This window comes from Dendrobates tinctorius, unplaced genomic scaffold (assembly GCF_039654945.1).
Source record: "Dendrobates tinctorius isolate UK_male_01 unplaced genomic scaffold, ASM3965494v1 ptg000160l, whole genome shotgun sequence".
Lineage (NCBI taxonomy): Eukaryota > Metazoa > Chordata > Amphibia > Anura > Dendrobatidae > Dendrobates > Dendrobates tinctorius.
Window position 1 is genome coordinate 15247135 of NW_027361827.1, and position 134003 is coordinate 15381137.

At 44.4% G+C, this 134003-nt stretch overlaps 2 protein-coding genes across 2 annotated transcripts; one reads left to right on the forward strand and one right to left on the reverse strand.

The window, feature by feature from the left end:
* Window positions 1-6409: 6409 nt before the first annotated feature.
* ZBTB5 (zinc finger and BTB domain containing 5) lies at window positions 6410-33199 on the reverse strand. Its single transcript, XM_073549666.1, has 2 exons — window positions 32781-33199; window positions 6410-8854 (listed from the first exon to the last, which is right to left on the reverse strand). The coding sequence occupies exon 2, from the start codon at window positions 8848-8850 to the stop codon at window positions 6832-6834; it is 2019 nt and encodes a 672-aa protein (XP_073405767.1). The 5' UTR covers window positions 8851-8854; window positions 32781-33199; the 3' UTR covers window positions 6410-6831.
* A 16598-nt stretch (window positions 33200-49797) lies between these two features.
* On the forward strand, window positions 49798-110219 carry POLR1E (RNA polymerase I subunit E). The gene is made up of 12 exons (XM_073549667.1): window positions 49798-49962; window positions 51398-51495; window positions 54951-55027; window positions 74851-74948; window positions 76609-76670; window positions 84177-84318; window positions 85093-85203; window positions 91846-91942; window positions 95468-95598; window positions 103424-103505; window positions 107559-107690; window positions 108742-110219. Exons 1-12 carry the CDS (start codon window positions 49905-49907, stop codon window positions 108893-108895), a joined length of 1242 nt encoding a protein of 413 aa, XP_073405768.1. The 5' UTR covers window positions 49798-49904; the 3' UTR covers window positions 108896-110219.
* Window positions 110220-134003: the final 23784 nt, after the last annotated feature.

The window sequence follows — 134003 nt, forward strand, 5'->3', positions numbered from 1 at the left end:
GTGGGCTCACAATTGGTAAGTTTTTTGCATCAAACGCAGAAACACAACATCACACTACACACAACACATAGAAAACAATGTTCTGCAGACCACACACAGCAAACAAATGCCTACATCCAAAGACATAACATTTTTTGTTTTCTTCTCTAGTCTTCCCAATCTGGTGCTCGGTCAAGAGGTCCTCGCAGTGCCTCCCAGGGTCGTCGGCGACAGCAACGCGGCGGTCACCAGCGTGTAAGTATAAATATTTTTGCTTTGTTTTTTTGCACTTTTTATTTCATTTCTTTTGTGGAGGCTAATTATGTTATTTTTGTCTTTTTCTTTAACAGCCTTCACAGCGTGCTCCCGACTCTGACGGTGAGGATGGAGGACTCGATGTGGACCACCTCATCGATCTCGTCAGAGAAAGGGAGCCGCTCTGGAATATGGCTGACCGCCGCCATGCTGACCTTATCGTTACCCGACGACTCTGGGAGGAAATCTGTTCGCTCCTTGTGGGCCGCTGGGAGGACCTCGATGTTCGGGCCCAGATTAAAGAGCGTAAGTATATACAGTACCGGTTGCTTGATGTAAACCAGTGTTTCCCGAACTCCAGTCCTCGTGGTCCCCACGGATCATGTGTTCAGGATTTCTATTTACTATGGAAATCCTGAAAACATGACCCCTGGGGACCATGAGGACTGGAGTTTGTGAAACACTGATGTTGTATACTAACCACTCCTTTCTCGTTTCAGGGAACAGAATTGTGAATCGGTGGCGGTCTGTGAGGGATCGTTTCAAGAAGGAGTTCAATAAAGAGATGCGGGCCCCGAGTGGATCTGGAGGACGCAGGAGCAAGTACAAGTACGCACAAGCCCTGTCGTTCCTCCGGGAAACAATGGTCACTAGAAGGTAAATATTACACACCACATGTGAAAAAAATGTAACTTTTTTTTTTCAGCCAGGGCCATACCATGTCAGTATTTTAATTGTTTTTTTTTCTCTTTATTCCACAGCACGGTGAGCAGCACTCAGGAGCCTGCACGATTGGACCCTTCTGAGGCGATCCCTGAGGAGACCGGCACCGAGGGACACTTCGACCGCCCCGGTACATCTGCACCTTCCCAGCCTTCCCACACATTCGACCCATCTGTCCCATCCACCAGCACAGGAGCATCGTGGCCGCCTACATTACATGAAGCTGCTGGTGAGGAGATCGCTTTCCCTTTACCCCACCCTTCTGCCCCTGCCACCTCTAGTACACCTGCGGGTACTGGGCGGCAGCGGCAGAGGGGTCAGGAAAAGAGTTATGCGCCAGAGTTCTTGCATCTGAATGCATCTTTCCAGAACTGTCTAAAAGTCTTGTTAGAGCAAATCTCCGTAGGCTTTCAGCAGATCAACTCCAGCATTCTGGAGGTGAAGACACTTCTGCAAACCATGCATTCAGAAGATCTTCGCCAAACCACACCTTTTTCAGGTCTGTTGTGGAGCGCATGGCAACACTATCTCCTACCCAGCAGATGCATGTAATGCATTCGTGCCACGGTGCTCTACAGCAGGTTACCTCCCAACCTCCACCTCCCACCACTGTAGTTCCTCCACCTGCACCCCCTCCAGCCACTTTCCATCCTCCCCCTCCTATTACATCTGCACCCCCTCCAGCCACTTTCCATCCTCCCCCTCCTATTACATCTGCACCCCCTCCAGCCACTTTCCATCCTCCCCCTCCTATTACATACCAGCAACCTCACCAGTACCAGCAACCTTCCCAGTACCAGCAACCTCCCCAGTACCAGACATCTCCCCACTTCCAGCAACCTGCCCCGTACCAAACTCCTTCCCCGTACCAAACTCCTTCCCCATACAACTTTCCATCAACATCATCTGCTCCTACAGTCCCTGCCCAACCCTCCACTCCACCGCCCACCACCTCTTCTGCCTCCCACATGTCCACCCATTCTGTAGCTTTTTCCACACCATCACATCTAACTGTTCCTTCCCCACCACGATCCCAGTCCTCTCTCCACACTCCCATTGTCGAAGTGTCCCGCAGCCCCTCCAGCAGTATTTCCACCCCACACTACACAGATTTATGATGTGTTTTGTAATAAAAATGCCCTGTTGGTTTCAAACCTTTATTAAAAAAGTTTTTTTAACTTTAAAAACAGTTTACAAAAAAAAAATATTTTAAATAAAAGTTAAATTGTTTAAACTGGTTGTCTGTCATTTCTTTCTGCGGCGAAATATGTTTAAAAAAAAGGTTAAATACAGGGTATTTAAAAGGTAAAAAGGTATTCAAAACCAGGTATATAACTGTGGGTAAATTTTAGCTTTTTGCCACCGTTGTGTTCCTGGTTGTGTTTGAAGCAAAGTATTTCACCTAAAAAGTTGTGTTTATTGTTGGTGATTTCCTAACAATGTACACAACTTTTGTTAAAAGGTGAAATACTTTGCATAAAACACAACCAGGTACACACCTGTGGCCTAATGCTAAAAATAGTAAGACCATGACAAGATAGCCAACTTTGGTTGGCAAAGGTATATACTGTTGGTCCAGAAGGTACACAAGTTTGGTTAGGGCACAAATCTTTCACACTCTGTCATCCTGCCAGTGTACTCTGCCTTGAGGTGACAAAGTATAGTGCAAAATTGTCCCTCATTACTGAAACCGTCACAGAACTTCTAGTGGTAATATTTCCAATGACAACATCCATCTTCGCCAGTAACTTGCTCTTCTCTCCAACCTGCACTTTCTCCTCTACAACCTGTCAAAGAAGGGCTGTAGGAACATGCTATATATAGTTTTCCAGTAGCCAATCCCGTTCGGAAGGCCACAAGGGTCAATTTTAAAAACCAGATCCGGCGTAATCCGTCGAAAAACGGATAGAAAAACGGATGAGACGGATCCGGTTTTGTCTGTCAAGAACAAGACGGATCCGGCAGAAAACCGGATCCGGCACATCAGGTTTTACTAAACATTTGCCGGATCCGGCATTCCGGCACAACGCCGGATCGCGCCTGACGACGAAAACCTGATGTGTGAAAGTAGCCTTAGCAGTACTCTACATCCACATGTGGGATATTTCTACTTTCAGCAGAAATTGTAGGACAAATTTTGGTGCCATTTTTACACATTTCCTAGTGTAAAAATGTAAAATCTGAGGCCGAAACAAAATTTGTGTGCTAAAAATGTAATAATTTTCTTCTTCACAGTCCAATGGTATAAAATTCTGTGACCAATCTATGGTGTCAATATGATCATTGCACCGCTAGATAAATTGATTGAGGGGTGTAGTTTGTAAAATGGGGTGTTCTACTGTTCTGGCACCTTAGGGGCTCTGCCAATGTGACATGGAACCCTCAAACCAGTCATAGAATCATAGAATTGTAGAGTTGGAAGGGACCTCCTGGGCCATCTGGTCCAACCCCCTGCTCAAAGCAGGATTCGCTAAATCATCCCAGTCAGATGTCTGTCCAGCCTCAAGTTGGCTTTGACAAAGACCGTCTGGTCGAAACGCGTAGCCTGTCATCTCCGTTGTGGTGTGGTTACATGGAGAGTCTTCACCATTGTATCTTTTAATGGTTTTTCATTAAAGAAGATTTTAATAGCAGCTGGAGCAGAACTTTCCTTCTATGCTCTCCAAACCTTACATGACACCAGCAGACCATGCAAAGTTAGCATTTTAAAACGTCACTTATTTTCTGAGTCCGGCCGTGCGCCCAAACAGTTTTTCACATGTGGGGTATCTACATACTCAGGAGAAATTACACAACACATTTTGTAGTTGATTTTCTCCCGTTACCTTGTGAAAATAAAACGTTTGGGACTGAAGAACATTTTTGTGTGAAACTTTTTTTTTTTAAATTTTCACAGCTCAACGTTATAAACTTGAAGCACTTGGGAGTTCAACGAGCTCACCACACATCTAGATTAGTTCCCCGAGGGGTCTAGTTTACAAAATAGCGTCACTTTTGGGGAATTTCTACATTATAGACTCTCCAAACGCGACATGGCATCCGCTAAATATTCCAGCAAATTTTGCAGTCAAAAAGTCAAATGGTGCTCCGCCCCGTTATGCACACAGACAGTAGTTTTCCCCCCACATATGGGGTATCTGTATACTCAAGAGACAATGCACATCAAATTTTGGGGTCCATTTATTTCTGTTAACCCTGGGAAAAATAAAATTTTATATTTTCCTTCCACATACCAAAAATTCGTATGAAGCACCTGAAGGGTTAATAAACGTCTGGGTATCTTCTATCATATAGCCCCTCAAAGTGACTTCAAATGTGATGTGGTCCCTAAAAAAAAAAAAAAAAAAAAAAAAGAAAGATAAAAAAAGGTTTTGTACAAAAAGAAAGGGCTGGTTAACTTATTAAAAAAATAGGTTTCAAAAATTGTGCTGATGTAAAGTTGGCATGTGGTAAATGTTATTTATAAACCATATTGTGAGAGTACAGTCATGGCCAAAAGTTTTAGAGAATGACACAAATATTAATTTTTACAAAGTCTACTGCTTCATTTTTTCTAATGGCAATTTGCATATACTCCAGAATGTTATAAAGAGTGATCAGTTTAACAGCAATTACTTGCAAAGTCAATATTTGCCTAGAAAATTAACTTTATCCCCCAAAACACATTTCGACATCATTGCAGCCCTGCCTTAAAAGGACCAGCTAACATCGTTTCAGTGATTGCTCCATTAACACAGGTGTGGGTGTTGATGAGGACAGGGCTGGAGATCAATCTGTCATGATTAAGTAAGAATGACACCACTGGACACTTTAAAAGGAGGCTGGTGGCTTGGCATCATTGTTTCTCTTCTGTTAACCATGGTTATCTCTAAAGAAACACGTGCAGTCATCATTACACTGCACAAAAATGGCCTAACAGGGAAGAGTATCGCAGCTAGAAAGATTGCACCTCAGTCAACAATCTATCGCATCATCAAGAACTTCAAGGAGAGAGGGTCCCTTGTTGCCAAAAAGGCTCCAGGGCGCCCAAGAAAGACCAGCAAGCGCCAGGACCGTCTCTTAAAAGTGTTTCAGCTGCGGGATCGGGCTACCAGCAGTGCAGAGCTTGCTCAGGAATGGCAGCAGGCAGGTGTGAGTGCATCTGCACGCACTGTGAGGCGGAGACTCTTGGAGCAAGGCCTGGTCTCAAGGAGGGCAGCAAAGAAGCCACTTCTCTCCAGAAAAAACATCATGGACAGACTGATATTCTGCAAGAGGTACAGGGAGTGGACTGCTGAGGACTGGGGTAAAGTCATTTTCTCTGATGAATCCCCTTTTCGATTGTTTGGGACATCTGGAAAATGGTTTATTCGGAGAAGACCAGGTGAGCACTACCACCAGTCTTGTCTCATGCCAACTGTCAAGCATCCTGAAACCATTCATGTGTGGGGTGGCTTCTCAGCCAAGGGAATGGGCTCTCTCTCTCAGTCTTGCCTAAAAACACAGCCATGAATAAAGAATGGTACCAGAATGTCCTCCAAGAGCAACTTCTCCCAACCGTCCAAGAGCAGTTTGGCGATCAACAATGCCTTTTTCAACATGATGGAGCACCTTGCCATAAAGCAAAGGTGATAACTAAATGGCTCAGGGAACAAAACATAGAGATTTTGGGACCATGGCCTGGAAACTCCCCAGATCTTAATCCCATTGAGAACTTGTGGTCAATCATCAAGAGACGGGTGGACAAACAAAAACCTTCAAATTCAGACAAAATAAAAGCATTGATTTTGCAAGAATGGACTGCTATCAGTCAGGATTTGATCCAGAAGTTGATTGAGAGCATGCCAGGGAGAATTGCGGAGGTCCTGAAGAAGAAGGGTCAACACTGCAAATATTGACTTGCTGCATTAACTCATTCTAACTGTCAATATAACCTTTTGTTACTCATAATATGATTGCAATTATATTTCTGTATGTGATAAAAACATCTGACACACATAAAAACCAGAGGGCAGCAGATCATGTGAAAATATAATATTTGTGTCATTCTCTAAACTTTTGGCCATGACTGTAGGTTATCACGTGACCACAAGTATCCAATCAAGTGTTGATTAGATGAGCTCGGTCTTACTCAATTCAGGTGAACAGGCCAAGCATGTCTACTTGGAATATAGCCAGTATTATGTAAAATCGCATACGTGATTACATGCTCTCACCAGCAACACTGGAGAATCCGGACAGCATGCGGTGTGTGCGCTGTAAGGATTTAGAGTTACCGTCTGCAGACTTTCATCAGGAGACTGGACAGTCCATTTACAGATGCAAAGCTGATTGCTTTAAGTCCCCATTGTCACTAATTTATTCTAAACAGTGATTGGTATCAAGTCAGTAGATGAAAAAAACAAAAATGTTAGGGAAGTCTAACTAGAAGAATACACAGAAGCCACATAGGCACAACAGTATACAACAAGACTGGCGATGGAGATCCTTTATTGGCAAGATTTAACTATTGTTTTCCATTGAAAAACTTTTCTTTTCAATAATTTAATTGAAGGTAGGAAACAATACTTACCAAATAGGAATAAAAATGCAAGTTACTGCATTGTGTTTACACAGTTGTACAGAAACGCCTGGTAAAACAGTATGTTAGTATTCAGTTATCATTGGACATAAAACATACATAAACAAATGAAGTACTTGTACCTCAGAACATTGAGGTTAAATATCTATCTGAAAGCATTTCCCCCTTCCAAGACCATATACTTCATCCAAAAGTCATTAGCTTGTTCATTCACAACACACGCTGAGTCTTTCTACTTAAGTACAAGGAAATGCTGCTACATTACAACATGATATTGATTGGTCTTGGAAATTTTTGGAGAAGTAGTGCTAAAGTTAAAGCAACGTCGTGTTTTGCCATCTTAGGCAAGTAGTTTTGGAATGCTTATATAAATGGCTGGATTGACTAAAGCGTTTCCCACATTTCAGGCAGGCATACGGTTTCTCGCCAGTATGTACACGGATGTGCTTTTTACAGTCTGTTAAAGTCAGGAAGGTTTTACAACATATTTTACAGGCATATTTGCGAGCACCCTCTACCACCAGCACATTATGCTCAGAGAGCGCTTTCTTGCACTTGGAGAGAACATCGGCAGAAGCCCGTGTCAACTGTGGTGGACCCTGTTGAGAAGTGTTCCCATTTTCATAAGACGAATTTGACCCATTCAACATAAGTTGCGAATTGGAAGGATTATCCTGTAGTTGAGTGCTCCGAACTGATGTAACAATAGGCATTTTGGGGGCAATTCGCCGATAATTTGGAAAGTTAAAAGCGCGGCCCCTAACATTTCCCATTATAGACCTTGACATAGAGTGAAGTCCTAATCCAGATCTTGGGAATTCCATTCCAAATGGATCATTTCCACGGTAGTTAGAGGACTGAACACATGGCATAGTCATGACATCCTGCATAGGGCGAGCAAAATGAGAATCTGGGCCATCACCAAAAGGATTATCCATGTGAGACATAACGTTAGAAGAATGACCACTGGGTCCAGACTCGGGGCTGACAAGGTAGGACACCTCTCCATCCATTCGACAATCACTGGTTGTATTGGGAATGTTATCATCGCTGTTCTGACTTAAGCTGAGGTTTCCGTTTCTGTTCTTGTTCAGAAAATTTGAAATACTAAAAGAGGATTTGTGCTCCAAGGTGGCAGTGACATCTAAAATATGGATATCTCCCACCCTATCGGTACTAGACTGAGGGTCAGAGAAACTACGATCACTGCTTTCTGGGCTAAGTTCAATCTTTTCACCACTTGCAACACCCTCTACTTCAACAGGTTCGCTTCCTTCTGCTTGGGATGTGACATCACTGACCTCATCTTGAGGTTCTGGGGAGCTCAAAGGCTCAGATTTGACAATAACTCTCATGTGGTCTTTTTCATCTATTGTGATGTCATGAGTCTCAGAAGTATATATCGTTTTTTCACAAGACGACTCCTGCCCATAGCCGGTTTCTATTGACGTTGACTGGGATGCCATTGAAATAATATTTTCCCCACCATTGTCAGACTGACTGGGCACTTGTGTGTCTTCTTGGTTACTGTATGACTGATCAAATATGATAGCGCCATCCTGGTTGTCAGCTGTGGAATCAGATTTCATGTGGTCTGTCATTTTCATTGAATCAGGAGAAAAGTATTCTTCACGAGAATTAACCATCGATTGTATACCTTCATTGGTAACATCTGTTATGAGGCATTCTTCAATGGAGGTCCTCATGCGCTGCCGAGCCCTCTCTTCAGAGGTCTGCTTTCTTTTATGAAGCCTTCTGATTGGAAACGTAGCCCTCTGCTCAACCATACCGTTTCTCCCTGATGAACTTGCTGAACTCTGTTGCTGCTGTGACTGATCTTCATTACCTTGACTGGAATTTAAGGCAGAGCTAACAATGCTCAAGCCCAGTTGCTGAAGCATGAAAGACCTCTGCATCCTTGCACTTTGCTCCTGAGATCTCTCATTGGGAGAAGATATAGGCAGTGTCCTTGTAGTCAGATAGTGCTTGCATGCTTTCACTACGGAATTCAGGTGGAGGTGAGATGCTGCCAGAAGGATATCCATCACGTTACTCTCTCCAAGCATAAGAGTGGATGTATACATCATATCAATCAGGGCAGCAAAGGCTTCAGATGTCACCACCTCGCTGTCCAGCTGGATCATGTTCATACTCTGGTCACCCTCTGCCACAGTAAACAGAGCGCGGAAATGAGTACTGCAGGCAGCCAGCACCGATCGATGAGCTTTAAAGTGTCTTGTGCCCACTACTATCACACAGTCACAGAGCTGACCCTGGAGACGCTGGAAATTGAGCTGCTGAAATGTCTGTTCAAAGTGTCCAGGAAAATCCATGGCGCTAAAAGAAAGAAATACAAAGTCAGTACATGACTGTATTCCATGTGCATGCATCATGTAAGCATTCATCCAGAGAGAGCACACAAGACACAATTACAATCACCACCACTATTCTTATTAGCTCTCCGGTTAGGCGATCAAACGTCTCATTTGTTCATAAGCTAATGGCTGATCAGCGCGTTTAATATCCCGACGATGATACTGTATAGTGACAACATATCATATTGCGCAGTACAAACAATTAAATCACTCAACGTAGTCCTAATCAATACTGGGGCTCATGAATCCATTTTCCTTTGGCACACACACATTAAACATGGACATCTTCTGACTACATTTTCCATCTTACCCTACAATATTTGCTTTATAGTAAGATTATTATTTCAAATAGAACTGTAATATATTCATGTAGCCATCAAATGCATACACTGAATAGTTCATATCCTGTGCCCTAATTTTATTACAGGGTTATCAAAGATTTTTTTTTCCAGTCCTATGATACTGATCGTTGGGTTCCGACATTCACCCAGATGTTAATAGTGTGTGTTAATAGTGTACAAACCAGCTCCATCATCATGTACTGCAGATCTTCTCCTCTTCTCCTAAAAGAGAGGATCCTCCGATCCGGCAGTGGACAACGAACAGTGTGGTGGTGTTCCACTACATACACTCTTTACATCGGCCCGAGCTGGAAGCAGCCAATTGTGGGACTTCTGGACCACCATCGATCAGATATTGAGGACCTACCATAGTGCTGGAAAGCCTATAATTTAGAGCAACAGTTGTGTTGGTCACCACTTCCTGGGAAGTAGACGGTGGCTTTCTTACTTCCTGTTGTGTAGAACAAGCAGTTTGCACAATGCAGAACCCAAATAATGGCACCATCACACATAAAAAAGGAGAAAAAAGTGTATGGATGCATTTTCACATGTATAACTCCAACCAAAGCGCTGTCCCTTTTTATGACCTTCTGACTTATGTGATAAGTTTTCCGTTATCACAAAATAACGGTACCATGCCCTACCGAGTCCGGGAACAAGGCAATATATTGATTATACTAGATTGGCTTGTAGACTTGTGACTTAGTAAGTCTATCAGCCCAAATAATTAAACCGCAGACATATGGGGATCACCTTGCTTCTCAATACTGTATCAAAGCCAAAGCGATCAAACAAAAATAAAACTGGCTCATTTAGCACAGTTGACAGTTGGTCTGCACCTCGGGTCATCCTTCCATCAAAGGACAGCTTTTAGACAGATACGCATCAAAGCCTTTTCAGCACAATCCAGCAGACCATACGAGATGGATGCGGCAGACAGCTTCCTCTACGACTCCCCCATACATGAATGCTCGACTTGGTCAATCGTTCATGAGTTTTCACCATGGAGGGAAAGGAGAACTTGGCAGGTTCAACCCACTTTCATCTAATGTGTATAGGAGCCTTTAGTCTAATAACTATATAATTAGAAAAACCACCTAGTTAAAAGGGGTTGTCTAGGATTAAATTAAAAAAGGGGGTCACAGGAAAAACGACAAAGGAAATTAGAAAGAAGCACCACTTGCTCCAGTTTACGAGTATGAGCATGTTAAAAAAGACCACATCATGGAACAGTGGCTGCAGAGCCGAAATATTTTCTTTTTCCATCTCTCTGCAGTCAGAATGGTAGGAGGAATATAGCAGAGCTGATTATAATTACAAATACTTTCAGCTTTTATACCATAGTAGTCAGTGTGGAGGGGGGGCGGGGTAGAACTGAGCTATGCCATTACAAACATCTCTAACAGACTCAGCTCCCCTCTCACAGTAATGTCAGTCCTGCTGTAATCCCCCTCCCCCAGACAGTGTGACAGGAGGTGAAAGTGTTGTACTCACATTACCCTTTGCTGTCCTCTATATAGATCAAAGCTGTCTATCATTAAAGGGCTAACACAAAACACACCCCAAGAAAATCTTAGAGCATTGTTTCTCTTTTTTTCCCCCTGTATTTTGCTACCGGCTTATGATTGGTCAATGTCATGCAGAGGAAGAAGTTTAGCAAATCTCCAGTACAGCCCCCTTGCCTAATCTAATCATAAATTATAACCTAAACTTTACTAGCTAATAGCTTAAAAAATAAACCCCCTATTTTTTTTTTTTACTCAGCTCTGCAGCAATTGTCCAAGATGTGGCCAGTTGCTAAAACTGGTGAAAGATCCTCATTGAGAAAACAATAGCTCTGTGCAATTTATGCAAAACGCACTTTTTACTGATGGCTTCAGTTTGTCTACTGTCTCATTTCCATCTAATAGAATCCCAAGTAAAGGATTGAAGATCATAGTCCTATTGATCAGCTTATCCAGCCCAAATATAACCATTAAGAAAAAGAGAGCATTTGTTCAAGCCCATAGAAATTATATGTAAACTTAAGAATTCGCCATTTTGGAAATTTCCAGGCACCGCAATGACAAAAGGGAAGAATTGACAGCTGTCATTACCTAAGAAACCAAGCGTACATCATGTATTTGACAAATGCACGCAATAACAAAGATTCACATAGCAGGAATCCATCAGCTATACTGTAAGAATTACGAGGATTGCACCCCATTTTGCTTGACGAAGCTAATGTTATCAAAATTTAAAGATCTGCTTCACAGCAGTGATATGTGCCACTCGCAGCAATAGTCCGACTTCTAGAGGAGAGTTTTCTAGGCATGCTCTATGACCTGTGCAGAGGTCATTGTGCAGGGGAAGGATGTGAGCGGTGAGATCACCCATTGTGAACAGCGATATCCTGTCTGATCTATATATAGAGGATACACTTCATCGCAATCCTGCCTGCTAGGATAAGGAGTTGGCAACTGAAAGGTGATCTTTACAGAATAGGAAGGGTCAGCTAAATATAAAGACATGAATGAAAATTACTAGATTTCTGGATTAGTTTTTTTATTTAGATCTAGCTATATCGATTGGGTTAAAATCTATCATCAAAAATTCTTAAATATAAGTTTAACATAAAAACCAGAGTTATAGGACATTTCTGGTGACTATGTGTCACTGCGATATCCCATCGCCTTATGACCAATGTAAATGACAGAGGTGCGGTGACCTCAGGAGTTTTGGTATATACACTTGCATATTCCATGGTGGTGCAGGCCAGGCGAAGCTTTTTCCGTTAACACTGATGACCTGGCTCCAGTATCTGTCCCAGAGACCTGACCTCCACTGGTCATAAGGCAATGAGATTATCGCAGTGACACAGTCACCAGAAAGTGTCCTATAACTCTGGTTTTTATGTTAAACTTATTTTTACTAATTTTTGATGATAAATTTTAACCTAATTGATATATATATAAAGCTCAAAGTGTGTATGTATGTATGTATGTATGTGTGTGTGTGTATGTCTGGGATAGGCATCCGCACCGTCGCAGCTACAGCCACAAAATTTGGCACAGTCACAGGTCTGGACCCCGAGAGCGTCCTAAGCTATGTTGTGAGGCGAAATTTTAACCCTGCGCGTTCCAATTCACCAAACAATTTTGCCCCTATCTACATACTGGGGAAAAAGTGTGTGCTCGCCAAGCCCCGCCCCTCATTATGATGTCATAATGCCCCTATCTACATAATGGGGAAACAGTGTGTGCGTATCAAGCCCCGCCCCTCATTATGATGTCACAATGGTTGCCATGGCGACGCTGATGTCATCATAGGTTGCAAGCCCCGCCGCTCATTATGATGTCATAATGGTTGACTATGGGATGGAGGATGTGTGATGGGTGTATGGGCACTGGACTATGGGATGGAGGATATGTATGATGGGTATATGGGCACGGGACTATGGGATAGAGGATATGTATGATGGTTTATGGGCACGGGATTATGGGATGGAGGATATCTATGATGGGTATATGGGCATTGGACTATGAGATGAAGGATGTGTGATGGGTATATGGGCACTCGACTATGGGATGGAGAAAATGTATGATGGGTATATGGGCACGGGACTATGGGATGGAGGATGTATGATGGGTATATGGGCATGGGACTATGAGATGGAGGATATGTATGATGGTTTATGGGCACGGGATTATGGGATGGAGGATATGTATGATGGGTATATGGGCATGGGACTATGAGATGAAGGATGTGTGATGGGTATATGGGCACTCGACTATGGGATGGAGGATATGTATGATGGGTATATGGGCATGGGACTATGAGATGAAGGATGTGTGATGGGTATATGGGCATGGACTATGGGATGGAGGATATGTATGATGGGTATATGGGCATGGGACTATGAGATGAAGGATGTGTGATGGGTATATGGGCACTCGACTATGGGATGGAGGATATATATGATGGGTATATGGGCACGGGACTATGAGATGAAGGATGTGTGATGGGTATATGGGCATGGACTATGGGATGGAGGATATGTATGATGGGTATATGGGCACTCGACTATGGGATGGCGAAAATGTATGATGGGTATATGGGCATGGGACTATGGGATGGAGAATATGTATGATGGGTATATGGGCACGGGACTATGGGATGGAGGATGTGTAATGGGTATATGGGCACTGGACTATGGGATGGAGGATGTGTGATGGGTATATGGGCATGGGACTATGGGATGGAGGATATGTATGATGGGTATATGGGCACTGGACTATGGGATGGAGGATATGTATGATGGGTATATGGGCATGGGACTATGGGATGGAGAATATGTATGATGGGTATATGGGCACGGGCCTATGGGATCGTGGATATGTATGATGGGTATATGGGCACGGGACTATGGGATGGAGGATAATTATAATTTGTTATAACTAACCACAGTTAGTTACTATGCCCAGGCTCTTCAGCTAGTATATATATATTACATCACGTCAAACTACTTTTTTTTGTTCAAAATGATTTGTGCTTAAAGGGGGTTTCCACCTTTAGTAGAATTAAGCTCAGACACACCATTAATACATTTCGCATAGCTTTGCTAAACTGGCCGCACTGAAACTGCTCTGATAATAAAAGGTTACGGTGGCCATGGGCAGGATTGTATCTGCAGCAATAGCTGACACCTGCACTACATGCAAGGGACGCACACTTCATATCGCTAATGTAGAAACTTAAGGATAAAAGCATTAGACCGTTTTTTTTCTAGAAATGTATAACTGGGTTCTTCAGCCTCTGTGTATCACAGTACATAGCCAACTGAGTTATCTGAGAATCAGTCCGTGATGTCTGGAAATCCTATGCTATGTTACCATGTAGCATCTCCACTGTGAACCTCCATCATCAGAGGAGATAAGACAGCGATATGTACAACAGGATTTACGACAACGGATATCATTGCAAAAGAGCTAGAGAAGCGCACGTCACCACCCTCTGTGTTGCAAAGGGTCAAATTCACACTGGCATCCACAGCATAAACTGACATGCCGTGGATCTCAAAGCTGCAGCTTGTCAGTTTAGGCTGTGAACATTTTTTTGCATCGTGTGCATGAGAATTCTAAAAATCATGTACTATGTCCTATCCGCTACCTTTTCTGCTAAGTGGGAACATAATCTTTTCTTATTTTCTTCTGAACTCTTAACTTGATTTATAACCAAATCACAGTTCATTTTTAATTTGGTCCTAAATCATCCAAAAAGATGGTTCAGTACAGCTAAGTACTATGATTCACACAGGCTGTAGAAAACAAACCGATTAACATATTAAATTAAACCTCTTAAGCCTCATTCACACTTCAGTCTTTTGACATCAGTAGAAATCTGCCATTTTTAGACAAAAACGGATCCTGCGGTTTCTTTTGCGGAATCCATTTTTTTTCTCATAGCGTTTCATTAGCGACAGATTGTGACGGATGGCCGTCCGTTTCATCCGTCATTTGATGGATCCGTCGGAATTTTAGTGTCAGTCGTCTTGAGAAGACGGACTTTGCAACGTTTTTTGTCCGTGTCGAAAAGACAGACGGCGACGGATCCTGCGCCGTCCGTCGTTGGCTAGAATGGAAGCCTATGGGCGCAGGATCCGTCACTGTCCGTCAAAAGACGGAATTCGTCACTGGATTCCATTTTTTCAAACTGTGCATGCCCGGAACAAATTCTTTTCATTTTACTTAACCCCCACAGCCATTCTGGCACATAAAAAAAATTCTCTCTCTCTCTTGAATTCTGTTCCTTTAAAATTCCTACAACTCCTGCTTCGACGGATCCGTCAAAAAAACGGATCCGGTGCATCAGTTTTTAACAATCTGCACAAGTTCCGTTTTTTTTCAACACTTTGACGGATTGTGACTGAAACAAAAAGACAGAAGTGTGAAAGAGGCCGAATTACAAAAAAACATTTTTAGCTTAAATTAAAAAAATACGGTACATGCATCTCCCTTAGGCTACAACAATATTAGTGTTTGATTTACACAGATCATTTACAATGATCCTGACTACATCTACATAACTTGTATGTTCTTGTGGGGTGCAGAGAATAGTGCGGGAAATGAAGAGGGAACCATCCTAAGGTGTAAACAAATCATACAGGAGTACAAGGTTGGGACGGCTGGATTGACACTCAAATAAATATATATATCTATAATATAACGGGCTAAGCGTCACTCTGTCTGAAGCCTCTATAGACTGCGCAAGCGCGACACGCCTGCGCAGTCTTGCTCCACACAGAGTGACGCATCCCCCCCAAAAGATCGTGGTATGCGTAAGCACTGTACGCATACCGCGATCTCTGCAACACCTTACCGAGCCAGTGTTGCTGTTGCCACGGGGGTCTTGCGCCATGTGACGTCAGGAGAGGGCGGGTTGTGGCTGGACTGTGCGCCTACGCAGTCCGAGCTTACCGCCGCCATTTCCTTGAAGACACACTGCAGTGTGTCTTCAAGAACATGGCGGCAGAAAGCGAAGACTGCGTAGGCGCACAGTCCAGCACCACAACACGCCCAGAACAGGACAGCGCTGGACACAGGGAAGAAAGGTTAGTATAAATGTTTGTTTTTTTTAATGTGTGCAGTTTAATAGGGGTGAAGGGGACCATTCATATCAGGATTGGGTGGTGAGGGGACCATGCATACCAGGATAGGGGGGCGAGGGGACCATGCATTCCAGGATAGGGGGGTGAGGGGACCATGAATACCAGGATAGGGGGGTGAGGGGACCATGCATACCAGGATAGGGGGGTGAGGGGACCATGAATACCAGGATAGGGGGGTGAGAGGACCATGCATACCAGGATAGGGGGGCGAGGGGACCATGAATACCAGGATAGGGTGGTGAGGGGACCATGCATACCAGGATAGGGGGGCGAGGGGACCATGCATTCCAGGATAGGGGGGTGAGGGGACCATGAATACCAGGATAGGGGGGCGAGGGGACCATGCATTCCAGGATAGGGGGGTGAGGGGACCATGAATACCAGGATAGGGGGGTGAGAGGACCATGCATACCAGGATAGGGGGGGTGAGAGGACCATGCATACCAGGATTGGGGGGGTGAGAGGACCATGCATACCAGGATAGGGGGGCGAGGGGACCATGCATTCCAGGATAGGGGGGTGAGGGGACCATGAATACCAGGATAGGGGGGTGAGAGGACCATGCATACCAGGATAGGGGGGTGAGAGGACCATGCATACCAGGATTGGGGGGGCGAGAGGACCATGCATTCCAGGATAGGGGGGTGAGGGGACCATGAATACCAGGATAGGGGGGTGAGAGGACCATGCATACCAGGATAGGGGGGTGAGAGGACCATGCATACCAGGATTGGGGGGGTGAGAGGACCATGCATACCAGGATTGGGGGGGTGAGAGGACCATGCATACCAGGATTGGGGGGGTGAGAGGACCATGCATACCAGGATTGGGGGGGGGGGGTGAGAGGACCATGCATACCAGGATTGGGGGGGGGGGTGAGAGGACCATGCATACCAGGATTGGGGGGTGAGAGGACCATGCATACCAGGATTGGGGGGGGGGGGGTGAGAGGACCATGCATACCAGGATTGGGGGGGGGGGGGGTGAGAGGACCATGCATACCAGGATTGGGGGGGGGGAGGTGAGAGGACCATGCATACCAGGATTGGGGGGGGGGAGGTGAGAGGACCATGCACACCAGGATAGGGGGAGTGAGGGGACCATGCATACCAGGATAGGGGGGGGGGGGACCATGCATACCAGGATAGGGGGGGGGGGGGAGGGGACCATGCATACCAGGATTGGGGGGTGAGGGGACCATGCATATTAGGATAGGGGGGTGAGGGGACCATGCATACCAGGATTGGGGGGGGGGGGGTGAGGGGACCATGCATACCAGGATTGGGTGGTGAGGGGACCATGCATACCAAGATAGGGGGGTGAGAGGACCATGCATACCAGGATAGGGGGGCAATGCATACCAGGATAGGGGGATGAAGGGTACTATATATACCAGGATTGGGGATGAGGGGACCATGCATACCAGGATTGGCGAGTGAGGGAGTACCATACATCCTACAATAGGGATGAGGGGGGACCTTGCATACCAGGATTGGGGGGTGAGGGGACCATGCATACCAGGATAGGGGGGTGAGGGGACCATGCATACCAGGATAGGTGGGTGAGGGGACCATGCATGCCACGATAGGGATGAGGGGGGTGCCATGTATACCACGATAGGGATGAGGGGGGTGCCATGTATACCACGATAGGGATAAGGGGGGTGCCATGCATACCAAGATTGGGGGGTGAGGGTACCATACATACCAGGATAGGGATTAGGGGTGCAGCACATAGCAGGATGGGAGACCATATACCAATAAAAATATATTTTAGCTGAAGAGCCCGGCATTGCCCGGGAATAGTAACTAACTGTGGTTAGTTATAACAAATTATGATTATCCTCCATCCCATAGTCCAGCGCCCATATACCCAACATACATATCCTCCATCCCATTGTCACGTGGACCCATCCTGTGTGACGCGACCAGCAGGCCGGTAACTAAATCAACAGGACGCGGCACGCGATACTGTCCTGTGCGATACGGCTCGCGGGCCGGTAACTAAAGCAACAAGACAAGGGGTAGGGAAACAGTTACAACGGTGGGCCCTGCGATAGGGACAGGGGTCGTGGAGACCTCCTGCACTCCCCTGAGTCAGTGTCCCTAACGCTCCTAGCGTTCCCTATGCCGGTTCCGCACCGGGCGCCGATCACAAACCTGTCGCCCTAGCACACCCTACACCTATCCCTTGCTAGGTAGCTGGGTGGCGCAGGCACTGGCCCCACCGCTGCACTAATACACAATAAGGAATAACACAAACAGGGAAACACCACTTAGCTTTACTCCTGACAACAGAGTCCACCACAAGCATGCAGCTCTCCTCCAGAATCGCTGCCACCAAGCTCTGTCAGAGCTAAGGAAATCCCCTAAGACTCATTTCACACCAGGCTCTGTCAGAGCTGCTCTCCAGCTCCTTCCTCCACCAAGGATGGTTGAAATGAACACTATCACCAACACTGATTGCAACACCTGTGACTCTTTTACAGCAGAGCCAGAGCAATCACAACTGCATTATAATCATGTGCACTTAACTAAGAAACCAGAGTGCAATGACGCTCACCACCACCGGGGAGAAACTTAGAACAGACGACACCACAGTGCAATAATCCTAATGACCACCGGGGGCAAAAATCCACCTAAGCACAGCTTGGGAAAAAAAAAAGGTTACCTGTGCTTTATATCTGTCATGATCCCGCATGGATCATGACACCCATAGTCCCATGCCCATATTCCTATCATACTTATCCTCCATCCCACATTCCAGTGCCCCTATATCCATCATAAATCCTCTTTCGCATAGTCCAGTGCCTATATGCCCATCATACAATAATGTATGTAAAGCGCTGTGGAATTAAGCCTGATGCATATAAGCCCCAAAGGGCCTCCATCCCATAGTCCCATGCCCATATACCCAACATACATATCCTCCATCCCATAGTCCAGTGCCCGCATACCCATCACACATCCTCCATCCCATAGTTACATGCCCATATACCCATCACACATCCTCCATCCCATAGTTCCATGCCCATATACCCATCACACATCCTCCATCCCATAGTTCCGTGGCCATATACCCATCATACATATCCTCCACCCCACATTCCAGTGCCCATATACCCATCATAAATCCTCTATCGCATAGTCCAGTGCCCATATGCCCATCATACAATAATGAAGCGCTGTGGAATTAAGCCCGAAGCATGTAAGCCCCAAAGGGCAGGGTCCTCCCTCCCCTCTATATCAGTCTGTGATTGTTAGTTTTTTTTACTGTAAGTGATATCTGTATTCGTATGTAACCCCTTCTTATGTACAGCACCATGGAATCAATGGTGCTATATAAATTAATAATAATAATAATAATAATAATAATGAATAGCGCTATACAAGTAAAATACATATCCTCCATCCCATAGTACCATATACCCACACATCCTTGCTCCCATAGTCCAGTGCCCATATACCCATCATACATATCCTCCATCCAATAGGCCCATATACCCATCACACATCCTCTATCCCATAGTCCAGTGCCCATATACCGATCACACATTTTCTGTCCCATAGTCCAGTGCCAATATACCCATCATACAAATCCTCCATCCCATAGTCCAGTGCCAATATACCTATTATACAAATCCTCCATCCCATTGTCCTGTGCCCATATAACCATGACACATCCTCCATCCCATAGTCCAGTGCCCATATCACCCCATAGTCCAGTGCCCATATACCCATCATACGTCCTCTATCCCATAGTCCAGTGCCCATATACCCATCATACATCCTCCATCGTATAGTCCCATGCCCATCATACATCCTCTATCCCATAGTCTAGTGCCCATATACCCATCATACATCCTCTATCCCATAGTCTAGTGCCAATATACCCATCATACAAATCCTCCATCCCATAGTCCAGTGCCAATATACCTATTATACAAATCCTCCATCCCATTGTCCCGTGCCCATATAACCATGACACATCCTCCATCCCATAGTCCAGTGCCCATATCACCCCATAGTCCAGTGCCCATATACCCATCATACGTCCTCTATCCCATAGTCCAGTGCCCATATACCCATCATACATCCTCCATCGTATAGTCCCATGCCCATCATACATCCTCTATCCCATAGTCTAGTGCCCATATACCCATCATACATCCTCAATCCCATAGTCCAGTGCCCATATACCCATGATACATCCTCCATCGTATAGTCCCATGCCCATCATACATCCTCTATCCCATAGTCTAGTGCCCATATACCCATCATACATATTATAATAATACATTTGATTTCTATAGCGCCGACATATTCCGCAGCACTTTACATTTCAAAGGGGATTTGTACAGACAATAGACATTACAGCATAACAATAATCACATAGATTATAACAAATACCAAGAGGAATGAGGGCCCTGCTCGCAAGCTTACAGTCTATGAGGAAAGAGGTAGACACGAAAGGTGGGTGGTAACAATTGCCCAATATTTTCCATCGTATAGTCCCATGCCCATATACCAATCACACATCCTCCATCCCATAGTCCTGTGCCCATATACCAATCACACATCCTCCATCCCATAGTCCCGTGCCCATATACCAATCACACATCCTCCATCCCATAGTCCCAAGCCACTGAGCAGGAAGTCCCTGGAGATGTGCTGTTATATAACCTGGCAGTGTGGCTCTGTGTGCGGCCGCTGATGGTGCGATTTTCTACGCCAGTAACAATAGAGCCTGGCAGTAATAGAGGAGATGATTCATTTCTGTCATGAGCGCTCTGCTCCTTTCTGGGGGAGCAGAGAATGGCTGGGAGCCTATGTTCCTGGGAATGCTAGATTTCTCCCACCCAGTCAGTGTCTGCTGAGGTGTTGTGGAGTGGGAAAACTATTGCTCATAGCAACCAATCACAGCTCAGCTTCTTTTCAATAGATCTGGTGAAATGAAAGATGCTTAGTGATTGGTTGATATGGGCAACACAGGCAGTGTAACCTGTTGTGGTCAAGAAAATGTGCCTATGAAAAATATTGTATATAGATATATTAAACACACATATACAGCTCTGGCAAAAATTAAGAGACCACCACATCAAATCCCTGTCATGGGCAGCTCATTCTCCAGACCTGAACCCCACTGAAAACCTCTGGAATGTAATAAAGAGGATGATGGATAGTCACAAGCCAACAAACAAAGAACTGCTTACATTTTTGTGCCAGGAGCAGTGTGAGAGACTGGTGGAAAGCATGCCAGGACACATGAAAGCTGTTTTTATAAATCATGGATATTTCACAAAATATTGATTTCTGAACTCTTCCTGAGTTAAACCATTAGTATTGATGTTTCTAAATGATTATGAACTTGTTTTCTTTGAATTATTGGAGGTTGGAAAGCACTGGGTTTTTTTTTTATTATTATTTTGACCATTTTTCTTTGTCAGAAAAAAATAGAAAATTGCTTGGAAATTCGGAGACATGTCAGAAGTTTATAGACTAGAAGAGCAATTTACATTTTACTCAAAAATATAGCTATAAAGAGAAAAATCAGACAAACTGAACATTTGAAAGTGGTCTTTTGCCAGAGCTGTGTGTGTATGTATGTATGTATGTATATATATATATATATATATATATATATATATATATATACACACACACACAGTTGTGGCCAAAAGTATTGACACCCCTGCAATTCTGTCAGATAATACTCAGTTTCTTCCTGAAAATGATTGCAAACACAAATTCTTTGGTATTATTATCTTCATTTAATTTGTCTTAAATGAATAAAACACAAAAGAGAATGAAGCAAAAAGCAAAACATTGATCATTTCACACAAAACTCCAAAAATGGGCCAGACAAAAGTATTGGCACCCTCAGCCTAATACTTGGTTGCACAACCTTTAGCCAAAATAACTGCGACCAACCGCTTCCGGTAACCATCAATGAGTTTCTTACAATGCTCTGCTGGAATTTTAGACCATTCTTCTTTGGCAAACTGCTCCAGGTCCCTGATATTTGAAGGGTGCCTTCTCCAAGCTTCCATTTTTAGATCTCTCCACAGGTGTTCTATGGGATTCAGGTCTGGACTCATTGCTGGCCACCTTAGAAGTCTCCAGTGCTTTCTCTCAAACCATTTACTAGTGCTTTTTGAAGTGTGTTTTGGGTCATTGTCCTGCTGGAAGACCCATGACCTCTGAGGGAGACCCAGCTTTCTCACACTGGGCCCTACATTATGCTGCAAAATTTGTTGGTAGTCTTCAGACTTCATAATGCCATGCACACGGTCAAGCAGTCCAGTGCCAGAGGCAGCAAAGCAACCCCAAAATATCAGGGAACCTCCGCCATGTTTGACTGTAGGGACCGTGTTCTTTTCTTTGACTGCCTCTTTTTTTCTCCTGTAAACTCTATGTTGATGCCTTTGCCCAAAAAGCTCTACTTTTGTCTCATCTGACCAGAGAACATTCTTCCAAAACGTTTTAGGCTTTTTCAGGTAAGTTTTGGCAAACTCCAGCCTGGCTTTTTTATGTCTCGGGGTAAGAAGTGGGGTCTTCCTGGGTCTCCTACCATACAGTCCCTTTTCATTCAGACGCCGACGGATAGTACGGGTTGACACTGTTGTACCCTCGGACTGCAGGGCAGCTTGAACTTGTTTGGATGCTTTGGAAGTGGAGGTTCTTTATCCAACATCCGCACAATCTTGCGTTGAAATCTCTTGTCAATTTTTCTTTTCCGTCCACATCTAGGGAGGTTAGCCACAGTGCCATGGGCTTTAAACTTCTTGATGACACTGCGCACGGCAGACACAGGAACATTCAGGTCTTTGGAGATGGACTTGTAACCTTGAGATTGCTCATGCTTCCTCACAATTTGGTTTCTCAAGTCCTCAGACAGTTCTTTGGTCTTCTTTCTTTTCTCCATGCTCAATGTGGTACACACAAGGACACAGGACAGGGGTTGAGTCAACTTTAATCCATATCAACTGGCTGCAAGTGTGATTTAGTCATTACCAACACCTGTTAGGTGCCACAGGTAAGTTACAGGTGCTGTTAATTACACAAATTAGAGAAGCATCACATGATTTTTCGAACAGTGCCAATACTTTTGTCCACCCTCTTTTTTATGTTTGGTGTGGAATTAAATCCAATTTGGCTTTAGGACAATTCTTTTTGTGTTTTTTCATTTAAGACAAATTAAATGAAGATAATAATACCAAATAATTTGTGTTTGCAATCATTTTCAGGAAGAAACTGAGTATTATCTGACAAAATTGCAGGGGTGGCAATACTTTTGGCCACAACTGTGTGTGTATATATATATATATATATATATATATATATATATAATGTTTATTATACGGGGCTTTGCGTGTGGAGTGGGCATGGCTATGCGGAGTGGGCGTGGCTTTATACACTCCTTTTTATATATACAGATTTTGTTTTCTGATGTTATCAGATGTTATCTGCATGCCGTCCGTACTTAACTATTTAATTAGAAACTAAGAATTGTTTTCACAATCAGACCAGCACACTGAAAAACAAAACGACAAAAACCACCTGATCTCAGCACCACGCACACATTATATACAGCACACCCGATCTCACACACACACACACACACACACACATTATACACAGCACACCCGATCTCACACACACACACACACATTATACACGGCACACCCGATCTCACACACACACACACATTATACACGGCACACCCGATCTCACACACACACACATTATACACGGCACACCCGATCTCACACACACACACATTATACACAGCACACCCGATCTCACACACTATACCCAAGCACACCCGATCTCACACACACACTATACCCAGCACACCCGATCTCACACACACACACTATACACAGCACACCCGATCTCACACACACACACTATACACAGCACACCCGATCTCACACACACACACTATACACAGCACACCCGATCTCACACACACATACTATACACAGCACACCCGATCTCACACACACATATTATACACAGCACACCCGATCTCACACACACACATATTATACACAGCACACCTGATCTCACACACACACATATTATACACAGCACACCTGATCTCACACACACATACTATACACAGCACACCCGATCTCACACACACATATTATACACAGCACACCCGATCTCACACACACACACTATACACAGCACACCCGATCTCACACACACATACTATACACAGCACACCCGATCTCACACACACATATTATACACAGCACACCCGATCTCACACACACACATATTATACACAGCACACCTGATCTCACACACACATTATACACAGCACACCCGATTTCACACACACACACACACACTATACACAGCACACCTGATCTCACACACACATATTATACACAGCACACCCGATCTCACACACACATATTATACACAGCACACCCGATCTCACACACACACATTATACACAGCACAGCCGCTCTCAGCACCACACACATTATACACAGCACACCCGCATTATACACAGCACACCCGATCTCACACACACATTATACACAGCACACCCGATCTCATACACACACACAAACTATACACAGCACACCCGATCTCATACAAACACAAACACACACTATACACAGCACACCCGATCTCATACACACACACACATTATACACAGCACACCCGCTCTCATACACACACACACACATTATACACAGCACACCCGCTCTCATACACACACATTATACACAGCACACCCGATCTCTCACACACACACACACACATTATACACAGCACACCCGATCTCATACACACACAAACTATACACAGGACACCCGATCTCATACACACACAAACACACACTATACACAACACACCCGATCTCATACACACACATTATACACAGCACACCCGATCTCATACACACACATTATACACAGCAAACCCAATCTCATACACACACTATACACAGCACACCCGCTCTCAGCACCACACACATTATACACAGCACACCCGCTCTCAGCACCACACACATTATACACAGCACACCCGATCTCATACACACACATTATACACAACACAGCTGATCTCACACACTATACACACATTATACACAGCACACCCGATCTCATACACACACACACACATTATACACAGCACACCCGATCTCATACACACACTATACACAGCACACCCGATCTCATACACACACATTATACACAGCAAACCCGATCTCATACACACACCCGATCTCATACACACAAACACTATACACAGCACACCCGATCTCATACACACACACACATTATACACAGCACACCCGATCTCCGCACCACACACAATATACACAGCACACCCGATCTCATACACACACATTATACAAAGCACACCCGATCTCATACACACATTATACACAGCACACCCGATCTCATACACACATTATACACAGCACACCCGATCTCATACACACATTATACACAACACAGCTGATCTCACACACACACATTACACACAGCACACCCGATCTCACACACACACACTATACACAGCACACCCGATCTCTCACACACACTATACACAGCACACCCGATCTCCGCACCACACACAGCAGAACCGATCTCACACACACACACACATTATACAAAACACACTCGATCTCAGCACCACACTATACACAGAACACCCGATCTCATACACACATTATACACATCACATCCGATCTCATACACACACACACATTATACACAGCACACCCGATCTCATACACACAGCACACCCGATCTCATACTCACACACATTATACGCAGCACACCCGATCTCATACTCACACACATTATACGTAGCACACCCGATCTCACACACACACACATTATACACAGCACCCTCGATCTCAGCACCACACACACTATACACAGCACACCCGATCTCACGCACACACTATACACAGCACACCCGATCTCCGCACCACACACATACACAGCAGACCCGATCTTACACACATTATACAAAACACACTCGATCTCAGCACCACACTATACACAGCACACCCGATCTCATACACATTATACACAGCACACCCGATCTCATACACACATTATACACATCACACCCGATCTCATACACACACACATTATACACAGCACACCCAATCTCACACACACATTATACACAGCTGATATCATACACACACACAGCACACCCGATCTCATACTCACACACATTATACACAGCACACCCGATCTCATACTCACACATTATACACAGCACACCCGATCTCATACTCACACACATTATACACAGCACACCCGATCTCATACACACACATTATACACAGCACACCCAATCTCATACACACACACACACATTATACGCAGCACACCCGATCTCATACACACACATTATACGCAGCACACCCGATCTCATACACACACATTATACGCAGCACACCCGATCTCATACACACACACACTATACGCAGCACACCCGATCTCATACACACACACACTTTATACGCAGCACACCCGATCTCATACACACACACATTATACACAGCACACCCGATCTCATACACACATATTATACACAGCACACCCAATCTCATACACACACACACATTATACGCAGCACACCCGATCTCATACACACACACACACACACATTATACACAGCACACCCGATCTCATACACACACATTATACACAGCACACCCGATCTCATACACACACACACACATTATACACAGCACACCCGATCTCATACACACACACATTATACACAGCACACCCGATCTCATACACACACATTATACACAGCACACCCGATCTCATATACACACACACACATTATACACAGCACACCCAATCTCACACACACATTATACACAGCTGATATCATACACACACAGCACACCCGATCTCATACACACACATTATACACAGCACACCCAATCTCACACACACACATTATACACAGCTGATATCATACACACACAGCACACCCGATCTCATACTCACACATTATACACAGCACACCCGATCTCATACACACACACATTATACACAGCACACCCAATCTCACACACACATTATACACAGCTGATATCATACACACACAGCACACCCGATCTCATACACACATTATACACAGCACACCCAATCTCACACACACACATTATACACAGCTGATATCATACACACACAGCACACCCGATCTCATACTCACACATTATACACAGCACACCCGATCTCATACACACACACATTATACACAGCACACCCAATCTCACACACACATTATACACAGCTGATATCATACACACACACACACAGCACACCCGATCTCATACTCACACATTATACACAGCACACCCGATCTCATACACACACATTATACACAGCACACCCGATCTCATACACAACACAGCTGATCTCATACACACACACATATACGCAGCACACCCGATCTCATACACACACATTATACACAGCACACCCGATCTCATACACACACACACTATACACAGCACACCCGATCTCATACACACACACACACTATACACAGCACACCCGATCTCATACACACATTATACACAACACAGCTGATCTCATACACACACACTATACACAGCACACCCGATCTCATACACACACACATATTATACACAGCACACCCAATCTCATACACACATTATACGCAGCACACCCAATCTCATACAAAAAATTATACGCAGCACACCCGATCTCATACACACACACACATTATACGCAGCACACCAGATCTCATACACACACATTATACACAGCACACCCGATCTCATACACACACAGCACACCCGATCTCATACACACACATTAAACACAGCACACCCGATTTCATACACACATTATACAAAGCACACCCGATCTCACACACACATTATACACAGCGCACCCGATCTCACACACACATTATACACAGCGCACCCGATCTCACACACACATTATACACAGCGCACCCGATCTCACACACACATTATACACAGCGCACCCGATCTCACACACACATTATACACAGCGCACCCGATCTCACACACACATTATACACAGCGCACCCGATCTCATACACACACACACACATTATACGCAGCACACCCGATCTCATACACACACACATTATACGCAGCACACCCGATCTCACACACACACTATATGCAGCACACCCGATCTCATACACACACACACTATACGCAGCACACCCGATCTCACACACACACACATTATACGCAGCACACCCGATCTCACACACACACACATTATACGCAGCACACCCGATCTCACACACACATTATACGCAGCACACCCGATCTCACACACACACACACTATACACAGCACACCCGATCTCACACACACATTATACACAGCACACCCGATCTCACACACACACACACTATACACAGCACACCCGATCTCACACACACACATTATACACAGCACACCCGATCTCACACACACACACACTATACACAGCCCACCCGATCTCATACACACACATTATACGCAGCACACCCGATCTCACACACACATTATACACAGCACACCCGATCTCATACACACACACTATACACAGCACACCCGATCTCATACACACACACTATACACAGCACACCCGATCTCATACACACACATTATACACAGCACACCCGATCTCATACACACACATTATACACAGCACACCCGATCTCATACACACACACTATACACAGCACACCCGATCTCATACACACACACTATACACAGCACACCCGATCTCATACACACACACACACTATACACAGCACACCCGATCTCACACACACACTATACACAGCACACCCGATCTCACACACACACACACTATACACAGCACACCCGATCTCATACACACACACTATACACAGCACACCCGATCTCATACACACACACTATACACAGCACACCCGATCTCATACACACACATTATACACAGCACACCCGATCTCACACACACATTATACGCAGCACACCCGATCTCACACACTCATTATACGCAGCGCACCCGATCTCACACACACATTATACGCAGCGCACCCGATCTCACACACATATTATACTCAGCGCACCCGATCTCACACACACATTATACACAGCGCACCCGATCTCACACACACATTATACACAGCGCACCCGATCTCACACACACATTATACACAGCGCACCCGATCTCACACACACATTATACACAGCGCACCCGATCTCACACACACACACACATTATACGCAGCACACCCGATCTCATACACACACACACATTATACGCAGCACACCCGATCTCATACACACACTATACGCAGCACACCCGATCTCATACACACACACACTATACGCAGCACACCCGATCTCACACACACACACATTATACGCAGCACACCCGATCTCACACACACATTATACGCAGCACACCCGATCTCACACACACACACTATACGCAGCACACCCGATCTCACACACACATTATACACAGCACACCCGATCTCTCACACACACACTATACACAGCACACCCGATCTCACACACACACATTATACACAGCACACCCGATCTCACACACACACATTATACGCAGCACACCCGATCTCACACACACATTATACGCAGCACACCCGATCTCACACACACATTATACGCAGCACACCCGATCTCATACACACACACTATACGCAGCACACCCGATCTCATACACACACTATACACAGCACACCCGATCTCATACACACACTATACACAGCACACCCGATCTCATACACACACACTATACACAGCACACCCGATCTCATACACACACACTATACACAGCACACCCGATCTCATACACACACACTATACACAGCACACCCGATCTCATACACACACACTATACACAGCACACCCGATCTCATACACACACACTATACACAGCACACCCGATCTCATACACACACACACACTATACACAGCACACCCGATCTCACACACACACACTATACGCAGCACACCCGATCTCATACACACACATTATACGCAGCACACCCGATCTCATACACACACATTATACGCAGCACACCCGATCTCACACACACATTATACACAGCACACCCGATCTCATACACACACACTATACACAGCACACCCGATCTCATACACACACATTATACACAGCACACCCGATCTCATACACACACACACACACACACTATACACAGCACACCCGATCTCATACACACACATTATACGCAGCACACCCGATCTCATACACACACATTATACGCAGCACACCCGATCTCACACACACATTATACACAGCACACCCGATCTCATACACACACATTATACACAGCACACCCGATCTCACACACACATTATACGCAGCACACCCGATCTCACACACACATTATACGCAGCACACCCGATCTCATACACACACACTATACGCAGCACACCCGATCTCATACACACACACTATACACAGCACACCCGATCTCATACACACACTATACACAGCACACCCGATCTCATACACACACACTATACACAGCACACCCGATCTCATACACACACACTATACACAGCACACCCGATCTCATACACACACACTATACACAGCACACCCGATCTCATACACACACACTATACACAGCACACCCGATCTCATACACACACACTATACACAGCACACCCGATCTCATACACACACACACACTATACACAGCACACCCGATCTCACACACACACACTATACGCAGCACACCCGATCTCATACACACACATTATACGCAGCACACCCGATCTCATACACACACATTATACGCAGCACACCCGATCTCACACACACATTATACACAGCACACCCGATCTCATACACACACACTATACACAGCACACCCGATCTCATACACACACATTATACACAGCACACCCGATCTCATACACACACACACACACACACACTATACACAGCACACCCGATCTCATACACACACATTATACGCAGCACACCCGATCTCATACACACACATTATACGCAGCACACCCGATCTCACACACACATTATACGCAGCACACCCGATCTCATACACACACATTATACACAGCACACCCGATCTCATACACACACATTATACACAGCACACCCGATCTCATACACACACATTATACGCAGCACACCCGATCTCATACACACACATTATACGCAGCACACCCGATCTCATACACACACATTATACGCAGCACACCCGATCTCATACACACACATTATACGCAGCACACCCGATCTCATACACACACATTATACGCAGCACACCCGATCTCATACACACACATTATACGCAGCACACCCGATCTCATACACACACATTATACGCAGCACACCTGATCTCATACACACATTATACACAACACAGCTGATCTCATACACACACACTATACACAGCACACCCGATCTCATACACACACACTATACACAGCACACCCGATCTCATACACACACACACTATACACAGCACACCCGATCTCATACACACACACACTATACACAGCACACCCGATCTCATACACACACACACTATACACAGCACACCCGATCTCATACACACACACACTATACACAGCACACCCGATCTCATACACACACACACACTATACACAGCACACCCGATCTCATACACACACACACTATACACAGCACACCCGATCTCATAAACACATATTATACACAGCACACCCGATCTCACACACACTATACACAGCGCACCCGATCTCATACACACACATTATACACAGCACACCCGATCTCATACACACACACTATACACAGCACACCCGATCTCATAAACACATATTATACACAGCACACCCGATCTCACACACACACTATACACAGCGCACCCGATCTCATACACACACACTATACGCAGCACACCCGATCTCATACACACACACTATACGCAGCACACCCGATCTCATACACACACACTATACACAGCACACCCGATCTCATAAACACATTTTATACACAGCACACCCGATCTCACACACACTATACACAGCGCACCCGATCTCATACACACACATTATACACAGCACACCCGATCTCACACACACATTATACACAGCACACCCGATCTCATACACACACACTATACACAGCACACCCGATCTCATAAACACATATTATACACAGCACACCCGATCTCACACACACTATACACAGCACACCCGATCTCATACACACACACTATACGCAGCACACCCGATCTCATACACACACACTATACACAGCACACCCGATCTCATACACACACATTATACACAGCACACCCGATCTCATACACACACACTATACACAGCACACCCGATCTCATACACACACACTATACACAGCACACCCGATCTCATACACACACACTATACACAGCACACCCGATCTCATACACTATACACAGCACACCCGATCTCATACACACACACACTATACACAGCACACCCGATCTCATACACACACACTATACACAGCACACCCGATCTCATACACACACACTATACACAGCACACCCGATCTCATAAACACATATTATACACAGCACACCCGATCTCACACACACATTATACACAGCACACCCGATCTCACACACACATTATACACAGCACACCCGATCTCACACACACATTATACACAGCACACCCGATCTCACACACACATTATACACAGCACACCCGATCTCACACACACATTATACACAGCACACCCGATCTCAGCATCACTCGCTCCCATACACACAATGTACACACAGGAAGGATGTAAACACACAGGAGGAGGGGCAAAGTTCGGCTGAGGACCAATACGAGCTGTCACCTGGGTCACGTCTCACCTGTGTCTCAGGCCCGAGGCCTCGGTCACACAGCGGCTTCTTTGTGTCTCTCGGCTCCCCGGTGCCCCGATTTTGGCCGCGGCCTCCTCCACAACCTCCAGCTACCGGACGTGACGAGCGCCCCGGGGCGGGAGGGAGACAGAGCGCAGCAGACAGGGGGGCGGAGAGCGGCGGGGGGCGGGAAGATAACACAGACACAGGCGCTCCAGACAGCAATGACAAGCGCCGGGCACAACGCCGCGCTGACACCTGATTGGCCTCGTCCTTGCGGAGCTATCGCGAGATTTGTGTTGTTTTCTGCTCGGTGCTTGAGCGCTTATACAGTACGCGGTACAGGCGCCGGCACCGAACGCGTCTAGTGATAAACCAATACCGACTCGGCAATGTTTACTGCACAGCCGTCTGGTACGGCGGCCACATCCTACCACGCGTGCGCGCTCCTTCTAATCAATGGGCTCATTGTCACAGGCCACGCCTACTCACTATTAACCACGCCCCTTCTGTAACCGGCGCTGAGCGCTCATTCTTTATTCTGCAGAGCAGGTGGGTGCGGAGTGTCCGGGGATTACTGCTGGGGTATTGATCCTCACTGCAGACACCACACAGTATCCTGCAGGCGAGGAGTGTAACATGGCTGCTCTCTTCCAGCACTGCTCCTCTGGGTGTGTGTGATATAGGCTATGTGCCCACGTAAGCGTTTTATAACTGACAGAAAACCGCGCGTTTTTGATGCGTTTTTTTCCGCACGTCTGCTAGAAACGCAGACTGAAGCGGAAAATAATGAGCATGCTGCGTTTTTAGCCGCTAAGCGTTTCCTATGCGGAAAAAACGCATCAATTGGCACAAAAAGGCCAAAATGCATCAAAATTAATGGGAAGCTTATTTTAAGCGTTTCTGAAGCGTCTGATCCAGCACAAACGTTTCAAAAACGCTTAAAAAAACGCAATGTGGGCACATAGCCATAAGCCCCATTCACTTCCACAGAGCTGAGCTGCAATGCCAGACACAACCTGCGGTGTAAGGGGGCGCTGATTTTGTCAGTTCTAATTCGACCCTAAGTAAAGATGTAGTTAGCGAGTCTAGCACTGCGGCCCATTCACTGTGATGCGGCAGTGACCAGGCCTGCCACTAGGAATTTCAGGGCCCCATACTGTTAAAATTTTCGAGGCCCCCTTGAGATTCCGCCCAGGCTCCACCCCAGCGTCTCCACCCCTCAAACTGTCCACAGTTCCACCGCTCTCTCTTGGAAAAACTCCACTTCTCATCTATCACACATTAACAGTTCCCATCACAAGATCACACATATAGCCGGCAGCTTTTGTTTTGGCCAAAAGATTTTTTTAAGCCGCCACCATAACACGGTAGACTCTTTTGGCCGTGCCCTAATCTTCTGTAACCTGTTAAATATTTGTTAAAATATGTGATACAATTTAGGTATATTTTTAGATTTTCAATTTTTAAAATGACAAATATCACATACAAGGGACAAATACCGCTACACCATGTCCAGACCACATATCATCACATACTGACCTATAATACCACATACAAGGAACAAATACTTCCACACCATGACCGGACTCCATATTACCACCACATAGTGACCGAATAATATCACATACAAGGGACACGTGCCACCGCACCATGACCAGACCACATATTACCACCACATAGTGACCAAATAATATCACATACAAGGAACAAATACCACCGCACCATGACCAGACCACATATTACCACCACAAAGTGACCAAATAATATCACATACAAGGGACAAATACCACCGCACCATGCCCAGTCCACATATTACCAGCACATGGTGACTGAATACTACAATACTGATCAGTAATAAAAAAAAAACACGATACTATCACCATAAGTGTTAGGGCTGGCGGAACGCACCAAATTATAAAATAACAGTAGATGCGTTCGCAGCCCGGGGTCCACTGTGCAGAGGTGGTATACTGCTGCTAAGTAATGGCGGAAGAATTAAGAGGTGTGAAACCAGTCACACGTGGGTTGCGTCACCCAATGTGAACAGGGCGAACTCTGTTACTGCACAGAGCCGCACCACCGCTGAAAGTACCGTAGATGCCGGAGCTTGTTAACTCACAGAGCTCGGCCAAAAAAGCGCACAGTGTACGGCCACAGTACTCTACCCCAAGGACACGGGGTTAGAGTCCTTCTAGGCCCACTGAATGCGCGGCGTCGCTGCCGCGAGCGCCGCTATAGACGCTGGCTATGGAGCACGTGCACTGAGGCGTGCCGAGTCCCTGGTGAGGCCAGATGCCTGACTCAACCTCAGACCTACCTACGCCTAAGCCTGGGCACTAGCAGGCTAGGCTGCGCAACACATGCGTACCAAGGGTAGGGGTTTCTTAATGAGTCATTCACCAGATACATTCATAGGTGCATACATCACTCACTCCACATAGTCTGTAAATACAGTCTATACTAGCGCATGGGCGAGGGGCCATGCAAACCTTTTATAGCTACGGGCGTCCGGGACCTTCCTGGCTTCTCGGATGGGCCAATCCAAACACGAGCAGGACCTGAGCAAGTGACCCTCGATCTCCAGTTTTTGATCACTCCATGGGCATGCTCAGTGGCCCGACATGAGGACTTAGTTCCTGGAGAATCTCGCTGCTGAGCAGCATGCATTGTCATAGCTGTGCCAGAGGTGGCAGCAGCAAGCAAACCCATGGAGTTGGCCTGGGCAGAGCGCCGGGACCGACAAATCTGCTGAGCAGGCTCCACTGCGGCCGAAGAAGAATGGGAGACCGCTGGGTGCAAGGCTCTGGATTCCTGCTGTGCATTGGCAGGAACCCGACGCCTAACATTACCCCCCCCCCTCTGAGCCTCGGTACGCTGAAACGCCGCAATGAGGAGCGGAGCGTGGATGTTCTCCACTGGCTCCCAGGTCCGAGCCTCTGGACCATGACCCTTCCAATCCACCAAATAAAACTTTTTGCCCCGCATCACCTTGCATCCCACGATGGCATTGACCTCAAACTCGTCCGAAGACAAGTCTGATGTCCCGGCAGATGATTCAGAGAACTGGGACAAGTGAACAGGCTTAAGGACGGACACGTGGAATGTATCAGAGATAGCCAAGTGTGGTGGAAGGGCCAGACGGTAGACCACAGCGCTGATCTGCTCGAGGACCTTGAAGGGGCCAATGTAGCGCGGTGCGAACTTAGCGGACTCTACCCGGGCGGAGAGCCACACCAAGTCGCCAGGGGCAAAAGTCGGAGCAGGGCGCCGGTGTGCATCAGCGGAGGTCCTCATTCTCTCCTTGGAAGCCCAGATAGCATCCTGGGTGCGATCCCAAATGTCCACCGCCCAGTCTGCCACCCTGGAGTCGGTGGATGACACGGGCATGGGCACAGGGACGCGCGGATGCTGGCCATAATTTAGGAGGAATGGGGTCTGACCGGTGGAGACGGCCACAGCATTGTTCAAAGCAAACTCTGCCCACGGCAGCAAGGATGCCCAGTCGTCCTGCCTGGCCGAGACAAAATGTCGAAGGTATGTGATCAGGGTCTGGTTGGCTCTTTCTACCAACCCGTGCGTCTCGGGATGATAGGCCGAGGAGAGATTCAGCTCAATGCTGAGCAGGGAACAAAGCTCTCTCCAAAATCGGGATGCAAACTAAGGACCCCGGTCACTGCCAATCTTGTCCGGCATGCCATGCAGGCGAAAACGTGCTTAATGAACAACACTGCCAGGCCCCGCGCAGAAGGTAACCGGGAGAGAGGTACCAAGTGCACCATCTTAGAGAAATGGTCTGTGACAACCCAAATGACCGTGCTGCCACTGGACTTGGGTAGCCCCACCACAAAATCCATACCGACCATCTCCCAGGGCCTGTCCACTACTGGCAGGGGAAAAAGAAGCCCAGCGGGCCGTTGCCGAAAGGACCTATTCTGGGCGCAAGAGACGCATGCCTGAATATAGTCCGTGATGTCTCGGGCCATATGCGGCCACCAGTACGTCCTCGCCAGAAGCTCAGAGGTCCGTTTTATCCCGAAATGTCCACCCACCCTGGACGAATGAGCCCAAGAGAGGACCTCCGGTCGCAGATGGGCAGGGACAAATGTCTTCCCCGGAGGTACTGACTCAAGGGCAACTGGAGCCACAGTCCTCAGGCTCTCGGATGGGACGATTAGCCGAGACTCCTCCTCCTCTTCCTCCGATGACACCACGGAGCGGGAGAGAGCATCGGCCCGGACGTTCTCCCCGGAGAGAAAATGGAGGGTGAAGTGGAACCGGGAAAAGATCAAAGACCATCTGGCCTGGCGAGAATTTAGCCGCTGGGCTGTTTGTAAATACACCAAGTTTTTGTGGTCGGTGAACACCTGGAAAGGATGGCGAGCCCCCTCCAGGAGGTGTCTCCACTCCGAGAAGGCCAACTTCATCGCTAGCAACTCCTTGTCCCCGATGGCATAATTCCTCTCCGCCGGTGTGAAGGTCTTGGAGAAAAAGAAGCATGGGTGCTTCCGACCTTGCGTGTCCTTCTGAAACAGGACCGCTCCAGCACCGACGGAAGAGGCATCCACTTCCAGAATGAAGGGCTTATCTACATCGGGGCGATGTAGAATGGGAGCGCTAGCGAAATGGGGCTTAATGGAGGAGAAGAACTTGGAGACCGGTTCCGACCACAACTTGGGGTTTGCACCCTTCTTGGTGAGGGCTACCAAGGGTGCTACCAAAGTCGAGAAGTGGGGGATGAATTGGCGATAGTAATTTATGAACCCCATAAAGCGCTGCACCGCTTTGAGAGAATGAGGTTCCTGCCAATCCATCACCGCCTGTAGCTTGGCAGGATCCATGGCCAACCCCCAGGCGGAGATGATATAGCCCAGGAAAGGCAAGGACTCCTGCTCAAACACACACTTCTCCAACTTGGCATAGAGGGAGTTTGCCCACAGGCGATCGAAAACTTTGCAAACATCTCTCCGGTGGGAGTCAATATCTGGTGAGTAGATGAGAATATCATCCAGATAGACTACAACCGAGTTGTTAAGCATATCCCGGAAGATATCGCTCTCAAAGTCTTGGAAGACGGCCGGGGCATTACAGAGGCCGAAGGGCATCACCAGTTATTCATAGTGCCCATCCCTGGTGTTAAATGCTGTCTTCCATTTGTCCCCATTACGGATGCGAATCAGGTTGTAAGCCCCCCGCAGATCAAGTTTGGTAAACACTCTCGCTCCCCGTAGCCTATCAAACAGCTCTGATATCAGGGGCAGAGGATACTTATTCTTAACGGTGATGGCGTTAAGACCCCTGTAATCAATGCAAGGACGTAGTTCCCCACTCTTCTTCTGGATGAAGAAGAATCCCGCCCCCGCTGGTGACACTGACTTCCTAATGAATCCTCTTGCCAGATTCTCCCTGATGTATTGTGACATGGCCTCTGTCTCCGGGAGAGATAGGGGATAGACTCGACCCCGGGGAGGCTCAGCACGAGGCAAAAGGTCAATAGGACAGTCATAGGGGCGATGCGGTGGAAGAGTCTCCGCCGCCTTTTTGGAGAACACGTCCGCATACTGTCGATAGTGTTTGGGGAGCGAGGAGAGATCTGCGGGAACCTCGGTGGAGGCAACCTGAACGCACTCCCTCAGACATCTACCCTCACATGATTTACTCCACCCAATAATCCTCCCTGAGGACCACTCTATATGGGGGGAGTGGTACCGCAACCAGGGGACCCCTAGAAGTACCTGGTCAATACCCTCGGGCATGACGAGGAGGGATATCGTCTCCTGATAAGATGGAGCCACTGAGAGTAACAAGGGGGCGGTCTGGTGGGTTATCTGTGAGGGTAGAGTGGCGCCGTTCACCACTCTGACGTCACCAGCATTCTGCCCCATCGTCACCAGCATTCTGCCCCCATCGTGTCCAGCATTCTGACCCATCATGTCCAGCATTCTGCCCCATCGTGTCCAGCATTCTGCCCCATCGTGTCCAGTATTCTGCCCCATCGTCAGCAGCATTCTGCTCCATCGTCACCAGCATTCTGCCCCATCTTCACCAGCATTCTGCCCCCATCGTGTCCAGCATTCTGCTCCATCGTCACCAGCATTCTGCCCCCCATCTGTTATGAATGGGTCACCGAGGAGAAAAAAGCAAAGCAAGCTAAGTCACAGAAAACCAGAGAGGTTGGTAACTATGCAGATTGCAGATCCCTGATCCTACCACACAACTAGCAGCAGCCGTGGAGCGTACCTACGATGTTCCTAGACGCTTCGTCACAGCCAGAGGACTAAATAAGCCTGAAGCATGAAAAGGGGAAAACTAACTGCCCCAGAGCAGACCCCAAAGGAATAGATAGCCCCCACACATGTATTGACGGTGAAACAAGATGAAGGCACAAACACAGTCAGGAAAATAGGCTGAGCAAACGATGGGGCCCAAACTAACTAGAAAGGAAAGGAAAGACACTGTCTGCAACCTGCAAAAAACCCTACAAAATAATGTCCAACACTTCTGATAGCAAAATTAACCCTGAAGTCAATAGACTTCTCCCACTATATCAGCACTCTGAAATATTCTGAGACAGAGTAAAAAGAGACCAAACTAGTAAGGGACAAAAAGCAAATTGGCAAGATACTGATAAATAAGAGTGGAAATTCAGCACAGCCCCCAGCCGGGGCTGGCTGACCACACAAAAAACTGAATAGACCAACAAAATCAAGTGTGAACATTAGCAGAAAAACTTAGCTTTAGATGACTAGAACAGAGCTGAAAACCAAGAGCTGACAAGCCAGAAGGAATCACCAGCAACTGAATAGGGTGTCGGCTGTCTTAAATCCAATCTGAGACTCCTGAGGTCCAATCATCATCCTCATTCTCAGGTGGCAGATCTCCACCGATCAAATCAGCCTCACTATCTCCTGTTACCACCAGAGGGAGTCTGGAAGAAGAATTGGTGAACCAGAGAATGAACTCACAACAGTATCCCCCCTTGAGGAGGGGTCACCGAACCCTCATCCACGCCACCAGGCCGATCAGGATGGGCCCGGTGAAAAGCACGAACCAATCTATTGGCATGAATATTGGAGGCAGAGACCCAAGAATTATCCTCCTGACCATAACCCTTCCATTTGACCAAATACTGGAGTCTCCGTCTAACCAAACGAGAATCCAGTATTTTCTCTACCTCATATCCACATTGCCATCAACCAACACAGGGTCAGGAGGTGCTGCCATAGGAACCTCTGGCTCAACAAACCTCTTCAACAGTGATTTGTGAAATACGTTATGGATCTTGAACGTAACTGGAAGAGCCAATCGAAACGAAACAGGATTAAGAATTTCCAAAATCTTATAAGGACCAATAAATCTTGGCTTAAATTTAGGAGATGCAACCTTCATAGGAATATTCTTAGACGACAACCAAACCATATCACCCACTTTAAACCGGGGACCAATGGTCCTATGCCGGTTGGAAAATCGCTGGGCCTTTTCCTGAGAGAGTGACAACTTATCCACCACTTGGTCCTATATCTGCTGCATTCTCTTAACCACAGTGTCCACACCTGGGCAGGACGAAGATTCCACTTGCCCTGAAGAGAATCGAGGATGAAACCCAAAATTACAGAAAAAGGGTGACATCAAAGTGGCAGAACTAGCTCTATTGTTCAGTGCGAATTCGGCCAAGGGCAAAAATGAGACCCAATCATCCAGATCAGCAGATATAAAACATCTCAAATAAGACTCCAAGGTCTGGTTTGTTCTCTCAGTCTGTCCATTAGTCTGGGGATGAAACGCAGAGGAGAAGGATAACTGAATTCCCAGATTGGAACAAAAAGTTTTCCAGAATCTGGAAACAAACTGGACTCCTCTGTCGGACACAATGTTCTCAGGAATCCCATGTAACCGAACCACCTGTTGTAAAAACAAGGGCACCAACTCAGCGGAAGCTGGCAACTTTGGGAGTGGTACAAGATGGACCATCTTCGAAAATCTATCACAAATCACCCAGATAACAGTCATTCTCTGAGAGACAGGAAGATCAGAAATAAAATCCATTGAGATAAGGGTCGATGGCCTCTTGGGCACCGGCCTGGGCATCAGCAACCCACTAGAACGAGAACAGGGTTTAGACCGAGAACAAGTCCCACTGTTAATTTCTATGGATTTTGCCACACTAGGGTGGGCCCGTCTTAATTGTCTGTGGCCGAATTGGATCTCTGGCAGAGATTATACGTGCACGGAGAAAAGAATACACAAGACAAGGTGTATCATGTCAATATGATTCTTCTCTATCTTTAATCCAAGGTATACCGTTTTTATAACAGAAATCGCGCTGTCTCATTGTGTTACATCATGGGTGCATTTCCAAATTACTGTTTACCCCAAATAGCAAATTAGTATTGATCTCGTGGGATCTCATATGTTCCCATATCGCTACATAATCATTATGTACATCATTATCGTCTTCTAGCCCGATCCACCCTAGTCCACCCAGTCCACCCAGTATTGCATGAAGCCTAGGTGGGTTATACAATACAGAAACAAATCTCAGAAAATCAGAAGTATCTTAAAGTTACATGATCCCAATATTCAGCAAAGCGTCTATATAGTGGTACAGTTTTGATTCTTGTATATATTCATATGCCATATATTTTTCCCTTAACAGTCCCTCCTTTGGAAATATGCAAAATCAAAATCCTAATCTCGTCAAACCTATCGATCTGTCCTCCCGGCCTACCTATCTCAACAATGCTGGAACCTAACTAATCTTCACCGTATATACGAGACGACCCATCTCTAGTAGATGGACCCCCTCCTAATGGACTTTGCACAGGAGGAAGTCAGATCCTGGACTTTCCCTCGTTGGTTTGCTTCAGGCAGGCATATTCCGGAGGTGATGCTTGCAAGGCTTCATTGGGATATCTTTCATACAGGGGATCTTCAAAATCGGCATGCATGGTCATCACTGTGGTTTCCATAGTTTTCATCATCGTTTTCTTAAGGCATGGAGCTATGCAGCATAGAATTAAGGAAAATATGATCAAAGGACATAAAATAACTTTTGTAAACTTAATGGGTCAATAATTGCCTTTATGGCATCCCCAGTGTATTTTATAAACCGTTGTTGATTAGTGTATAAATAGTTTATCCACTTTGCATTCTTATTTACGGGGATGGTGGGTTTAAACACAACTATTGTCTCGCTCTCGACTTTGAATTTGTCAAGTGCTCCCTGTGTGCCCCCATTGGTATCTATGCTTCTTAGCCAAAATTTACCTTTTGTGTCACCATTTTCCCTCCCAAGTTTAGTACTTGAGACTAGTACATATAACCCTTGCTCATTCTCTGAAGGGTTGTCAATAGTAAGGTACAGAACTATGCATCCCTCCTTGGGGCAGTGATCGGCAGTGACGGGGAGTATTGAATCTGGAAGGCCACTCTGACCCTTAAAATGGGCTTTGGACAGGGTCATGCGACTTAATAGGCTTATTCCCCATTTGTCCCTTCGCTGTAGGGCCTGGGCTGGTTGATGTCTCAAGTCACTTTCACCAGTGTGCCACCCAACAAGTGACCAGTCCTCACAGTTTGAACCTTCCTGTTTCAGCAGTAGTGACACAGATGAATTGTGTACTTAACCAGATGTCAAGCTGTACCATGGGGCCTGGATATTCTTATTGTGAGACAGTAGTCAAATTGATATGTTACTCTTGGGGTGGAGACATTATACCAGAAAGTCAGTATGCCCTTCTCATGAGTGACTACCCCTTGGTGACTGACTACCCCTTGAGCTAGGAAAAAGATAAGTGCAGACGGATGAAGAGTGGCAGCTGCCACTGGACTCTGGATCCAGCATCTCCTTGCAGTGAGAAGCATGGACCCATGGACTGCTGCGATAGTTGACAGGACTTGGAACAGGCTGTCATCTCTAGGTTCAAGGGTATGTCTTTTGAACCTCTTGGTGATGAGGACTCAGTCACCGGGCAGGATCTGGTGGGCTCCTATGTCCTCAGGATCTGGGATGGATGAAAAGACTCGAAAATGCATTTTAGTCACATGTTTTTAAACTTAGTCTACCTATAGGCAATTATAAAGAACAAAATATAATCCTTAACTGTGAATATTTCCAAGTAGGATCTTATAGGGCTGAGTTTTGTTGGACCTGCTATTATGTGCGTGTATTTGTGCGTGTGTGTGACCCAAGGGAAAGACTAAACTCTTATGCTATGACTCCCCTGTTTCCTGTATAGCATCAAGTATGTAGAGTTTTGTTTGAGGCCTTAAATTTTCCTTGTTCATCCTTAGGCGTATTTCATCCTGTATAACTTCATCTTAGGTCCATTTCTTCTTTTCTTCCTTGGATACTTGTTTCTGGAGTGTCAGAACATCTTTTTCCAGGGTTATCCCTTTTCCTCTGTTTCCGTGTCAACCGGTATTACTGCTGCTTCTTTTGCTGTTACTTCAACTAGTCTGTTGCCCACTGCTTCCCTTGAAGTGTCTCCAGTGTGTGTGCTTTTACTTTTACCACCGCAACTCTTCCTGGCATCAACAAGGACTCCATTAATTCTTGTATGGCTTTGTGGTGTCTGACTGGCCTTCCGTTAGCCGTGATGAAGTCTTTTTCCCTCCAGATTGATCTTGATAGCTTCATGTTGAGTGGACGTCTCGTATGCTTCTGTCAAGGCCCGCAGTCCTGCCTTTTGGATATAGGCAGTGGTTTTGCTGGCAGCATGTATCTTCTGTAGCTACTGCTATACCAGTGTGCAAACTGCCTTCTTGGTCTGCATACCTTGGTCTATCCAGAAAGAGCCACAGGTCAGGATCTTCCAGGTGTTCTCTTGCCTCATGACAGCAAGACAATCACGTTCAGCCATTTCAGAGTCGACTACCTCTTCCACTAATGTGTCAGAGATGTGGTTTTCATCCTCCATCTTCCTCCCCCCTTTGGCAGAGGTAGAAGAGTAGCTGGATTATGGACAGCACATCTGGAGATGGTGACGTTGTCCGGGAGCAGAGTAGGGCATTGCAGACAGGTGCTTTGGGCCAGGATCTTCAACTGGTGACCCATAAAAATATCAGAAGCTTTGTTCAGCACAGGTGGGTTGCAAACACGGTTCTCATGCAGGTTTGGACTTCACAAGCCACTTGGTCAAGTCTTGGAGAGGAGAAGCCAGGAGGGCATTGTCTTCCTCCGTGAAGCTGTGTTAGGACTCCATTTACATGGTCAGGCTTCTTCATGACATACAGACAAAATAGTTCAGTATAGCCTGGCAGTCCTAGAGCTGTGAAAATGTGATTGCAATTTAGCATATAAAACCTATTGATGCCTTCTTTGGTTAACCTTAAAATAGTTATAAAAAGGTTGCATGTGTAGAAGAGCAGTATTGTCTTGGCTGTCTTCAGTCAGGGGAAGAGGTCATCCAAATATATATATATATTGTAAAAAATAACAATGGAATGTGTCTTCTTCCTGGGCTCCAGGACCATGGTCATGGCTCAGGTGAACATAGAGAGGCTATACTGTGCCCCTTGAGGCATCATATGTAAAAACAAACAGGTACTGGCTTGCAGCATGTAGAAATAAACTGAAGAAAGCATTGGCCAGGTCAATCACCATAAACCATAGAAAAATAAATAGAATTGATAAAAAAAAAGCATAGTGTGTGAGTTTGGCACCATAGATGTGTTCAGTACTATAACTTCATTGACAGCACACAAATCATGTATCATCCATAACTTGATAAAAAATAATTACAAATTATGAAATGGAGGGTGAATATTGCAATTTCCTTGGCAGCAAAGCTACTGGCTTTGGCCCCACCTTTACAAACTGGATTTTCAGCCTGCCAATATTGAGTCTGGGATCAGTGCCATTAGTTCAATGCCCACATGATCTACAGAGGTGTCCTGTAAAAAAGAAAAGACTACATACTTCTTCAGCAAGTAGATCAATATCCCTGATTACTCTTCTGATTGCATCGGGACCCACCAGGAATTTGAGAGGAGTATCCTCAACCTCTGTCTGGGTGAGAGATGTTGTTTCTCTATTATATTTTTGTGGGGGGGCTGTAAGAGTATACGTACTTTCATGGGTTGTGGAATCAGTATGCCAATACCCTATTCAAATCTGGAGCTCGATGTTGGTGGGTGTCAAGCTTCTTCCAACTGGGAACTAATTTGCATTTCAAATCTGAGATCCAGAAACTTTTTGTTACATTGGTGGAAGAAATTATTCACAGGTTCTCCTTTTCCCTGCATGACATCCTGGAGAATGGGGGTCTGGCAAACTGCTTACTAGAGTATCTGTCTCCTGGTATTTCCCTGAGTCCTTGCGTGGAGTAGATTGTGTACAAAAGTATGAGCTTTAAGGCTTAAAAGATGATGATGATAATAATTACGCCACCCCACCATATAACGTTAAATACTGTAGATTATCTGTCTGAGCTACTTATTTCCTGTCTTCTCCTGTTCTGTTTCATTATATACCTCCATGTCATATTCATCTTTTTCTTCATTATTCTTTTCATAAACTACATTAATTAATAAAACTATAATGGATGCAGGACAGGATGTAGCATAAGGCGTGCCGTCTATATAAATAGTTGGACAGAGGTTAAGACTACTTGGATTGGTCATCTGACAGTCAGAACAAGTTTCACGATACTTTGCATTCTGTGTTTGACAGCTGGCACACGTCCAGTCATCGGGAATGCATATAGAAGTATAAATGAATGTAATGCAGATATTGCAACTGACACATCTTCCTGTGTAAATATTTGTTTTGCATAAAATTCAGCAATCTTGTTATATTCCTCTCCTCTCCTCTCCTGGCCATAAGCCAGTCCAGTGGTACAGACCCTGTTATTATGGAATCTTTAAAGATTAAAAATAATGGTCTATCTATGACTGTACTTAATTCCTGCAATATTCAGGGTGTATCCCATCCGGGCCCAGGGATTTGTCAATTTTAGTGATTTTTAGACGCCGCCTTACTTACTGCTGGATTAAGCAGGTGACTTTTAATGGAGAATTTTTGTTATCATTGATCATGTTATCCGTCATGGGATTTTCTTGTGTAAATACTGTTGAAAAAAAGTCATTTAGCATATTGGCTTTTTCCTCATCCTCATCCACCATTTCACCCAGGCTATTTTTAAGGGGGCCAACACTATCATTTTTGGATTGTTTATTGGCCTGGTGTCTCTTCCTGCTCTGTCGCATCCCCCGTCACACCGTTTCCGGTCCCTGGGCCACCGCTGCGCTTGTACGGCAGCGCCGGCTAGATGAGCTTGGAGAAGCGTTGGAAGTTGCGTCACTGCCAGTCGCCCTGGAAAGACTGCTGGCTTCGGGGTGGCGATGGCATTCTGGCTGGATGGCGGCGGTCGTATGGGTTGCAGCCCATTTTCACAGATTTGAATAAGTAACTGTTTTTATAAGGGGTTAAATGACTGGGCCACTGATCTCACACTAAGACTACATACATAGTGATGCCCCACATCAAACCCAGGACCCTCCAGCCTGGCCCAAATGGGTTCTGGGCATCAGAACTGGCATCAAAGTGGGCAGACAGTCGATTTTGGCAATTTGACTAAGTAACTAGTGTTTTTAAGGGGTTAAATGACTTTCTTCCACTGATTTCACACTAAGAATACACAGACAATGATGCCTCGCATCAAACCCAGGACCCTCCAGCCTGATCCAAATGGGTTCTGGGCATCAGAACTGGCATCAAAGTGGGCAAACAGCACATTTTCACAGATTTGAATAAGTAACTGCTTTTATAAGGGGTTAAATGACTTTGGGCCACTGATCTCACACTAAGACTACATACATAGTGATGCCCCGCATCAAACCCAGGACCCTCCAGCCTGATCTAAATGGGTTCTGGGCATCAGAATTGGCATCAAAGTAGGCAAACAACCAATTTTCACAGGTTTGAATAAGTAACTGATGTTTTTAAGGGGTTAAATGACTTTGGGCCACTGATGTCACACTAAGAATATTATTATTATTTATTTATATAGTACCATTAATTCCATGGTGCTGTACATGAGAAGGGGTTACATACAAAGTTATAGATATCGTTTACAGTAAACAAATTTGCAATGACGGACTGGTACAGAGGGGAGAGGACCCTGTCCTTGCGGACTTGCATTCTACAGGATGGTGGGGAAGAGACAGAAGGTCGGGGGTGCAGCAGCTCAGGCGGTGGTGAGGCGGCGGAATGGTTATTTCAGGCTGTAAACTTTCCAGAAAAGATGGGTTTTCAGGTTCCGTTTGAAGTATCCGAGGGTGGTGGATAATCAGATGTGTTGAGGCGTGGAATTCCAGAGGATGGGGATATTTGGTAGAAATCTTGGAGGCAGTTGTGTGAGGAATGAATAAGAATGAATAAGTGTGGAGGAGAGTAGGAGGTCTTGGGAGGATCAAAGAGGGAAGATATTGGGAGATTAGTTCAGAGATATAGGGAGGGGAAAGGTTGTGGATGGCTTTGTAGGTCAGTATTAGGCCTGTTTCACACATCCGTTTGTGTCCATCAGTCAAAATCCGCCGTTTTGCAAAAAAAATCGGATCCGCCATTTTTCTTGGTGGATCCGTTTTTTTTTCCCATTGAGTTGCATTACCGGCGGATCTTGACGAATGGCCATCCGTTGGATCCGTTTTTTTGCGGATCCGCCAAAATTTTGACGTCCGCCGACATGCCCGAACGGACCATGCAACGTTTTTTCGGCCGGCAGGATCCGCACTTCTAACAGCGCATGCCCGAAAGGCTTCACTCAGCCGCAAATTTAACCCTAAACTCTGTTCTGGCGGCTGAAAAATTCTCTCTCTCCCTCCCTCTCTCTCCCCCTCCCTCTCTCTCCCCCTCCCTCTCTCTCTCCTTCCCCAGGCAGCGGTTCCTTTAAAATTCTTCCTTTCACGGATCTGTTAAAATAACGGTCCGGTGCCAAACGTTGTGGTCAGTACAGGAACGGATCCGTTATCCGCCATTTTAGCGGATTTTGACTGAACAAAAAAACTGATGTGTGAAACAGGCCTAAGCTGTTTGAACTGGATTCGTTGGAGAATTGGGAGCCAGTGGAGGGATTTGCAGAGGAGTAGTGAGGAGAGAGGTGGATTAGTCGGGCAGCAGAATTGAGGACAGACTGGAGTGGTGCAAGAGAGTAAGCAGGAAGGCCACAGAGGAGAGTGTTGCAGTAGTCAACGCGGGAGATGATGAGGGCACGTACAAGAGTTTTAGCAGATTGAGGGCTGAGGAAGGAACGGATTCTGGAAATATTTTTGAGTTGGAGGCAACAGGAGGTGGCAAGAGTTTGGACGTGCGGTTTGAAGGACAGGGCAGAGTCGAGAGTTACTCCGAGGCAGAGGATTTCTGGTGTGGGAGAGAGCATGTTGCCGTTTACCATAATAGATAGATCGGGTAGGGAAGATACGTGAGATGGAGGAAAGATGATGAGTTCAGTTTTGTCTAAAATGAGTTTTAGGAAGTAAGAGGTGAAGAAGAGAAGGCTATGGCTGATAGACACTGGGATTCTGGACAGCAAAGAGGTGACATCTGGGCCAGAGAGGTAGATCTGAGTGTCGTCTGCCTACAGGTGGTACTGTAAGCCATGGAACTTTATGAGTTGTCCTAGGCCAAGGGTATAGATGGAAAAAAGTAGGGGCCCCAGAATAGAGCCTTGGGGGACTCCAATAGAGAGAGAGCGGGAGGAGGAGGTAGATTGGGTATGGGAAATGCTAAATGTCCGGTCGGAAAGATGTGAGGCGATCCAGGACAAGGCAAGGTTTTTGATGCCAAGGGAAGAAAGAATCTGTAGCAGTAGGCAGTGGTGGCAGATAGTGATGCCCAGCATCAAACCCACACCCCTCCGGCCTGGCCCAAATGGGTTCTGGGCATCAGAATTGGCATCAAAGTGGGAAAACATCCTATTTTTTACAGAATTGAATAAGTAACTGATGCTTTTAAGGGGTTGACTTTGGGCCTCTGATCACACACAAATTTACACATACATTGATGCCCTGCATCAAACCCAGGTCCCTCCAGCCTGACCCAAATGGGTTTTGGGCATCAGAATTGGCATCAAAATGGACAAACAACCAATTTTCACAGCTTTGAATAAGTAACTGATGTTTTTAAGGCGTTAAATGACTTTGGGCCACTAATCTCTGAGTACACATCTCTGTATTCTTAAGGCCCCGTCAAAAGGTCATAGATTTTGTGACGCTCCAGCGATCTCGCTACGTGTGACACATAGCGGCGACCAGGCCTCCGCTGCGATCTCGCTGATCGTGCTTGAAGGTCCTGGGCCATTTTTTGATTGCTGGTGCCCCGCTGGCCAGCATGTATCGCAGTGTTTGACGCCGATGAGCGACCTCGTTAGCGACTCAGAACTCATGGACGCAGGCGTGAGTCGTCAGAATAGCCGCTGTGTGACAAGGTCGCCATGACCGCCGAGGTCGTTATACGGGTCGCTGGATCGTTGCTGTGTCGTTGAGTGGATCTGCCTGTTTGACAGCTTACTAGCGACCATTTAGCGACGCCCCAGCGATCCTTACCAGGTCGTATCGTTGTCGGGATCGCTGGAGCGTCGCTATGTGAAACGGGACCCTAAGTGTGAGATCGGTGGAACAAAGTCATTTAACCCCTTAAAAACATCAGTTATTTATTCAAATGGCCAAAATCAACTGCCCACTTTGATGACCAGAACCCATTTGGGCCAGGCTGGAGGGTCCTGGGTTTGATGTGGGGCGCCCTGTTCTATATGTCTGCAGCGTGAGATCAGTGGCCCAAAGTAACTTAACCCTTTCATTAACGTCCTTCAGTGCCCACTTTGATGCCCATTTTTGTGCCAGTTTTATAATTTTTGTAGCTGTTTTTAAGTGTATTCACATCAGGGCGCCTCGCTGCATTGTATGTTATTATTATGAAGATTATTTCTTGTTGTTAAACCTATAAAAAAAAATCAGAAAAGAAAAAACACAACTGGTCCGTGAGTTGTGAGTGCACGGCAGTGACCAGCAGAGGGCGCTGGCTGCCACACACACGGATGGCGGCGGGACAGTGGGCGCTCTCTATCGTATGACAGTAGTAGCTTGTTGACTTCCCCTGCAGGAGGAAGTACCCGGAGCTCACGCGTGTGAGACATGGCCGGGAAGGCGAGCTGGGAGTACCGAGGAGACCCGGAGCGGCCGGCATTGCTGGGTGAGACCTGATTTACCTCAGCGCTAAGAACACGGTGGAATGGGAAAAACAAGACCTTGGCTCCGACCTTCCAGCTGAGCCCGCGGCATAGTCCGTACTCTGTGTCTTTTACTAGGAAAGCTGAGACCGCTCTGCCTGGCGCAGAGGTTGTCGGGACAGTGCCTGAGAAAGCTGGGTGACCACCTCAGTGAGTTAACCCCTTTCCCACCTCCATACATGGGTGTTGTTGGCTCGTGCTTGTAAATAGCCGCAATTTATTGTCATTTTTTAGCCACTCTTGTGATATTATCCCTGTTGTTTACAGCTTGTTGCCTTGGCGACCGGCCACCACTGCTAAACAGCAGATCACACATAGTGCTTTTTTTTGCGTCTTCATCCCTGACTAATAATAATGACTTTGTATCTTCAGTTTTGTTTCCATGGTATTCTGACCACTTAGGTACCCTAGACTCTGGTGATCACAGCATCTAAGGGCAGTGGCGGACCACCGAATAACATGCTGTCTGTCTTTTGATGGGCAGCACTAGTGTTAGTCTATGGGGCTGTGCACAAGTCCATTTTTTTTTTTTTTGGCCCAAGTCAGTTGAAGGAAAAATCACAGTATGCACGATTTACCTCCAAGAATCGGGTGGCACGTCCCCATTCAGCTGTATGGGCCCGTGGAAAAAATTTGCACTCAGATGACATCCAAGGGCGGTTACAATTTTCTACAGTTGTCGCTCATAGGAGAGAGATTAGATCACTTGGTGCAAGCGGAGGTGTTTTTTTTTCTTTTGTTCATCCTGTCTCATAAAAGAATGCCATTAAAAAAATGTTTAAAAAAAAAAAAAAAATATGGCCTGTACCAATGAAAACTACAGATTGTTCCACAAAACAACGCGCCCTTGTGCAGGCCTGTAAATGAAAAATGGATGACTTTTGGAATGACGGCCTTAAGAAAAAAACAAACATTTGTGTCGAAATGGAGTTTTCTTGTGCGAAAGTATCATTGTAATCCTATGGACCCAAAGAATAAAGTCATCATGTCAGCTTCTTCTGCACGGTACCGTCCAGAATTGTTGGGTTTGTTCTTGGTGTGTTATCCAGCAACAAAAATCTGTAGCAGTAAAAACTCTGTTTTTTAAAAATAAATACAACTGTCTCCAGAAATATAAAAAAAAAATAGTTCTGGAGCTCAATTTTCTTAAGTTTTAAAGTGTTACTTTTTTATTATTATTTTTAATCAAAAGTAAAACATAGCTACATAAAATTGATGTAGATTAATTGTTGTTTCAGCCACTCGCTCAGGTGTAAATGTGGATATATCAGCACTGATCAATTACCTCTCATTTTGGTTGGTTATGCTATGATCACATCCTGCATAGGTGTTTTATGACTGAAAGCTGTCTTGCATATAAAGTAACCTTCTGGTAATTTTCCATTCTTTTTTTTTCAGTTCAGTTTTCAAATGGAACAGTTCAGACTCCAGAAAATGTTGTGTTTAATTTATATAAAAATAAAGCCTCTTCTAAGGCTAAAAGGCAAAGAATACTGGTAAGACCGCTCAATGCTAACCAACATTATCACCACTTATGACTTCAAGCAAAATCTGTCAGCAGGTTTGCTACGCCATCTGAGAGCAGCATGATGTAGGGACAGAGACCCTGATTACTGCGATGTGTCACTGAACTGCTTGCTGTATTTTTTTTTTTTTTTATTTTTTTTTTTAATATAAAATCATTTTTATGTGCTACAGGTCTACACACACACATTTTTATTAAAGAGAACCTGTGAGCACAATTTTGTAATGTAAAAAAAAAATCACATGGCTGTAAAGGCACTTACACGGATTACCTTGAGATCTTTGAAGTAATCCACTATGGTGGTGTTCTGTGATCCCACAGCGTGACTGCAGACTTAACAGTTTTGACCGGACAAGCCCTTTAAAGACACCTTGTCAGCATGATTTTGTAATGTAAAGAAAAACCGGGACGCAGCCTCGACTCAATACAAGTGTAGGAGTAAGGCTGCGCCCTCTGGCTAGGGGTATGTATAACTCATACATACCCTCCGGTCCCGGGTCTGAAACCTGCGGGGCATTCATAAGTCTGCAGTCACGCAGAGTGACTGCAGACTTAACAGTTTTGACCGGGCAAGCCCTTTAAGTGAAAGAAGCTATATTACAATTAAACTGATCACCCGTTTGTAGCAGGGGGTCGCCACCATTTATGCAAATGGAGCCCTATATCTTTTGCTTTAAAGGGAATCTGTCACCTAATTTTGGTGCTCTATGTAAATGACTTGTGTCCGGTCCGATGGGTGGTGTTTGGGCTCCTTTCCTCCACCCCTCCTTGGCCGCTGTCCGCAATATTTCAGGTAATTTCCATAGTTGTCCTCCATATTACGCGTGTGCGCATTGCAATCTTGACCCGCGCACGCGCAGTATGCTTTGCCCAGCTGCGGGCAAAGCCGAAAAGCATTATTGAGCATGCGCTGGTGAACTAAGTCCCGGAAGTTTTGTGGTGTTCCAACTAATTTACATAGAGCACCAAAATGAGGTGACAGATTCCCTTTAATGGAGAGACCGTCATTCATTTGCAGGTCTATTTAAAGTCTATGGGGCTGATGGCTGACTACAGCACTCGCCTCTTTCTATCTTTGCCAGCCCCATGACTAAGAAGGAGCTACAGCTGATCTATTCAACCAGGAGACACAGTACCCCATTGCCAGTGGTGGGACCCCTAAAAATAAAACATTTATTACTTATTGTGGGACCCCTTTAATATTTGCTGTCACTTTATCATAAATCTTTATTGGAGAAATTCTGGAAATACTGATGCGCTGTGCCAAAGTTTCCCCTTTTGTCGTGTATCAGATTTGCTTACACCACGATGCATCCCCCTCCTGATGAATCATTCTTTGGCTAAAACTACTCTTTATGTAGACTGCAGTTATCGCCATGCACACCGATTAACATGTTTTTGTAGTTATGCTAAAAAATGTAATAAGAAAAGTTGTAGGAAGAAACACTTAAGGCCCTTTTACATTTAGCGATGCACCAGCAATCCAACCAGCGATCCGACCTGGTCAGGATCGCTGGTGCATCGCTAAATGATCGCTAGTGAGCTTTCATACAGAAAGATCTCACAGCGATGCAGCAGCGACGCAGCGCACGATACTCACCTTTCACACACAGCGATCCTGCGTCCTCCCGCCCGCCTCCACGCGTCGCTGGACGTCACAGCAGGAAGTCTCAGCAGGAAGCGCCCGACGAGAAATGGAGCCGGACATTCTCGAGCGATCAGCGATGGACAGCGGGGGAGCCGGTCGCTGGTAAGTATCACACATAGCGATATCGCTAGCAATATCGCTATAACGTCACAAAACCAGTGACGTTTTAGCGATATTGCTAGCGATATTGCTTAGTGTAAAACCCCCTTTAGGCTGTGTTCACTTGCAGCGTTTTTGCAGCTTAAAAGCTGCTCTTTCCCGTACCAGTAAAAGCTGAGATTTCCGGAATCTCATGCACACGTTTGTTGTTGGTTTTTTTTTCCTGACTGAATTTGAGAACTGAAGCATTTTTAACATTTGTAGCAGGACAATTCTGTCACCCATAAAAAGCAATCTGAAAGTGATTCTCTCATGACTTATTTTGTGATGCTTTTTGTAACGGATTTGTTATGCACCTCTTGACACAAGACTTGTTATAAAAGATAACGGCGTTCTGAGTGCTTGGCTTTTGGTGTAATCCGACAGACGTCAATGGAGAGAGTCCCGCATGTGTTACCGGCTGTGTATGGACATCAGCTGTAAACGGGAGAGTGAGGCCATGTGCACACGGTGCGGATTCTGCTGCGGATCCGCAGCGTTTCAGGCTCTGCGGGTCCGCGGCAGATTTAGGTGCGTTGTACAGTACCATTGTTTTCAATGGTAAACTGAAAAATGCTGTGCACATGCTGCAGATTTTTCTGCGGGTTCATATCCGCAGCATGTCAATTCTTTGTGCGGAATCAGCAGCGGTTTCACACCTTCATTGTAGAGGTGTGAAACTGCAGGGCTAAACCGCAGGTCTTTTGACCTGAGAATTTGCCTGCAGAGTTTTCCAGATCCTTGCGGAAAAATCCGCAGCACCTAAAACGACTTGTGCACATAGCCTTAGTGACATTTGTTTTATAGCAAGGTGCGGCTCCCACCTCTGGAATTCAACTCATTCCTTTTTTTTCCCTTTGATCAAGCTTTATGAGGACTTTTTTTTTTGCAGGATGTGTTGTAGTTTTAAATGACACCATTTATTTTACCTTCATAATTTGTTAAAAAACAGGAAAAAAAAATTAGTGGGATAAAGCTGTGAAACAATTGCAATTCAGCATTGTGTTGTCTTTTTTTTTTTTTTTTTTTTTTTATTATTATTATACTCATTTTGTGGTAAAAAAATCACTTCACAGAATGATTCTCCTGGTCAGTACCACTAAGGCAATGTCAAACTTGGATAGATTTATTTTTATTTATTTTTGGATTGCAAAAAAATATAAATTTAAAAATAAAAGAGTTTTAATTTGTAACACCTCTTCACGAGATCCGCTTGAAAAAAAAAAAATCACAATTCTACCGTTTTGACTATTTTCTCTTTATAGAAGTTACTGATCCAATAATTTATTTTATATTTTGAGAAGACTTTTTTTGTGAATTATTTTTATGGGGGAAAGAGGGAAAATTTTGTTTTGCATGTTTTAAAACTTTCTATTTTTTACTTTGTTTGTTAATCCCATTATGGGCCTTGAATGTGCAATCATCCGATTGTATTATACACTGCATTACTACAGTATACCTAGTATGCTCCACACACCTTGACCGTCTAATTGAGATATGTCTGTAGTGGGGCATTAAGGGGTTATTAGCCTAATACACTGCACTAAAGTCTGGTTATAATATTTCAAGCTACTAGTCTTTCATAACCTAATAAATGCTACTTCTTGAACTGATGTTTTCCATTTTCTCTTATTTTTCAGACTGCACAAACAGAAAGACTAAGTTATGTCGGTAAAAATTTCACACCTGAAGCCTTGAAGTCCAGCTCATTATGCAGGTATGCTGCAGATCATATGATTCTAAGGCCACGTTCAAATGTGCGACAACTCCGCAAATCTGCAGTTTCCTTTGTTTAAGGCGAAATCTGCCCCATATTCCAGTCAAAACAGATCTTTATGCAGTGCGTGAACAGTGTTTTGTAAAATTTTGTTACATTGTATTTAATTTTTAAAATTATTCGGGAAACTTTACAGACATGATCGTGACCTTTTAGAAAGAATCTGTCTGTTGGACCAACCCTTCTAAGCCGACTATATACCTTGATATCTGCAATCCCATGTTTCCCATAGAAATACACAGTTTTTATATGCAAATGAGCTCTTAAAGGGAAGCTGTTAGGCCTGTTTTGGCCGCAATAAGATGCGGCCGCTGCATTTCAGGGCTTATCTACAGTGTTATATAATGCTGTAGACAAGCCTCCGATCTGAAAGATAAGAAAAATAACTTTTATTATACTTACCTGCAGGGCGGTCCGGTCCGATAGGTGTCGCAGGTCCGGATCCAGCGCCTCCCATCTTCTTGCGATGCCGCCCTCCTGCTTGCTTCACAGGCTCACCGGCATCACACTCCTACACAGTCGTACTTATCTACCCTTTTAAAGGCAGAGCAAATTCCTGCAGTGCGCAGGTGCTGGGCCTCTCTGACCTTTCCCAGCGCCTCTGCTCTGCTGGAATTTGCTCTGTCCTCAACAGGGCAGATAAGTACGTCTGCGCAGAAGTGCAATGCCAGGAGTGATGAAGCAAGAAGATGGGAGGCGCCGGACTCGGACCTAAGAAACACCGGACCGCTCCCCGGGTGAGTATAATAAAACTTATTTTTCTTATCTTTCAGGTCAGATCGAGGGCTTATCTACAGCATTATAGAATGCTGTAGATGAGCCGTGAAAGTCAATGGCCGCATCTTATATAGGCCAAAACTGCTGACAGGTTCGCTTTAAGATCTACGGGTAGGACACAGATTTACCTCCAGAGCTTATTTTAAATGGGGGCTTTACCAGAGTGAGACATGTATTAACTGGCAATCTGCCCTCATAATCACACAGAGCTCTCCAGTGAGATCAGAATTAAAGCAGTACAGCAGAAGTGAAGTTTGCACAAATGCAGCAGTGCTTGTCCACTCATAGTGCTATCAGCTCTGCTGCAGAGTTGTGCCGGTTTATAGCCGTACAGCAGAGCAGCAGAAATATTTGTAATGAGACAAACTTCACTTCTGCTGTACAGTCTTGGCCGTGAGTTCACTGCAGAGCTGTGTGTGACCATAAGAGCAGAGAGCGGCCACTACATATCTCACACCGGTAATGCCACTTTCATTTAAATAAGCTTTGGAGGCAGATTCTCAGGGAGCTCAGTGTCCGTCCCACAGTCCTGAACAGTTCCAGAGCGTTCGGCGCATAGTGTCCTTGATACTTAGTCGTTTTTCAGCACGTTTTTGGACTATGTCAGAATCTGTGAAAAATCTCCATTTTTTAAAAAAAAATTTTTTAACTTCCACGTCAGAAAGGGAAATATGTTTTTGAGGGTGTCTCAAAAGTGTTGGAGAAATGTGTACTTGGCAGATGGAAAAAAAAATTTTCTTGGCTGAAAATTTTTTGGGGGGGACTTATAATATTGTCAGCATGTGTCTGAATTCCATTAAAGGTGAAATGTCTATGAATGTCCGAAACAAAAGTTCTGTGGCTCTCTTAGAGTACACAGGCACACTCAAACACGCATTTCTGTGTATGGAGGCCTATTATGAATAATTGGAATAGTGGCTATCCAATGTGTATTGGGGGCCTTGAAAGGGTTTTCCCACGAGCAAATGTTAATTTTAATCAATAGATCTTGGAATAATAATAACACAGTTGGATATGTTTAAATAAAATGTTCCTGTGCTGAGATAATAAGGCTATGTGCACACGTTGCGGATTTGTTTCATTTCCACGTGGAAGTGCTATAAATCCGCTATAGATTATTAAAGCAATGTTAATCAATGGAATTCCTGAATTGTTGTGCACATGCTGCTGAAAATTCCGTCCTTATTTTCATCGTTTTATTTTCCGCTGCATGTCAATTCTTTTTGCGGATCTGCAGCGTTTCTGCACCCATTGACATCCATTGAGTCAGTCAAATCTGCAGGTGTAAAAAGGTTTGCGGATTTGCTTTAGATATGCTGCCAAAAACGCTGCAGAAAAGGAAATTGTCAGAAGGAGGAAGATTGTGTGGATGGAGAATATGTGTGAGTGGAGAATATGTGCGTGTCTGTGTGGGGGTCTGCAGGTGTGTGCGGTTGCACTACTGTCGGTCACAGCGCTGCGGGATCATGCTGGCAGATGTCAGCGTGATCCCGCAGCTGACTTTGACCTGCAGCAGTGACCTGCAGTAAAAAGCAGGCATGGGCTGATGAGACTACTGCTCCCATCTGGCTATGTCTACTGTCACTGATAACAGTGACAGTAGGTGCCGTTGATCGGAGAGTAGTATCTGTCGGCGCCTGTGCTCACAGTTTAAAAAAAAAAAAAGTAAAATTACATACATATTCACATAAAAATCCATTATGCTCACCTCACACCATATCCCCGACGCCCTTGTCTCCTAGAAAAAATGTAGAATAATATAAACCACCATATACTCCCTGTCTGCCGTAGTCCAGGTAATCCAGATTGTCCCACGGCGATCTCATGTGTAGAACAGTCACATCGGGAGATGTGACCTCTCTACCCGGCCGCCGGCGATACACTGACAGGAGCTAATCGCTCCTGCAGTGTATCAGCTGATCAGTTTCGGTGCTTTCACTTACGGCACTGCTGAGTGGGAAAGTTCTCACACAGCGGTAGTGCCGTAAGTGAGAGCATCGGAGCTGATGAACTCTGATGAACGGCAGCGCAATGATACACTGACAGGAGGTAATCGCTCCTGCAGTGTTTCACCAGAGGCCGGGTAGAGCGGTCACATTGCACGATGTGACTGTTCTACACATGAGATCGTCGTAGGACTGTCGGTAAATGGACTACGTCGGACAGGGAGTATTTTATGTTGGTTTATTATTTTATTTTTGTTGCAGGAGACGAGGGAGTTAGGGATTAGGCGATGCAGTAAGTATGGTAAATTTAAGATTCAATAAAGGAGTCTGCATGATTATTTTAATTAAAGGACTTTACTCTGGCTCTGTGTTTATTTACCATATAACTATAAGATTAGTAATGGATAGGTGTCGTATAGAGCAGGGTTCCCCAACTCCAGTCCTCAAGGCCCACCAACAGATCATGTTTTCAGGATTTCCTTAGTATTGCTCTGGTGATAATTGCTTCACCTGTGCAATACAAAGGAAATCCTGAAAACATGATCTGCTGGTGGGCCTTGAGGACTGAAGTTGGGGAACCCTGGTATAGACACCTCTCCATTACTAATCTGTGGGCTTGATGTCACCACACAATACAAAGGTGATATCAACCCCACAAATATTACCCCACTTGCCATCGCTACAAGGCAAGTGGAAAGAGCAAGGCTAAGTGCCAGAATTGACGCATCTATAAGATGCGCCATTTCTAGGGCGGCTGAGGGGTTTTAGCCTGGGGGGGCCAATATACATGGCTGCTTCCCAGGCTATTAATATCAGCCTGCAGCTGTCTGTCTAGCCTTTTGCTGGTTATATTTTATAGGGGACCCCTTGTCAATTTTTTTTTTTTTCTGGGGTTCCCCTGTAAACTAGCCAGTAAAGGCTAAGCAAACATCTGTGAGCTCATATTAATAGCCTGGGAACCTTTATGGTTGTTGGCTCCTTCCCAGAATATTAACATCAGCCATCGGCTTTCCCTCTGCTGGTTATGAAAATTATGCGCGAGCCCAAGCAATTTTTTAATGTTTTTTGAAAAATGGATATTGCGCTTCACGCAGAATTCGTGTGTGTCTTTCAATTTAACACTTTATGTACCATTTTGTTAATGAGGGTATCTGACACCTGTTCTTTACTAAACCTTGGGCTTGGTGTATGTGTGTGTATATATACACTGTGTTCCAAATTATTATGCAAAATTATTTCCTCATATTTTCTCTAAATTACCTATATGAATTGCAGTCATTGTTATTTTCCAGTCATCTAATATTCTAGTATAATTGCAATGTTTTTGAATAAACTGCCTATGAAAACAGTATATTTTTAAAAATAAGAAACACTCAAAATGCATGTTCCAAATTAATATGCACAGCAGAGTTTTCAACCTTTTTATTTTGAACAAAAAAATGGTCAATTGTGAAATTATAAGCATTATCAGCTTATTACAAAATGAAATCAAACAGTTTTCAAGTCAAAACTTTATTCTAGGTGATGTTACATTTGCACATAGGACCCCTTGTTAGAAAGAAGCTTCTGAACTCTCTCGTCCATTGAATTTGTCAGTTTTTGGATGGTTTGTGCTTCAATTGTTTTGCATGTGGACAGAATACCCTCCCAGAGCTGTTGCTTAGATGTGAACTGCCTCCCACCATCATAGACACTCCTTTTGATGATGCTCCAGAGGTTCTCAGTGGGGTTGAGGTCAGGGGAAGATGGTGGCCACACCATAAGTTTGTCCTCTTTTATGCCCATAGCAGCCAGAGATGCAGATGTGTTATTTGCAGCATGAGACGGTGCATTATCATGCATGAAAATGATCTTGCTGCAGAGAGCACGGTTCTTCCTCTTGAACCATGGCAGGAAGTGCTGTTTTAGAAACTCCACATAGATTATGGAGTTCATCTTTACCCCTTCAGGGATCCTAAAGGGGCCGACAATCTCTCTCCCCATGATTCCAGCCCAAAACATTACTCCACCTCCTCCTTGTTGGCGCCTTAGCCGTGTTTTCATGGGGTGTGCATCCACCTAGCCATCCTCCACTCCATCCATCTGGACCATCGAGCGTTGCACGGCACTCATCGGTGAACAAAACCGTTTAGAAGTCAGTCTTCATGTATCCTTTGGCCCACTGGAGCCATTTCTGCTTGTGTGCAGTGGATAGAGGTGGTCGACAGGATGGCTTACGCACACCTCTGAAGGACCCCGCATCTTGTTGTTCGGGGGACGTTGGAGGCACCAGCAGCTTCAAAAACTTGTCTGCTGCTATGACAAGGCATTTTTGCAGCTGCTCTTTTACCTGACGTAATTGCCTGTTGGAAAGAGTCCTCAATTTTTCCTTATCAGCACGCACACGTGTGTGCTGGGAATCAGCTACATACTTCTTGATTGTGCGATGAAGTGTCTTGGCAATGTTGATTGTAGTCATGCCTTGACCTAAATACTCCACAATTTGTTGCTTCTCAGCAGCCGACACATCCTTTTTTTTTCCCATTTTGGCAAAAAATGTAGGCTGCTTAATAATGTGGAACAGCCTTCTTAAGTAGTCTTGCCTTTATTTGTACACACCTGCCAAACTAAATTGCACAGGTATCTGCAATTGCTTTCAGTGATATAAAGAGCCCCGACACACATCACCATCAGAGTTTAAATGACAAAAAAATTCTAACCTTATCACCCCTAGACTCTTTTTTTACATAATAATTTGGAACACAGTGTATGTATGTATGTGTGTGTGAGATATATATATATATATATATATATATATATATATATATATATATATATATATATATATATATATATATAAATTTTTTTTTTTTTTTTTTCAAAGAAGCTTTATTGTCAGGACTAAATTCACATTAGTTTTGCCAAAGCAAGTGTACAAAAGGGGATAGGGACTGTGGGGATGTTGGGTAGGGGCTGTAGGAAAGGTGGATGGGGGCAGATCCAGGATGGAGCTATAGATGTCCATAGCATAGGGAAGGTGGATGAGGGGATGGGGGCAGATCCAGGATGGGGCTATAGAAGTCCATGGCATAGGGAAGGTGGATGGGGCAGATCCAGGGTGGGGCTATAGAAGTCCATTGCATAGGGAAGGTGGATGGGGGGGGGCATGGGGCAGATCCAGGGTGGGGGCCATAGAAGTCCATGGCATATCATAGTTCTCTTTCTCGCAGCCTATGGCATGCGCTCACATACCGCGCTGCTATCTCCACTGCTCCCTCTTCTTCCCCCAGCAGGATATGTTTTCTCTTCCTCCTTCATGGTGATGAAATCCAGGAAGAGATGAGTCTGCTGAAGTGCGTATCCCTCACTGCTGAGTATTTGGAGCAGTGTACCAGGAAGTGGGTGGGTCTCATCCTCCTGGGCCTCCTGGTCACAGTGTTGGCACAGTCTTTCCTCCCTGGGATTGTAGCTCTGCCTGTGTCGGCCGGATTCGATGGCCAGACTGTGGTCACTGAGTCTATATCGGCTCAGGATCTTTCGGTCTCTGGGGTCTGGGAGTTTCTGCAGATATGGGGCCAGTCTGAAGTCTCTCTGTAGACTCCAGTACATGGTCAGTTTCTGTGAGCTGATGGTGTCGTTCTTCCAGTCACTTACGTACCTCTCCTGACCTTGGTCTACCACCTTCCTGATTCTGGCTTTTGTCTGGTTGTTGTGATTGGTGTTCTGGTCAGGTTGGGTTTAGGTGGGCTGTTTCAAGGGTCCTGGTTTTTCTGTTTCACCTACATGTGTCAGGGCTTTATGGTGATGGGAGCTTGGATTGCTCCTACGTAGGTGAGCCTGGAATGACAGTGCCCTCTTTAGAACCGTTAGGTGTAGAGGGAATCTGCCCAGCTCGGCCCGGCAAGCACTGTTGGAGGTGCTCCAATGGACTTGGAGAAGGTGCTTGCAGAATTCCAGGTGGAATATTTCTGTTGGGCTTGAATCCCACCTTGACCAGTCTGGGTTGGTGTGAGGACCCCAGACTTCGCTGCCATACAGGAGGATTGGGGCGATGATAGAGTCGAAGATTTTTAACCAGACCCTCACAGGTGGCTTCAGATGGTAGAGTTTCCTTCGGATGGCATATAAGGTTTTGCATGCCTTGTCTTTCAGGGTCTCTATGGCTTGTTTGAAGCTCCCTGACCTGTGAATCTCTAGGCTCAGGTAGGTATATTTGTCCGTTCCTGTAAGGGCGCAGTTGTTGAGGACAAATAAAGGATGCTGGTCTGATTTTCTCTTTCTCTTCTGGAACACCATGATGTTGGTTTTCTTTAGGTTGACCGGTAGTGCCCAAGTGGAGCTGAATTTCTCTAAGATTTTCAGGTTGTCTTGGAGGCCTTTCTCAGTTGGTGACAGAAGCAGCAGGTCATCTGCATACAGCAGGAATTTCACCTGCGCATCGTGGAGGGTGAGACCTGGTGCTGTGGAAGATTCCAGAGCGGTAGCCAGCTCGTTGATGTAAATGTTGAAGAGCGTTGGGTTTAGGCTGCAGCCTTGTCTGACTCCCCGACTCTGCTGGAAATAAGCCGTTCTTCTGCCGTTCACACTCACACTGCAGAGGTTCTCTGTGTAGGAGCTTTTGATAACATCGTAGGTCTTTCCTCCTTTTCCGCTCTCCAGCAGTTTCAGGAATAAGCCTGGGTGCCACATCGAATCAAAGGCCTTTTTAAAGTCCACGAAACAGGCGTATATCTTCCCGTTCTTTGTATTGTGGATGTGTCTCTGAATGAGGCTATGCAGTGTATAGATGTGGTCAGTAGTGCGGTGGTTTGGCATGAACCCTGCTTGGCTCTTGCTGAGGACGTTGTGCTCGGTGAGGAAACTGAGGATCCTCTTGTTCAGGATGCTGTTGAACAGTTTTCCCAGGTTGCTGCTGACACATATTCCTCTGTAGTTGGCAAGGTCATACCTGTCCCCATTCTTGTGGATGGGTGTGATGAGGCCTTGGTTCCAGGTATGAGGGAAGTAGCCGGCACTTAGCAAAATATTGAAGAGTTTAACCTTTGCGGCCTGTATTTCTGGTGGGGCTGTACTTCAGCATTTCTGGTAGGATTCCATCCAGGCCACCGGCTTTTCCACATCTTATGGAAGAGATTCCCTCTGCTACTTCCTGTATTGTAATAGGTGTATCCACGGGGTTTTGGAAATTTTTTACTTTTTCCTCCATTGCTTTTAGATTTGCCATTATGCTCTCCTGTTCTTGGCTTAGTTCTTCCTTTGGAATGTCTTTATAGAGGTCCCTGAAGTACTGGAGCCAGATGTTGCCATTTTGGATATGAATGTTGTTTTTCTTGTCTTTTGTGTCCATGTGGTTCTATATTTCCCAGAAGGAGTTGTCTTGGAGGGCATCTTGGAGTTGGTTAAGTTTGGTGGAGATGTAACTCTGCTTCTTCCTCCTGAGGATGGTTTTGTACTGCCTTTGTATGGTTTCATAGGCTTCCCTCAGACCCGGGTGGTTGGGGTCTCTGTGTTTCTTGTTTGAGGCTGTTCTCAGTCTCTTCCGTACGGCTTTACATTCTCTGTCAAACCATCCGTTGATCTGTTTTTCTTTTGGTCTCTTGTAGTTGACTTTTTTAAGGTCGGACAGTCTGGCCATTGGATAGAATGTATTGTTGATGTCTTTTGCAGCTTGACTCACTCCTGTTGGGTTAGGCTGGTACTCGTAGTTGTAGAAATGGTGGAGCATCCGCTGTATTTCAGGTCTGCAGGGAGCCTCTTTATACTTTAATGCCGATGTTTCGTGCCATTTATAGGATGGAGGCCGGGTGAAGAGGCCGCTCTGCTGTGGCTTTTGAGTGGAGGGTTTCTCAGTAGATTTCAAGTACAGAAGTTGGCTGTGGTCTGACAGGTGCGTTTGTGGGGAGACTATGAAGGCGCTGTTATTTGCCAGGTTCATATCTGTAATGGCATAATCTACTACACTTCTCCCTACATGGGAGTTTAGTGTACACCTCGTCCATTAAGAATATGAAGTCCTAAACTTCTACATATGTTCAGGAGCTTTTTACCACTTTTGTTGACTGTACTGTCATAGCTGTTTCTCTCTGTGAGTACTGAGTCTTGGCTGTCATTCTCTGCTCCAAATATGTATATGTTCCCATCCGTGATCAGGAAGTTGTTTTCTCTCCCTATTCTTGCATTGAGGTCTCCAAAGGTGAGAACTTTGCCCAGGCCCTGATAGTGGGCGGCTTCTCTTTATAAGATCTCGAAGCAGTCTGGATTAAAGTAGGGTGACTCTGGTGGTGGGATATAGGTGGCGCAGAGGTGGACATCAGACTGAGAGGTGAGGATGGAGCTGCTGATCCTGATCTATATGTGGCTGCCTCCTCTCTTCATCGGTTTGATGTACTGGTGGAACTCCTCTTTATACCAGATCAGTATTCCTCCTGAGCTCCGGCCCTGTTTGATGTTTTTATTTTTCAGGGCAGGGACAGAGATTTCCCTGTATTCGATGGGCACCAGAGATTCGTTTTCGGCTCTGGTCCATGTTTCCAGGAGGATCTGAATGTCTATATTTCTCAGTCTTTGTATAAAATCAGGGTCATTTGTTTTACATACAAAGGCCAAGGTGTTGAGACCCTGAATATTCCAGCTGCTAATTGAAGTCATTTTTCTATATATCTTGGGTGTATATACCTTGTAATGATTATGGCTGTGTAGGACACTCCGGAGTATGGCTGTGTAGGACACACCGGATCTCTGACTGATTTATTAATGATGTTGGTTCCGTCCAGTCACATTAGTTTCCGGCACACTGTGTTGAGCAGAGTCTTGATCTCCTCCATATCTCTGCTCTGGATGCCTCTGTTTTGCATGTCTGTGTGAGGTCGGTAAACTCCTCCATGGTGGTCTCCTCCTCTGATGGTCCAATTTTGGGTGAGGGTGTATGTCTTCAGCTTCCTTTGATCTAATTGTTTCTTTCCTTCTTATTGTCGGGGGTCTTTTCACGGGATTCTGGTTGGTGTTGGATCCAGGCCTAGGGTGGTCCCTGTTTAGTACAATGTCCTTCAGCTCTTTGGCCAGAAGGCTGACACCTGATTTTTTTCAGGTGCTTACTGTCATATAGGTTATGGTGATTTATGTAGGGGTGTTGTGCTAGAATCACTCCTGGTACAGATTTCATTCTTACTGTTAGGTCCATATTGATGTTCTGGATGGCGTGGTTGGATATATCCTTTCTTTGGAGCAGAGATGACAGAAAGATTTTGCTGTCAGGGAATTTTAGTAGTGCTGTCTTTGCTAGTTGGGCCAGTTGTTCTGAGATCTGCTGGTGCTGGTCTGGCAGATTGTTTGTGCCGGTGTGTGTATAATGATATGGTTTGGGTTGGAAAACCGTGGATTATTGTTGATCACTGTCACCTGCTCAATAGTTGCACAGCAGATTTTATTGACCCTTTTTTCTGGGAATAGCCGCCTTGTATTCAGGTATTTCCCATTTGAGTCCATTATGAGGACGGTGTCAGCACTTTGTGATGTTGTTGGCAGGGGGTTGAGGCTGCTGATGGGGGTCTGTGCTGGAGATTATGCTGGTAGCAGGTTCTCTTCTCTCTTCTATGGGTCTTATTTCTGGCTCACTTTGATTAGACTTGGGTTCCTTTATATTGGGGTTATTTGGCCTCTCAGCCTCCTGGCCAGTGGAGGTCATGTCCTCTGCACTCCTCATTTCCATGGCCCCCTCCTGGCTCAGATGTCCAGGTGGTGGTTTCAGCTTTTCTATCTCCTGTCTCAGCCTGGCATTTTCTTTCTGCAGTTCACACAGTGCGGCTCTTATTTCCTAAAGGGATGACCTGTATTCACATTTCAGTTTGTTTATCTCATTAACTATGTGGTCATTAGCATTTCTGTCACCAGTGTTTCTCAGATGGTCTTCCTTAACCCCTTCACCCCCAAGGGTGGTTTGCACGTTCATGACCGGGCCAATTTTTACAATTCTGACCACTGTCCCTTTATGAGGTCATAACTCTGGAACGCTTCCGTGGATCCTGGTGATTCTGACATTTTCTCCTGACATATTGTACTTCATGATAGTGGTAAAAGTTCATTCAAATAACTTGCGTTTATTTAAAAAAAAAAATGGAAATTTGGCGAAAAATCTTGATAATTTCGCAATTTTCCAACTTTGAATTTTATACCCTTAAATCACAGAGATCTGGGACAAAAAACATAAGTAACATTTCTCACATGTTTACTTTACATCAGCACAATTTTGGAACCAAAATTTTTTTTTGTTAGGAAGTTATAAGGGTTAAAAATTGACCAGCGATTTTCTCATTTTTGCAACACCATTTTATTTTTACGGACCACATCACATTTGAAGCCACTTTGAGGGGTCTATATGATAGAAAATACCAAAAAGTGAGATCGGACACCATGTCGCGATTGGAAAACCCCTGATGTACCAAAACAGTGGAAAAAAATGACATCATTTTGGAAACTAGACCCCCCCCCCCAAGGAACTTATCTAGGTGTGTGGTGAGCACTTTGAACCCCCAGTGCTTCACAGAAGTTTATAACGCCCGGCCGTGAAAATAAAAAATTCGTATTTTTTCCACAAACATGATCTTTTAGTCACCAATTTTTTTATTTTCCCAAGGGTACCAGGAGAAATTGGACCCCAAAAGTTGTCCAATTTGTCTTGAGTACGCTGATACCCCAAATGTGGGAGAAAACTACTGTATGGGCACACGTCACGGCTCGGAAGGGAAGTAGTGACGTTTTGGAATGCAGACTTTGATGTAATGGTCTGCGGGTGTCATGTTGCCTTTGGAGAGCCACTAATGTACCTAAACAGTGGAAACCCCCCACAAATGACCCCGTTTTGGAAATTAGACCCCCTAAGGAACTTATCTAGATGTGTGGTGAGCACTTTGAACCCCCAAGGGCTTCACAGAAGTTTATAATGCCCGGGCATGAAAATAAAAAAATCGTATTTTTTCCACAAACATGATCAATTAGTCCCCAATTTTTTTTATTTTCGCAAGGGTGACAGGAGAAATTGGACCCTAAAAGTTGTTTGTCCAATTTGTCCTGAGTACACTGATACCCCATATGTGGGAGAAAGCTATTGTATGGGCACACGTCGGGGCTCAGAAGGGAAGTAGCGACGTTTTTGAATGCAGACTTTGATGGAATGGTCTGCGGGTGTCATGTGCGTTTGGAGAGCCCCTGATGTACCTAAACTATTGAAACTCCCCACAAGTGACCCCATTTTGGACACTAGACCCCCCACGGAACTTATCTAGATGTGCGGTGAGCACTTTGAACCCCCAAGTGCTTCACAGAAGTTTATAACGCTCGGGCGTGAAAATAAAAAAATATTTTTTTTCCACAAAAATGATATTTTTGCCCCCAATTTTTTGTTTTCATAAGGATAACGGGAGAAATTGGACCCCAAAAGTTGTCTTGCAATTTGTACTGAGTAGGCTGATACCCTACATGTGGGGGTAAAACACTGTTTGGGCGCATGGCAGAGCTTGGAAGGGAAGGAGCACCATTTTACTTTTTCAACTCAGAATTGGCTGGAATTGAGATCAGACGCCATGTTGCATTTGGAGAGCCCCTGATGTGCCCAAACAGTGGAAACCCCCAATTCTAACTCCAACCCGAAACCCAACACACCCCTAACCCTAATCTCAGCCCTAACCCTAGCCCTAACTCTAATGGGAAAATGGAAATAAAATTTTCTTTTAATTTTATTATTTTTCCCTAACTAAGGGGGTGATAACGGGGGGGGTTTGATTTACTATTTATGGCGGTTTTTATTTTTGGCAGCTGTCATACGTCTAAAAGACGCTTTTTATTGTAAAAATAGTTTTTTGCATCACCACATATTGAGAGCTATAATTTTTCCGTATTTTGACCCACCGAGTCATGTGAGGTCTTATTTTTTGCGGGACGAGTTGACGTTTTTATTGGTACCATTTTCGGGCACGTGACATTTTTTGATCGCTTTTTATTCCGATTTTTGGGACGCAGAATGAACAAAAAACAGCGTTTCATGAATTTCTTTTGGGGGGGTGCGTTTACACCGTTCCGCGTGCGGTAAAATTGATAAAGCGGTTTTATTCTTCGGGTCAGTACAGTTACAGCGATACCTCATTTAGGTTATTTTTTTATGTTTTGGCGGTTTTATGCAATGAAAACTATTTTATATAAAAAATAATTATTTTTGCATCGCTTTATTCTGCGAGCTATAACTTTATTTTTTCGCTGATGATGCTGTATGGCGGCTCGTTTTTTGCGGGACAAGATGACGTATTCAGCGGTACCATGGATATTTATATGCGCCTTTTCGATCGCGCGTTATTGCACTTTTTGTTTTGCGGTATGATAATAAATCAATATTTTTTGCTTTTTTTTTATTTTTTTAAGGGGTTCGCTAAAGGGGTTAACTAATGGGACAGTTTTTTAGGGCGGGTCTTTACGGACGCGGCGATACCTAATATGTGTACTTTTATTGTTTTTTTATTTAAAAAAAGGATTTATTGGGGGAATATTTTTTTTTTTTTTTTTTCCTAATTTATTTGGCGATTTTTAAAAAAAATAATTTTAACACTTTTTTTTTTTTAAATTTATTACATAGTCCCAGGTGGGACATCACTGTCCTGTGACAGATCGCTGACCTGTCACATCACAGATCACTGTGACAGATCAGCGATCTTTCACAGGCACTGCTGCAGACTTCCTCATGCCTGCGCTTTGCAGGCACTGAGGAAGTCAGCTCCCTGCAGGCCCCCGAAGGCCCCGTCGCCATCTTGGATTCGGGGGCCTGCAGGGAAAGAGCCCCCCGCAGCAGCGCTGCACATTGCGCTGCTGTGGGGGGCTCAGGGAAGCACGGAGGGAGCCCCCTCCCTGCCGATGCTTCCCTTTAACCCCCGGTACACCGCGATCATGTTTGATCGCGGTGTGCAAGGGGTTAACGTGTCGGGGGCAGTCCGTGACCGCCCCTGACACATTGTGCCGGGTGTCAGCTGTGATAATCAGCTGACACCCGGCCGCGATCATCGGCGCTCACCACGTGGGCGCCGCTGATCGCGCTAGACGTACTATCCCGTCCATGGGCATAGGGGCCCGGGTCCCATGGACGGGATAGTACGTCTGATGTGAGAAAGGGGTTAAATTGTACAAATTCTCTTTCTAGTTCAGAAAAACAGTCTGAGGGTCTGGGGTGAGGGGTATGAAGCTTTGGGGGCAGTGGTGTCTCTGGAGGTCTCTGTAGGCTTGCGGATATCAGAGGTGGCTGTAATGGTGCGGATATCAGAGGTGGCTGGGGTTTGTTGTTCTTTGTGAGATTGGGCCTGCAGTTTAATATGAGGGAATCTGTCTTCAACTTGCTCCAGATTGTCCTCAGTCCCTTGTACCAGGACGATGCCACTGTTGTACTGTACATAGTGATGGTAAGTGAGCTGCACTGGTTGTCTTTATGGTTTCTGACTCTAATCTGCTGGCCATTATTGGTATCAGACTTGGTTGTGTGTTGATATTGCGACTTGATTGTGTGTTGATATTGCTTGCACAGGGCGGTGTGCCAGGCCAGGAGATGCACTGTGAAGAATAACACATTGGTTTTCCTTTTATCTTCCTCACTAGATGTGAAGTCAGCATAGAGCGTCTCTGGGTTTTCTCTAATTGTGGCAGTTTTTATGGGTTTCTTTGCATGACTGTTCCTCTGCCTTTCAGGGTATGTCATCTCCAGGATCTTTGACCCCCTGCTGCCTTGTGTCTTCGGCTCCCTATCAGCATTTAAGGTACCGTCACATTTAGCGATGCACCAGCGATCCCGACAACAATACGACCCCGTCAGGATCGCTGGTGCATCGCTAAATGGTCGCTAGTGAGCTGCCAAACAAGCAGATCTCACCAGTGACATAGCAGCGGTCAGCAGTCGTTACTTACCTGTCAGATGAGGCGATCCTGACGTCCTCCCGCCCGCGTCCACGCGTCGCTCGTCGGCGCCAGCAGGAAGCGGCCGACAAGAAACGGCCCAGGACGTTCTAGCGGGATCAGCGATAACCAGAGGGGGAGCCGGTCGGAGGTAAGTATCACACATAGTGATATCGCTAGAAATATCACTGCTGCGTCACAAAATCGGTGACGCTTTATCGACATCGCTAGCGATTTCGCTTAGTGTGACGGGCCCTTTACTTTGTTCTGTTTCTCTTGTTCCAAATTAACATTTTCCATTTTTATAATTCAAATTCTTATTTCTAATAGTTTTAAGTTGTAGCAAGATTATGAGTGTGGTGAAGCTGAGGATGGTCCTACCTGAGGGTGCTTGCTATCCTCTGAATGTCAGGCCTGGTGGTTGCTGTCTGTCCTCCAGGAGATTCTTGTTTTGTCCTTTAGAACTTATTTTTCCTCCTTTTTCATAAAAATCTTTAGTCCAGCTCCGTCCTGCTCACTTCTGTAATCCATGAGGATGAATTTTTCCGGGTCGTGCCCTAAAGTTTCTTCATTACAAGGTATAAAGTGATGAAAATTCAGGCGCTCATGTTCAGTGCTGCTCACTCCTGGAATGGTGGGCGGGGAGTGTGTATGTTTATGTATATGTGTATATCAAAAAAAGGGCAGCACTACCAAAATTAAATAGTTGGTGCAAAACCTATTCAGCAGTGTCCCAACAGCCAAATTAACAAAAGTAAAAAAAAATAGGCAGCACTCAAATTAAATGTGAAAAAAAAGTGGATACTTTACTGATCCTCAAGTGGCAACGTTTCAACGGTGACCCGTCTTTATCAAGCCTTGGCTTGATAAAGACTGGTCACCGTTGAAACGTTGCCACTTGAGGATCAATAAAGTATCCACTTTTTTTTCACATTTAATTTGAGTGCTGCCTATTTTTTTTTTTTACATTATCTATCTATCTATCTATCTATCTATCTATATATATATAATTTTTTTTTCACTTATATTTGTTTTGTGTGTAAACATTATAATTGAACATGGTATGTGATGACATTATGGTCTTCAATGGAGCATGTAAAAGAAGAAGTTGAACACTAAAATGACATCACGATCCTTTTTTTTTTTTTAATATATCTTTATTTAGCTTACAAAAACCCATACAAATCCGCATGAAAATCCACAGCAAAACAGCGCGGAATTTCTACTGCGGTTTCTGCCAAGAGAGGCAGAAACTGCGCAGAAATTTCCACAAGCAAATCCGCAACGTGCGCACATAGCCTAAATGTGCCCCTGCTGTGTACTGTGTAATGGCCGTGTCTGACCGTGCAGGAATATGGTCTGATCATACCACAGCTCCTGGGCAGAGGAGGATGCAAAAGAGTATACAGACAGGACAGCATCGGATCACTGCTGATTCTTTCTGTGAGGTACAACATTTCCCTGCCTTATTTAAAACGATGTTTTACTTCAGAATCAGCTGTGATCCTGTGCTGTCCTGTCTGTATCCTTTTTGCTTCCTCCCCTGCCCAGGAGCTGTAGTATGATGAGACCATGTTCCTGCACGGTCAGACACATCCATTTACAGCACACAACAGGGGCAAATTTATAATATCTCAGCACAGGAACATTTTATTTTAACAAAGCCAGTTGTGGAAATTATTATTATTACAAGATCAATTGATTAAAATGTATTTTTGTTAGTTGGAAAATCCCTTTAAGTATTTTTCTTGATGTGGTTTACAAACACTGCTGATGGCTAGGACTCTGCTCATAATCTCACACTGTACGTGAATGTCAGATTATTACCACACACTTGTTGGCTGCACTCGTATGTACAGTGGCGACCAAGAGTTTTGCAATTTTTTTTAAAAGTGTGATTACTTCTGTCTGGTTGGTGTGATGAGATTCTCCGGGTGGTTTTAGTAAATTGGAAGGAAATGGTTGTCGACTATATAAGGATGAAAATTGTTTGATATGATTTTATCCCTTTATGTGCTAGTTTTCTACATTTGCTGGGCCAAATGTTTGCATATTTGGTTATGGGTAGTAGAATTTTGCATAATTTTTTTGTCACTTTTTATCCGAAATACACAAAGACAGACCATATTTACCATATCACCCAATTTCAGGAAGCTGCTTATGCTGAAAGTGAAGTCAGGCAAAAGCCAAAAAGAGTTAGCTATGGAATTCTACTGCTCTGAGGCAAGAGTCACACATAATAAAGAAAATTAAAAGAAAGTTATTAAACAGCTGACAAACTTAGAAGTGGACGACCACGGAAAACTTCCTCCAAAGTCGTTGACATTATTGAGACAAAGTCAGTATATGTTGTCCTTAAAACTGCTGTACAGATTTCGCACGAAATTATCGAAGAATATGGGGTCAAAGTGAGTCGCTAAAGTGTGGTGCGACAGCTCGGAGCAGTAGGGTTGACTGCACGAGTTCCAGCCAAGAAGCCTTTCATATCTGCAAAGAACCGAACGGTCTGACTTGAGCTTGCCAATGAACACAGCCAGATTGGTCTATGGTGTTGTGATCGGATGAATCCGAGTTCAATCTGTTTGATAGTGATGGCAAGCACTATATGTACCACCCAATTGGATAATGTAATGATGTAAGGTACTAAACACCTACAGTGGTGGTGATGTCAGTGTCATGGTTTTGGGGCTACTGCTCTGCATCTGCCATTGGCCCGCTGCATAAAATTGATGGAACTATAAATACTACCATGTACAAGGATATACTGGAGAATGTAATGCTGCCGCATGGTAAAACCAAAGTAGGTAGGGGCTGGAAATTCCAGCAAGACAATTATCCTAAGAACAAAGAACACATCCAATTTATATAGAAAAGAAGTTGCACTCTATCGTGCTAAAACATGTAGACATGGAATATATGAAATATGAACACCAATACTTCTCTGGATAATAAGAAAAAATTGAGACGCTTGGCACATAATTTGGCCAATTCATTTAATTACAGCAGGATCCTATCTACCCATAAATACAGGCTTTCACCCAGGAATTCAGACTTCAGCCTAAGAGAGGTATTCACATTAGACGCGTAGGGTCCCAGCAGTGTGAGTCCACCTTGTCGTTGGCTGCTGGGCATGCATGAATTGGCCACATTAGTGCTAAGCATCTCAATTTTTTTCTTATTATCCAATGCAGTACTACTGTTCATATTTCATATATTACATGTCTACATGCTTTTGCCCGATATCGTGCACTTTTTTTGTATACTGAGGGTACAGTGACCTGTCAGAAGCTATACAGATGAATATGAAAGCAGAGCACCACATGAAGCCCTCCACAGGTCGCCCAGGAGCACGAGAATCTCATTAACTAAAAATAAAGATTAAACAACAATCACAAGATGGATTTCATCAACCAGGTATCATTGTAATCAGTATAACGGCGTCGACCTGACACTGTCTGTAGGTTACTGTGCAGAATCCTGCTGACAGGTTCACGTTAAGGTCTTGCATGATGATAACTTCATGCACCTTGAATTAATCACCAGGAAAATGATATCACAACATCCAGACAGAAGTAATCAGTTTTTTCTTTAAAAAAAAAGGCAAAACTTTTGGTCTGCACTGTATACTGTAGATTCACAAAGAGGTTGCCTTCCTTTAAGCTACATTTGTTTAAATGGCATCTGACAGGTTCCCCATGCCCTTCAAACCACCAGTATTTGTATATTCCTGTATAAGTTCCCTGCCTAACAGTCACTTTATTATGTTTCACACACAGACCTTTTAGAAAAAGTATTTCCAAAGGCCATTTATCATATGCAAGTTATCTTTTGTTTTTCATGAGACTAGTCTCTGCAAAACTTGCTCAAGCGTTCAACTTTTTCATAGACGTTATTGCGCCTCTGAAGCCAGGTGTAGGTGTCATGGCTTCAGAGGCGCATTGCGCATGACCGGAAACTGAGTAGAAGCCTGACGTCAATGGAGGAGCTGAATAAGAAGCTTGTCCCTTACTTCAGGACATGCCCAGTGTGCCTCTGAAGTCAGAAAGCCTACACCCAGCTTCAGTGGCACAATCACTTGTATGAAAGAAAGCCGTGTGCATGCGTGAGTTTTACAGAGAGCTGGCTATGTCATCGGCTCTTGCAAATCATGTTATCGCGGCCACATGGGTGTGCTAACATGCAAAGGGGGCTGACTAGTCTGGGGAAACTAACGCCCCACCAACTAGTCAAAAGGATAACTTGCTCATGATAAACGGACTTTAGAAATACATTTTCTAAATATCTGTAATAAAGGGACTGTAAGTCATGGAATTTATACAGGTAGATACAGATGATGGTTTGGGAGGCATGGGGGGGACCTGTCAGGTTTTTTTTTTTTAATACTTTTTTTTCCACGGTCCTATTCTGAGCTTTTAGCACTGTTTGTTCTGTAGAGAGCTATAGTTTCACAGCTGATTTAGTGTCGAAATGTCTGGACTAAAAATCATTTTCATTCATCTGAACGGAGGTTGTAGTGGTGGCTATCTTAATGATTTCTGCAAGCCCTATTCACAAGAATGGGACAGTTGCCGAAAAAATCAACTGTGTGAGATTGTTTTTAATGTAGGTCCAAATCTGCCAGCTGCATTCCTTGTGATTATGCCGTATAGGATCTGGCTGCTGGTACAATACAGGGAGTCAGTTCATTACTGAAAATAAGTACAACAATAAGACCACATAATGCTGACTCTTCTCTTTCCAGAGAATGATTTTTCTAAATCCTCTCATATATTTTCCGTCAGCGCTATCGTTAGGGAGAGATCTTGTTTCCTTCATGCCCAAAGTACATAGATGTTACAAAGACAGATCTTGAGTAAATGATGACTTATTTTAGTGCCGGAATGTTTTTACGGGTTGGATCATATTTGTGCTAACTACTGCATAAGGAGCTGGTTAAGGATGATGTGCATGGAAAACTGTGAAGGGCTGTAAATGATATTGGCGCCATAGAAATAAATAAAAACACTTTGCAGCGGACTAATTTTCACTGTAACAAGGTGTAGCCTAACTGCATGGATAGGTTTTTTATCTTGCTGCAGACTGTGTTTTCTCTGTATTTACACTGTGGGTCTTGATGAATAGGATATGATTATTTTTCAGATATTTTGTTGGAGCACTAAATAAACAAACTGGGAAGATGGAAGTGTATGATGCCGAGCGGTTTAGTATGCAGCCAATACTGGAGAAAAACGCTACTAGTAAGTAAAATACTGGTGAATTAAACTCTCATCTTTGCAGAAGGTGGTATAGTTCTGGGTTACTTGACATGTTCAACTAGACACAAATCAAACATTCATCTTGCTCCCAATAAAACAGTGATTAGAGACTGCCAAAAGCTTGGTGACTTTGCAGGCAGATACAAGCTTTGAGTCGATCCACCTAGAAGGTCTTATTTTCAATGCAGTTTTGGGTCACTATATTAAAGAGGGCACACTGTATGAAGCTCGTTTGTACAGGTACAATGGAGTTGCTCCTGAATAACATTTTTTCTGTAGATATAGTATATCTTGACTTCAGCAAAGCATTTGACAAAGTATCTCACACAATCCTTATTGAAAAAATGACTAAGTATGGAATGGACAAGGCAACTGTTAGGTGGATTCATAACTGGCTTAGTGATCGGACCCAAAGAGTGGTCGTAAATGGCTGCACATCCAGTTGGAGGAATGTCTCAAGTGGGGTACCACAGGGCTCTGTCCTGGGCCCTGTATTGTTCAACATCTTTATCAATGAGTTAGATGAAGGAATTGAGGGTAAACTGATTAAATTTGCTGATGACACAAAGCTAGGAGGGATAGCTAATGCTAGAGAAGAGAGAGAGAGGATTCAAAAAGATTTAAATAAACTGGAGAAGTGGGCAGCAACTAACAGAATGGTTTTTAACAGGGAGAAATGCAAAGTACTACATCTGGGCAATAAAAATGCAAAAAGCATATATAGAATGGGAGGAATAGGGCTAAGTGACAGCACATGTGAAAAAGACTTGGGTATACTAATAGATCACAGACTGAATATGAGTCAACAGTGTGATACAGCAGCAAAAAAGGCAAATGCAATTCTAGGATGTATTAACAGAAGCATACAGTCTAGATCACGTGAAGTCATTATTTCCCTCTACTCCTCTTTGGTCAGACCTCATCTGGAATATTGTGTCCAGTTTTGGGCACCACATTTTAAAAAAGACATCAACAAACTGGAGCAAGTTCAGAAAAGAGCGACCAGAATGGTGACCGGTCTGCAAACCCTGTCTTATGAGGAAAGGTTGCAGGATTTGGGAATGTTTCGTTTGCAAAAGAGAAGACTGAGAGGAGACTTAATAGCTGTCTACAAATATCTAAAGGGCTGTCACATTGTAGAAGGATCAACTTTATTCTCATTTGCCCAAGGAAAGACTAGAAGCAATGGGATGAAACTGAATGGGAGGAGACACAGATTAGATATTAGAAAAAACTTTTTGACAGTTAGAGTGATCAATGAGTGGAACAAGCTGCCACGAGAAGTGGTGAGTTCTCCTTCAATGGAAGTCTTCAAACAGAGGCTGGACAGACTTCTGTCTGGGATGATTTAGCGAATCCTGCTTTGAGCAGGGGGTTGGACCAGATGGCCCAGGAGGTCCCTTCCAACTCTACGATTCTATGATTCTATGATTTTATGGGGCTATACTGTGTGAAGGTGTAGATTATCATGTGGTACTGCACACAAAAACGCCCATGGCTAAGTTAACGCTAAGAACCTTGTTGAGCACAAATTTTGGCTTATGGATAACAGTTTGATTAAAAAAAAAACATAGTGGGTGCATAGTTTTTCACCTAATATATTTTTGTTGTTTTTATGATTAATTTTAATTTCTTTTTGTAGGGTTGTCAGATGAACAAGTTCAAGATACTCCAGACCAGCCAAGCAGAACGTACCGAGAAAAGGTGAATTCAATGGTTGCACTCAGCACTGAGAGAGTTTTTATATTCTATATCTTGTAATGTCAGAAAATGTGTTTTGTTGTACTTGCTATGCTGCTGTATATTTCTTGGACTTGCCATAAGTTGCTGATCAAGAAGGTCCAAATTCAAAGCAGAGAAAGTGCTGAAAAGGCAATGTGTCCTTATTTCTACAGCCAGAGCAGGGGCCCACTGTTTCAGTAGTAGTGTGTCTCTGTGTGCAAAGATTAAATCCTGACTGGCACCTGTGGTTTACTAGTATCTCAGATGTTGCTGTACACCTGTTCTGAGACACCTCAATGCCTTCGCTTATCTCTGTGCATCTTGCCAAATCCTGCTCTTTTATCTACTCCCTGCATGTGTGTACTTTTAGCTGCATTTCTAAAGGCTCTTGTGGCATGCCATTGCCACCGTAGGACCCTGCTGCACCCTATTCACATTGGACTGTTGACCGTCTTCATTTGTACCACCAGGAATTTTACTTCTGCCACCTATACCATGGTAATGATGATAATCTTTACATAGCGCCCACACATTCTGCAGCGCTTCACAATTCAGAGTACAAATAAAATTAGACATTACAGAGTAGTAAATGAATCAACAGTTTAAACAGTCGACTTGTGGGCTCTGTTCTTGAAAGTTTACAGTCTGGAGATGGGTCACTCAGGAGGTTAAAGTGCTTGATATCTACAATGGACCAGCCATCTTTTATCATTATAGTGTAGTGCACATAAAGCACTGTACTTATGTATCAGGTGCATAGATTTAACCCCTTCATGACCCAGCCTATTTTGACCTTAATGACCTGGCCATTTTTTGCAATTCTGACCAATGTCCCTTTATGAGGTAATAACTCAGGAACGCTTCAACGCATCCTAGCGATTCCGAGATTGTTTTTTCGTGACATATTGGGCTTCATGATAGTGGTATATTTAGGTCAATAATTTTTGCGTTTATTTGTGAAAAAAATGGAAATTTGGCAAAAATGTTGAAAATTTTGCAATTTTCAAATTTTGAATTTTTATTCTGTTAAACCAGAGAGTTATGTGACACAAAATAGTTAATAAATAACATAACATTTCCCACATGTCTACTTTACATCAGCACAATTTTGGAAACAACATATTTTTTCGTTAGGAAGTTATAAGGGTTAAAAGTTGACCAGCAATTTCTCATTTTTACAACAAAATTTACAAAACCATTTTTTTTAGGGACCACCTCACATTTGAAGTCACTTTGAGTGGTCTATATGGCAGAAAATGCCCAAAAGTGTCACCATTCTAAAAACTTCACCCCTCAAGCTACTCAAAACTATATTCAAGAAGATTATTAACCCTTCAGGTGCTTCACAGGAACTAAAGCAACATGGAATGAAAAAATGGACATTTTAATTTTTCCAACCAAAATTTTATTTTAGCATCAGTTTTTTCATTTTCACATGGGTAACAGGATAAAATGTATCCTAAAATTTGTTGGGCAATTTCTCCTGAGTACACTGATACCTCATATGTGGTCATAAACCACAGTTTGGGCGCACGGCAGGGCTCAGAAGGCAAGGAGCGCCATTTTACTTTTTGAATGTAAAATATGCTTGAATGTTTAGCGGTTGCCATGTCTTGTTTTAAGAGTACCTGTGTGCCTAAACATTGGAGCTCCCCAACAAGTGAGCCCATTTTGGAAACTAGACCCTCCAAAGAACTTATCTAGATGCATAGTATGCACTTTGAACCCCCAGGTGCTTCACAAATTGATCTGTAAAAAAAAAAAGTACTTTTTTTTTTCACACAAATTTTATTTGGCCTCAGTTTTTTCATTTTCACATGGGCAACAGGATAAAATGGATCCTAAAATTTGTTGGGCAATTTCTCCTGAGTACATCAATATCTCATATGTGGTCATAAACCACTGTTTGGGCGCACCTCAAGGCCCGGAAGGGAAGGAGCATCCATGTAACTTTTTGATTGGAAAATTAGCTCCAATCGTTAGCGGACACCATGTCGCATTTGGAGAGCCCCTGTGTGCCTAAACATTGGAGCTCCCCCACAAGTGACCCCATTTTGGAAACTAGACCCCCGAAGGAACTTATCTAGATGTGTGGTGAGCACTTTGAACCCCCAAGTGCTTCACAGAAGTTTATAACGCAGAGCAGTGAAAATAAAAAAATAACTTTTTTTCCTCAAAAATGATTTTTTAGCCCGCTATTTTTTATTTTCCCAAGGGTAACAGGATAAATTGGACCCCAAAAGTTGTTGTCCAGTTTGTCCTGAGTACACTGGTACCCCATATGTGGGGGAAAACCACTGTTTGAGCGCACGGCATGACTCAGAAGGGAAGGAGCGTCATTTGACTTTTTGAATGGAAAATTAGCTCCAATCGTTAGCGGACACCATGTTGTGTTTGCAGAGCCCCTGTGTGCGTAAACTTTGGAGCTCCCCCACAAATGACCCCATTTTGGAAACTAGACCCCCTAAGGAACTTATCTAGATGCATAGTGAGCACTTTGAACCCCCAGGTGCTACACAGAAGTTTATAACGCAGAGCCGTTAAAGTAAAAATATTTTTTTTCCCTCAAAAAATAAATTTTTAACCTGCTATTTTTTATTTTCACAAAGGTAACAGGATAAATTGGACCCCAAAAGTTGTTGTCCAGCTTGTCCTGAGTACGCTGGTACCACATATGTGGGGGGGACCACTGTTTGGGCACACGTTGGGGCTCAGAAGGGAAGTAGTGACGTTTTGAAATGCCGACTTGATGGAATGGTCTGTGGGCGTCATGTTATGTTTGCAGAGCCCCTGATGTACCTAAACAGTGGAAACCCCCCACAAATGACCCCATTTTGGAAACTAGATCACCCAAGAAACTAATATAGATGTGTGGTGAGCACGTTGAACCCCCAAGTGCTTCACAGAAGTTTATAACGCAGAGCCGTGAAAATAAAAAAATATTTTTTTTTCCTCAAATTATTTTTAGTCCACTATTTTTTATTTTCACAAGGGTAACAGGATAAATTGGACCCCAAAAGTTGTTGTCCAGTTTGTCCTGAGTACGCTGGTACCCCATATATGGGGGGGGAAAACTGTTCGGGGACACGTTGGGGCTCGGAATGGAAGTAGTGACGTTTTGAAATGCCGACTTGATGGAATGGTCTGTGGGCATCATGTTACGTTTGCAGAGCCCCTGATGTACCTAAACAGTGGAAACCCCCCACAAGTGACCCCATTTTGGAAACTAGACCCCCCAAGGAACTTATCTAGATGTGTGGTGAGCACGTTGAACCCCCAAGTGCTTCACAGAAGTTTATAACGCAGAACCGTGAAAATAAAAAATCTTTTTTTTCCACAAAAATAATTATTTTAGCCCCCATTTTTTATTTTCCCAAGGGTAACAGGAGAAATTAGACCCCTAAAGTTGTTGTGCAATTTTTCCTGAGTACCCTGATACCCCATAAGTGGGGGTACACCACTGTTTGGGCACACGTCGGGGCTCGAAATGGAGGGAGCACCGTTTGACTTTTTGAACGCAAAATTGGCTGGAATAAATGGTGGCTCCATGTCGCGTTTGGAGAGCCCCTGATGTGCCTAAACAGTGGAAACCCCTCAATTCTATCTCCAACCCTAACGCCAACACACCCCTAACCCTAATCCCAACCCTAATCATAACCCTAACCACAACCCTAATCCCAACACACCCCTAACGAAATCCCAACTCTAACCCTAACCACAAGCCTAACCGTAATCCCAACCCCAACCCTAATCCCAATTCCAACCCTAACCCTTAGTCCAACCCTAACCCTTAGTCCAACCCTAACCCTTAGTCCAACCCTAACCCTTAGTCCAACCCTAACCCTTAGTCCAACCCTAACCCTTAGTCCAACCCTAACCCTTAGTCCAACCCTAACCCTTAGTCCAACCCTAACCCTTAGTCCAACCCTAACCCTTAGTCCAACCCTAACCCTTAGTCCAACCCTAACCCTTAGTCCAACCCTAACCCTTAGTCCAACCCTAACCCTTAGTCCAACCCTAACCCTTAGTCCAACCCTAACCCTTAGTCCAACCCTAACCCTTAGTCCAACCCTAACCCTTAGTCCAACCCTAACCCTTAGTCCAACCCTAACCCTTAGTCCAACCCTAACCCTTAGTCCAACCCTAACCCTTAGTCCAACCCTAACCCTTAGTCCAACCCTAACCCTTAGTCCAACCCTAACCCTTAGTCCAACCCTAACCCTTAGTCCAACCCTAACCCTTAGTCCAACCCTAACCCTTAGTCCAACCCTAACCCTTAGTCCAACCCTAACCCTTAGTCCAACCCTAACCCTTAGTCCAACCCTAACCCCTAGTCCAACCCTAACCCCTAGTCCAACCCTAACCCCTAGTCCAACCCTAACCCCTAGTCCAACCCTAACCCCTAGTCCAACCCTAACCCCTAGTCCAACCCTAACCCCTAGTCCAACCCTAACCCCTAGTCCAACCCTAACCCCTAGTCCAACCCTAACCCCTAGTCCAACCCTAACCCCTAGTCCAACCCTAACCCCTAGTCCAACCCTAACCCCTAGTCCAACCCTAACCCCTAGTCCAACCCTAACCCCTAGTCCAACCCTAACCCCTAGTCCAACCCTAACCCCTAGTCCAACCCTAACCCCTAGTCCAACCCTAACCCCTAGTCCAACCCTAACCCCTAGTCCAACCCTAACCCCTAGTCCAACCCTAACCCCTAGTCCAACCCTAACCCCTAGTCCAACCCTAACCCCTAGTCCAACCCTAACCCCTAGTCCAACCCTAACCCCTAGTCCAACCCTAACCCCTAGTCCAACCCTAACCCCTAGTCCAACCCTAACCCCTAGTCCAACCCTAACCCCTAGTCCAACCCTAACCCCTAGTCCAACCCTAACCCCTAGTCCAACCCTAACCCCTAGTCCAACCCTAACCCCTAGTCCAACCCTAACCCCTAGTCCAACCCTAACCCCTAGTCCAACCCTAACCCCTAGTCCAACCCTAACCCCTAGTCCAACCCTAACCCCTAGTCCAACCCTAACCCCTAGTCCAACCCTAACCCCTAGTCCAACCCTAACCCCTAGTCCAACCCTAACCCCTAGTCCAACCCTAACCCCTAGTCCAACCCTAACCCCTAGTCCAACCCTAACCCCTAGTCCAACCCTAACCCTAGCCCTAGCCCTAACCCTAGCCCTAATGGAAAAAAAAAAAAAAAAAAATTTTATTATTTGTCCCTACCTATGGGGGTGATAAAGGGGGCGGTGATTTACTTTTTATTTATTTTGATCACTATGAAAGTTTATCATAGTGATCAAAATAAATGAATGAATCTGCAGCGTTGCAGATTCGATTCGGCGCACTGCGCATGCGCCCGCCATCTTGCAAGATGGCGGCGCCCATGACGCTGGACGGCAGGACACAGGGACGGATAGCGGGAGATCGGAGGCACAAAGGAGGGTGAGGGGGTGATCGGAGGGTGAGAGGGGATGATCGGAGGGCTGGGGGGGCGGAGAGAAGGCGGGGGGGCAGATTATGACGGCGGCTGCCGATCGGTGCCGTCAGAAGGTGGCGGCAGCCGATCGGTGCCGTCAGTCGGTGTGGGGGGGGTCGGGTCTCGGTGTCCAGCCATGTCCGATGCTATTTCAGCATCGGCCATGGCTGGATTGTAATATTTCACCAATTTTCATTGGTGAAATATTACAATCGCTCTGATTGGCAGTTTCACTTTTAACAGCCAATCAGAGCGATCGTAGGCACGTGGGGGCTAAGCCACACCACCAGGTGTTAACTCTGAAGGGTCCTTTGTGTGCGGGTCGGGTGACCTTTCAGTGACCCCGGTCACCCGACCCGCAGGGGGGCTATTTATAGCATGACGCCTACGTAGGCGTCATAGGTCGTTTGGGCACTGCTTTTCATGACGCCTACGTAGGCGTCATAGGTCGTGAAGGGGTTAAGGGGATAATGTTGACAGGAGGGATTGAGTTCTGAGGGTCTATGGAGTAGGTGATTAAAATTTTCGGATTGTTAAAGATTTGCCTGAAAATAGTGTTTTTAGTTTGCACATAAACCCTTATTGACAGCTAACAGACCTTTTTATGTCTATGAGGAATATGTAAATGAGACCCTCTCACCCCCCATAAGCAACAGTGCATCTACCGGGGGCTCAGTGGTGTCGTCGCCACTTTAGCGTGGGACTGTCTGAAATGTTGTTCCAGTTCAAAATTAAATTATAAAGTCCAAATATGTGTACAGAGAGCCACGCTAATGTACTCTTAGGTGTGTCAGCAGATCTGTTAATTACATCATTATCACTGCTATATAGGCATCTACTGGAAATACTGTACATGGTAGATGCTCAGTTTATCATTTTGTTTATGGCTCAGGTTATCCCTACATATGTACTGGCATTACGTAGCATACATACATCTGATTGGCTAAAGTTAATATCTACTCCCTTCTGAAGACTTCAGGTGTGGTTCCACCTTTTTCACTTGCCCATGTGTTATTTTTAAGTCCCGCTAGACAAAGCAATTCCTGTAACTCTTATCTCAAAACACAGACTCAATTTTGCAAAGCAAGTAGATGCATGGAATAACCAAAATGGAGTCAGGATAGATAAATAAATCCTGCTCTCACAGTGGTTTGCAGCACAGAGGTCCTGGGTTCTAATCCCACCAAGGAATCATCTGTGAGGAGTTTGTTCTCCCCGTGTTTGCGTGGCTTTATATTTGGGTACTCCATACTCCCCAAGAAACTAAAAAAAGGTAATATAAACCTTGTATCTGCCCAAAACTGGCATTAATACGCCCCTGTTGGTGTACCATGCAAAAAACAAGTCCACACACATCTCCAGAGATGGATAAAAAAAGATTACATGTCTCGAAAAGTGGCAAAACAAACCAAATGTTTGTATTTTGTTATACAAGTTTTTACCCCCCCCAACACTTTAAATTAAAAATCGTTGAACCTGAAGAATCATGTTTCCTTGTCATTTTACCATACATTGAGTAGCATAAAAACCGAAACCGATGGCGGACTTGCATTTCATTCACAATTTCATTCCGCTTAAATTTTTTTTCACTACATTGTATGTTAAATAAATGGTGTCATACAAAACAAAGGACGAAGCCCTCCTATAGCTATATTGGCCGAAAAATAAGTTCTGGTTCTTGGAGAATTAGGAGGAAAGAATTGCAGAACAGATGGACATATACCATTGGTGAAATCTGTGCTACTGCACAAGGGGTCATCGTCTCTTGCAGCCAAAAACTGGTGTTTATTGAACTTTTGGACTCCATAGGGCCCATATGCGATTCTTGCACAAAGCCCATCTTCTGTCTGTCCTCCCTTGATGCAATCGTTGAAATGACTGTGGATCGAAGGTGTTAAAAGCGTTTGTCTCAACACAGACACTTAAAAGCAGTATATATTCTCATGAGGTTGAAAAGAAAATATGTATCCCCCATATCAATACAACATTCATATTTCTTTATTGAATAGGTTGATGCTCTGATTGAGGCCTTTGGAACTAACAAGCAGAAACGTGCTTTAACGTCACGAAAGCTGAACCAAGTCGGAAGTGAAATTCTAAGTAAAGAAATGACAAAGGCGGCTGAAGAGATTATTGAATCCAAGGGAACGGGCAAGTACTTGATCTATACCATAACCAGTCATTATGTCACTTTCCAATTAGACATTCATAGAATACTCAGTTTTCTCAACTGTTTCTGTAACAATGGTGAAAGTGAAGAGAGATGCACACTTGTCTGGTCACATCTTTAGATTTACTTACCTAATACTTTTTATAACTGAGAAGCAGCTTTCTCTAAACGTTGAGATGATGTATTAGTGTGACTACGTATAGGTACGTCAAAGGTCTTGTCCTTGCCTTTGACTCGGACTCCGAGCCAGAATCTTTCCCCACATGTGACAACTAATCTGATCTAATATTATTACATCTGCTACATATTGGTATAGGATCTTGGAGATGGGACTAACCCTTTAGGCTATGTGCCCACGTAGCGTTTTTTAAACGCTCAGGAAATGGATTCTCCTTCCCAGAAAACGCGGGATTTTGCCGCAATTTTTGCGTGTTTTTTGCGCAAAAAACGCGCGTTTTTGATGCGTTTTTTTCCACGCGTCTTTTGGACTATTGGAAATGATCAAAAACGCGGACCTAAGCGAAAATTAATGAACATGCTGCGTTTTTTACCGCTTAGCGGTAGTAAACGCATCCATTGGCACAAAAAGGCCAAAATGCATTTATAAATGAATGGGATGCTTCTTTTAAGCGTTTTTGATGCGGTTTGACCCCGAAAACGCATCAAAAACGCTTAAAAAAAAAAAATGCTACGTGGGCACACAGCCTTAATCTTTAATATAATTGTCAATAATATGTTCGGTGTCTTTCTTACAGAACTGGTACAGGAAGTTGTAGAGAGGAAAGAGGAAGAGTCCTATTCACTATTTTTACCTCCATGCAATGCTCATGCTGACAAAAAAGAGAGTGTATACGAATTTGATCAACGTATCCTTCAACTTAGTAATGTGAGGCTGGTGATAAGTTATGCCATATGTCATGTTTGTCATACATGTATTTAAAAATAACAAAATATCTTTTTTTCTCCTTTGCCTCATTGGGGGACACAGGTACTGTGGGTGTATGCTACTGCCGCCTGGAGGCTGACACACAGTGGGGAAAAAAAGAGGTTGGCTTCTCCTCCGCCATGTACACCCTCGCCCCGATTGCACGCGGAAACCAGTTCATGCTTAGTGTCCGTTGGAGGCACACACGTCTGTTTTTTCTCCAGAATTCTTTTTTTTTTTTTTTCTTTCCCTTTTCCTATGAAGATGAGACAGGGGCGACGGACCCTATTGAAAGGGTCCGATCTCCCCAAACCAACAACGGGCGAGCACGTGTGAGTGTCGCCTCTACGTATCCTCTCCCGCAACGTGGGACATGTCTGGTCTTTATTCCCAGACTTTTTTTAAATTTTTTTTTTCCTTCCATGAAGATAAGACCGGGGCAACGGACCCTATTGAAAGGGTCCGATTTCCCCAAATCATCAACGGGCGAGCACGGGCGAGTGTCTCCTCCATGTACCCTCTCCTGCAACGTGGGACACGATGCCAGACTTAGCCCTGACCACCCTTAGGTATTGAAACCATGGGCTGTACAGAGGCACAAGCTTAGTCTGTGCGGCCCCCACTGCTCCACCAATGCTAGACTGCGGTGCTCCAAGGCGGCGGATGGTCCCTCTCCTCATCCCAGGTAAGGAACGATGGAGCCAGGGTGCCTGCACCGTCCTGGATGTGGCCCCCCTCCCCTCTACTTGTTCTGGAAGGGGCTGGAGCCCTCAGCCTCGTGCGGTCGGGCGAGGGTAGTTCCCTCCGGCGCGCATGGCGGCATGTCCTGAGTCTGGCCACGCTTGCTTAGGGTTGTCGGCATACCCCCCGTTGCAGGCAGGCGCTAAAATTCCAGCTCGCGGCTTTGGCAGGTCGCGGGCGGAAGTACGCGACCCCCCCCCGTTGAGCCCCCGGCTCCAGAGCAGGGCCAGGCCGCAACCGGAAGTACCGGCAGGACGCTTCGTCCAATGGGCCGCCTGCAGCTGAGGCGCGCGCATCTTTCAGAGGAGCAGCACTCGGAGCGTCCAGGACTTGGGGCAAGTGCTGCACCCCAACCCCTGAGCCACGCTACGTGTAATCGAGGGGTGCCCCCCAGCAGGGCAGTATTGAGGCCGGGCAGATACAATATAGCCGGAAAAGTGAAGCCGCACACATTCCTGCATGCACCTCCTGTCGGGCCACTTTTTCGCGGGCGCAGAGCAAACAATTATGCGAAGCCTTCAATTCCGAACGCGCCCAGGAGCCCTCCCCTGCGACCGAGCCCAGTGTTCCAAGTCCCCCCGGAATGGGCCCTATCACTGTCGCAGTCTATGGCATCGCTTACAAAGGCGATCGAGTCCCTTCGTGCCCCAGATTAGGGGCAGGGGTAGCGGCTCGCTTGCCTTGGAGGGGTCCTCCACCTCACAAGAGCCTCCGGCCTGCAGGGGCCGCTCTCACTCCAGGCAGATGAGGGGGAAACGAACCCACACTGCGTCTCCCAGCCCATCCGGTGCCTCGGCATCCGTGAGTTCTGCGTCTCGCTCTCCTTCACCTGTAGTCGAGAGCGGGCAAAGCTGAGATTATGACTCGGACGAACCCCTGGACCTAGATACCCCGGGGTGTCGAGAAACGGTGGACAGCCTTATCGAAGCTGTCAATTAGACGCTGGGGATTGAGGATGATTCCACCCTGGCTTCAGGCCATAAGGTGTCTTTTAAGCGGGCTAAGCGGCCGCATAGAGTATTTTGCACTCACCCAGAGTTCGAGAACATAGTGCAACGACACAGGGAACGGCCAGACAGGCGTTTTTCGGGCCAGAAGGCACTCGAGGCGAGATATCAGTTTGCCCCGGATCTTTGTAAGAAATGGATGGAATCCCCAACGGTGGATCCGCGCGTGTCACGCTTGGCCTCTAAAACCCTGTTATCTGTACCTAGTGGTTCTTCTATTAAGGATCCCACTGATCGTCTCAGAGAGCTTGGCTCGCTCAGTGTTTGAAGCATCAGGATCAGCACTCCCTCGTTCGCGGCAACGTGGGTAGCCAAGGCCATGATTTCTTGGTCAGAATCATTGAACAGAGCCTTGCAGGATAGGGGCCTACCTGCGGAGGTGTCAGAGATCGCGAGTCAGATCGCTATGGCTGGGGACTAGTTATTCAATGCTTCTTTTGATGCAGCCAATTGCGAGGCGCTTGCGGCAGCAAACACAATTTCTATTAGAAGAGCGCTATGGTTAAGGACATGGCGGTCCGATTCAACCTCCAAGAAGTCCCTGACTTCCCTGCCTTATCAGTGCGGCCGCCTATTCGGAGAAAGATTAGACCAGCTCATCTCTGATGCCACAGGGGGAAAGAGTAGTTTTCTCCCTCAACAAAGGGTCAAACCGCCGTTTCGCCACCAGTTTCAGGCACAGTTTCGGGCCTTTTGCAACCCCTGGTGGACTACAGCGGCCAGATCCGTCGCTCCAACCAGGATAGGGAGTGACAGGTCTCATATAGAGCCAACCCGTTGGGGAGGATGCGTGCTCGCCAGCCCAAATCGAGGGGAACCAGGTCCCAAAGATCCTCAGCCAAATGACTCGAAGCATTTTTTAGGCGAGATCAGCAAAGTACTTTGGTTTTGCCACGTCTGGGTCGCCATAGCACACGACTCATGGGTGACAGAGCTGGTGTCCTCAGGGTACAAGATAGCGTTTTGTCAGGTACCCCCCAAAACGATTCTTTCTTTCCCGTCTTCCCAGAGGGGAGACCCGGCCAAGGGCGTTGCTAGGAGCCATCGAGTCACTCCAGCACAGCGGAGTCATTATCCCCATGCCGGAGCACAAGAGGGTTCAGGGCTTCTACTCCAACCTATTCGCGGTCCCCAAAAAGGACAGGACCGTCAGGCCTGTTTTGGACCTGAAGCTCCTGAACAAATTCATCAGGATCAGACATTTTCGAATGGAGTGTCTCACTTCAGTTATATCGGCCATGGGGCAGGGAGAATACTTGGCCTCTATCGACATCCAGGACGCCTACCTGCACATCCCCATTTTTCCTCCGCATCAGAGGTTTCTACGCTTCACCATCAATGGCCTACATTTCCAATTTGCAGCGCTGCCCTTCAGGCTAGCCACCGCCCCCAGGGTGTTCACAAAAGTCATGGCAGTCGTCATGGCCATCTTGCACTCTTGGGGCATAGTCATCTTGCCGTACTTAGACGACCTCTTGGTCAAGGCCCCTTCGTTTCGGGCACCGCTTAGGGTGTTTAATCAGCATGAAGAAATCATCCCTTGTCCCAGCCCAGAAAATTTCTTTTTTAGGGATGATCTTCGACACCTGCCGAGGGTTGGTATTTCTCCCTCGAGATAAAGCCCTAGCGCTCCGGCAGGGAGTCTGGACACTTCTCCAACCAGTCCCTCACACCATTCGTTTCGGGATGAGGATACTAGGAAAAATGGTGGCAACAATGGAAACGGTTCCGTTCGCCCAATTTCATCTTCGCCCCCTGCAGCACGCCCTCTTGTCATCTTGGGACAAGAACCCATTCACGCTCGATCGCCGGTGCCGGTTATCCTCTCAGGTCAAGCAGTCGCTCGAGTGGTGGATAGCCAGTTCCTCCCTGATTCAGGGGAAGCTTTTTCTCCCAGACCAGTGATTAATAGTCACAACCGACACCAGGCTCGGCTGGGGAGCGGTTTTTCACCACCACACGACCCAGGGACAGTGGTCGCACAGGAGGCACGCCTCCCGATCAACTTGTTGGAAATACGAGCGGTCTGGCTGGCTCTTCGACAGTTTCAGCGCCTTCTAGCAGGCCGCCCCGTCCGGATTCAATCGGACAATGCCACGGCAGTGGCTTACATAAATCATCAAGGGGGCACCCGCAGCAGAGCAACCATGTGCAAGATAGGGCACGTTCTTCACTGGGCCGAGAGGAACCATTCGGTGATACAGGCGGTCCACATCCCGGGCATGGGAAAACTGGGCGGCGGACTTCCTCAGCCGGCACGGAATTGCGTCCGGGGAATGGTCTCTGCACCCCGAGGTCTTCCAGCAGATTTGCCAACGGTGGGGAACACTGGATTTGGACCTGATCGCCTCCAGGGTGAACGCCAAGCTACCCAGGATTTTCGCTTGGTCCCAGGACCCACAGGCGGTCGCTGTGGATGCGTTGGTTCTGCCATTGAACCAGTTTTGCCTTCCATACTTGTTCCTCCTCGCTGCCACTACTTCCGAGGGTCATCAAGAAGGTCAAAACAGAAGGGGTTCCAGCAATTCTGCTGGCCTCAGACTGGCCCCGTCCAGCATGGTACGCAGACCTAGTGCAGCTGCTCGCCGACGTTCCTTGGCGACTCCCAGAGCGCCCAGATCTACTGTCCTAGGGCCCGATTTTCCACCCGAGCTCAGGGGCCCTGTGTTTGACGGCATGGCCGTTGAATCTTGGATTCTGACCCAGGCGGGGTTTGGGCGCGAGGTGGTCGCTACAATGGTTAGCGCCCGGAAGCCTACCTCGGCGAGAATTTACCATCACACCTGGAAGGTTTTCTTTGCTTGGTGTCAAGACCGCGGTTATTCTCCACTGAGATTCTCTATTCCCAACATCTTGGCCTTTCTCCAGTCTGGCCTAGACTCAGGGTTGGCCCCGAGTTCCCTTAGAAGATAGATATCGGCTTTATCCGTCCTTTTTCAGCGCAGAATTGCTACCAATATGCAGGTGAAAACTTTCATCCAGGGAGTCTCCCACTTGGTACCTCCCTATACGGCGCTTCTGGACGCCTGGGACCTTAACCTGGTCCTAAGTGTTCTGCAGGAAGCTCAACTTGAACCGCTACAAGATGTTTCTTTGTCGTACCTTTTCTGGAAAGTGGTATTCCTTGTAGCCATAACTTCCATCAGGCGAGTCTCGGAGCTGGCGGCCTTGTCCTGCCGAGCACCGTTTCTCACCTTCTACAAGGATAAGGTGGTCCTCAGACCAGCTCCCCCCTTTCTGCCGAAGGTCGTATGAGAATATTGTCTTGCCTTCATTTTGTCCAGCATCGGTACACTGCATAGAAAAGGCTTTTCACACATTGGACCTGGTAAGAGCCCTCAGGAGGTACGTGTCACGGACGGCGCCCTTTCGGCAGACAGACGCTGTTCATGCTCCTCGAGGGACGCAGGAAGGGACTCGCAGCCTCCAAATCGACCATAGCCAGGTGGATCCGTCTGACTATTCAGGAGGCCTACCGCATCAGGGGTGCGCTGGTTCCAGCAGGGATCAGAGCACACACTACTCAGGCAGTGGGCGCCTCTTGGGCGCTTCGGCACCAGGCTTCGACGGAACAGGTTTGCAAGGCAGCAACCTGGTCCAGCCTGCACACGTTTGCCAAACACTACAATATCCATACTCAGGCTTCAGCGGATGCGAGCCTGGGTAGAAGGATTCTCTAAGCAGCGGTTGCGCACCTTTAGACACGAGGTGCATGTAGCTTGGATCAGTGAGTCAACTTCCCACCCAGGGACTGCTTTAGGACGTCCCACAGTACCTGTGTCCCCCAATGAGGTGAAGGAGAAACATGGATTTTTGTGATAACTCACCGTAAAATCCTTTTCTCAGAGACGCTCATTGATATTAGGGTGGTTCTTTTGTAGACATATTGTTATCTGCATTAAGGGTGATTATTTTTGTTCTACTACTTTTGCACTAAACTGGTTTCCGCCTGCAATTGGGGCGAGGGTGTTTACGGCGAAGGAGGAGCTAACCTCTTTTTTTCACTTAGTGTCAGCCTCCAGGCGGCGGTAGCATACACCCACAGTACCTGTGTCCCCCAATGAGCGTCTCGGAGAAAAGGATTTTACCGTGAGTTATCACAAAAATCCATGTTTTTTTTTTTTTTACTTGTTTGTTTTTTAAATGCACATGGATTAACATAAAAATAAAACCAAAGTAACTTTGGCCAAATTGCATTTGCGTTTCAGTACATTATGCGGCCAGTTACATGGTGACATAAAAAACAATTCACCTTGTACCTCAAGAAAAAACAAGCCCTTATGTTAACAGAAACATAAAAAAAAACCCACAAACTCTTGGAAAGTGGGAATTAAAAAAAAATACCATGAAAAATGGACTAATCTTTAAAGGGATTTTCTCAACAGGTTTTGATGTAGAGGTTGAGACACGGAGTCTAGCGATATGTCACTTGCTGGTTTTGCATACTGTTTTTATACAATCACTGTTTTCTGTGCTGCACATTTAGCATGAGCTATGTACAATCTAAATTGACAAAAAGCTGCTAATCAGTTATGAGAGCAAGGTTGCACAGATCAGGTTGACTAAGAGTAAGGAGACACAGTCCGGTAATCTTTCAGATGAAACACTGATTTTATTAAAACAGCTATACACAGCCAAGCCAGTGACACATCGCTGGATTCATTGCCTCAGCTGCTAATCTTGCAATAGGATGCACAGTATCTTACTGAATGAAATATCTCCTAAATACAGTATATTGATAATCATTTTATGCATAGATGTATATAACTGGATGAGTAGTTTAAATGTGATATCCTAGAACTACCAGTAGATACTTGTTCTTAACTTTCGATAAGTCATTTCTCCAGTGGAGTATGAATCCCTGAAAAACGTTTCTGCTGTCTTTAAGAATATGACACCCGAGGAGCTCCAGGAGAGGATAAAGAAGAAACAGTAAGCCAACTTGTCAATGTATTTTTGGTGATAAAGTAGGACACTAGTACCACATTAGTACATGTATCATATGCATACAAAGAAGGAATAGATTTCATTTATTTACAATACATGTAAAGTTTGTAGGTAGTGATGGGCGAACCCGAACACTGACTTCTCCTAGAAGTCCATGTTACTATTCGGATTTGGCATCCCAAACAAAGTTTGTTGAAAGGCTGCAGCACAACCAGTCAACCAGCTTTTCATGTATGGGCACTTCTGGCCATGTCAAGTATTGGCATGCCTGTGAGTGGCCGGCGCACTGTTTTAAAAATAAAAAGACGGGGGTTCCCCTCTATATTTGATAATAGCTTTAACTTTGCTGGTTATCAAAAATTGCAGATCCCCCTATGCCATTTCTTTTAAATTATTTAGATAAAAAAACGACATGGGGGCCCCCTCATTTTTGATAACCAGCCAATCTAAAGCAGACAGCTGGGAGCTGATATTCTCAGGCTGGTAAAGCCCAAGGATATTTGGCCCTCCCCAGCCTAAAAATAGCAACCCGCAGCTGCCCCAGAAAAGGCGCATCCATTAGATGCGCCAATTCTGGCGTTTTGCCCAGCTCTTCCTGCTTGCCTTGGTGCGATGGCAAGCAGGGTAATATTTTGGGGTTTGTCAGCTTTGTAATGTCAGCTGACATCAAGCCCAAGGATTATGGAGAGGTGTTTATCAGACACCCCATTACTAAGCCAGTAAGTAAAAACACACAGAAAGTTTTTTAATTGAATAATACACTCCTCCCACAAATCTCCTCTTTTTCCAATTTATTAATATAAAAATCAAAAATCAAAGTACCTGTCCGCCTTTAATTCATAATGCTGAAGTCCCACGATGAACCCCAACTCTGCTTCATCTGGTTGCATAGCTGAGCAATGACATCAGTAATGTGACAGCTTAGCCAATTAGCCAGAACACACAGCTTAGGCCTGTTTCACACTTCAGTTTTTTGTGTCAGTTAAAATCCGCCAAAAAGGTGGAAAGCGGTTCCGTTCCTAACTGATGTGAACGGATGCCACCAGATCCGTTTTTTTGACGGATCCGCCAAATGAAGAATTTTAAAGGAACCGCTGCCCGAGAGAGAGAGAGAATTTTTTTTTTCTCTGTCCGCCAGAAATGATTTCAGGGTTAAATTTCCTCCTGACTTCATTCCTCCGGGCATGCGCTCTATAAAAATGCGGATCCTGCAGTACAAAAAAAGTTACATGATCCGTCCAGGCATCTCGGCGGACGCAAAAGAATTGACGGATCCGCAAAAAAACGGATCCAACGGATGGCCATCCGTCAAGATCCGCCGGTAATGCAAGTCAATGGGGAAAAAAACGGATCCGCCAAAAAAAAGCGGATCCGTTTTTTTGCAAAAACGGCGGATTTTGACTGATGGTCAAAAACGGAAGTGTGAAACAGGCCTTGGCATAAGAACCTGAATGATGTCACCGTCATTCACACTCAGTCGCGTTCTCATGCTAAGCTCAGTGTGTTCTGGCTGCTTGGCTGAGCTGTCACATTACTGATGTCAACGCTCAGAAATGCTACCAGATGTTGGGGTTCATTGTAGAACTTGATCATTATGGATTAATGGTGGACCGGTGATGATTACTTTGATGATTTTTTTTTATTTTCATGTTAATAAATGGGGAAAAAGGGGATTTGTCTGTGAGTATTTTGTTCAGTTAAAGGACTTTTTTTTTCTGTATGTCTTTCTCACTTTTGACTATGGGGTTAGTAATTGGGGTGTCTTATAGACACCTCTCCATTACTAACCTCTGGGCTTGATGTCAGTGGACATAAAACAACTGACATAAGCCCAAAACCATTACCCCACTTGCCAACGCGCCAAGGCCAGGCTCCTTGGCTAATGTTAGTCTAGGAAGGGGCAAATATCCTTGGCCCCGTCTCAGTCTATTAAGATAAGCTTGCAGTTGTCTAACCTTTTCTGGTTATTAAAAATAGGGGGACCCTACATCATTTTTTTGGAGGGTGGGGTCTCCGTTTTTAATAACCAGTAAAGGCTAAACAGACTGTGTGAGTTGATAATAACACGGGAAGCTCCATGTTTATTACCCCCTTCCAAGAATAACACCAGCCCTCAGCTGTGTGCTTTCTTTCAGCTAGGTATTAAAAATAAAGGGGACTCTTCACCATTTTTATTTATTAGCTAAATACATATACAGTAAGCTCCGCTTCACTATTTATATATCAGACTGATATATTTACTACTATACACAGGCGCTGGCTGAATATTCTCATCAGAATCGTCTGTTCTCTCTATCAGCGACACCAGGTGTACATTGATGAGAAAAATACTCAATTTAACATAATCCAACATAGCAATGAACATAATACTTTTTCCTATCTAGAAAAAAGAACGTTCATAATGGCTTAAGTAAAAGGACAACTCCCTTAGAAATATATGAACCTATATAGAAATCGGAGTATAACGCCAAAGATTCAATGAAAAAATAGATATGTTGTAATATCAAAATTATTCGTTCTTTATTAGTACAGGTGCAAAAAAGTGCATTTAAAAGTACAATCAAATGGTCAGATAACAGAGACGACACAAAGGAATGGAATCGCCGCACATGCATAATGAATGCAATGGTACAAAAATAATAATAAATGACCCCAAATCTGCATAGAAACCTATGCCCATGCAACAAAGTCTCACACTTGGCCGTCTATTGTTTATACAGAAGTAAAATTCATGCCAAAGGGCATAGGGAATTCATACAGAGCCTTCCATTAAAGTGCTATGTGCAGAAAGGTATGGGGAAAAAAATGAAACAGTAACCATGCTTACCCATAAAAAAAGTGCATATGCGGAGTGTCCAGTCCCCAGAGCCCCTACGCATATGCCCCCCGATGAAGCCCAGCGCGAAAGGTGCTGTGACCGTTAGTAAAATCAGTAAGGTTACCGCCGATCAAAGATGGTGTTTCCCGCACTGTCACAAAAACTACAGCGTGGTAACCGCCGGATGTTAGGGCCCCCATTCATTTGAATGCATTCCAGGATCATGTTTGGGTACCATTCTTGTACCTGAACCAAACTTTTTCTTTTTAAGCCCGACAGACACGAACATCCACAGATGCGCCCATCCCTAGTAGTGATTGCAACTGATATATCATTACATGTACAGAAATCCATTCAGACTGTAAAGTGTATCCCACACATGTATCGATGACCCACTAAAAAGAATGAAATTTTATTGATCAAATTGGTATGGCCCATCTTTTAGAGAAAAAACATTTTAACATAAGTTCAAATAGAATGGGTTAATGTGCATGTTTTTGGCAAGTTTCCCCAAATCTTTAAACCTATGTTTTGCTCCATTGTCAGTAGTGCTTCTTGATTAGGTGGTTCAGCACAACAGAATTACTCACTCCTGGTGAGAGTTGTGATGTGACCTGTGATTTCAGCACAACCCGTTGACTAACCAATGTTTTGAGGTGTGACGATAACTTGTACCTGTCTTTTCCTTGTAGACATGGTGCATATGTACTTCAAGAACTTGGGGAGCTTAAATATGCTCAAGACATTGATCGTAAAGCCCGTGTTTTGTGGTATTTGGACACTCTAACAAAACTCATTAATAATAAAATTATCAAACGGAAGGGTAAGCATTGTTATAAATGTATTTGCCCGATGTATGTCGTTTTTCTCAGTGTTCCATATTTTCCCATCAAAGCTGAGAGGTTATAATGTTTGTCTGCCTTGTCAGTGCTTTTCACACTGTAAGGTGCCCCCTAATTATTAGGGATGCACAGTGTTTATGGAAAGCTGCTCTGATCTTTGTATGGCTGCAGCAGTCTCAGATTTAGAAATATTACACACACATTTTGTGCTTATTTTAATGTTAGCATATTTTGGCATGTATAACAGCAAGTAAGATAAAATATAACTTTTAATGCATAGCTTAAAAAATACCAAACCTAAAGTGTCACCAAATAGTGATTAAAATGAGATGCCCATACATTGGGTAATCCCCAAGGGATAATTGAATACACCCAAAAGCATCAAATAGGAATATAGAATGCAGCTAGTATAACATCCAAATAGCAATCTATATATATTGGATACAGCATAAAAAATAGCAGCAAAATGCCATAGCCAATTGCACTCATATGTTTATATACTGGCTAGACCAAAAAAAGGGGGAGGAGGTTCATAGCCACCAATAGATGAGAATAATAAAAGGAACAATCTCACCAATACTTTGCAGACGGTCAGGAGTCTCCAGGGATACTCATCGTACATGTGGGAAGGCAGCAGTGGGAGTACAATACCCTGTCACATCCCTCATAAGCTGACCATTACCTGATCCCCAGACTCCTGCCCTGACAAGGGCAGTCCACAACTAGCCCTAGATTGCACAAGCCCTACACTTTCCCTTCAAGGAGCGTCCCAACGCGTTTCATCCAAGTAATTCTTCAGGGGACTAACTTGTTCAAAAGTGCCACAGTGCTAAAGCTAAGAGACATACATCCTCCTGCTCTCAATACTATCTGCTGTCTGCAGAGAGCGGAGGAAAAAGGGCTTATTTATATCATCAGGGTGATCCACACAGCCCCATCATAATTAATTCAGTGAGTCACACATGTATACTCACTCTCACTTTACATATCAATCGTCCTCCATTAGATGATTCTTCCCTGAGGTGCGTGCCACAATTCGCGTTAACTCCGCCCACATGACATCACAGAACAAAGCATCCTGGATACAGAGCGCTGACTGGTCAAAGACGCCACACTTCCGGTGAAACCAAAATGGCGGATGCCCCACTTCCGGTGACGTATAAAAACACAATAGCCGCCCTTGGGAATGCCCCACTTCCGGTAAAACCAAGATGGCGGGTGCCCCACTTCCGGTGACATCTATAAGCCCAATAGCCGCCTTAGGGAGCGCCCCGTTTCTCATAAGTGGGTCCGCATCATGCCCCACTTTCGCAGAAGCACATACCGCGGTCCCGCCACACTACTGGTGAGCGGAACCGCATCAAGCCCCACTTCCGGGGAAGCACATATAGTGGTGCTGCCCCACTTCCAATAAGTGGAACCGCATCAAGCCACACCTCCTGGAAAGAAGTGCCACCCACAGCAACATCACAAAAACAACGTTGGCAAAGGGGAAATAGCTCGCAATTAGCACAATTCACCTCCGGTCCACCGGAGCAGAGATAAATTTAAATAACATCCAGATATAGTGGTAATTCAGTGATAAATCAAAAACAACGATAGATCACATATAAGAAACATACAGCAACACCACCTAAATGGATATCACTTCAAGGGGTCTTTAGGGGACCAAAATACACCTCACCAATATGGTGAAATATATGAAGGGAAGGGGGAGAAAGACAAAAGCCCTCCTCACAGATATCAAAAAGGGGAATAATGATGGACAATGTAAAGTACCAATAGGAAAAGGATATATACAAACGTACAATGCAAATCCTAGTAATTGGTGACAAGAATAGTGATTTAGGCTTATAAAACAATCCTATCAGTGGATTAAAAATTGGAAGGCGAGAGAAAGAAGGAATTCAAATGAAACAATTGAAATTAATTTGCTCATTAAGGCCTTTAGGTGTTACCGTATCCAAATAGAAGATCCACTTAGCCTCACATTGTAACAACAGCTGATCCCAGTTGCCGCCTCTCTGTGGTTTAAAGATCCTATCAATCGCAGTGAAAGTAAGGCACGTAATCTGTCCATCATGCATACCATGAATATGCCATGAGATAGAAGTGTCTCTTTTATGTGTTATGTCTCCCACATGTTCACCGATCCTTCTCCTGAATTCACGAATTGTCTTTCCAACATATTCTGACCCACACTTACAAGTGACTTTATAAATGACGCCCTTGGTGCTACAATTCATAAAGTGTTTGGTATATTTCTTACCAGTCACGTTGCTAGCAAAGGTCTTACACCATTGTGTGAACAAGCCACACAGTGGCCACATTTAAAGCAGCCCGTGACATCATTACATATTTTGGCATGGACTAGAATCACTGGTAAGATACCTGCATCATTATATCAGGATATCCTATATCCAAAAAAGTGAGTCAAAAATAGAACTGCGTTATGAGCTGGCAATATTTTATTGAAATAATAAGTCATATAAAATCCATTTAAAGCTTGTGTGGCATAAGCTATTTCCTGAGCTTACCGCCTCATGGGCATATATGAGGTTTTAAGTTGGGGTCCGGAGACTCTTGGTGAGTCCAGGCAATGAAATAATCAGGTCACAAAATAAATAGAAGTAATACCAAATGTTTCAAAAACTGCAAGTCACACAATACTTACTGAGTACCTAACAAAACACAATCTGTTTAAGTAGAACGCCAGTGATTTTCAAATTCTATTGGAATCTAATAGGTTTATATGGTGTACCATTGACATAAAGTGTGCATGCGATTACATCATTGCTATAAGTACGCGCCAAGACCACCACACTGTAAATACAGCAATGATCCAGAAAGTTTCTATCAACACCCTCCATTATATATTAGAGATTGCAGTGCAGTCACCATAAGCTTAGTGGTTTCAGTCCACAATATGATTTTGTTTTCTCACTGATTAGTTTGTTTAGCTAGTATAAATTGTTTTATGTTTAATAAGGATAAAATGGGCATGTAATTTGTCTTAGCCCTTTCACACTCCATGTACCATGTATACAGCCAGCACCTGTGTTAGCACGATGGCTGGTTGCTCATGGGTTGTCATGCTCTTGGATGACCTAGGCAACCGTGGGCCTGCTGAAGGCCCCCGTCCCTGACATGCCTGTACTCCTGTGTTACCCAGCCTGTGTAGCCCAGCATGTGGCCGGGCCTAATAGAATGGCTGTCAGTAAAACGCTGACAAGCGGTAGTAATAGAGTACAATACAGGGACCTTACATTGTATTAAAGCAATGGGATTATCCCAGTCTAATCAAAGGGCGAGATCTCAACTTTATTTAAAAAAATAAATAAAATTCATTGCATAATAATATATTTGGCGACCTGTGTTTAAATAATAAAAAATAAATATATTGAGTCTTCATTAAAAATGGCAATATTACATCTTTTTTTTTTTATCCCATCCAAAAAAAAGTTGTACCCCAAATTAGTACAATTGTCCTACAAAACAAGTGCTAATGAAGTTATTTCCACATAAAAATAGTTATTGCTCTTACTCTGATCATGCACGAATGACGCAAAAACATTAAAAATAAACCAAACGTCTATTAAATTGTGATAACTCCTCCACTAAAAAGGTAAGTAAAACTTGGTGTATACAAATTTAAACTTTTATTTGCTGCTTCCCAAAAGCAAAAATAAGCCTCAGGGACTTTTAGTAACAGATTGCTTTATACAGTCTTTAACCCCTTCCTGACATCCGACGTACTATCCCGTCCATGGGACCCGGGCCCCTATGCCCATGGACGGGATAGTACGTCTACCGCGATCAGCGGCGCCCACGTGGTGAGCTCCACTGATCGCGGCCGGGTGTCAGCTGATTATCACAGCTGACACCCGGCACAATGTGTCAGGGGCGGTCACGGACCGCCCCCGACACGTTAACCCCTTGCACACCGCGATCAAACATGATCGCGGTGTACCGGGAGTTGAAGGGAAGCATCGGCAGGGAGGGGGCTCCCTCCGTGCTTCCCTGAGCCCCCCACGGCAGCGCAATGTGCAGCGCTGCTGCGGGGGGCTCCTTTCCTCCAGGCCCCCGAATCCAAGATGGCGATGGGGGCCTGGAGGAAGCTGGCTTCCTCAGTGCCTGCAAAGCGCAGGCAAGAGGAAGTCTTCTAAAATGCCTGTGACAGATTGCTGATCTGTCACAGTGATGTGACAGATCAGCGATCTGTCACAGGACAGTGATGTCCCACCTGGGACTATGTAATAAAGTAAAAAAAAATTTAAAAAAAGTGTAAAAATAATTTTAAAAAAATCGCCAAATAAATTAGTAAAAAAAAAAAAAATATTCCCCAATAAATTAAATTTTTGAAAATAAAACAAAACAATAAAAGTACACATTAGGTATCGCCGCGTCCGTAACGACCCGCCCTATAAAACTGTCCCATTAGTTAACCCCTTTAGCGAACCCCTTAAAAAATAAAAATAAAAAACGAAGAAAAAAATAATGATTTATTATCATAATGCCAAACAAAAAGTGTAATAACGCGCGATCAAAAAGACGCATATAAATATCCATGGTACCGCTGAAAACGTTATCTTGCCCCGCAAAAAACGAGCCGCCACACAGCATCATCAGCGAAAAAATAAAAAAGTTATTGCTCGCAGAATAAAGCGATGCAAAAATAATTATTTTTTATATAAAATAGTTTTCATTGCATAAAACCGACAAAACATAAAAAAAGACCTAAATGAGGTATCGCTTTAACCGTACTGACCCGAAGAATAAAACCGCTTTATCAATTTTACCGCACGCGGAACGTTGTAAACGCACTCCCCCAAAAGAAATTCATGAAACGCTGGTTTTTGTTCATTCTGCGTCCCAAAAATCGGAATAAAAAGCGATCAAAAAATTTCACGTGCCCGAAAATGGTACCAATAAAAACGTCAACTCGTCCCGCAAAAAATAAGACCTCACATGACTCGGTGGGTCAAAATACGGAAAAATTATAGCTCTCAATATGTGGTGATGCAAAAACTATTTTTACAATAAAAAGCGTCTTTTAGCGTGCGACAGCTGCCAAAAATAAAAACCGCCATAAATAGTAAATCAAAAAATCACCCCCTTAGTTAGGGAAAAATAATAAAATTAAAAAAATGTATTTATTTCCATTTTTCCATTAGGATTAGGGCTTGGGTTAGGGCTAGGGTTAGGGCTGAGATTAGGGTTAGGGGTGTGTTGGGGTTCGGGTTGGAGTTAGAATTGGGGGTTTCCACTGTTTGGGCACATCAGGGGCTCTCCAAATGCAACATTGCGTCTGATCTCAATTCCAGCCAATTCTGAGTTGAAAAAGTCATATGGTGCTCCTTCCCTTCCAAGCTCTGCCATGCGCCCAAACAGTGTTTTTACCCCCATGTAGGGTATCAGCCTACTCAGGACAAATTGCAAAACAATTTTTGGGGTCCAATTTCTCCTGTTACCCTTAGGAAAATAAAAAATTGGGGGCAAAAATATCATTTTTGTGGAAAAAAATGATTTTTTTATTTTCACGTCCGAGCGTTCTAAACTTCTGTGAAGCACTTGGGGGTTCAAAGTGCTCTCCACACATCTAGATAAGTTCCGTGGGGGGTCTAGTGTCCAAAATGGGGTCACTTGGTGGGAGTTTCAATAGTTTAGGTACATTAGGGGCTCTCCAAAGGCAACATGACACCCGCAGACCATTCCATCAAAGTCTGCATTCCAAAACGTCACTACTTCCCTTCCGAGCCCTGACGTGTGTCCATACAGTAGTTTTCTCCCACATATGGGGTGTCAGCATACTCAGAACAAATTGGACAACAACTTTTGGGGTTCAATTTCTCCTGTTACCCTTGGGAAAATAAAAAAATTGGGGAATAATTGATCATGTTTGTGGAAAAAATACGATTTTTTTTATTTTCATGCCCTGGCATTATAAACTTCTGTGAAGCCCTTGGGGGTTCAAAGTGCTCACCTCACATCTAGATAAGTTCTTTAGGGGGTCTAGTTTTCAAAATGGGGTTATTTGTGGGGGGTTTCCACTGTTTAGGTACATTAGGGGCTCTCCAAAGGCAACATGACACCCGCAGACCATTCCATCAATGTCTGCATTCCAAAACGTCACTACTTCCCTTCCGAGCCCCGACGTGTGCCCATACAGTAGTTTTCTCCCACATATGGGGTATCAGCATACTCAGGACAAATTGGACAACAACTTTTGGGGTCCAATTTCTCCTGTTACCCTTGGGAAAATAAAAAAAATGGTGACTAAAAGATCATGTTTGTGGAAAAAATACGAATTTTTTATTTTCATGCCCGGGCGTTATAAACTTCTGTGAAGCACTGGGGGGTTCAAAGTGCTCACCACACATCTAGATAAGTTCCTTAGGGGGTCTAGTTTACAAAATGGTGTCATTTGTGGGTGGTTTCCACTGTTTAGGTACATCAGGGGTTTTCCAATCGCGACATGGTGTCCGATCTCAATTCCAGCCAAAAACATCAAATGGAGCTGCTTCCCTTCCGAGCTCTGCCATGCGCCCAAATAGTGGTTTACCCCCACATGTGGGGTATCAGCGTACTCAGGACAAATTGCACAATAACTTTTAGGGTGCTGTTACCCTTGGAAAAATAAGAATTGAGGGTGAAAAGATCATTTTTGTGGAAAAAATATGATTTTTTAATTGTACGGCTTTATGTTATAAACTTCTGTGAAGCCCTTGGGGGTTCAAAGTTCTCACCACATATCTAGATAAGTTCCTTGGGGGGGTCTAGTTTCCAAAATGGGGTCACTTGTAGGGGGTTTCCACTGTTTAGGTACATCAGGGACTCTCCAAACGTGACATGGCGTCCGATCTGAATTCCAGCCAATTTTGCATTGAAAAAGTCAAACGGCGCTCCTTCCATTCTGAGCTCTGCCATGCGCCGAAACAGTCGTTCCCCCCCCCCCCACAAATCAGGGATCAGCGTACTCAGGACAAATTGCACAATAACTTTTGCAGTCCAATTTCTCCTGTTACCCTTGGTAAAATAAAAAAAAATTGAACCTGAAGTATTTTTTCTGTGAAAAAAAGTTAGATATTCATTTTTTTTTAAATATTCAAAAAAATTCCTGTGACGCACCTAAAGGGTTAATAAACTTCTTGAATGTGGTTTTGAGCACCTTAAGGGGTGCAGTTTTTAGAATAGTGTCACTTTTGGGTATTTTCTATCATATAGACCCCTCAAAGTGGCTTCAAATGTGATGTGGTCCTAAAAATAAAATGGCGTTGTAAAAATGAGAAATCGCTGGTCAACTTTTAACTCTTATAACTTCCTAACAAAAAAAAATTTTGGTTCCGAAATTGTGCTGATGTAAAGTAAACATGTGGGAAATGTTAGTTATCAAGTTTTTTGTGTGCCGTATCTCTGAGATTTAAGGGCATAAAAATTCAAAGTTGGAAAATTGCGAAATTTTCAAAATTTTTGCCAAATTTCCGTTTTTTTCACAAATAAACGCAAGTTATTTGAATGAAGTTTTACCACTAACATGAAGTACAATATGTCACGAGAAAACAATGTCAGAATCACCGGGATCCATGGAAGCGTTCCAGAGTTATGACCTCATAAAGGTACAGTGGTCAGAATTGTAAAAATTGGCCCGGTCATGAACTTGCAAACCACCCTTGGGGGTGAAGGGGTTAAGGAGGTTTTCTTGGGCAAATGCAGCCTCAGAAGAAGTAATTGTATAGAAAGATGTCTTGTGCTATTCATTTGTGACATAAATGATGGCCTATAACCTCATTATTTTGTTATGTTTAGATCTTGTTGCTCTGGAATGTCCAAATGTTATGATTGGCAACTTCCTGAAGAATTTTACTGTCACAATATTTAAGAATGAAAGGTCAGTCATTATTCCTATTATACAGAAAATATCACGTCGCCAATGCCTTTTAATGAACAATTTTGTTTCTGTTCTAAAGATTTAAATGGAATTTATAATAACGGTTTTAATGAAGTTTATGAATTTTTTTCTTTTACTTTTTTTTAACCCTTTCTCAACAAATGATGTATATTTGTCATATGTCATGTCCCCTGCCTTTAATGCAGCTCACACGCTGAGCCTCTATCTTTCCCTACACATGATTTCATCAGCTATTATGTGTCCCTCACAGCCGTGGATGCATCTGAGCTCTGCAGCTATTAACCTGTGATATCTGCCCATCTGATAGCGGCATTTGATACGTGCCCGTGAATCAGGCATGCCCGTAATGTGATCACGATGACCCCTGTGCCTGTCATTAACGAGCCTCTTGTGAATGCCGCCCTGTGGCCAACTTTCGTGATTTCTGCTATATATAGCAATGCTGATGCACTACCAAGCGATCAGACTATCACAGGTTCAAGTCACCTAAGGGAACTATTAACCCCTTTCCCACCTTGGACATATGCAAATGTCCCTGTGACCTCGTTCTTATTGACCTGGAACGTATCGATGCGTCCCGGTGATTTTGCGCGCACACAGGCTGTGCGTGCGTAATCGCCGCCAGGTGTCAGCTGATTCTGCACATTAACTCCCTAAATGATGCCATTGAACTTGATCGTAGCATTTCGGGAACAGGCAGAGGGATGACAGCCCCTCTTCCCTTTGATCGGAGACTCCAAAATGTCATGCAGGGTCACTATCGTTGCCATGGTGACTCGATGTCATCATGATGACATCCGGGTCACGAGCTAGGAAAGTTGCTTGATCATGTTCAGAGCACGATCAGCAAGTCTCTCTGCCAGTGCAGAGCTGGCAGTTTGCATAGCACAGGGATGCTGCTGCATCCCCATACTATACAAGCGATCAGCCTGCAAAAAATGAAAGTCTCATAGTGAGACAAAGTAAAAAGAAGTTAAAAATTTGTAAAAATATCTAAAAAAAAAATAAATATAATTAATAAAAATCTAAATATAATGTACCCATGAATTAATATTTTTATGAACAAACAAAAGTACAAATATTTGGTATCACCGCGTCTGGAGCGACGGGGCTCACATTATCATTGACATTATCATTGTGAGCCCCATCACAATCTAAATTCCCTATCAGTATGTCTGTGGAATGAGGGAGGAAACCTACGCAAACACAGGGAGAACATACAGACTCCTTGCGGATGTTGTCCTTGCAGCGCTAACCACTGAGTCACCGTGCTGCCCATAGAAAGTGATCAAAAAGTGTCATGTGCCTGAAAATGGTACCAATAAAAATGTCAGCTTGTCCCGCAAAAAACAAACCCTCACATGACTCATGACCATAATATGGAAAAATTATAACTCCCAAAATATGTTTCAGAAAATATTTTTTCCAAAAATATGCGTCTTTTAGTGTGTGAAAGCAGTCAAACATAAAAACCCAAAATAAATCTGGTATCGCTGTAATCGCACTGACCCGAAGAATAAAGTCGCCTAATCACTTATACTGCACGAGGAATGGCGTATAAAATAAAGAAAACCAATTCTTCACCTCCTGTTGATTTTTTCATTCGGTCTCCCAAAGATCGCAGTAAGGCTCTGCGCTTACACCAAAGTTTCCATGTAAATCTCTGAAATAGGTGATTCAGATGGAACCTCTGGCGGAAGATTACCTATATTTAGGCAGATGGAGGCACAGTGGACTGCATAGTACCCGTGATCCAGTGGTGTCCGCCTTTTTAGGATTGCATAAAAGTGCAGTTGGCCACAGTTTTGTGTATCTCTGAAAAAAGGACACCACTGAACAGAGGCCAGACGGAGTCCAGAGTAACTCTGCTGCCTCATTAAAGTTAATGGATCCATCCGCTAGTTGTTACAGCAAATTTTCCAGCAAATTTTGCATTCAAAAAGTAAATAGTGCTCCTTCCCTTTCGAGCCCTGCTGTGTGCCCAAACAGTGGTTTTCCCCACCACATATGGGTAATCGGCATGCTTAGGAAAAATTGCACAACAAATTTTGGGGCCTATATTTCCTGTTACTCTTGTGAGAATAAAAGAAATTGGGTCTAAAGTAAATTTTGTGTGAAAAGACAAGCGCATGTTATGTCAAAGAAATTTTACCACTATCATGAGGTACAATATGTCACGAAAAAATACTCTCCAAATCAGTGGGATCTTTTGAAGCGTTCCAGAGTTATTACCTCATAAAGTGACAGTGGTCAGAATTGTAAAAATTGGACTGGTCATTAACGTATAAACCACCTTCGGTGATAAAGGGGTTAAATACAGTACAAAGTTGAGAAAAAACAAACCACAAGTTCAAATCACCCCATATATTGCCCCACTGAAAATAAGACAATTAAAAAAATACACGGTTGATATCCCTGAGTTCCGAAATATCTGATCTATCAAAATATAAATAAATCCAATTGGTAAACGAGTTAGCAAGAAAATAATTGAAATGCCAGAATTACGTTTGTTTGACCACCGAAACATTGTAAGAACAGGTGATCAAAACATTGTATCTATCCCCAAATGGTATCTATAAAATTGCCAGTTGAGGGCTTAAAAAATCCCGAGATCCCGAAAAATGAAAACGTTATGAGTCTCAGAAAATGGCGACAAAAACAAATTTATTTTTTTCTTTTTTCTTACCACGTAACTAAAAGAAAACTGTACATATTTGGTATCTGCATACTAGAATTGATCTGGAGAGTCATATTGCCATATAATGAACATGGTTAAAAAAACAAACTCTGGAATTGCACTTTTTTTTTGCAATTTCAACGCACTTGGAATTTATTTTTTCCGTTTTCCAGTACACGATATGGTAAAATCAATGATGTCGTTCAAAAGTACGTGTCTCGCAGAAAACAATCCCTTTTATGGCTATATGGCAAGAAAGATAAAAATGTTATGGCTCTTGGAAGAATGGAAGGAAAACATGAAAAACGTGTAAAACCGCTGGGTATTGGATACTGCCGCTTGTGATGTAAACAGGTTAACTCTAGTCACAGTGGCTGCACCTCATCCAGGCACAGTCGGGCAGGGTCTCTTTAATAAATGACTATGGGCCTGACTGAGATACTTTGCAGATTATAGCTTTTAAGTGGAATGTAAAGTGTGCTGGAAAATTCTTTTTTTAATGTGATATCATGAAAACAAATCTCTCAATTTTATTTACACTTTTGCATTAGTTCCTGAAACAATTTGTGGGCTTACAATACATGCAACACCTAGGTAATTGGCCTCTCAACTTCCATATGTCATAAGCCAATATAGACAACCAGTTTTAATGCTTAAATGCACTTAAATGGCACTCATTTCTGCTGTAGGGTCCTATTAATAATTTCCGACTGACTTCAAAAGTTGCATTGCTGGGGTCCTGGGTTCAAATCCCACTAATGACACCATTTGCCAGGAGTTTGTATGTTCTCCGTGTTTGAGTAGGTTTCCTCCGGGGTCTCAGATTTCCTCCCACACCCCATATTGCACTGTTGCCTTACAGCCCTGAGATGCTGGGCATAAATCCCACCAAGGACAAGTTTTGCATGAAGTTTGTATATTACATGGGTTTCCTTACACACACCTATCTATCTATTACTCTGAAAACATCAAAATGTATTGTCCTTTTTTTTTCTTTTTAAAACTGCTTTTTTAGAAAGACATTTCCATTATGGCTAATCTTTATTTCAATTGGGGTACCTAAAAGTATTTGCATTAAAGTAGTATTCAGGCTCCATTCGCTTTCACATCTCCTGATACTTTACTGGGCGTGTGCGCGTCAGGTGTTGTGCATTTGTCATATCCATTAGTATAGGACACGTGCATTCTATCCGCTGGTCATGCATGTGTCCTGATGGGTGTCTGTAGACTTCACATCCTCACCTACTGATGAAGTGAGCTGTGATGGAATTCCTCTTTAATCAGAAGAAGATTTTGCAAAATATTATGTCCTGGGCTGTCGAATTGTATGACGTGATATTATCTTTCTTTTCTAGTGTAAAGAATTCCATATCTGCCACAATGAAATGTAAAATTGCATCCTATGTCCTAGCCCTGGCATTGCACATTTCTGACTTTCAAGTAGATCTGACGTTGTTACAGAGGGATCTAAAATTTACAGAGAACAGGTATGAAGGTGTGTGTGTGTGTGTATACACACTCTGAACCTATAACCAGTCACATAGCTAATGCCTCCTATTTAAGCATCTTTGATTGTAGTACTTCCCCCACAAAGGAACTTCTGGAGAAAAACTTTCAGTATTTCCCCTTGTACATCCTCTTAGTCATTTGTGGTCACTGGATTACATAGAAATACAAACAGCCCCCTTGATTTGTGTTTTACCCACTCATTCAGATTTGATATTAATTTATGCTTCTGACATGATGAACTGATACTAAACCTATCTTGAGTATATACAATGCCCTAGAAACTGGTAGAATGAGGATTTACCTTTTTATTTAAACCCATCATGACCCCTCATATGACATTCCTTAAATTGGTAGTCATTAGAGATGAGCGACTTTGCCTTTTTTAGGGTTGAGTCGGGTTTCATGACACCCGACTTTCTCAAAAGTCGGGTCGAACGAAATCGGCCGACTATAGGGAAAAGTCGTGAAGCATGAAACCCAATGCAAGTCAATGGGGAGAAAAGTCGGCAGTGAGTGGAGGACTGTAAACACACCTGGCATGAATTTTAACCCTAGAGGCGGCGAAATCTCTCTCTCTTCTCTCTCTCTCTCTTCTCTCTCTCCCTCTCTCTGTCCCACTCCAGCTCCGCTACTCTCCGCTTCTCTTATTGGCTGTAAAAAGTCACGTGCAAGCTTTCGGCAAAACCCAACTTTGGCGCTTGGGTCGCCGACCGCATGGCCGACTTCACACTGTGGTTGGGTTTCGTTTCATGAAACCCGACTTTGGCGAAAGTCGGCGACTTTTGAATCTGACCGACCTGTTTCGCTCAACTCTAGTAGTCATGTATGTCTGATTAAAGCAGATGTTTAGTAGTGGTTTATTCTGTATACCTGTGCTTCCATAGTACATTTGCATTACTGCATTCTGCACTCGTTCCTTTGTGAGACCTACATGTAGGACTTTGCCTTGCTAAATACTTCATGGAATACAAATGGGTTATCTGATTTTCTCCAGCATGCAGAATATCACCATGCCTTGTGTTTTATTAGGATGCTTGAAATCTCTAAAGCCATGGGGCTGAGGATAAACAAGAGAATGATGTTCTCCAGCTTGTCTGTGGACGAGGGGCACAAAATAGGCTCATTGGAACTACCTCTGCCAGTGTACAAGCCGGGAGCAGGGAGAAAACGCAAGGCACTGTAAGAAAACATCTATTGGACTTGTTACAAACCTTGGAAGTAATTTAAAGTTGCCGAAATGTTCGTTTAAGCTGGAAAAGACGACTGTTCTGTGTCATCTTCACTTTGGGTTACTCTGATCAGTAAAAACTGTATGCTCCAGAACTAGCTTTATTTTTTGAATGTTAATATAATAAAAAGACTTAATAACAATGCAGGGGAAAAAAGTTTTTTTTTTTTTCCATTTACATCAACCACTTTCTGGCTTTACCCATTTTATGGATGTTTAGTGCTAGTCGCGTCCAATGACCTTACTCAGTGAACATCTCATGAAGTACGCCAGACTTGTAAGTATTCCATTCTAAAGATACTTCAGCTCTACTAGAGTGTGGGCAACGCTTTTGCTTTTGATATTTTAGCCTCTTTTTTTACTCATGAGTAAAAAAAAAATAAACAGCGGCGAGATATTTTATGTATTTGCCAGCAAAGATGTGCGTAATATAACTTTTGAATAAGCTAAATGTGTTCAGAGAAACCACAGTCATAGATCAACAATTTTGCGATTTAAGTTCTAAAAGGCTTAAAAATGTTATATCAGCAGATAAGAACACTATTTAAGTACCATAACTAGTGGACCATCAATAATTATGTCACTCAGGAGCAATGACCACTGTAGTAGGACTGATAATCAAACACAAAATAATACAGGAATGGTCTTACCAATGTTATGATTGGCTAACATTTAGTGATGAGCAAAACGTTCTCGGGTGCTGAGTGTTTTTGGCGTGCTCGATTAATATGTTCGAGTCCCCGCAGCTTTATATCTTGCAGCTGTTTGACAGCCACAACACATGCAGGGATTGCCTAACAGCCGCTAGACATGCAGCTGCGGGGACTCAAACATATTTTTCAAGCACGCAGAAGACACTAGGTTTGCACCCGAGCATGCTCAGATAACGCCTTATCTGAACTCATTCACCTCATAACTAGAACATAGGGGAATTGTAAGTCCTTGTTGTCAGACACATTCAGGGTGGACTAGTCTGCTGTCCTCGTTAGGCCCGTAGGACGTTGTCACTGCCCCGAAGGTCTAGATGTACAGCTTCGTTTTGGCACCTGGTTCTCAGGATTTACACATAGATGACTACAAATTTCTATGTTTTTTCTTTTCTCTTTCATGTTTTTTTTTTCCTCAAGCCACTAGCTCACTTTTTTGCCCATTGACATGCATCTGCTCTGATACATTTTATGTAATATTTCATACTAAATATAACCCCTATTGATCTTTGACATTAAATAGCTGCTCATAATATTGGAATTGTAAATAAAGAATAAAAAAATCCATCTTTCATTTGTCACAAAGTGCTATTCTTTATAGGTTATGTAACTACAGCAGTAATCTCACCATGCTAAATGCTAATGTGTAGTAGAAAATGAAGAAAACATGTTCTTTAGGGTGTTTCATTTTTCCGAAGTTATGATTTTCATATGACTTTGTTTGAATCCTTGGTCTAAGTCTTCTAAAAGATCCGTGTAACAAATTTTAGCAAAATAGATTAATATTTAGGGGTTAAATACTTTGATCACTTATCTGAAAGTACTGAAATTCATGAAAATGTATCATCGACGTCACACTAATGTGTATGTTGTGTTTCTATTATGTTTTGCAGGTAGTTAAACTGAAAATGAGTACTAGAAAGGGAATATAGATTGTTATGGCAAGGATGCAGGAAAGGTTTTCTTGTGATGATTCTTCCAAGAAGGCCATATTTGTGCAGGTGTCTCTGAACAGCAGAACAATGTACTACAACTCCAGTAGGTCTTGAAGGTCTTTTACAGTCAAGTGGGGTTTCTGATTTGCCTCTCTAAAAATCCTACAAGTAGCTCTCACTGAAATTTTGCTTGGTCTTCAAGACCTTATGTTGACCTCCACTTTTCTTGGTAACTAACATTTCTTAGTTACATTTCGATCTGAGGAAAGGGCAACTTGAAAATGCTTTGCTATCTTCTTACAGCTTTCTTCCGCTTTGTTGGCCTCCACCATTTTCATTATCAGAGTGCTAGGCAGCTACTTAGAAGAACCCATGGCTGCTGTTTTTTGGCACAAGGTTTGAGGAGGCTAGGATTTTATAAAGCTGGGAAATTTTCATCACCTGGCCTTTCCTAACAATGATAGTGAACAATCCATAACCCTAACAGGCTAATTTAAGGTCTTAAACCTTGGGCAAACTTTTCTGAGCACACAGATCTCCAAGGGTGCCCAAACTTTTGCACTGCAATTTAACCCCTTCCTGCCATCCGATGTACTATCCCGTCCACGGTACCCGGGCCCGTATGACCGGGGACGGGATAGTACGTCGGCGCGATCAGCGGCGCCCACATGGTGAGCGCCGCTGATCGCGGCCGGGTGTCAGCTGATTATCACAGCTGACACCCGGCACAATGTGTCAGGGGTGGTCACGGACCGCCCCCGACACGTTAACCCCTTGCACACCGCGATCAAACACGATCGCGGTGTACCGGGGGTTAAAGGGAAGCATCGGCAGGGAGGGGGCTCCCTCCGTGCTTCCCTGAGCCCCCCACGGCAGCGCAATGTGCAGCGCTGCTGCGGGGGACTCCCTTCCTCCAGGCCCCCGAATCCACGATGGCGACGGGGGCCTTCGGGGGCCTGCGGAAGCTGGCTTCCTCAGTGCCTGCAAAGCGCAGGCATGAGGAAGCCTTCTGCAGTGCCTGTGTCAGATCGCTGATCTGTCACAGTGATCTGTGATGTGACAGATCAGCGATCTGTCACAGGACAGTGATGTCCCACCTGGGACTATTTAATAAAGTTAAAAAAAAAATAAAAAAAGTGTAAAAATAATTTTAAAAAAAATTGCCAAATAAATTAGAAAAAAAAAAAAAAATATTCCCCCAATAAATCCATTTTTTGGAAATAATAAAAAAAAACAATAAAAGTACACATATTAGGTATCGCCGCGTCCGTAACGACCCGCCCTATAAAACTGTCCCATTAGTTAACCCCTTTAGCGAACCCCTTAAAAAATAAAAATAAAAAACGAAGCAAAAAATGATTTATTATCATACCGCCAAACAAAAAGTGTAATAACGCGCGATCAAAAAGACGCATATAAATAGCCATGGTACCGCTGAAAATGTCATCTTGTCCCGCAAAAAACGAGCCGCCACACAGCATCATCAGCGAAAAACTAAAAAAGTTATAGCTCGCTGAATAAAGCGATGCAAAAATAATTATTTTTTTTATAAAATAGTTTTCATTGCATAAAACCGACAAAAACATAAAAAACGACCTAAATGAGGTATCGCTGTAACCGTACTGACCCGAAGAATAAAACCGCTTTATCAATTTTACCGCACGCGGAACGGTGTAAACGCACCCCCCCCAAAAGAAATTCATGAAACGCTGGTTTTTGTTCATTCTGCGTCCCAAAAATCGGAATAAAAAGCGATCAAAAAATTTCACGTGCCCGAAAATGGTACCAATAAAAACGTCAACTTGTCCCGCAAAAAATAAGACCTCACATGACTCGGTGGGTCAAAATACGGAAAAATTATAGCTCTCAATATGTGGTGATGCAAAAACTATTTTTACAATAAAAAGCGTCTTTTAGCGTGCGACAGCCGCCGAACATAAAAACCGCCATAAATAGTAAATCAAACCCCCCGTTATCACCCCCTTAGTTAGGGAAAAATAATAAAATTAAAAAAATGTATTTATTTCCATTTTTTCATTAGGGTTAAGGCTAGGGTTAGGGCTAGGGGTGTCTTGGGGTAGGGTTAGGGCTAGGGTTAGGGCTAGGGTTAGGGCTAGGGTTAGGGGCGTGTTGGGGTTCGGGTTGGAGTTAGAATTGGGGGTTTCCACTGTTTGGGCACATCAGGGGCTCTCCAAATGCAACATGGCGTCTGATCTCAATTCCAGCCAATTCTGAGTTGAAAAAGTCAAATGGTGCTCCTTCCCTTCCAAGCTCTGCTATGCGCCCAAACAGTGTTTTACCCCCACATGTAGGGTATCAGCCTACTCAGGACAAATTGCAAAACAATTTTTGGGGTCCAATTTCTCCTGTTACCCTTAGGAAAATAAAAAATTGGGGGCAAAAATATCATTTTTGTGGAAAAAAATGATTTTTTTATTTTCACGTCCGAGTGTTATAAACTTCTGTGAAGCACTTGGGGGTTCAAAGTGCTCACCACACATCTAGATAAGTTCCGTGGGGGGTCTAGTGTCCAAAATGGGGTCACTTGTGGGGAGTTTCAATAGTTTAGGTACATCAGGGGCTCTCCAAACGCACATGACACCCGCAGACCATTCCATCAAAGTCTGCATTCCAAAACGTCACTGCTTCCCTTCCGAGCCCTGACGTGTGTCCATACAGTAGTTTTCTCCCACATATGGGGTGTCAGCGTACTCAGGACAAATTGGACAACAACTTTTGGGGTCCAATTTCTCCTGTTACCCTTGGGAAAATGAAAAAATTGGGGACTAATTGATCATGTTTGTGGAAAAAATACGATTTTTTTATTTTCATGCCCTGGCATTATAAACTTCTGTGAAGCCCTTGGGGGTTCAAAGTGCTCACCTCACATCTAGATACGTTCCTTAGTGGGTCTAGTTTTCAAAATGGTGTCATTTGTGGGGGGTTTCCACTGTTTAGGTACATTAGGGGCTCTCCAAAGGCAACATGACACCCGCAGACCATTCCATCAAAGTCTGCATTCCAAAACGTCACTACTTCCCTTCCGAGCCCCGACGTGTGCCCATACAGTAGTTTTCTCCCACATATGGGGTATCAGCATACTCAGGACAAATTGGACAACAACTTTTGGGGTCCAATTTCTCCTGGTACCCTTGGGAAAATAAAAAAATGGTGACTAAAAGATCATGTTTGTGGAAAAAATACGAATTTTTTTATTTTCACGCCCGGGCGTTGTAAACTTCTGTGAAGCACTGGGGGGTTCAAAGTGCTCACCACACATCTAGATAAGTTCCTTGGGGGGTCTAGTATACAAAATGGTGTCATTTGTGGGGGGTTTCCACTGTTTAGGTACATTAGGGGCTCTCCAAAGGCAACATGACACCCGCAGACCATTCCATCAAAGTCTGCATTCCAAAACGTCACTACTTCCCTTCCGAGCCCCGACGTGTGCCCATACAGTAGTTTTCTCCCACATATGGGGTATCAGCATACTCAGGACAAATTGGACAACAACTTTTGGGGTCCAATTTCTCCTGGTACCCTTGGGAAAATAAAAAAATGGTGACTAAAAGATCATGTTTGTGGAAAAAATACGAATTTTTTTATTTTCACGCCCGGGCGTTGTAAACTTCTGTGAAGCACTGGGGGGTTCAAAGTGCTCACCACACATCTAGATAAGTTCCTTGGGGGGTCTAGTATACAAAATGGTGTCATTTGTGGGGGGTTTCCACTGTTTAGGTACATTAGGGGCTCTCCAAAGGCAACATGACACCCGCAGACCATTCCATCAAAGTCTGCATTCCAAAACGTCACTACTTCCCTTCCGAGCCCCGACGTGTGCCCATACAGTAGTTTTCTCCCACATATGGGGTATCAGCATACTCAGGACAAATTGGACAACAACTTTTGGGGTCCAATTTCTCCTGGTACCCTTGGGAAAATAAAAAAATGGTGATTAAAAGATCATGTTTGTGGAAAAGATACAAATTTTTTATTTTCACGCCCGGGTGTTATAAACTTCTGTGAAGCACTGGGGGGGTCAAAGTGCTCACCACACATCTAGACAAGTTCCTTAGGGGGTCTAGTTTCCAAAATGGTGTCATTTGTGGGGGGGTTCCACTGTTTTGGTACATCAGGAGTTTTCCAAACGCGACATGGTGTCCGATCTCAATTCCAGCCCAAAACGTCAAATGGCGCTGCTTCCCTTCCGAGCTCTGCCATGCGCCCAAATAGTGGTTTACCCCCACATGTGGGGTATCAGCGTACTCAGGACAAATTGCACAATAACTTTTAGGGTCCTGTTACCCTTGGAAAAATAAGAATTAAGGGTGAAAAGATCATTTTTGTGGAAAAAATATGATTTTTTAATTGTATGGCTTTATGTTATAAACTTCTGTGAAGCCCATGGGGGTTCAAAGTTCTCACCACACATCTATATAAGTTCCTTAGGGGGTCTAGTTTCCAAAATGGTGTCATTTGTGGGGGGTTTCCACTGTTTTGGTACATCAGGGGTTTTCCAAACGCGACATCGTGTCCGATCTCAATTCCAGCCAAAAACGTCAAATGGCGCTGCTTCCCTTCCGAGCTCTGCCATGCGCCCAAATAGTGGTTTACCCCCACATGTGGGGTATCAGCGTACTCAGGACAAATTGCACAATAACTTTTAGGGTCCTGTTACCCTTGGGAAAATAAAAATTGGGGTGAAAAGATCATTTTTGTGGAAAAAATATGATTTTTTTAATTGTACCGCTGTACGTTATAAACTTCTGTAAAGCCCTTGTGGGTTCAAAGTTCTCACCACATATCTAGATAAGTTCCTTGGGGGGTCTAGTTTCCAAAATGGGGTCACTTGTAGGGGGTTTCCACTGTTTAGGTACATCAGGGACTCTCCAAACGTGACATGGCGTCCAATCTGAATTCCAGCCAATTTTGCATTGAAAAAGTCAAACGGCGCTCCTTCCATTCTGAGCTCTGCCATGCGCCGAAACAGTCGTTCCCCCCCACATATCAGGTATCTGCGTACTCAGGACAAATTGCACAATAACTTTTGCAGTTCAATTTCTCCTGTTACCCTTGGTAAAATAAAAAAAATTGAACCTGAAGTATTTTTTTTATGAAAAAAAGTTAGATGTTCATTTTTTTTTAAATATTCAAAAAAATTCCTGTGACGCACCTAAAGGGTTAATAAACTTCTTGAATGTGGTTTTGAGCACCTTAAGGGGTGCAGTTTTTAGAATGGTGTCACTTTTGGGTATTTTCTATCATATAGACCCCTCAAAGTGGCTTCAAATGTGATGTGGTCCTAAAAATAAAATGGTGTTGTAAAAATGAGAAATCGCTTGTCAACTTTTAACCCTTATAACTTCCTAACAAAAAAAAATTTGGTTCCAAAATTGTGCTGATGTAAAGTAAACATGTGGGAAATGTTAGTTATCAAGTTTTTTGTGTGCCGTATCTCTGTGATTTAAGGGCATAAAAATTCAAAGTTGGAAAATCGCGAAATTTTCAAAATTTTCGCCAAATTTCCGTTTTTCTCACAAATAAACGCAAGTTATTTGAATGAAATTTTACCACTAACATGAAGTACAATATGTCACGAGAAAACAATGTCAGAATCACCGGGATCCATGGAAGCGTTCCAGAGTTATGACCTCATAAAGGTACAGTGGTCAGAATTGTAAAAATTAGCCCGGTCATGAACGTGCAAACCACCCTTGGGGGTGAAGGGGTTAAAATGGGGAAAAAAAAGACAGTATTTTTTTGCCGGACTAAAATACAAAGAAAGTGTCATCTTTAACTTTAGGCCTTCTAGAGATAATTTCATTTTCAACTTGCTTAACTGTTCACAATAACAGTAACTTTGACCAGGGGTGCCCAAACTTTTGCATGCCACTGTATGTATTTTTTTTTTTTTTTTCATGCAAATCTTAAACTTTACATAGGCTAGAAAAATGACAATATATCACACTATCCCCTTATTGACACTTTTTATGCCACATTTGGACATGGCATCAATTTTGCAGCACGTTTTTACCTCTTATAAAATGTGACTTTTTGGACAAAATTTTGTAACAACTCAGCATGACAAAGATCATACTGCATATAGAAAATCCACAGCCTTCCCCACAGTCTGCTCAAATGTCTCCTGCCACCTAGAAAAGGGGTTTCCTAATACGTGGGTTACTAGCCTTATGATGTACTTGGGGTGACCAGTGCAGAGCAGACAATCTGAATATGGCCTTGGTGTCGAATAATCAATATTTCCCCTTTCTCTTCTTTCCTAAAACTGATAAGATTCATACACTTGCTCCCATTTTAGCAGCTTTTATTATCCTCTCCATATCTTTTCAATTTTCTTTTTTTTTTTTAACAAGGATGTAGGAAATAAAAAAAAAAAAAAAACAAATCTGGATTTTTAAAGGTGCTATAAAAAGCAGAAGTTAAACAGAAGTCCTTGTACACAAAGGGGGATTGCATTAGAGTCAGTGTGCCTCCGGCAGAATTACGGTTGAAAATGAAGAACAACGTGTGAAAATGGTGGACTACCTCAACAATGTCTTGAAAGATGGCAGTCATCCAAGAGAAGATTACAAAGAGCTATTACAACTATCACTTCTATATCTTGGAGGTTGGGATGAAAAAGATTTCGAATTTAGGGTTCCAGGGGCTCTGACTGAAGCAAGGTGGATGGCAAAGGCCACATATGTGCTCAAAATTGTGCTATTCACTACACAATTGCATATGTCTAATACCGAATGGAAAGGAATAAGAAAAGTAGCACGTTTTGTCTGTCTGATATATGTCCACTTTTGGCACGAGGCAGTTGTAAGACGATGGGCCCCAAAGAATGATTTGGAGATGCTACAGCTTTTGCAATATTATCCAGATAAAGATGTCAGAGAATGTGCCCTCACAGTGGATAAGAGACACATTTGGTATCTGTCAGAAACTAACAGGATTGGCATTTTTGGATGAATGTATCGGTCAGGCTGAGATGGATAAGATGTTTGAAAATTTAAGAATGAAACCTGAAAAGAAAAAGGAACTGAAACGGTTGGAAGGTAAAAACCTAGTTTTTGACAGAAAAGACCTCAGCAATTTTGTTACAAGTAAAACAAAGACATTCTTTGAATTGTTTGGGATCCACGACGTAGAAGAATATTGCAGTGATACACTAAGAAGCTCCATCAATGCTCTTAAAGTGGTGAATGACACCGCGGAAAGGGGCATTGCTCTGATAATGAAGTTTAATAACTCAATCAGAGATGAACAACAGAAACAGTTCGTGTTAAGAGTTGTCGAGTATCATAGAAAAGCCATCACCAAGCGAACAAAAGGAGTTGCATCTTTCACAGCACATTAGTGTAAATCATTTAATACGTATGATACTGCCTATCAGTGTTAGTTTATTGTCACTATTATTCTAAGTTTTTAATTGTTTGAATTTCTAATAAAAAATACTTAAAGGGAAGGTGCCATGTTTTTTCATAATTTAATGTAAAAAAGAAAATAGTATAAAAAGATATTGTCCCCTAAGCTTGACTCAGTGGTGAGTATGGTTTGTTTTTTTTACTGTATTAATGCAGCCACTGGGGCTGCCATCTTGCCTTTCTGGCTGCTGAACGACACTTTCCATGCTCATTTACGGCAGTCCCTGGGCATAAGAGACAATAGTCGGCTCCCGACCCCTATCTGTATCATTGCAGCAGCATCAGCTGTTTACTGGGCACGCCTCTGTGGGCAGCTCAATTCACAGCTGTAGGTGTGGCCAGGCGCCATCTTATTAGAGCCCAGTGCTTTCCAGTTACACTCTGATGCAAGCCCTGGATGCTGTACTGTTCCAGCATAACGGCTTGGATGTTCACTCTGCACATACAACCTGCAGGAGAGGAACCAGGACAAGCTCCTGGGGACCGAACTGCTCTTTCCAAAACACCCGACCAGCTGCAGCCCCTGAGAGGAGCTGCTCCCTGCTCTTTCAAAACACTTGGCAATCTGCTGGACATCTAATCCTCTCCTGTGATACTGACTGCTGAGCTGTGTATCTAATCCTCTCCTGTGATACTGACTGCTGAGCTGTGTATCTAATCCTCTCCTGTGTGATACTGACTGCTGAGCGTGTATCTAATCCTATCCTGTGTGATACTGACTGCTGGGCCGTGTTTCTAATCCTATCCTGTGTGATACTGCATGCTGAGCTGTGTATCTAATCCTATCCTGTGATACTGTCTGCTGAGCCGTGTATCTAATCCTATCCCGTGTGATACTGACTGCTGAGCCGTGTATCTAATCCTATCCTGTGTGATACTGTCTGCTGAGCCGTGTATCTAATCCTATCACGTGTGATAATGTTTGCTGAGCCGTGTATCTAATCCTATCCCGTGTGATAATGTTTGCTGAGCCGTGTATCTAATCCTATCCCGTGTGATACTGTCTGCTGAGCTGTGTATCTAATCCTATCCCGTGAGATACTGACAGCTGAGCCGTGTATCTAATACTCTCCTGTGTGATACTGTCTGCTGAGCCATGTATCTAATCCTCTCCTGTGATACTGTCTGCTGAGCCGTGTATCTAATCCTATCCTGTGTGATACTGTCTGCTGAGCCGTGTATCTAATCCTATCTTGTGTGATACTGTCTGCTGAGCCGTGTATCTAATCCTATCCTGTGAAAGTCTGCTAATCCAGGGTTCCCCAACTCCAGTCCTCAAGGCCCACCAACAGGTCATGTTTTCAGGATTTCCTTTATATTGCACAGGTGAAGCAATTATCACCTGAGCAATACAAAGGAAATCCTGAAAACATGATCTGTTGGTGGGCCTTGAGGACTGGAGTTGGGGAACCCTGTGCTAATCCATGTATTTAATCCTATCCTGTGTGATACTGTCTGCTGAGCCGTGTATCTAATCCTATCCCGTGTGATACTGTCTGCTGAGCTGTGTATCTAATCCTATCCCGTGTGATACTGACTGCTGAGCCGTGTATTTAATCCTATCCCGTGTGATACTGCTCTCCTGAAATACTCTGCTGCTGTCACTCTGCTGGTTTTATGTGTGATCTACGTGGTGGTATTGTGTATGATCTATATGGCGGCATTATGTGTGAAGTATATGGCGCTATTATGTGAGAACACTATGGCAGTATTATCTGCTAAAAGGGGACCCATTCTAGGGTGGTTCTGGCTGAGCACCTGCACACTGGTCAGGGGTAATAGGTGCAGTCAGGGGAGGGCTGGTGAGGCAGCTGAAGAGAGGGGCCTCATTTTTAATGTTACTGTATGGCTACATTTCCCCCCATCCTGCTTCCCATCATCACCCTGGACTGCGCCTGTCGCCTCGCTTTCACACATCGCCAGGACAGGATCTGAGGAGGGGAATGGGGTCTTTGCATGCAAAGTCTGGATCAGAACAGGCCATCAATCAGCGGAAATGTTTCCTGGATTTCTGTGGTGCTGTCACCCTGCTCTTCCCCCATATATCTCCCTCTGTGGTCTGTGCCCCCCATAGACCAGCGCACTGCTCTCCTGAAATACTCTGTGCTGCCTGCCATCCTCGGTGACCGAAGACCCCATTCCTCTCCTCAGATCCTGTCCTGGCGATGTGTGAAAGCGAGGTGACGGGCCTGATATATGGTGGAAGGAGCAGGGTGACAGCAGCACAGAGTATTTCAGGAGAGCAGTGTGCTGGTCTATGGGGGGCACCCTGTTCGGTGCCAGGGATTGTACATAGAGCGCTGTGTTTTATACACATGGATGGACCGTCTGCTTGTCTGCTCCACAGAAATCCAGGAAACATTTCTGCTGATTGATGGCCTGTTCTGATCCAGACTTTGCATGCAAAGACAGTCAGTAACTTTGCAGGCCCCATCAAAATGGCTGCTCACTGTGTTCCTAAATGTCATCCTCTCTTTTCCCTTAGCAAACACCCAGAAGGGGAGGAGAGGAGTGACACCACACCCATGTCAGCAGATTCCGCCCATAATTACTGCAGGGCAGTAATGTGAGCTAGTTGTACACTTGGTTTTTGTGTCAAATTTCAGTAGCTGCTCCCACTTTTTAAAATTATTTTTCATATTTTGCAAAATTAAAAACAAATGATAATATTTTAAGAAAATGTAAACATTAACTCTACATTTTTTTCAATTGCTGAAAAGAAATTTTTTGGATGGCACCTTCCCTTTAACATTGAAAATCTGTATTTTTTGTGTACTTTTACTAAACTGATAAAAGTGTGCAACCTCTAAATATTGTTCAATTGTCTTGAAATTTGGCATATATACTTTTTACATTAGTGAGACTTGGGGTGTAAGCAAAGTTTGCTAAAATTTGACATTTTAATTTTTACCATACAAAATAAAACACCCTAATGTTCTTGTTTGATCTGTTCAATTAGGTAATCCCATACACATGAGAAAGTGGTCCAAACCCACTAATTTCAGCAATCCAGGCCTGCCTTGTAATGTATATTGGATTTCCCTGTAATTACCAACTAACACATTCTCAGTAGAGCTGGGACTAGCCCATCCCCTGAAAGGGTTGTCACTGATTTTTTCAGGGTGGGGGCATAGGCTGCTGCAGTGACCGCAGCCTCTGCCCCCTGAGGACTTGTCATTTGTATGTTCAAACATGCATCTCATCAAACTGGAAGTAGGTAAAAAAGAAATACAACAATTAGAAAGAGAGTACAGTAAATTTTATTCAAAAAGCTATTAATTACATTAAATAAACATTTAGAAATACAATGAATATTTTCGGACCACCCATTTTAAGCACCTGGAAATCGTTCCCTGTTCCTCTGTCATCCCTGGTGTAGTTTGCTACTAAAAATTGTTTTGAAAATTGTCCATGTGACAGGCACTATTTATGGCACTAGTGGTGAGGATGTTGGCTGCAACAGAGAAATAATACACATGGGTCATTTAATGAACAAAGTTTTTCTGTTGCTTAAGAAAAAAAATAATAAAGCTGATGACCTTAAATTAAGGTTGGAGGGTTTTTGGTTTTTAATTTCCCCACAGATTTTCCAAACCAGTTTCTTAATAAAGTTTATAAAATATTTATTGAATTCATAGATGAGTGTTAAAAGATAGACAGAACTGCCAAACAGGTAAGTAAAATAATATGTAATAATGGTTATTATTATTATAAGGCAGTGCAAGTCAGAAATGAAGGGTGCTGACCCAAATGAACTCGTAATATCATATGAAATTATGCAAGAGGAATTTATAGAAATTGCCCTGAAAATAAGTAAGAAGTTAAGAATATGTAGAAGTATAAAAAAAACAGCATATAATAGATACAAGTTGTGTCCAGAGACAATAAAAATGCAAAAACAAAACTGAAAGATGCACAGTATAATGAAGACTGATGTAAAAACAATGGCCGGTCACTTCAGCTTACCAGATTTTAGTGTGATCTTATATCCAGTTATCAATCAACTTAATACTTTGTTGTTTTTCATAGATCCTAACATAGGGATTTCCACAATAAGGAGGAGAGACAAATTGTCTCTTAAGCATCACACATATTTTGAAATGTCAGCAATACTAGGCAAGATCAACCTTATTCCGACCTGCATGTATTGAAGAATATACTTAGTTTGCGTTGAATGAGATATGCATCAAGTGGGGAACTGAGATTCAACAATCAAAAACCAAGAAATTCCAATGTGATTTACAAGATCTGTGCCTCAGTAGGATGGTCACCTGGAAACATACACCTTCAAGACTGTATGATAATCTATCAGTTGGCCCGAGACAGGCAATTAAGAACTTATCCGTATCAAAGTAGTAGTATTTAAACCAGCCAATAAAGGTGGAAACATTGTTCTTTGACAAACTCAAAAATCTGAACAAGAAGCTCACAAATGACAACATAAATACCGTATTTTTCGGACTATGAGACGCACCCCAAATTTTCAGAAGGAAAATAGGGAAAAAAATGTGTCAAATGGGGGTCCATCTTACAGTCCAAATTCAGCTTACCAGGGAAGGGATCCGGCACAGGTGGAGTGGTCCCAGGGATCATTCAGTGGTCTATGCTGGTGTGGTGGCTCTGTGCTGGAGCATTGTGCTAGGCCGCTGTGCTGGGGCAGGTGGGCTGTGCTGGGGCAGCTGGGCTCTGTGGTGGCGGCGGGCTGTGACCCGATGCAGGAGCAAGCGGCTCCGCCGCCATTTCATCAAAGCCCCTGCACATCCGTTGCTGACTGCTGCCATGTTGCGGTGGCCTCTGGGAACATGGACACCGGGAAGATGGCCGCTGGTCCGGGGACGGCGCATGCTCTGGTTCAGATCTCGTCCCGAGATCTCGGGAGACGAGATTCAAATCTCGGCAACGAGATCTGAACCGGAGCATGCGCCGTCCCCGGACCGGCGGCCATCTGCCCGGCATCCATGTTCCCGGAGGCCACCGCAACATGGCAGCAGCCAGCAACGGATGTGCGGGGGCTTTGAGGAAATGCTGGCGGAGCCGCTTGCTCCTGCATCGGAGCCGCTTGCTCCTGCATCGGAGCCGCTTGCTCCTGCATCGGAGCCGCTTGCTCCTGCAGCGGAGCCGCTTGCTCCTGCAGCGGAGCCGCCGCTCCTGCAGCGGGGCACAGCCCGCCGCCACCACCACACCACAGAGCCCTGCGGCACCAGCCATGGTCGCTAGTGAGTATATTGCGACCATAAAAGACGCATCCCCCACTTTCCTCCAAAATTTTTTTGGGAAAAAAGTGCGTCTTATGGTCCAAAAAATACGGTAGTCCAAATAGTGATCAGCACTCCATGAATTGTGGTGCACGTGGGAAAGAACAGCATAAGAACTCACTCGTTCAGGTTCTGAATGAAGCAATCAAGTTCCATGACGAGTGCTAAAAGTACTTTAATACACAAATAATTTCAAGACATCAAAAGATATGAAATACTTGTGTGACCCCCAGCTATATTTTCTGAACTTTATCAAACAGCGGGTAAAAAGATCATTACAAGGAATATTTGGGAGGGGCTTCTGGTGGAATGTCCCACCATTCCAACCATTTCTGTCCTGCTGCCTATTCATAGAGGCAGTATTAGTGCATCGGGGCACCCCATCATCTCTGGATGAGACAGTTTGTGAGCTAGTCTTTGTATGGACTGTTATCTTCAACCGTGCATTTTGGATTTTGCCATCATACATACATAATTCTGGAGATGTACTGTAAGAACTGGACAGCAATAACTGGACAATCTGACTCGTCACACTAAACCATTTGGAATTCTTAGATTTGAAACAAAGTGGTCAACATGGGCACTTACAGTTGTGGCCAAAAGTATTGACACCCCTGCAATTCTGTCAATACTCAGTTTCTTCCTGAAAATGATTGCAAACAAATTCTTTGGTATTATCTTCATTTAATTTGTCTTAAATGAAAAAACACAAAAATAATTGTCCTAAAGCCAAATTGGATATAATTCCACACCAAACATAAAAAAGAGGGTGGACAAAAGTATTGGCACTGTTCAAAAAATCATGTGATGCTTCTCTAATTTGTGTAATTAACAGCACCTGTAACTTACCTGTGGCACCTAACCGGTGTTGGCAATAACTAAATCACACTTGACATGGATTAAAGTTGACTCAACCTCTGTCCTGTGTCCTTGTGTGTACCACATTGAACATGGAGAAAAGAAGACCAAAGAACTGTCTGAGGACTTGAGAAACCAAATTGTGAGGAAGCATGAGCAATCTCAAGGCTACAAGTCCATCTCCAAAGACCTGAATGTTCCTGTGTCTACCGTGCGCAGTGTCATCAAGAAGTTTAAAGCCCATGGCACTGTAGCTAACCTCCCTAGATGTGGACGGAAAAGAAAAATTGACAAGAGATTTCAACGCAAGATTGTGCAGATGTTGGATAAAGAACCTTGACTATCATCCAAACAAGTTCAAGCTGCCCTGCAGTCCGAGGGTACAACAGTGTCAATCCGTACTATCCATCGGCGTCTGAATGAAAAGGGACTGTATGGTAGGAGACCCAGGAAGACCCCACTTCTTACCCCGAGACATAAAAAAGCCAGGCTGGAGTTTGCCAAAACTTACCTGAAAAAGCCTAAAACGTTTTGGAAGAATGTTCTCTGGTCAGATGAGACAAAAGTAGAGCTTTTTGGGTAAAGGCATCAACATAGAGTTTACAGGAGAAAAAAAGAGGCATTCAAAGAAAAGAGCACGGTCACTACAGTCAAACATGGCTGAGGTTCCCTGATGTTTTGGGGTTGCTTTGCTGCCTCTGGCACTGGACTGCTTGACCGTGTGCATGGCATTATGAAGTCAGAAGACTACCAACAAATTTTGCAGCATAATGTAGGGCCCAGTGTGAGAAAACTGGGTCTCCCTCAGAGGTCATGGGTCTTCCAGCAGGACAATGACCCAAAACACACTTCAAAAAGCACTAGAAAATGGTTTGAGAGAAAGCACTGGAGACTTCGAAGGTGGCCAGCAATGAGTCCAGACCTGAATCCCATAGAACACCTGTGGAGAGATCTAAAAATGGCAGTTTGGAGAAGGCACCCTTCAAATATCAGGGACCTGGAGCAGTTTGCCAAAGAAGAATGGTCTAAAATTCCATCAGAGCATTGTAAGAAACTCATTGATGGTTACCGGAAGCGGTTGGTCGCAGTTATTTTGGCTAAAGGTTGTGCAACCAAGTATTAGGCTGAGGGTGCCAATACTTTTGTCTGGCCCATTTTTGGAGTTTTGTGTGAAATGACCAATGTTTTGCTTTTTGCTTCATTCTCTTTTGTGTTTTTTCATTTAAGACAAATTAAATGAAGATAATAATACCAAAGAATTTGTGTTTGCAATCATTTTCAGGCAGGAACTGAGTATTATCTGACAGAATTGCAGGGGTGTCAATACTTTTGGCCACAACTGTAATATACGATTATTCAAATGCAATCCTACCTGTGTGAATAACTTTCTACATGCTAATTCAACATATTCTCTATATGGCCATCCCAAAGGAACAAATGTATGATCCCAGCACATCAACGATTTTACCTGATGAATTTGACAGACTAGCACAAGATCTTTGCTCTACATTTCGACAAACTTGCTAATGAACTACACAGAATATTATCGTCACCATCAAGAGGTCAAATCCATGGATCGGCAACAACCCATAGTTTCTGCAAATAAATCCAAGACTAACAGATAAGATAGTCAAAATGATCACAAATTCTCATGGTCGCTAGAACCAGATGTATATTTTCAAACAATATTGGTCCATTCTTAACGTCCAATGACGTGAATAGCCCGTCATGGCAGGATGTAACTTCCCGCATCATGATGGGCTATACACATCATGCATTTGAATTGTCATGACAGTTCAGTGCCGACAGCTGAGAGGCATGGCAAGAGGTGCGGGGACCCTTGTAGTTGGTTCCTGCCCCCCAGAGCACTGTGATTGGTCAGTCAATCTGACAAACAGTATGAGCGGGCAGGAGATGCTGAAATTTCAGCATCTCCTGCCTGATCAGAGCAGGAGCTCAGCGCTGCGGTGGCTGAGCTTCCTGCATTGACAGCCAAGAGCGGCGTCCGTTCCCGCCCCTGGCTGTTAACCCCCTGACTGCTGTGATCGAGCGCAGCGTTCAGGGGGGAGGCAGAGGGATGGGGGCTCCCTCTGCGCCAGAGTACATCACGGGGCCCGATCTGTGCCATGATGACCCGGGGGTTGTCATGACAACCTCCGGGTCATCCAGCTACGGAAAGCCGCTGAGACCATGCTCACAGCATGGTCTCAGAAGCTTTCTCCATAGTGTATAATACATTTCAATGCTGGCGCATTGCAATATATTATACCTGCAAATCAAAGTAAAAAAGTGAAAGTCTCATAAAGGGACTAGGTAAAAAAAAAAAAAAATTTTTAAATATCGAAAAATAAAATTCCTCTAATTCACATTTTTATGTAAAAATAAAAAAATTACACGTTTGGTATCGCCGCGTCTGTAAAAATCCCATCTATAAAAGTGTGGCCCTAGCTAACCCCTTCAGTGCGCGTCGTAAAAAAAATATTAAAATGTAACAAATTATACTTTTTCCAAGCGGCATCATCATACAGCTTGGAAAAAGTGCAATAACATGCGATCAAAAAGACGGATATAAATAAACATACCGCTGAAAACGTCATCTTGTCCCGCAAAAAAAAGCTGCCATACAGCTCCATCAGCGGAAAGCTAAAAAAGTTATAGCTCGCAGAATGAAGTGATGCAAAAATAATTTTCCTATAAAAGTTTTTGTGTAAAAAAAAAAGCCAAAACATAAAATAAAGATATAAATGATGTATCGCTGTAATCATAGTGACCCGAAGAATAAAGCTGCCTTACCAATTTTACCACACACGGAACAGAGAAAAGAGAGGAAAAAATTCCTGAATTGCTGGTCTTTTCATTCTGCCTCACAAAAATCAGAATAGAAAGTGATCAAAAAACGTTGTGCCTGAAAAAGGTACCAATAAAAACGTCAGCTCATCCCGCAAAAAACAAGCCCGCACATGACTTGGCTGAAATATAGAAAAATCATAACTCTCAAAATAGTGATGCAAAAATTTCTTATAAAAAAATTCTTACAAAAAAAGCATCTTTTAGTGTGTGACAGAAGTTAAACAGGAAAAAAGGGTATAAATCTGATATCGCTGCAATCGCACCGACCCGAAGAATAAAGTCGCCTAATCAATAATACCGCAAGAGGAACGGCGTAAAAAATAAAACCAATTCTTCACCTTTTGTGGATTTGTTCATTCTGCCTCCAAAAGATTGCAGTAAGGCGATCACAGTGGTTCCACCCCATATATGGGGTATCAGCGTACTCAGGACAAATTGCACAACAACTTTGGGTGTCTAATTTCTCCTGTTACCTTTGTGAAAATAAAAATTTTGGAGCAAAAAGATTATTTTTGTGGAAAAAAAATGAATTTTTTATTTTCATGGTTTTACGTTATAAGCTTCTGTGAAGCACTTGGAGGTTCAAAGTGCTCACAACACATCTAGATAAGTTTCTTACGGGGTCTAGTTTCCAAAATGGGGTCACTTGTGGGGGGTTTCTACTCTGCAAATGCAACATGACACCCGCAGACATTCCATCAAAGTCTGCATTCCAAAACGGCGCTCCTTCCCTTCCGAGCTCTGCCATGTGCCCATACAGTGGTTCCACCCCACTCATGGGGTATCAGCCGACGCAGGACAATTTGCACAACAACTTTTGGGGTCCTATTTCTCCTGTTACCCTTGTGAAAGTAAAAATTTTGGGGCAAAAAGAGAATTTTTGTGGGAAAAAATGATTTTTTTATTTTCACAACTCTACGTTATAAACTTCTATGAAGCACTTGGGGGTTCAAATTGCTCACCACACATCTAGGTAAGTTCCTTGGGGGGTCTAGTTTCCAAAATAGTGTCACTTGTGGGGAGTTTCTACTGTTTAGGCACATCAGGGGCTTTCCAAACGCGACATGGCATCTGATCTCAATTCCAGCCAATTTTGCGTTGAAAAAGTCAAACTGCGCTCCTTCCCTTCTGTGCTCTGCCATGCGCCGAAACAACATATCAGGTATCAGTGTACTCAGGACAAATTGCACAATAACTTTTGCATCCAATTTCTCCTGTTACCCTTGGTAAAATAAAAAAAATTGGATCTGAAGTAATTTTTTGTGAAAAAAGTTAAATGTTAATTTTTTTTTTTTTTTTTTTAAACATTCAAAAAATTCCTGCGACGCACCTGAAGGGTTAATAAACTTCTTGAATGTGGTTTTGAGCACCTTGAGGGGTGCAGTTTTTAGAATGGTATCACTTTTGGGTATTTTCTATCATACAGACCCCTCAAAGTGACTTCAAATATGATGTGGTTTACCCCCATTTATGGGGTATTGGTGTACTCAGGACAAATTGCACAATAACTTTTGGGGTCCTGTTACCCGTGGGAAAATAAAAATTGGGGGTGAAAAGATCATTTTTGTGGAATAAATTATTTTTTAATTTTACAGCTCTGTTATAAACTTCTGTGAAGCTCTTGAGGGTTCAGAGCTCTCACCACACAACTAGACAAGTTCCTTGGGGGGTCTAGTTTCCAAAATGGGGTCACTTGGGGGGGTTTCCACTGTTTAGGCACATCAGGGGCTCTCCAAACGTGACATGGCGTTCGATCTCAATTCCAGCCAAAAAGTCAATTGGCGCTCCTTCCTTTCTGAGGTCTGCCATGCGCCCAGATAGTGGTTTACCCCCACATATGGGGTATCAGCGTACTCATGACAAATTTCACGATAACTTTTGGGGTCCTGTTACCCTTGGGGAAAATAAAAATTGGGGATAAAAAGATCATTTTTGTGGAATAAATTATTTTTTAATTTTATGGCTCTACGTTATAGCCTTCGTTACGTTATAACCACACATTTAGAGAAGTTCCTTGGGGGGTTACTTATGGGGTGCTTCCACTGTTTAGGTACATCAGGGGCCATCCAAACGTGACATGGCGTCCGCTCTCGATTCCAGCGAATTTGACATTCAAAATCTCAAATGATGCTCTTTCCCTTCTGAGCACTGCCGTGCGCCTAAAGATTGGTCTTCCTCCACACATGGGGTATCGGTGTACTCAGGAGAAATTGCACAACAAATATTGTGGTTCATTTTCTCCTGATACCCTTGACAAAATAAAAATTGTGTCCGGAGAAAAATGTTGGGGAAAAAGTTAAATGTTCATTTTTTCCTTCCACATTGCTTCAATTTTTGTGAAGTACCTAAAGGGTTAATACACTTCTTGAATGTGGTTTTGAACACCTTGAGGGGTGCAGTTTTTAGAATGGTGTCACTATTGGGTATTTTCTGTTATATTGACCCCCCATTAGCTTTTTCCTCATCTACAACCATTCTTTCCTCACAATTTTTTTAAGGGGCCTACACTTTCGCTTTTGATTCTTTTACTATTGATAAAGTTGAACAGTTTGGGATTAGTTTTACTCTTAGCAATGTGCTTCTCTGTTTCATTTTTGGCAGCTTTAATTAGTTTGTTGGATAAAGTATTTTTCTCTCTATATGTTTTTAGAGCTTCAACGGTTCAATGTGAGCAGTGTGTTTGCTGTGTCTGGTATGTGAGCAGTGTGTGTGCTGTGTTATGACTCGGTCACTGAGGAGGATTACCGGGGAATTAGCTAAGCAACCAGGAAACCAGAAAGGTTGGTAACAGAGCGGATTGCAGACCCCTAAACCTAACACAACTAGCATTAGCCATGGGACGTGCCAACGATGCCCTAGACGCCTCGGCACAGCCAAAGAGTTAACAGCCTAAAGCAAGAAAGGGGAAAGCTAAACTGCCCTGGAGTAGAACCACAAAGGAATAGATAGCCCCCAAACATATATTGTTGCTAAGACAAGATGAGGCACAAACGCAGGCTGAAAATAGAGTGAGCAAATGAGGGGGCGCAAACTTGATAGGACAGGACAGAAAAGATACTGTCTGCAATCACGCACAAAACCCTAAAAAATCCAACACGTCTGATATACAAAAACACTGAGGCCACACGACCTCTCCCCCACTTGATCAGCATTCTGATGTGAACTGGAAGCAAGCAAAAGATACTAATATAACGGGGAATTAGCAATACTGAACAGAATGACATAAGCTGTGACATATGAGAGGGGTACAGCACAAAACCCAGCAGGGAATAATGCTGAACCCACACAGCAAAGCAGAAAGCAGAGAAAGGCAAAAACTTTATCAAATGCAAAAGATTTCAGCAAACAAATAACTTATCTGAATGATGCAAGACCAAGGAGGGGAAAAAGCAGACTTCACAATGCACAGGAAGAGAAACTAAATCAGCAGCAACTGAAGGAAGCTTGCTCACTTAAATCCTTCCAGTCAGTAACCCCTGACTTCCAATCATCGTCTTCAGCTCCACTACCCGCAGAGAGCACCAGAGGGAGCCCCGACTCAGAAGTCAGATCAAGAGAGTTCACAACAGTGCTGTATTTTTTTGTTATGTGAGAAGTGTGCGCGCTGTATGTGTTTGGTAGCTGTGTCTGGTATGTGAGCAGTGTGTGCACTGTATGTGTCTGATATATGAGCAGTGTTTGCGCTATATGTGCCTAGTATGTGAGTAGTGTGTGCTCGGTATGTGTCTGGTATGTGAGCAGTGTGAGATGTGCCATGTGTGCACTGTATGTGTCCGTTATGTGAACAATGTGCGCTGTATGTGCCTAGTATGTGAACAGTGTGCGCGCTGTATGTGTCTATGTGAGCAGTGTGTGTGCTGTATGTGTTTGGTGTGTGCAGCGCCGGTACTCGGTGGGGGGTAATGGAGCTCGCCACTCAACTCACTGCGTGCTGCCCCGGGTTGGCGCCAAACTCCCCTCTGCTTTGCGCGCTTTTCCTTTATATCCTCCCGCCCCCTTAGTCAGTAGGTCCATTTGGTTTACTATTACTTTCCTCAGGTACCCACTTACACTCTCCCTCTCCTTTAGCTCGCCATTCCTCGGGTGAGACCTATTCGTGCTCCTTTATGTTTTATTTATTCGGTCATCCATGACAGCACCACCTGAGAGAGGGGATCCGCCCTTCAGGAACAGGAAACCTACAGATACAAAAGGGCGGCACCTCTCCCACGCATCAGTTGGTTTCCTGTTCCTATAGGACGGGACTTCCTACAGATGGTCCATCATGGAGTCGTCGAGGGATTCCCAGGCCGGCTGACCGACCCAGGTAGCGGGGGGATCTCCTACCTCGGTCAAGCTCGGGTCCCTGGATGCGCCACGGTGGGGCCGGGTAGGTCACCACGGCAGTGGTTGGAGCAGGCGGAGCAGAGGGTCCGGTGGACAGCCATCTCCATAGGGCCGGCACAAGGAGGTATGTATGACCCCCGGGACCCCTCCTGTTGCATTCACCCGGTCTCCGCTTACTCTTCTCTCTCTCGCCGGGGGCTGGCGGTCGCGCCCGTTCGGCGGGCGCAGGTCGGCGCATGTGGGAGCGGCGGGCATTCCGGAGCCGGGGGCGCCGTGCCGGCTCCTTCCCGCGCGCTCCCGCGGTCTCGGACGCGCGGCGGAAGTGACGCAGCGGAAGGGGTGGGGCCGGGAACGCCGAAACCAGAAGTCGGATGCCGGCCGGCTTTTTGGGATGCGCCGCCGGTGCACGGCGGTCTGGGGCGGCGCGCGGTACCCGGGGGGGGAGGAGGAGGACGGAGCATGTGGGGGGGAGTCGCGGGGGGGAGGACCCGGGTGGGAGGTGCCGCGCCAGAGCCCTGCTGACCCGGACACTGTGGGAGGCATTAAAAGCACAGGAGGTGGCGCTGCTGGGGTGCTTCTGAAGGCCCAGCAATGGATTCGACAGAAGCCCCCACAGAGCAGCAGGACGAGGCGCAGGAGCGCCCAGAGAAACAGGCCACGATAAAACCTCATGCGAGTAGCCAGCAGAAGAAACAGAAACGGACGAGCGAACAAAGCCACCCTAAAAAGTTGTGTCAGCCATGTGTGCGACAAACTGTAGGGGTTGGATGGGGACGGTGCCCTAGGGGTAGATTGACAGGCCCTTACACTCTCCCCCGTCCATACAGGTGGCGGAAGAAACACCGGACTTCACCACAAGCCTGAGGGAGATAATCAGGACAGAAATGAAGGCCCTATCTAAAAAAGACTCCTCTAGGGGAAGAGAAGTTAGTCTCTCTGGTTCAGAGTCCTCGGCCGCACCTGGAAACGATGACTCCTCAGATTCCCCGGCCTCCACTTCATCTTCTTCAGAGGAAGACTCGAGCCTTTTCTGCTTTCCCTTAGACCAAATGGATAAGTTAGTTAAAGACGCGGCAGTGGTCAAAGCCTCCAAAAAGTCCTCCATACCTTTCGATGACATGGCCTCCTTAAAAGACCCGCTAGATAAAAAAGCGGATTCTTTTCTGAAAGGAACATGGGAGATGTCAGCGGGTGCCTTGAGACCAGCGGTAGCGGCCACATGTACGGCCAGATCCATGATGGTCTGGCTGGATCAGCTGGATTCCCAATTGAAGGATGGAACCTCAAGAGCATCCATTCGAAAAGCTTTACCAGTTATCCAAAGTGCTGCTGCTTTTCTGGCTGATGCGTCAGCAGACTCTGCGAGGATGGCGGCTAGGACCGCAGGTTTATCCAACGCAGCTCGAAGGGCTCTCTGGTTAAAATGCTGGCCAGGAGACATCCAGGCCAGATCTCGACTCTGTTCCATTCCTTGTGAGGGCGAATACCTGTTTGGCCCTGTCCTGGATGAACTTTTAGAGAAGGCCGGGGACGATAAAAAGAAGTTCCTCAGTCTGCCGAACCCCTCTTATAGACACCCCTTTACCAGGAAAGGATATTTCCGTAGGAGGCCGTCCAGGGATCAGGGCAGATGGGACGACAAAAGAAGGAGAGGTACAGGATTCATGCTCGGAGGAGGGGGGCGCCAGGAAGGTCCAGCACGGGACACTAAAAAGCCGCCCCAATGACTAGTTGCTCCGGTAGGGGGGAGACTAGCTGCCTTCTACCCGGCCTGGGCATTAATCTCTAATAGAAACTGGATACTGGGGGTGGTAGCTGCGGGTCTACGACTAGAATTCTCCCGGGTTCCCCAAGATCGATTTAAGGTCACCCCTCTTAGGTCATCCACATCAGAGCAGTCTGCCCTGGAAGCTGAAGTTCGGGATCTTTGCCATAAGAAGGTCCTAACTAAAGTTCCAGAGGGAGAAAGGGGGAAAGGTTTCTACTCCCCTTTGTTCCTGGTCCGCAAGCCAGACAGCTCCTTTAGGACCATAATAAATCTTAAATCCCTCAATGAATTCCTGGTCATACGCCCATTTAAGATGGAAACAATTAATTCAACAATAAAATTACTGTTTCAAAACTGCTTTATGGTGGTGTTAGATTTGAAAGATGCCTACTACCATATACCCATTCATGCAGATCATCAGAGTTTTCTCAGAGTAGCGGTGCAGTTAGATGGGTCAGTTCAACATTTCCAGTATGCGGCCCTCCCCTTTGGGGTGGCAATCGCTCCCCGTGTGTTTACTAAAGTAGTAGCGGAAGTTATGGCCCATCTACGTGAATCAGACATTTTAGTAGTCCCCTACTTAGATGACTTCTTGATTGTAGGGAAAACGGCTAACCATTGTTTGGAACAGCTGCAAAGGGCAATGTCTGCCCTAGAACGGTTAGGATGGCTGCTTAACATTAAAAAATCTCGGTTACAGCCGATGAGAATCCAACAATTCTTGGGCCTGATCCTGGATTCTGAGAAACAGGAATGCCGTCTGCCCCCGGAGAAGCTGGTTCGCCTACACTATCAGGTCCTGAACGCTTCCAATAACCCGACCATGTCCCTCAGGAAAGCCATGTCCCTTCTAGGTTCACTTTCCTCCTGTATCCCGGCGGTCCAGTGGGCCCAGTTTCATTCAAGAACTCTGCAGGGCGAGGTCTTAAGGCAT

Coding starts and splice junctions, on each gene's coding strand:
- ZBTB5 (XM_073549666.1), bottom strand. CDS start 8,850: ATGGATTTTCCTGGACACTTTGAACAGACATTTCAGCAGCTCAATTTC.
- POLR1E (XM_073549667.1), top strand. CDS start 49,905: ATGGCCGGGAAGGCGAGCTGGGAGTACCGAGGAGACCCGGAGCGGCCG. Junction 74,949..76,608: donor ACTGGAGAAAAACGCTACTA/GTAAGTAAAATA, acceptor TTCTTTTTGTAG/GGTTGTCAGATGAACAAGTT. Junction 95,599..103,423: donor TAAAATTATCAAACGGAAGG/GTAAGCATTGTT, acceptor TGTTATGTTTAG/ATCTTGTTGCTCTGGAATGT.